The following is a 144,179-nucleotide window of genomic DNA, read 5'->3' on the forward strand; positions in this document are numbered from 1 at the left end:
AGACAGAGATCTCTGCTTTATGTGTAATTACTGTTACCTGTGGCCTGCCCTTGAGCTCTGGCAATAGCATAACCTCCACATCAAAACAGAATAGCCTTAAGAATGCACTGTACTTGGTAGGAATATGAAACCATTAGGTAGCAACAGAACATCCAGGGGCAAGCTTCAGCTGTGTTAAGCACCCTTGGGCCTAATTTTTCCATTCAAAGCACTTTTGGAGAAGGACTGAATAAATTACATTCTGTGTTGTATCCAGCAAATATGGCCTTCAATTAATATTAAAACCGTAGCCGATCAGGGAGCGAGGGTAAGAGATTGAGGATCACTGCAGTATTAATACCACGGCCTTATGTAGATGTTGGGTGTTATATAACTCAGAGCTTACCACAGGCAGCTTTAGGACCATATCTGATCCCTGGTCTGATTTTTCATGCACCATGCCATTTCTCCCCATCTTCATGCACCACATCACAATATAACCTCATGGCGAAATAATCCAGAAATGGGTTATCCTGATCAAACAGAAAAACCTAATGCCCTTTCTCCTCCGACACCTGTCTTCCATGTTTACCAGTTTCAGTTTAAAAGATGTCATCCCTGCTCCCATAGGACAGAAGGCCACATAAGCCTGGCTGTTTTTATTCATCACTCTGCAGACTCCTTCAGTTCTGTGGGAATTAGTGCAGGCTCTAGTCAAAGTTAAATACATTTTTAAATAGGAGAATGAAATCTTCCCAGTAATAGAACATGAAAATGCATGATTTTGGTCTTTTTGGAGTATTCTGGGAGAAGGGTCCCAGATTGGTGACCACCATTTAACGGTTTACTTAGGTTGCAGTGCAGTCTTTCAGCTAAAAATACGTGTATTAAAAAATCATAAGGAGCAGAAATTGAAGTTTATAAAAACATAATAAATATATTTCATTTTATTGTCTAACTGCAAAGCAAGGTTGAATAGGCACCTGTAGAGTACACGCTTAGTCAATACATGACAAATTCTGGGAGAATTCATACAAAAATTAACAGAAGAATGAGTAGGGAGCAGAGCTGATTAGGGAGCTGAGAGGTCTCTGCCAAGTAGGCTCAGTAGAGTCCATATTTTGATGTCTTCTCCATGATACCACCCTCAGCACTTCTTTTGCTTCCGATGGCTGGCTTTGGTCTGTTTCCAAGTGCGTGGCTTAATCATCATCTGTTTTTTAAAGTCCACTAGGCAGTCTTTGGCTTCAGAAATGGAAGTAAATGATCTAATAGGAGAGTCACTGCAGGGTCCTTGAGGGAAGAATCTTTCTGAATTCTGGTTGCGCTCTGTTTCCTTGTCCATTTCTGTTGAACTGGGCCTAACAGAGAGGATATTTTTAAAAAATGAACCGGGCTTCCCTGCTGCACAGTGAACTCTTTCATAGCTTTCTCACTTTTAATATTGTAATTTTAAAAAATATACAAGTACACAAAGGAATGTATAACTGAAACTATCTAAATCACATATTTAATAACATCAAAATAAGAGAAACCTGACTTCAAAAACTGAGCAAAAATACAAAATCATGGAGTTTAACTAAAACACAATAAAACAAACAAACAAAAAATTGAAACAGCCCATCTGACTTCCAATAAGTAAAAAGTCAATGGAGTTTGCCAGGGGAGATTTACATAATGAGAATGTCTTGTTTTGTGCTTTAATCAATCCACTGATTTCTACTGACCTAATTGAGATGAAGGCTACCAATGTAAATGCAGGAGCATGCCAATTTGTATATGGGAAAAATATTCTACTAGTTACTAATGCAAACCAACAATAATATGCAGTTTTCAGCATACCAAATATACACATCTGATTAATGCAGTCTGTACCAGCTATAGTTTCTGAATGGTCTAGGCAATTCACATAGTACATGTTGCTAAGCATTCCATATCCAGGCTGCAAAAATCCTGACAACCATTATATGACAGTAAAAAAGACACAAAAATTATTGTTATTAAATGGCAGCAAAGAAAGGTGTTTCATATAACACTTTGTAGTTATCTAGCAGGTTTCTGGACTAAGTTGTACTTTATCAGTATATTGATAATATGCAAACTAATGTGCCACTGTAGCTTAGGAGTATTTAAAGCAGAGAGCAGACCCACAGATTAAAAGTCAAGCAGTTAAGGAGAAGTATTGGTTTTAATACCATCCAGTCAAATGGATGGTATTAAAAAAACTGCAGAGAGATTCAGAAGAATTAATAAGGAAACCCTTCCTAATATAGGCCACCCATCTTGACGGTCAAAGCAGTTTCAGTCCCCAAATGAGGCCTGAATACAGATTGCAAAAGATCGAGATAAGGAGTTGTTAATTTGTTTATGAGTAATAAACTTACAGCAAATTAACATATTTTTCCACTCACCATATGCCCTCCATAAGTTTAAGAAAAGAAATCTCCTGTCTAATGTAACTCAGGTTTTGGTTCTAAGAAAAAAAAAAACATTGTTTAACTGCATTATAACAGGAGTAGACTTTGCCTTCAATGCTAAAAACTAGCTTCCTACAGGATTTCTTAATTTCATTTAGCTTTTCCACTTTGTTGAAAAAACAGCACTGGAAATAAGTGACAAGGAGTGTTGCTGCAGCCCATTTAACCACCGAAAAAGCCTATAGTACAGAAAGAGCACTAACTAACCTCGAGTCTTCTTTTCTGGATGGTGGAGCAGCCATCTTTGCATCTGGAATATAATACACCACAGAATCTTAATTACTTCAGCAGGTTGATGATGGCCTCTGTTTCCAGATCAGCAAGACTCATTCTAGTGGGCAAGCAGAGAAACTGCAGCCATCTGGTAGTAAACACATTCTAAACAATACCCTCCTTTCCAGCTTGGTGGGCGATATGGGGCAATTTATGCATTATTTGGACTTGCAGTTTTCTCTAATACAAACCTTTATCTGATACAAGGAAAAGGAGCACAAAGGGCTTCTCTTGTCTTATTGTAAAATACACACAATCACCTAATATTATCTCACGGAGACTCCCAGGAGTGATTCTCATCTTCATTAAAGTCCAGAGAAATCCTGTTACAGTATACAAATGTTTAACTTTGAACTGATATACATGCAATGGGAAGAAACACAAAGACTACCCATTTGTAGTGGCCCAGGAGCTATGCTGTATTGCTTAAGGACAAGCCTGTTCCTGTGACTCAACCTAGATTGCGTCAATACAAGAATGCTGGCTGGGTGCTAACTTTCCTACCTGCAGCCTTGTTTTCAGATTGTTCTAGCATACTCAGTAACCGGCCTTCACACCTTCCCTTCTCCTAGAAGAAAGTAAGAGAATGTCCCCATTAGGTCTTGCACAAGAAGGCTTTTGACAAAGTATCTCATAAGAACCACCTAGAGACAGAAGCAGAACTTTGGACATCTTGTGGCTGCCCAGAACAAAGACCAGCTTTCTCGTCACTACACCAAGTTTTTTTTTTTTCATTTTATCATATCTGCACTTTAGTAGATGTTGACCTAGTGAGCTGGCTTCGGGCCCCCCAAATACAAAGCCACCTATGTTTCACCACTATACTCTCAAGCTTACATATATTTATGTAAATGAGTAACAACAAACCAACAGCCACATTTTTGTTGGAGCTGGCACTAGATGGTAAAAGTTCCCTGTCACAAAAAGGCAATCCTCCTTTCTTCTGTCCTCCCTACACAGTAATCATGAGGGAAGAATTGTTAAGCATGATGACAATACAGGTATTTCACCACGTTAGATGTTCTGCAGGAAAGGAGGACGCAGGAGTGTAGCTTTGGGCAGCAGCTATAACCATATCTTTCTAGCCTCAGAATCCAATGTAGGCTTGGAACAGAACTTTTCCATTATCATTTTTGCGTAGCCAAGTTTCATCCATTATCAACTGCATGTTCTTTTGGTTGATTTAATTACCTTCCAAATGCTATAAAGCTTTCAGACAGAATTAAAACAAACTTAATTCCGAAGGTTCCCTTTTGGAAATATTGTTTTACATTTGTTATTATATACTTCAAAGAGTTCTGGGCAGACATCCCTGCAGCTGTCCCCAGGGACCAGGGCCAAGATAAGCAAAAAGAAGAAAAGGATGCTCGCTATTCAGAGCATCTAGGGTCAAAAGCTACAATGCTCATATATGAAGCAGCAGAAATCATTTGTGTTGATTTTGAAAAGCAACAGGGAGGCCTTAGGTGGCAAAAAGTCACGTTAACATTTCTGGTGATTGTTTTAAACATCAGCCAAGTTCTTCCGTGGAGAAAAAAATTAAAAGGAATTCTGAACCAAAGCTAGTGACATGAACAGAAGCTTCCCATTGCGCAAGAAAATGCAGAATGTTTGGCTGTGTCCCAGCTAAACTCATCAACAGGCAGTCTTGCCATTTGCATATAAATTCCTGAGGGGCCAGGGCCTGTGATGGATTTAAGGGATTACATAAAACAGAGACATCATGTTGCATCTTCCTGCTGAGAAATCACATTGCCTTAGCATTCACACTGCTCTATGGATTAAAATCTTACCATCTGAAATAAATCAGCACAAAGGCTACATGTAGGCCTTTGCTGCACAAGATGGGTAATGCATGTAAGGCAGCAACCATGCACAACTTAGAGAGGGGACGAGGACCAGGACATGATTCTCTCCTGTCATGCCCGGAGTTAAACCCTGTGGGAATTGAATGGATGAATTACGTAAATTAATCGGCTAGACAAATTTGACACCTTGATCTAGATTAAGGTTGGCAATAGCTGACGGAAGGAAACATAGCTGAAACCTAAGGGCTATAGCCAGCAAGGGCTTAGCAAATGGTTCAGAATCAGCGGCTGTACGCAGTGATGTCTATGTTTCACAGATAACTATTTGCATTTTTTCCCCTAATGGTGATCAACTGAATGCTCTTTCATTCCTCCTCCTGCGATATAGGAATAGGTCTTCAGACACACCGTATTTTAAGCAGTAGATATAGGGCAAATGTACACTTACACATACAATATGTCTTTCTTGGCTATGGTTCATCTTTCCCTGAATATGGGGTGGTATTTTTTTTGCAAATAATTTATTTTCAAGTAAGCTGACTGTAGTTTTATCAGATATACGTGTTTTTTCCTTCCTCTGCAGTAATTTCCAGCTCTGACTTACCCACTAAGACTTTCAGTGTCTCCAAATCCAGCTGTCTTCAATCACTCCCATGAGTGAGTCCTATTCCCTTCCTCCTTTTTATACTATCTTTTTAAATATATATATATTTGCCTTCCCGTCCTTATGCCTTTTATTTTACATTTATTTCTGTAGCATCTAGTGCAGTGGTGGTGAACCTTTGGCATGTGTGCCAGAGGCAGCACTAAAAGCCCTCTCTGTGGGCACACATGCCGTTGCCTCAGCAGAGTTCGTCAGAATAGTGAGCACGTGGCATTTGGAAGCGACAGGGCAGGAAATGAGCGAGCAAGTGGCATTGCCCCCCCCCCGGGATGCCCCGGAGATGGCGAGGGACTGGCCCCAGCCACGCTCACCTAGTCTGTCATTACCACTGCAGCCACACTGACCCCAGTGGGCCACACACACCCGCCCCGCCCCCCGAGGGCACCACAATGCTGATGCAGCCCTGGCACTTTGCGATAAATAAGTGGGTTTTGGGTTGCAGTTTGGGCACTCGGTCTCTAAAAGGTTTGCCATCACTGATCTAATGGCTCACTCAGAGTACATGCATTAGGCTCCCTACAAATTCATTATCTCTGCTACTGCTTCCTTATCAACTGCACTGGTATGCCTGACATAGGATGAAATACAAAGAGTTACTATAGTGTTTGGAAAGAGTTCCAAGTATACCGAAGGAAAAGAATTAGCCCAGACTTTGTCTTACTACCTGTTGTCCACCAGTAAGGTTCAATTCTGCACTCTGGTGTGACAGTAATATTGTAGGCAGAGGTCATTTTTGTTCAAGATAGCAATTCTGAGCAGGGAAATACTGTTAGACTTTACAAAAACATTTGCATTTACCAATTATGTCCTTTTCTCTCTGCCAAGAAGTTGAATATAAAGGATCATAAACAGAAAAATAATATTGTGAGATAGTAAGCGAATCGTTGTACAAGTAGAATAGAAAGCACATTCATAATGCGGGATTTGTAAGGTACGGATTAATATGGGTGAACATATAAACAATGGATGGCCATGTGAATAGCCAAGTATTAGACAAAAATGTTTCTCAAAAGAAAGAACGACCTACCTGGGGAATGAAGCTGGAATAATTAAAATAAAACAGACATTTCTCATTATTCATCTCACTCAAAACACCCCACTATGGCTGCAATGCATCTCTCAGAGGTGGAGAGAATACTGTGCTGCAGCATTTTAGATAGAGAAGAATGGAAAATTGAAGGGGAAGCAAGTACATGTTTTGCACAGATTGTGAAATTAAACATAGCTACAAAGATGGGAAGAACAGCAAAAGCTGCACACTTTAATTTCATAAACATTTCAAAATGGCTTTGATTAAAACACCACATTAAAAAGTATTTATAAATAAATACATGTATATTCTATGCAAACAATAAAGGCTAAATTATTGATGCCAACAGCGGTTCAGGGTTCTTCTAGTTCAAGAATACTGAATGATATTAAAGAAAAGGAACCACATAACTATTTCATTTTTCCTTTCATGGAAAAAAAGGCAGGATTCAAATGGAAAAAGATCCACTCTACAGCCCAGTACAAAAAAAAAAAAATATCCATAAATACAATACAGTGGATGCAGACTTCATCTAAGAGCACAACTCCAGTCACAACTGGGGAGGATTCAGCAAATATTTTATTAAAGCTAGCAAGTTACAATGAGCCACTGGTCTCTTGCAATTAAGAGACTACCACTGACTAGTAAACCAAGTTCTTATATAGGTTTACTGAGTTTCAAGATAAGTGTAGATATACTTTTGACTGACAATTTTTTTTTTTACAACCAATAAGGAGTATTCAGGAATCTGGGAGTCCCTGTATCCAGAAAGAGAATACTTCGTAATGCAGAACATTTAGCTTTGAAAAGTATAAATTCCAAACAAGTTGACTGTTATTCTAAGAGTTTGACACTGCATCCGACATTGAATGGGAAGCATTGTAAACATGCTCATTATCAGTATTCTTGTGAATGTTGCAGTTTCTGAAGACATACTGTTTGTGAATCAAAGGCCATTCCTTGGTATGGCAAAGGTTACAATTCTGGGAGGATTACCTTCCTCATTCAGTCTGTTGGTTAACTTTTTCCCCTATCCTTGCCTTCCTTCTGAACACTGATCATGATGAATGGAATTGATGGAATATGGAATCAACCAACATCTAGAGGGCTGTGGACTGATATTCTAGTTGAGATGTAATCCCATCATTTAAAATCAAGTCAAACAGCCAGAGTGTATTTTTTTTTTCAATGCAGCCAAGCTTATTTATGGGGTTGGAGAATCAGACAGACCCAATCTCTCTTCAGAAAAGGATATAAACAAAGACAAGAGTAGACTTGCTGGTCTATCCATGCAAGTGTGAACTAAGAATACAGATCCTTACTTTTGTATGCCGCAGCCTCTTATGACTCTGGGTTCCATCAACATTCCGGCTACAAAGACAACCATCAACATGGCTCTGATACTCTTTCCTGAGCACTAGAGATTTACAAAGATAACACTTCTCATGCCTGCCAAATAAGGAAGGAAAGAATTGTATTAGAATTCATTCTTTTTCATTTTTGCTGCTTCTAGCTGTTCTGTAGGTAAGACTTGTCAATGGAGCAGGATCTGCACAGTGATCTGACCGATACTGTACTGTACTGTTGCCTAGTCAAAAAGGACAGAATGATTAGCAGTTTTCTTCCAACTGCTTTCTTGGGTGCTGCTACTGCAGCAATGGGATATAATGAAATCAGCTCCTCTAGCTATCTCAAACAATACTGATTTCCTTTCAGAACCTGTCAACTCAGTTGAATGAAGTATCTGCTTTTGCAAAATTGGAGTTATTTTGTGCCCCCAAAAGCAAATCAAGTGTATTAAGTCAGAGACATGTTTTTCTCAGTCTAAATGAAGTCATCTAACTAATAAATCTGCCAGGGCACAATTTCCCTTTTAAAGCATGCGGTACTGACAAGGAAGCATTGAGCATTTGGAGCTCAAGAATATGGTAAAACACCAGCCTCTACCAACTCTCCGATCACTCCAACTAACTCAACTGTGTCCCATAATTCCCCTGCTAAACAATCTAACCATATCCAAGAAGCCAATCTGCCCCCCCCCCCCCGGTCTTGGCACAGGAGGGCAGAAATGGAATTGGAGGTGGCTGCTTAATTGATGATCTGGAACTAGAAAAATCCAGTGAAATTTGCTGCACAATGATATCTGGAATGTGTCTGAGGAGCCTCCTTGATGCTAAATCCCGCAGTACTTTTCCATATTTTCTTTCCAGTCCCTGCTGATTACCAAGATAATGTGCCTAAACAGAAGCTGTCCTCTCTATAATTAGCCTAATTCTATTAGTTATGTTGCCATCCAGTGTTTGTAGCAGCAACATTATTTTCAGGCAGGATTTTTACTGACAAACTCTTTGTGGGTGAACAGGTGGGGGGGAGGACAGCAATAAGAAGATTAAACAAAACCAGTTTCATTTGAATTCCTTAATTTCATTAACAGTGTAACCACAGGTAAGGCACCAGACCTGCTAATCTTCTCTATCATAGCTTTGTTCTGATAGAAACATGTAGATATGCACACCAATTAATCTACTTTTCCCACCTACGCTGCTCTTAGAGCACGGTTTAAGGTGACTTCCTATGGCTGACAGTTTGGCTGCTTTGCAGAACTTTGCAAATTGCCTTGATATTTATTGCCTGTGCAAGACCAAAACAAATTGTGTGATTTTGTCCCAGGACCAAAAATACCTTTAAGAACAGTAGTGCTACAGGAATTTGCTTGTGGTCTCTGTTTAGCTTGCTAACCACAGTTTTAAGATCTCCCTTTATTATTATTTTTAATGCTCAGGGGACTTGCATGTTTCCACCATGCTGAAACACCCTCACTGCAGGAATATATAATTTCCTCCAACACTGAAAACAGCTGTGAGACGACAACGGGTACATTTGTTACAATGTGGAATGGCAAGCAGAGGCTTAAAGACACTCAAACTCACATGAAATATGGTATCGTAATGGCCAAACTGGCATTTGTGCTTGAATACTAGTTCTATTTCTTATCTTTATCTTTATCTTATTATATCTCTACAGTCTGAATTATGCAGACACAATCGGTACAAGGAATATTGCTACATTTACATGACAGTCCCGGCAGATTCCAGAGCTAGATTATTAAAGCTGGGAATCCACCTTTGCCATTGTGAATAGAGTTTTATAAGTATTGTTTCAATCACATTATGGGTTTAATAATGCAATTAAAAGGGGAGACGGCAATGAATGTGTTTAACTAGCAGCACATCAACATTCCCTAGGTGAGTGTTTCTCAATCTCATCCACTTTAAGATGTGTGGATTTTAATTCCCAGAATTCCTCAGCCAGCATGGATTGGTCTATACCAGTGGTTCTCAACCTTTTTAATGCTGCGACCCCCAACTGGTCGTAAGTTGAGGACTACTCAACCGGTCGTAAGTCGAGGACTACTCAACTGGTGCAGCACCGTTTGCAGAATGGGATTTTTGGCGGGCTCAGCAGGGCAGAGATAGCCTGGACAATTCCTATTGGCTTTTGAAAGCCAATAGAATTAGACTCTATTCAAGAGAGTCTATTCTATTGGCTTTCAAAATCCAATAGAATAAAAGGGAGTAACACAGCTAAGGAAAAGGGGGGAAAAATGGGGGACTGCGTTGTTTGGCGACCCCCGTGAAATGGTCATTCGACCCCAAATGGGGTCCCGACCCACAGGTTGAGAACCATTGGTCTATACATTTTAAAGTGGATGAGATTGAGAAGCTCTGCTGTGGGTAGACAATGCTGAATTAGGTGTTCTAAAAAGAATGTAAAACCTAGGCAAGCCCAACTAGAAGGAAAGGTAAAAAATAGGTAAGACTGAGGTGGTCTTTCCTACTACAAGATGCTTCTTGGACACAGAATGATGAATGATTCTATCAAAGCTTCAGAGTTTTATGTAACAGAAATATCTACCAGGGCTCCAATTGAAAATTGTCAAAATGGACTATACAGAGCATACCTACTTACTTGTCAATGTCTACAGATTGTGAGGCTTTTTTGCAGCTGGCAAGCTTACTCTTGGCTTCCCTCTGTCTTCGGGTCATTACTTGAAAACAAAAACAAAACAGTTGTTCTATCTCTCTTCTTGGAGATCTCAAGAAGTGTCAAGTATCACAACAAAACACACAATATATGTTTTAGAAAAGAACGTCAAAGCTTCTTGCCAAGTAGGACCAGTTTGCTTGGGGCATCACCATGAGAATCGTGAGGTCTAATTTATAATGATGTGATATTTCTCATTATGTAAGCTGACATTTTAAAGCATTCACCCAGTGCACGAAGACAGAAGCGTTGACTTAAACTGTGTATGAAGGATTTTGCACCAATCATCTAAATTATTTCATTTCTACATTCACATGGGAACTCTAAACAACCTAACAATTTAAGTCACCTATCTATTGCTTTGATACCTAGTAGAAATGTTGGACAAATATCGAAAACCTGGAAACCAACTCTGACAATGCTGCATTCAAAAGATCTGCTCTTTCTAGTATTATTTCAAATCCAAAGGCGTATGAGACCTCTTTGACTCCGTTAAGAGTTGGATAAATGAATGATATCAATGAATCAAGGTGAGAAGTATTCCAGTGGCTTGGATCATAGGGTACATTTATGTGTTTACTGGGGAATGAAAAAAGGGTAAAACCCAGAACAAGTGGTAGCCTGCATTTCCATTGTGGAATGCATGTCTGCATATTTGCATAAGGTACAACATTTGTTTTTAAGAAGTCCTGGATTTGGGTGGATTATGAAAAGGGGTTTTGACAAGAGCCTAAGAACTGAGGGATAGGTCTGAATAGAGACATAAGGGAAGAGAAACCTATCTGGTTGGTTAAAATCACATAACCAAGAAGACCCGAAATACATTTTAAACAGGGAAAAAAGGGTAAGAAAGGCTAACAGCCAAATTTCCCCATATATCAGAATAATCATGTACGCAGCAATAATTCTTTATACTGGTTAGATTTAATCACTATAATAATGAAATCAGGGCAAACCCAATCAGAGGCCACAGCTTTTCTTGTCAGCCATTTATAAACATGATTTTAAAATGTTCGTTTCATACAATTGAATTCCTTTCCATTTCTTTCTGTTGACAAACCACCAGCTATGCTACTTGGGGAACATATCAGATATCCTAAGCCATTTCCACCAGGGGGCTAGAGTTGCTAATGTAGAACAGATGCTGCTTTAAGCACTGTTGGGCAATCCAGTGGAGGGGGCAGCGTATCAGAACATTTTTACAGCTTCGTATCAGATCTTCCTGTGCTCAATGCTCTCATTAGGAGAAAGGTTTGAATTTGTGTTATAGGCGCTCTAAAACTGTTACTGTTTGCTCAACATCTGTTCTAAAGTAGGTGCACCTACAGAGTTCAGAATGGAAAGATGTCTTATCAGCAACGTCTGGGCTTTGAAGCATTCATTTTGGCTCCTTTGCCAAATGCTCTCGGGATAACTACTATCACACACTAGTTCAAATAACAGACCAATTTTCATGGGTACATTTCCCCTCCTTACATGATGCAATGACCAGTGTGAGGACCATGTATTCTCTGGGTTAAAGTTTATACTTACAGACACTTCCGGGCTGCTTACTTGCAAGGAAAAAGTTGGTGATGAACATTCACAAATTCAAAAAAGGCAGACTCCTTAAGAGGGGACAACAACTCATTTCTGCAAACCTGGCCTGGATCTGGGTACAAGTAGTTTCTATACTTGACTGTTAATCCCCAAGTTACTTGACACTCCCAAAGGCTTTTTAACAAGCTAGTCTGCAGCAGAAGCAAAGCAGTTCTCTGAGCCAGTGCATAGTTGTTAATATTCCTATAACAGTCTCTTGTGCACAGCTCAGGTGTTAATCAGTGCTATTTTTTTCCAGCAGAATAGAACACATCTGACACAATAAGACTGCTAGAAACCTCTGGGACCAGAACATCAGAAATGCCAGGAAAGACCGGTGTTTCTACTGCCAACGGAAGCAGCAGCAGGAGACGGCATCACCGGCAGCATTAGCCTTTCATAGTTGAGTTGACCTGCTCCATTCCAAACACCAAAGTCAACAAGGCCGTGGTAAGATTACGCCAGCGAGCTCAATTTCGAGCAAGATTCCCAAGGAAAAAACCAAAAGGGAAAAACAGCTCTGACATAACTCTCCACTTACAGCAAAAGAAAAAATGTGCTTCTCAACCCTCGATACAGAATGAGCACAGCATCTTCTCTCTCAACATGCTGGGCTAACTCAAACATGTTTGCAATGTTCACTGCAGTCACATTAAAAGTTGATCAGTTTCGGTTTTCTTCTCGCCAGTGCCAAAGCTCTCTCGATTCCTCTGAATATAAAATAATCTCCCTTCAGTGCATTCCACATTGACTAACCCTTTCCATCCATGCTGAGAGGGTCTGGAAGCTAATGGCAGCCCTTCATAATTAAAATACTCCTGGAGGACCCATAATGGGCCCCTGCAAGTATTTTGAATAATTTGGTACATTCCTGGCAATTTCTCCTTTGATTTTTTTTATGAGCACATTTTGAGTTCTTCTGATTCTCCAAAATTTTAGAACAAACTTTTCCAAACTATTTCCTAGCCTATGAGATGGATTATTTTTCTAATGTGACTTCTGACATAATCTGACATAATCTTAATGACTTCCTTACTATTTAAAGATACTGTTGTCACTACTTGAAATCACCTTACTATTTCCAGAAACATAAATTTACATGTTCAAAGCAAAAATTATCTCAGAATGTATCTAATATACTTTATTTTGAGGGGAAAGAAATAGGAAGAACATCCAATAAACAAAGGACTCAGTTTCAGTTTACTCTTGGGACCATTAAACAAAATCTTTCAGGGCTCCTCGAACACGGGGGAATTGCCAGAGGAAAAGAGCTGATGGGGTTCCAATTGTCAAATTAAAAGGGGGTGGAGAAGTGGATCTGGGAAACTACAGACCAATTAGCTTGACATCAATTCTTCTTCTTCTTGTGCCATATCCATTATCGGATGTTGGCGATCATGTTGGCAATCTTGTTTTTATCAGCAGCCGCACAAAAAAGTGCTGCTGAGTTTTGTCCAAACCAGTCCCTTAGATTTTGAAGCCACAATGTTCTTCTTCTGCCTGGACCTCGTTTGCCTTCAATCTTTCCCTGGAGGATTAAATGGAGTATGCCGTATTTTTCTGGGTGTTGCATCACATGTCCGAAATATTCTAATTATCGTTTTTTAATTGTTTTGATGATTTCCCTTGGCTTTCCCAGGCGGCTTATACCTCCTCATTTCTGATCTTGTCAACCCAGCTTATACGTAATTGACATCAATACCTGGGAAAATCTTGGAAAAGATAATCAAGCAGTGGATTTGTGAGCATCTAGTAATGAGCAAGGCAGTTACTAGAACCCAGGGTGGCTTCGCTAAAACAGATCATGCCAGACAAACCGTATTGCCTTCTTTGACAAAGTGACTAAATTAGTTGATAAGTGAAATGCTATGGGCACAGTTTTCTTAGGCATCTGATAAGACATCTGCCAAAGTAGACCACAGCCTACCCTTAATAAGACAGAACAATGTGGGACAAACATTATCACCACCAGATGGATTTGCAATTGGATGACCAACCAAACTCAGCATGTCATCTTCAGTGGAAGTCCATCTACATGGAGGGAAGCATGAAGTGAAGTACCTCAAAATCTTGTCCTGAGTCTAATGCTCTTCAGCATCACAAATGATCTAGATGAGGGCATAGAAAGGGAACTCACCAAATTTGCAGATAAACACCAAGCTGGGGAGAACTGCTAACACTTTAGAAGATAGATCAGTGATGGCGAACCTTTTAGAGACCGAGTGCCCAAACCGCAACCCAAAACCCACTTATTTATCACAAAGTGCCAGGACTGCACCAGCATTTTGGTGCCCTCGGAGGAAGCATGGAGGCACCTCTGAGTGCTGCCTCTGGCTCGCAAAAACCGGGGGCACAAAAATGGGCCACCGTGCTGCCAGGTGCAAAAGCGGCTGCCACTGCACCACAGGGTGCAGATATAAGGCGCTGCACCATGCAAGAACGGGGCAGGGCTAGTGAGTATCACGCAGGCACTAGCCCTGCCCCATTTGCAGCATGTGCGTGCTCGCGGCCCTGTGCGTGCATGCACGCATGTAAAATGCTTCCCCCTCCCTTTTCTTCCAGTCCACCAATTGACAATGGTTGGTGACCTCTGCTCTACCACCTCTACTCAAGCTTGCTAGTCAGCCGCTTCGCCTCCTTTGTGGTGGGCGGGGCTCCTGCTCTGGATGGCGATGGCAGCCTGATGGACTTGCTGCTGGCGGCAATGGCACGTGTGCCAACAGAGAGGGCTCTGCCGTCTCTGGCATGCGTGCCATAGGTTCGCCACCACTGAGACAGACTCAAGATTCAGAAAGATCTTGATGTATTTGTGCAGTGGGCCCTAGCCAACAAAATGCAATTCAGTAGTGAGAAAAATAAGGTCTTGCACTTAGGCAGGAACAACCAAATGCATAGTATAGAAGAGGTGATACCTAGCCCAACAGTAACAATTGTGAGAGAGATTTAGATTCCTAGTGGACCATCACTTAAATATGAATCACATTGTGCTGCAGCTGTCAAAAAAGCCAATACTGTCCTAGGCTGCATTGACAGAGGGATGCTTCCAAAATCACATGAAGCAATAGTACTACTTTATATTTACACTTAAGTGAGGCCCCACTTAGAATACCATGAACAGTTCTGGTCACCACAATTCAGGAAGGATGCTGAGACCCTAGAGATAGTACAGAGGGTCTGGAGGCTAAATCACGTGGTGAACAGTTTAGGGAACTAGATATGTCTAGTCTAATGAAGAGGACTAGGGGGGTGACATGAAAACTGTCTTCCAGAACTTGAGGGGCTATCACAGAGAGGAGGGAGTTGGCTTATAATCCAAAGTACCTGAGGGCAGTAATGGGTGGAAGCTCATCAAAGAGAGATCCATCCAGGAGAAATGTCCTGACAGCGAGTACAATTAATCAATGGAATGGCTTGCCTCCTGAAGTTGTGCGTGTTCCATCACTGGAGGTTTTCAAGAAAGATTGGACACTCATTTGCCAGAATGGTATACGGTCTACTGCTTGAGCAAGGGGTTGCATTAGAACAAGGGTAGGCAACCTTGGCTCTTTTATGACTCGTGGACTTCAGCTCCCAGAATTCCTGAGCCTACCCCTGCACTAGAAGGTCTCCAAGATCCCTTCTGACCCAATGATTCTACAATTGCATACCTTGGCTATATTTACCAGACTATGCATGTTAAATATAGGGAAATATAGTTGAAGGAGCAGCATCAGCAATGTATATACAAGCCCCCAAGTAGAAAATAACCTCCACTTCAACTTTTTCATAGATTCCCATGTCTATGATAAAATACCACTGAAAGTCCCTCATACTGACATATTAGGTCCTCCAAGAAGCATCCTGTAAATCTTGGAGTATTTTTTCGATGTACCAGTATCCTTTTGCAAAGTAGATCTTTTCAATTTTGCATCATATTCCATATATTACCAGAAGAGAAAATAGCAGGTATTTAAATTTTTTATAAATACTGGGGAGAAATCCCTAAATGAGATAAATGACTCTAAGCTGGTTTCCTTTGCAGCAGGCTTCCCACTGTGTTGATACAAGACTCCATCCCACAATCATTACATCCCTCAGTATTAAATACACACATATTTTTTAATCAGCCTTGCTATTTTTAAAAATACCTATTAATGGTATTATTTCTTGCTATGTTGGCCTTAAAATGCTATATCAGTATCACTTCTCTTGATGTTGAAGCTTTTTTAAAAACAGCATCAACAGGAGAGCTAAGGGAAAGGAAGACTGACACCTTGCACCTGAGGTGTGGCTGCAAGGAGGGTAAAAATGGCATCCTGTCTCAACGCCAGATGCATTCTGCAACACTGCGACACTATTTCTCTTCAGCAAAGTTGGAAATTGACTCCTTATGGAGCGGAAGACAATTAATTGTTAATCTTTGATGATATTCTTAGTTAACATCCTGGAAATACCTAGACAGCAGAACAAAGAGAAGCAGAAGACTGCTCCATAGAAGAGACTTGCATTATGTAATTAGCAGGTGTCTAGCAAAGAAATCCAGGGGTCTCCCTATCCGAGTTACAATGGTAACCTACCAAAAAAGGGCCAACCAAAACAGGTATGCAGGAGGCTCTAGCAGCCTTCTGTTGCCCAAAGCCCCCTTTCTTCCTATTAGGATCATGGAATGGAAAAAGACCACTCAGTCCAATATGTTGCTCACTACAGGAATTCAAACTAAAGCATCCCTAATATGGCATCCGGCCCTCTCAATTCCTGGCAAATAGATGGGGAAGAAATGGAGGTAGTGACAGATTTTATTTTTCTGGGCTCCAAGATCACCTCAGATGGGGACTGCAGCCAAGAAATTAAAAGACGCTTGTTCCTGGGGAGGAAAGCTATGGCAAATCTAGACAGCATACTAAAAAGCAGAGACATCACCCTGCCAACAAAATTGCGTATAGTCCAGGCCATGGTTTTCCCAGTTGCAATGTATGGCTGTGAAAGTTGGACCATAAGAAAGGCTGAGCGCAAAAGAATTGAGGCCTTTGAACTATGGTGCTGGAGAAGACTCCTGCGAGTCCCTTGGACTGCAAGGCGTTCAAACCGGTCAGTCCTAGAAGAGATCAACCCCGACTGCTCTTTAGAAGGCCAGATCCTGAAGTTGAAACTCAATACTTTGGCCACCTAATGAGAAGGAAGGACTCACTGGAGAAGGGCCTAATGCTGGGAAAGATTGAGGGCAATAGAAGAAGGGGACGACAGAGAATGAGATGGCTGGATGGAGTCACTGAAGCAGTAGGTGTGAACTTAAATGGACTCCAGAAGATGGTAGAGGACAGGAAGACCTGGAGGAACGTTGTCCATGGGGTCGCGATGGGTCGGACACGACTTCGCAATTAACAACAACAACAATAGCTAGCTGCCCATCCTCTACCTAAACATAGTCAAAGAATTGAAGCCACTACCTCTCTAGGTAATTGGTTACACTGTCAAAACTGTTCTTACTCTTAAGATCTTTTTTCCTGGACTGCAACCAGAATCTGCCTTCCTGCAACTTCAGTGTATTATTCTGTGTTCCACTCCGTGAAGTGACAGAAAATAGATCTTGCCCTTCTTCTGTGTGCAATTCTTGCCGTTAACAACGATCATATCTCCCCTTACAACTTTTCTTCCAAAGGCTAAACTTGATACTACTGCATGGCATGTCGGTGTCAGGAATGGCTGAGAGGAATCCAGCTGGAGACTTCTGTTCAGGCGACTCCATCTGAGCCACAGTTTGTCCATATATAAGTTATGTTATCCAATGACACATCCTCGCATATCAGCATCCCTTCAGTCTTGACAATTACGAACAGTGGTAAAAGGCATTCTGCACACTTCCTTAAAAGATTTCAGGTAGGTTTGCCAAAGAAGTGAAAGACCAGCTTAGCTAAAAGCTGCAAGTGTGTGTGTATTTTCAACCACAGTAATTGCCTGAACACAAAAAGCCATGTAACCATACCTCGGATGAAATGGTCTTCTGTATCCACCAAGCTGATGCAGCATCTTTAAATTACGAACTCAAATAACAGCCAAGGCATTTACAGGAGGCAGTTACAGAACAATAGATGGACAAGTCACAGAGGTTATTTTGTAATGAAAAACACTGAAAAGATGGTAGAGTTTATAGTATCGGAGACCTCCACAGGAAAACCAATTAAGAACTCCCCAAATTGAATCATTGACCCCCCAAGTCAACATTCAGGAAATACAGTAGCCTTCTTGGAACAGACTAAGGAGAAGGATGGTTCAAAGTTTTGATTTTCTTTCACAGTGCTGCTGCCCTGATTGCAGAGCAGCCAAATATAAAGACTATTCAGAAGCAACTGGTCAAATATGGGGGATGTGAAATAGAGAATTTTCAAAATAACATCGGGCAAACTTGACTCAGCTAGCTTCAGATAGTTACATCAACTTTTAGAAGATTGCTTTAACCGGAAAATATCAAAAGGTCTTAACAAATTTTGCAGATGCAAGTCTGATCTAAATCAAATCATTGATCCAGAGACCATGAAAAGCACTAAATCCCCGAGGATTCGATTATGATTTTGATTTGCCATAGTGCAGTTTCAGTATTGCAGACACCATGTGAAGGGTTAAGGGGGCTATGGAAAAAATAGTAAAAAGCTAGTTTTAGGGAAGGTATAGAAAATTTTATTTGAGAGCCATTTTAGCCATACAGTCAAGCAAGGTAAAATATTAAGTGGAGGAAAGATGTTTGTGAGTTTATATGCAAAGTAAAGGATAGCTTTTATTGCATTCTGTTTTTTTATATTATGCATTTAAAAGGCAAATAATAAATATAAGGCATTATATTTTGCCTTACTTCTACCATTTCCAAAACATTAAACTACAAAAAAAATATCTTATGCCTGGATAATTACATTCTTTTCTTCATATTTCTTCCCATTAGTATCACAGCAATTGTTTTTAGAAACGATCATATTTATAAATGTGAATAACTAACCAACCAATGGGAACAAAGTGAAAGCAAAGACTTTCTCCATATTGGAAGTAGAATCTCTGTCCATAATTCAGGTTGTACTACTGTTCTAATAATATGCTGCACAGGCCACTACATGTACAGCAGTGAGTGCATGTTACAGCTAATTATACACAGAGGTATACACATGTAAGTAAATAAAATAATTGAAATAATTGTATACTTAGTATACAACACTATGGTACAAGCAGGGAGACAACACAGGGCATATTGGGGAACATATAACACAGGAACACTTCTTAGAAATACACAAGTCCTTGTTAGAAGTTAGAAAAAAAAATGTCATTCATTATAGAAATATTAGTCCTCCCTGAAGCATGAAAAAATTTAGGCAACTACTGACAACAAATGGTCAGAGACAAGGAAACTATTTTTTTTAAAATTGCTCAAATTCATAACATTTGATTTTTATAATTTCTAATTCAATAGAGAAAGATTTCTGAAGGGCTAAATCAACTTGTTCATATTTGAGAGTATGAGAGTAGTAATTTTAGAACTGTAATAATGCCTACCTATAATGTACTGCAGCTTGACATGACATGGTTAGTGGCATGGCAAGGTTAATTAAAAGAACTATGCCATTATATTAATCATACCATTAAAATGCAAATTGGTAATACCTTCTTCCTATCTTATGATATATTTACAGTATGGTCTTTGCTAGAAATCAGGTGTCTTATCTCTCCCTTTCTAAAGGGGAGGCCAGACTCTGCATTAGTGATTCTAGTTAATTTGGTCTCCTTTATGAACTATAATCAATCCATCTGTAGAGAAAACTGAATTGATACTATAGTAATCAGATCACAAAAATATCAGGGGAACATTTGGAATTCTATACTTTGAATTCCAAGTCCAACACTGCTGTTCCCTGGGACTAGGTAGATGGGGAAGGGGAAGGAATGACAGACCAATCACCTGACCAATTGGAGGGCAGAAATACTGGTGCTCCAACCAGTATGCCTGCCATCCATCCATCCATCCATCCATCCATCCAATTTCTATAGCCACCCATCTCTTTGTTCTCATTCCTGTTGCTTATACAGTAATGGGAAAAGCAATAATGATAGGAGGCAGGGAGAGCAACAGATCTCTCTTGTTGTTTTTAAAGAATAATGGGAGGAGATAGCATCTACAGCGTTTTGGCTCTGGGATGTGAGAATTCCTACTAATTGGAAGTCACTTGTTCTGCAGCTCCAGAGGAAACACCACAAAACTATCTTTGCAATGTTTTTCTGAAATAGGAATTAAGCTTAGTTAATTGCTAATCAACTCAGTTTCTCAATCTCATGTAAGCCCTGCAACATTGTTGGGACACAGGAAGGCAATATCGATTTAAGCTTGGTACTATCCCTATATGTGGAAAGAGCCTAAGGCACCATTCCTGCTGCTAAATATGACGACTAATATTTTTTTCTGCGTATTATACAACTGTGCAGATTAAATATTTAGGATACTTGTCATATCAGGCCGACATTCACTTACTAAAAATCAATGCCTAGCAAGAGCTGTTTGCAAAGTTAACTTTTTTAATCCAGCAGCATATGCAGCAATGTTAGCCACTGCTAAGGACAGGATTTCTCACTGGTAAATAACTTAGTAGACCTGGAAAGAGAAGCACGTTAGGGATGAGAACAGGGACTAGTCAAAATAAAAAAGCTTGGACTTCACTTCAAAACATGAAAATGAGAGGTTGCATTAACAAATAATGGAGACTAAATTATGGACTAAGGTGCTAGGTCTAGAAGCTACATACATTCTGAGCACTGGATAAACTATACAGAAGTATATGGAAGTTGTCCCCCCAACGGATTTTCCTAACTAATGCCATAATTGCAAACAGATGCAGGGGGTCGGCCAGAACTGAAGCACAGTTGCAAATCAGAGAAAGCAGCAAACCTGGACCATCTTCAACTGCGTCCTCTCCAATGCCATTACAATTCATAGCATGTAGCTCAATTTCTGAAGCTGGGAATCTGAGTTCGCACAGCGGACATGGCATGAGGTTATCAGCTTGAGGGCTGTGCCCGGGTGCATGCTCTCTTGCATCTTCATCAGCCTGTGAAAGAGGATAACAAGTCAGCTAAGCTGGTGTTGCAAAGTTTGTTGTCTGTGCTCAGCCTTGATCATTTGTCATTTCTGATCTTCCCTTGGCTTGATCTTCCCAGCCCAGGAACTTTTTTGCAACTCAACAGGTCAGAGAGCCTGACACTGATGAGTGAGCATTATGCTGCTGATAATCAATGCCCCTTTCAAAGACACTGTGTGCTCCCAAATCATCATGAGAGCCAATGTCCTATTTAAAGCAACATTCCCTCTGCCCCAAGTATGCCACTCTCTTGGGGAATAGAATAGAATAGAATAGAATAGAACTTTATTGTTATGATGAATGTACACTAATCGTTGATACAGCTCTCAAAGGGTCACCACCTCCAATATACACTATGTAAATACGACAAAAATAAATAAATACAGAATTTTGCATATACCCACATATATGACACAGAGAAACAACAGTCTAATTTGGATTATGTATACATATGCATGGCGAGAAAAACGAATCTTAAGAGTTTACCAGACGAATGGCATAAGGAACAAAGCTATTACAGAATTGGGTAGTCCTGCTAGAAATACTTCTAAACCTCCTCCCAGAGGGGAACAACAGAAACAGACCGCAAAGTGGGTGTGTGGGGTCTCTAACAATGCTTTGAACTCTAAGCACACAGCGCTTATTAGCAGCATCTTGAATACCAGGAAGCCAGCTTCCTACCAATCTTCTCGGCTGTCCTTACCAATCTCTGTATGGACTTTCTATCTGAGGCACTGCTGCCACCAAACCAGACAGGGATGCAGTTTGTTAAAATGCTCTCAATCGTGCCTCTGGAAAAAGTGGCCAGGACAGAAGGAGAAAGATGTGCTCTCCTCATCTGACGCAGGAAATGCAGACACTGGTTTGCACGCTTCACTAAGGATGACGTGTGGCGAGACCTATTCAGATTGTTAGTTATCTGCACCCCCAGATAACTTTATACTGTTGACCGCCTCTACAGCTGCATCTTACAAATGTCAAAACATCCTTAAATTGAGAAAATGAGAGCATTGGCATCCAAAGTAAAAGTGGCTGACAGATTTTTCAGGCACTGAAGCCAGAGTTTGCCTGTCTCTAGGTGGCCATGCTTCCATCAGTGTGCTCTTTACCAGGATAAAATACACCTGGGAATCTCAAGGCGTCTGTATGAATATTTCCTCTTTACTGACTCCATCTGGTTTCAGATCCACCTATAGAATAATTGAAAAAGCCTTAACATGTTTCCCTTTGGGAGCAGGATATAGTTTAGTTTTTAGGAAAATAGTGTCTTCACTAGAACCTGGTTGATATTCAGTTCTGCAGTGAATAAGTGGCTCATTTCATTTTCCGATGATGGGAATTCAAGTAACAAAGAGGCAAGCCCCAGTTCTGAATTCCAAGTTAACATTTACACAGTTAAGCATTCAGGCTGTGCAGTACTTCAGATTCAGTTTCCCAAAGGTGCTTCCCAATGCACAGGAGTGTGAACACAGCACCTATATCCACCTCTTAAAACAGGGGTCCCCAACCCCATGGGTGACAGCCCAGTACAGGGCTGTGGCCCATTTGAAACTGGGCTGCAGAAGTGGCAGGAATGTGAGCACAGCTCCAACTGTGTGAACAGTGGACCCACGTGCCCGCCGCTTGCACAAATGGAGATGCATGAGTGATAAGCCTAATATAAATGATCCTGTTACTTGTACATGAATAGAAGAAAGTTTGCTTTAGTTTCCAGGCTGGAAAAAAATTGCATATGTAGTTCTTTTACATCCATCCATCCCTCCCTCCCTCCCTCCCTCCCTCCATCTATCTATCTATCAATATTTCTATCTATCAATCTTTCTATCTTTCTATCTGTCTGTCTGTCTGTCTGTCTATCTATCTATCTATCAAATTTATGCCACCCATCTCATGATAAAAGGTGACTCTGAGCAGCATTTATTTATTTATTTACAGTATTTATTCATTCTTGCCTGATGTAAGAGCTGGTTCTCATTTTCACAGGAAGATTATTAGCAGTTTTTACAATCTACAGATGCAAGCCGACCTACTTTCTCAAAAAAAGACAGCCCCTCCCCTTATATTAAACGAGTGCAAGAAAGTCAGTCTCAATTAGCCTATAATATCTATATTATCATCCTCAAAGTAAAGTACTTGGCAAAATTCGTGAGTTCTTACTTTAATCTTTTTTCCTAAAAATATGCTAATCTGAGATCTGAGAGACTTGTTCCTTGGACTGATCATTTCTAGTTACTATTTATTTTAACCACATGTTGCTGAATAAGACACAGTGACTATTCATACAAGACATAAAGCATGGTAAACAAATCACAATGGTTACATTCACAGTCCAAGCTAAAGTAAACTAAACTATTATGGCTTAGAAAATATACTGTGACTTAAGTTTCTAAAAGGCACTCAGCCACATCATACAGTAAATTCTTTGATGCAACTGTTCTAGAAGGGGACAGTCAATAGGGACTCCTTTCTTAGATTCCATCTCCCAGTCCTCAAAATATTTTTAAATACTTCAAAAAACAGAATAACAGAGTTGGAAGGGACTTTGGAGGTCTTCTAGTCCAATCCCCTGCTACAGGCAGGAAACTCTACACCAGTGGTGGCGAACCTATGGCATGGGTGCCAGAGGCGGCACTCAGAGCCCTGTATGTGGGCACGCGCGCCGTCGTCCCAGTCCTAGGCCTTCAGCTGGGTTTTATAAAACCTTTTCACTTTAGGCCTCCGCCGCCGTGTACAAAAAAAAAGGTTCAATCAATCAGTCAATTTCAACTTCTCGTGGGAAAAAAAGATCTTGCAAAGTTGGAATTGATTGAACTTTTTAGTCCCACCCAGTCTGCCGTTACCACTGCAGCCACGCCCACCCAGTGGGCCACACCCACCCAATAGGCCACACCCACCTGGCACCCGACGATGCATAAGTGGGTTTTGGGTTGCAGTTTGGGCACTTGGTCTCTAAAAGGTTCGCCATCACTGCCCTACACCATTTCAGACAAATGGTTGTTCAATCTCTTCTTAAAAATTTCTAGTGTTGGAGCATCCACAACGTTGGGAGGCAAGTTGTTCCACTGATTAACTGTTCTAGACTGTCAGGAAATTTTTCCTTAGTTCTAGGTTGCTTCTCTAAAATTTAAAATATTAAGACAATTTTGTGACTTAGTTCTCAGCTCCTGAAGATAAGAAATAGATTATTCTTGTAAACATGCTCTAATCCTGTTTAATAAATTGAACAGGCCAGTCAGCATACTCTGAGTCCTGGATAATTTTCCTATACTGGATTTACAAAAGAGGCTTATTAAAGCTTTGAAGAATTTTGTGAGAAGGGGCAAAGAAAAAAAAGAGAAATCTCTAGGACATTATTTGGAGGTACTAAATATCAAGATTGTTAAAAGTAAAAGAAAGAAATATAAAGCTGGTTTATTTGATCCAGGTTAAAAGAGATATGTTATCTCTGGTAACTCTTAATAGACTTTTGCTGATCAGGGCTGAACAATAGATCTTTAAGGATTTGTTTGTAGGTAAGAGATGAGATATGGGAACAAGAGATCATTCACTGTGTTTTAAGAGAAAATGAAAAATTACTAAAATTGTTTATACTTGTGGTAAAGGGGGAAGTCATTTGTATATATCTTTTCTTTTTCTTTACTATATTCTTACTTTTTTCTTTTCTATTTTTTTTTTCATTTCTGCACTTTCTATTTTTTATTCTTTTTTTTCTAGCTTGTATTAGTTTTTAACTTTCTATTTGTAACTTTTAATAAACTTACTATATGAAAAAGAGAGTGTGTATTTTCTGACATACCCATGAGAGTTTGCTCTTTCTATCGGTTTAATTGCTCAGAATAGCTATCTGTAATTATCCCTAAAGGGATGTGAGTGGAGAAAACAGGCTGCCTACTGGAACCCCCAGAAATTATATCCAGATTCTGTCTTCATTCCAGGGTGCTGTAACTGTCTCTTGCAGTCATAAAATCCACCCCCCCCCCCAGAATTAGAGGAAAGAAAGGGGAGACAGCAGCTAGCCCCTTGGCTCTTTAAAGACTGTGCCCATTTAATCTATTTCAAAAAGAAACTGTGATGCAAGAGAAATCCTTATTCTTTAAAATTATCCTTTCATGGACACCTCCCTATAGTTTTCTTGGTAGCAGTAAAGAGGAGTTTGCCCCTTCCAGCCTTGATGTTCCTCAGAAGTCTCCATTCAAATAGGAACCAGGCCTGACCGTACTTAGCTTCTGAGCCCAGATAAGATCTGGCATATTTCAAAAGCATTAATTCAGTTTCTATGCCTGTGACAAATCACAGCTAAACACACTGGGAAAAATCCTTTGATATAATGGGAACATAAATTCCAGAAGTTGCTGTCTCATAATAAGCAGACATTCTTACCTACCAAAATCTTTACTTACATCTTTTGTTCCCACCCTTCTTCCAAAAATGTGTGCACTGCTGTCCACTGACAAGAGTTATGAGCAGAACTTTGAGTTAAAAACCATCTTGGGGTTTGATTTGCACACGAGAACCATACTGGTTTAGCAAATCATATCTAATTCTATACCAGGGAGAGAAGATAAAAAAAAATGTACTTTAGAGTTCTTTCTTGGATTTTTTTGTAGACTGTTGTCTACATATCATCAAGGTTACCAATTTTGAGTCTCAGAGTCACCATGTGTTTACCCATCTGAAACATACAGCCTATTCCTTAAAATACTCAAGTTTTCAACAGGCAAACTGACTCTGCTACTATCATATTCTCCAAATATCAATCTACTTAAAGATTCCTAAGCATTTCAAACAAAGATTTGCCAGAACCATTAACAGGTCTGTTTAAATTTTAAACTAGCTAGATGGAATATATTCTATATGAACTAAGATAAGGTTATTTTTATTACGATAAACTAAGAAACTCTCTCTTATTCAGATACAGGTGAAGAGAAATGGAGAGAAAATGTCATCTATGTCCTTAGAATGGCTCAGTTCTCAGTTCCAAGGAAACCATCAGCAGAGGCAGTCTGATTGATGGCTTTGGCATGCTTCATGTTTTGTTTTATGAGCAGTCTCTTTTAAACAGGCCTGTTGCTTAGCAGTTTCATTACAAAATTTACATTGTAAAGTAAGAGACCAATAAGGAATTTCACTGACTGACTGAACATTGCTTACATGTATGGGGATTTGTATGATTGGCCTTTAAAAAAAAATCTCAGCTTTCTCACCCTGCTGGCATGTGATCAGAATTAAATTGCAGGCAAACCCTCACAAAATCCTTTTTTTTTTAAAAGAAACCTTAAGGCAAATAATTAAACTGAGGTGGGAATTCTGTGGCTGTTAAGTTATATGGCAACTATTAGTACACCACCACATCTTCTGAGTATTTCACATCTTAACATTGCAACATCTCATTTTTCTTTGGTGTGTCGTGAAGATATGCTAGGCACAGAATGAGACATGCCAAAGATGAGGCGTTCTGATCAAATCGGTGTTACCCTAATAAGATGACACTTAGAGAGATGTGAGGAGCAGTCTATTTCTACCCCGTTTCCACTCTATACAGCCTTGCAGCGCAAATGCCAGGTGTCCAAACAAACTGCTTACACTCCCAGAGTAAATAACTCATTGAAAATGTAAATGCAGTATTGTGTAGCAACACTTGTCAGTCCCTTCCCTCGGAATGGCTTTTGATAAGACGTGGGAGAATGGCAGAGAGATGCTTTAACTGCATGATTGGCAGGCTAGCCAGCCAAGGGGAATGCCACAGTATCCCCTGCAGTTTGCAGCTGAAACCTCCTCTGTGGGCCAGCAAATGAGGCAGCAACAGTGTGGATAGAGAATCAAGCTTGCTGAATAGTTTTGTCTCATTAATTGCTCAGCCACGGAACTCAAGATACTATTATGCTTCGTCTAACTCTGTTTAACCTGAGGATTAAATCATGCCGTAGCATTTGGATCCCTCTGCTCAACACCACAAGGCAAGTTGTAAGATGGGCTACTTTCTTATTCCAAGTGATTACCTGCTGCCTGCCTGCCTAGTTCTTTTATTTAATTATTTTAAATATTTATATACCTCTTATCATGGAAAGGCACCTTCGTATATTGCATGGTGTTTGAAAAATGTGTTTTAAGTCCAGGAATAGATAACACAGCATACAATGATGAAATACGTAAAATAACATTGCAACAGCTATGAGTAGTTCAATTGCACCTTCATAACCTTTCAAATGTCAGGAGGAATAAAAAAAAAAAAAAAAGACTTGCAGCCTAAGCCTAAGTTGTAGCAAAGCCTTATTTATACTTTCTTTCGAGGGAAATGTCATTCCAATGAATCGGCACCACAACAGAAATCCTCCCCCTCCTAACTCCAGCCCAGAACCCCTTCATAAAATATAAAGGACCCTCTCCTAATTGAGACCACCCTACTGCCCTTTTAGACCACAAGCACTTGGCTATTCATTGATATACTCTCTCATACAGCCCCAAATTCTAGCAGACTAAGGGCGCTTGGCCTTAAGTGGCTAAGCCAGGGGTCTGCAATCTTGATAACTTGTAAGACTTGTGGACTTCAGCTCCCAGAATTCCTCAGCCAGCTATGCTGGCTGAGGAATTCTGGGAGCTGAAGTCCACAAGTCTTAAAGTTGTCAAGGTTGCAGACCCCTGGCCTAAGCTATGTATTAACATGTCTATGACAAGGTTATGCTGCCTCTCTATACTATAGCCATCTTCGTATAAACACACACCCTGTGGAGGCTGGGGGGGGGGGACTCTTAAGAATTAGCTTTTCACATACGAGTCACCTCGTCAAGCATTCTTCAATTTGCTGCATTCATGTAACCTGTCAGAACAGCACTTGGAAGTTCTTCTGATATCCCCTCCCCCTTAAATTGCAACTTAACTATTTGTCTTTACCAGAAACAGCAACTGAAGTCAGATGTCATTGTTATGACAGCTGCCTGTGACTGTAGCACAGGTACACTGAAACAGGGAGAGAAAACTCAACCCAACAGCATTCATCTGGTGATAATGATACAAGCAAGAGAAGATTTTTGTCTGGGTTAATTTAGAGAAGCATCTAAGCTCGTTAAATGAAAGCAGTAATACGAACGTAGCCATCAGTCCAAAATTCAACAGCACCATTCAAGCCAGCATTGACACCACACATTCTGCCCAACTCCGTTTCCATAAGCAACGGTGGGAGTTTAATCTCACTGTGAAATCAATTTTGCTCTCATGCTTGTAACATGAGCCGGGAGCAACTAGTTGCCCTTCCACAGTAGCATCCAGTGGTGTCCTCTGGCATACTTTAGCATATTACTGCTCACAAAGCACCATACGGATAAGTGTTGCACCCAAAATGACAAATGTGAGAAAGTCAACAGAAAACCCTTAATGAACAAGAAGTGCCATAACCACGGAGGAGAAATTGATGATAAAAAGAAAAGGAAACACCAGGAGGCCCGAGAAGAGAGCACGCCATTTCTGGACGAGATTTTCTAGCAAGCTGCCTAGTTTGCAAAGCAGCTCATTTTGTAAAATGGGTAAGAAATGAGACTTCGCATTCCAGATGCTTTTACTGGCTGTTATTCCCTAAGGACTTGCTTACCTGCGGAAAGACATCTTTGCTGGATGAATGGATTTCTCCACTCTCAGGCTCAACCGCTTGTGATGGACTCTGCTGGGTTTCTGCAACAGAAATCTCCATGTTAAAAGCAGCGGCGGGGGCAGCCCACCCCCTTCCTAGACTCTGTAAGCCCCTTCCAACCCCCTCCCGCTCCCAGCACACTCCACACTAGCTGATAAAACGTATCCCCATTTGCTTTACAGTGTCTTCACAGTTTCTAAACATTTTTTAGACTTGTCACAAATGTTAGCAGACAATGTGCAACAACACAGCTGAAGTAGAAGTTTAAAGCCATAGTGCAGCCATGTGTAGATAAAACTAATGCCACTCTATGGCTTAACGAGAAACAGGGAACAGAAGGGCATGTAAACTGTACACTGTTGGTGCAAGCTGGTGAATAATATTATGCAAGAATAAAACCCCTCAGCTCAGCACTACGTGGCCGGTATTTTCTTTGTATCCTTATACTTCCCTCGATAAAAACCTTAGCCAAATCACCTGTAGGAAACCTCACAATTAAACTTAATCCTGTGTCAAATATACAACGGAAAAAAGCTTGCTTTAAGAAAATAATGTCAGAATTAGAATGGCTTTGGAAGAAAACAGTTTAACCTTGAACCATTTCTCCTTCGCTGAATCAAGTTGTTCATTCAGAACTAGGAGGAACAAGTATTTCACTCAGTCTCTGAAAGACAGGATCAAGAGATCTTGTCCTGTTAAATCTAACTAAGAAAAAAAGGTCACTATAAAGACTTACCAAAATAGCACTTATTCAAAACAAAGCAGCTCAGCAAGTATTACTTATTTCACCCTCAGTCTGGTGCCAAGCAAACAATAGAAAAAGGAAAATAATGGGGCAAGAAGCATCTGCAGGCAATATACCATGGAAGCAAAGGGCTTATGGGGGGGGGGGGGAATGCTCTGAAGTCCCACTTAATAATAAACAATATGGGCCTGCCTGAAAGGAAAGGACATAACCTTTCTGACTCAAAATTGCAAATAAATTGTAGCAGAGGTCATACCAGGGCACACAGTGATTTCCTCCTCAGCGTGATCCTCTGTGGCAATGTCTGGGTTCTTCGTATTGTCCAAGGGAGTCAAGGCAGAAATGCTGCCAAAACACAAACACATGATAAATCAAAGACACAAAGCATTCGATGAAAGGCGGATGGAATTCTGTAAGCTCTGCTTATTCAAAGAGGGTAGCAGGAGAGAATGCAACAAGAATAAAAAAAGTGTCTCAAGAAAAAGCCTGCAAACAATTTGCCTCCCCACATGTCCTAAAAGAAATGTGCAAAAGGAAGGCTGTTTACTGAGATCTCTAAATGTTTCTTTGATGCTTTTTAGTCCTGGTCACAGGAATATGCCAGGTAGCAAAACAGCCATATGCTTAGTAACTCCTTAAAACAGAACAGAGTAATGATCTTTTTGACAATGAACGCTTCATTATCCATATTTTACTGATCAGTTTTTTCTGTTATCATCACTACACTCAGAAGGCAGGAATCTGACACAATTCAATGTTTCTGTTTAGCAAAGACTTGCCAACATGAAAACAGCATTTTTTTTTCTTATGCTACATTCAACTTTGCCCAGTTCCTCTCATTTCCACTTTCCAGCAAAGTCATGTTGTTTCCATGTCATAAGAGAAAGAGGCTAAGCTACTACAACATAACCATCCTTTCCTACTTCCCGTGAATTCTGTGTAGTTCCCTTGCTGGAGTGATCAAATATGCAAGTGTATATATAAAAAACATAAATCCCAGGACTGACTGAAGAAAATAGTTACTAAATTAAGCAGCCAGAAACGGTCCTTGCCAATTTATGATAAATAAGAAAATTCTAATGGAAAATCACGTGACTTCTCTCACTCTTTAAATAAAATAAAACTACTAATAAATATTAAATAATCATTTAACATAACTGTTAATAAAACTACTTTAAACCAGTTGTTATGAAGCCAAGCTCCACGTAAACTATCAAGATTTACATCAAAAGGCCTCATGCTAAACAATTTGCTATGACCTTTATAAAACAGGCTAATCAACCTGAAGTCCTCATGCATTGCTTGCTACGTCAACTATCTCTTGGTAACAAAACATATAACCATTTATTAAAATCTCAATCTCTGTCTCTCAATCTGTACTTTGCATAAGCTAGGAAACAATAAAGCTGAGTGGTCCACGGAAACCAGCAGAGGAAAATGTCTTTGGAAGAAACCATTTCCAAAATTACTCCAGAAGCTGAAGAACCAAAGAGCGTTTGAAACCTACTAACTTGGGTGCCGTGCGCCATCCAGCACGGGGCTCTGCTGGCCAAGGGCCACTTGCCAGATGGCAGCTTTTAATGTGCACAAGACCGAGAACAGCATGGCTATGGTTAGTTCAAGGCAGATGCAGTTTCTAATGAAATTAGATGTCACAGTATGGAATGGTCAGCCTTGATCCCAGAGGTCTGATGAGGTCTTAAGAGATTGATGGTTTTGCATTATGACCATTTGAAATGTAGATAAATGCCATCCAGAATTAGGGCTTTTCCTTTTAAATGCTAGCTAATGAATACTTCCCAAACAATGTCACAGTGAAGAAACAAGAGGGTTTTTCCCCCCTCCTTTGCTTTTCCCCATTCAGTCCCTCCTGACAGTAATAGTGACAAAGAAACTGACCCACACTTGAATATCTCACCCCCCCAAAAAAAGCATTACTATAAAAAACAAACCAACAAATTCCTTGCGTAATTCTGTACATATTATTCCTTCCTTGTTGCAGAGTGGGAAGAGTTATCACATCAGTTAATCTGCTCCCTCGTTCAGCATTCAGCCAAAATGTTGTTAGATCAATGAGAAGAGGATATCAGGCAGTGAAAAAGTGGTGGCCTCATGCCAAGGCCATTTAATTATAAGACCTGGGAAAACAACCTAAGAATTAAGTGGCTTTTCCCAGCAACTTCTGATTGAGCACAAATATTGGAACTTTCCTGGGAATTTATTTCATGAAACACTCCCTGACCTGTGCCATCTCCTCAAACAGCCTTCATTTTCTGAGCTTGCACATTTAATTCTTGCTTTACGAAGCTTCTAAGAAGCAGACTTCAAAGAATATATCCCTAGAAATGGTCATCTTGCTATTCCTGCTAAAGAAGGTACGTAGCAGTGACCCAAATGTAAAAAGTAAGCAGCAGCTCCCAGTCCTTCTGTTTCCTTTTCCTGAAGGAAACAGACTTTGAAACTCCCAAATTACATGCCTCACTCGTTCCTACCTTATTTGGGCTTCCAAGAACATTGTTGTCTCAAGGAAACAAATATTGTCACTATTAGGTTGATTTTCTTAGATTCCTCTTCTATTCTTTCCGTTTCATACACATCCACATTTGTGCGTGCACACACAGACGCATACACAAAACCCATGCCTTCATACGGACTCTGGATTTATTGCTGTCGCTATTCCCGAAAGCCTACTGCTTTGAGCAATATCAAATTAAATCATCACATTTTTCTGGCCAGGAGCTGTACTTATGAAAAAATCTTTGTTGCAATGGATACTTTTTCCTTTATATTTTAAAGAATGGGGCACATTTCCGATGGCTATTCTCTTCTGCTGGACCATACATGCAATATAAGTAGTCTTGCTTAGTAACCATTTTGGTTATTACAGAATCAACAGTGATGAAATATATCTCCTTGCCTTTGTGTAATCTGCACAGGCTCCCTTTCTTCAAGCATATCTTCTGCAAACAGCACTTGGGAAGCCTAAGAAGAAAAAACGTAATTATTATTTGACTATACATTATATTATTTCTTTCCCGATATTTTATTAAATTTTATCAGGGTATGGGAAAACAAGGATCATTGTGGATAGTGGAATTCGGGATAAGGTTCAGAGTGGGAATGGGTACAACAATGCGGTTACCCCCAATAACATTCCACGCTTTAGCAAGCAAACTATCATCCGGATACAAGTGTTCAACAGGGTTAATATAATAATAAGTAACTGTGGTCAACAAAAGTAGCAAATATTGTAAAACATATCAATTAATCAAAAGAAAAAGTCAATCCTCTTAATAAGTTTCACTTTTCGTTAACTCATTTTGCTAACCATTGACACAAAAATTTCCCATATTTTAAAATAAACTGAGTCTTCTTTCTCTTTAATCTCTAACGTTAATCTGTCCATTTCTGCAGACTATACATTATATTATTGACTATATTTACAAGTAGTCCTCGACTTACAGCTGTTCATTTAGTGACCGTTTGAAGTGACTCACAAAAAAGTAACATGATTTTATAATCAGAGATTTCAGATTGCTGCTCAGGATGTTATAATTCTAAAGGAGATTTGATGAAACAAATTAAAGATCAAAATCGAACTCATATAAAAAGAGTTTATAATGTTTTAGTGGAATTGGATTCAGAAACAGAATTAGTTAAAGATTGTATGGTTAAATGGGCTCAAAATTTTGAAGAGCCGATTTTATTAGATACATGGGAGATAATTTGGGTGAGGAATGTTAAGTTTACCCAAGCTCAAAATTTGCGAGAAAATTTTTATAAAATGTTTTATAGGTGGCATCTTGATCCACAAAAGCTGTCTCGTATGTATCCGAATGTACAGCCCAAATGTTGGAGATGTGGTTGTTTGGATGCAACGTACTATCATATTTGGTGGTCATGTAGAAATATAAAGGCTTTTTGGATTAAGATTTGGTGGAACATTCAGAAGATTTTTAATAGAAGGATAAAATTTACACCACAATTATTTTTGTTAGTTATTATTGAAGATTGTGATGGCAAAGAGATTACTTTAATGTTGAACTTTATTACGGCGGCAAGGTTCTTGATTGGGCAATATTGGAAGAAAGATTCCTTGCCTACTCTAGAGGAATGGTTTCTTAAAGTTTCTTATTTATCAGAAATGGCAAAAATTTCGGCTTATCTGAAAGACAATTCACAAGAGAGATATAACTCTGTGTGGAAAAGATGGGTAAATTTTGTACAGAATAAATATGGGATTAGAAAGTATTATTTAGCTTTTGAATAATTTATAGTTTAATGTGGCTATGGTTGGATTTATTGTTTCTATGTACTGGAGTTAAAGTACTTTTAATTTTTTGGATGTATGTATAGTTGATTGATGTTCATTTAATTTGTATGGGTTTTTTTGTTTTTTTTTTAACCCTGTATTCAGTTCTGGGAAGGAGGGGGAGGGTTATGGGGGGGGTGGGAGGGGGGAAGTATTTTATTGTAAAAACTTTATAAAATTTTCAATAAAAAATTTTAAAAAAAGTAACTTATGATCATTTTTCACACTTACCACCCTTGCGGCATTCTCCGTGATCACATGATCAAAATTCAGAGGCTTGGCAACTGATCCATACTTAACAATGGCTGCAGTGTCCCGGGGTCGTGTGATCACCTTTTGTGACCTTCCGACAAGCAAAGTCCACGGGGAAGCCAGATTCACTTAACGACCGGGTGACTAAGTGAACAACTGCAGTGATTCACTTAATAACTGTGGCAAGATTCACTTAACAAATGCCATGCTTAGCAACAAAAGTTTGGGGGCTCAACTGAGGTCGTATGTTGAGGACTACCTCAACTATTACACATCTCAAGAGACCCAAAGATCATCTGATTTCAAAATCAAAAAAGTTAGAAGAAGAAGTTCCCAAAAGGAAAAGGTCACCTAATACTTGCTGGCAACTCCTTCAAGAAGCTGGGTCTTTTCCTGGGAATTATGGCATACATTCTTATTCCCCTAGAACAGTGATGGCGAACCTATGGCACGCGGGCCAGAGGCGGCACTCAGAGCCCTCTCTGGGGAACGCCTGCCACCATCACCACCAGCTCGCGCAGGTCCATTAGGCCACCGCTGGCGCCCGGAGTGGCTGTCCCACCCAGCACAAAGGAGGTGAAGCAGCTGGCTAGCAAGCTTGAGTAGAGGTGGTAGAGCACGCCCCCCCCATGAGCTCGCTGGCCTCTGTGTGCGGGGGCTGATAGTATCAGGCAGCAGCCGCCCCCACCTCGCCTCGCAGCAATGGCACCCCCGCCTTACCCCCTGCCTCACCCCGCAGGATGAGCCGCCTGCCCACTGCCCCACCCACCAGAGACCCCCTGGATCTCCCCCAATCCTGCCATGCCCACCCAGTAGGCCACGCCCACCCCAATCCCGAGGGTACCACAATGCTGATGCAGCCCTGGCACTTTGCGATAAATAAGTGGGTTTTGGGTTGCGGTTTAGGCACTTGGTCTCTAAAAGGTTCACCATCACTGCCCTAGAAGTGTATTTAAGGAGGTCTCCTTCAAATCAAATCGCTACAGGGTCCTAATAAAAGCTAGAAGAAACTAGATAACCACCATAACTAATTTCCCATAATTAAGTTCTCATCAAGGAAATCTGCTTAAAAACCAATACCAAAACAGAAAACAACACAAACCAAGAATTGCAGCAAAGAAGGCAATGCTCTGTTGGACAAGTTGGGATAATAATCATAACAAGAGTTTGTTTTCATGAAACCTAAACTCAAAAGTTAAATTCAGAAGCAAGGATGTTATAAAAGCTAACTCTGAAAAAGAACCAATCTGGAGAATTAATACATTTCAGATATTAAATGCATCCCTTTATTGTCTAAAAGAGAAATACAATCTTGCAAAATGTTTTGTGAATGTGTGTGTGTGTGTGTGTGTGTGTGTGTGTATACATACATACATCCTGAAAAATGAAGTCCACATCAGAATTAATCAGTTGGAAATAAAGTTGACAAATGGATTATCATTTCATATCTACAGACATTAGTGAGAAACTAATTGTACTAAGTGCCTATTCTGAAAAGTAAATATGTTCTACTATACAAATTTTAAATGAAGTGGCTTTCTGGATTTGAGAATTCTTCCAGGGCCAGGTGCTAAATATTTACCTATCTGTGTTTTTCTACACACAAAGCTTTTTGGTGTAAAAGAATAAGAAAACATTCTGAGAGCAGAAAGCTAGAATCTCTAGCCTGACAACTGTCACACTCCTTATTCTGCTAAATTTGTGATTATGTTTTTCAATTCTCTTTTCCCAATCTCCCTCCTCCCACCCACATTTACTCTTCTCTTTCTCTCTTCTTCCTACGTCCCCATATTTTTTTTTTTTTTGTCAATTTAAGCAAACATACTGTGAGTTATCCATTTTGGGTGAAGAATATGGTCCTAACTACAAGTGGGGACAAATGCTATTACACATAATCTCCTTCCGACTATGTTTCAAGAGCAGAGTCAATGCTATGGGAAAAGCTTGCAAACACTGCTTAAAAGGGGAAAGGCAAATAGCCCTAGGACTCAGCAAGTATACTTTTCCAGTGTGTATGTGCCATCAGGTAATATATTTGAATCCTGGCACCTGCCTAGATTAGTCCCTTGGCAAGATTTTTCGAAAATGGTTTTGCCTTTCCTCCTTCCTAGGGCTGGGAGAGAGAATGATTGGCGCAAGGTCACCCAGTTGACTTTGTGCCTATAGAAATCACAGTCTTTTGGCTTCTACCCTGAGGCCTCTACATCAAACTGGCTTTTCCTTTGCACTTTGCAAAGAACCTCCTCTTATATTCTTAAGACTGTAGAGTAGATGTTTAAAATACAATACAAATGATCAACCCCAAATTTATCTTTCTCAGTTCCTTTTTTTAAGGGAACATGCTTATTCAGATTCAGAAGATCTTAATGTTTGTTCAATCAGTCCTAGAAAACAAATTAAGAAACTGACTTCCTTCCTTAACAAGAAACAGTCATAATAATTATTCTTAATGTTAAATTAGATAGATTTGAAGCCTCTTGTCCCCATACCAAAGCATCCCCCTCTCTTTTTGAAATAATTATCCTCAATCCAGATGATTAAATTCCTGGAGACTAAAACATATGAAGAACAGTTGCAGGACTTGGGTTTGGCTTGTCTAGAGAAAAGAAGAACCAGGGGGGACATGATAGCAGTATTCCAATATTTGAGAAGCTGCCACAAAAAGGAGGAGGTCAACTTATTTTCCAAAGCACAAGAAGGGGGATGGACTAGAATACCTCCGAAGTCCTTTTCAGCTCTATTTTGATTGACTGAATCCCAAGTAGCTGCCCATAAAATGGAGGAGAGAATGGAGAATTAGCATGATTAGAGTATTCGCAACAGTTTCATGGGAATACTATTTTCAGCAGAAGTCCACAACTGCTGCAACCACTTGTTTCACTCTGGACAACAAATAAGAAAAATGTTCCCCTATGTCAGTGTTTCCCAAACTTGACAATTTTAAGGCATGAGGATTTCAACTCCCAGAATTCCACAGCCAGCAACGCTGGCTATGGAATTCTGGGAGTTGAAGTCCACATGCCTTAAAATTGTCAAGTTTGGGAAACACTGCCCTATGTCAACAGAAGGATATGCTTCTTCCTGAAGAACATATGGAGCTTGAAAGAGTCACTCAATCACTTTAACCATTTTAACACAATTACATGTAATCACAGTAAGCAAAGAATCACTAGGGAAGACTGGAAGAAACTGTAGCTGTTGCCTTCATTTTGCAAGTGAGCAAATGCAAGTATCATAGTTAAATAGGCTTGCCACTAATGCAAACCACCCGAAAAAGCACCTTGCAGATTTTACATTGACAAGTTATTCAGCTACATACTGTAATAGTAACAAGTGGCTCAACCAAGCAGCTGGCTGATAGCATCTGCTTGGACTGAACAACTAAGGAGACACGTTGGCACTTTAAATACATTAGTGCTTCCACTACTGTCAACACAAAGGGCACTGAAACTGTGACAAAGTATGCTGGTAGGTAATTACAACAAAGAAAAATACGATGCTCAAATGAAGCTTAAAACATGGAAAGTAACCTTTGAATAATCTGCCCACTGCTTCCATGTTCTATTTCATGTGGAAGAAAGAAAAGCAATGTTAAAAATTACCTGTCGCGAAGCATATTGTTAGACTTGGCTGCCTTCCTGCCTTTACTTCTCTGTTCTACTATTATAAAGTGTTTTTGTGTCTATTTACAAGTGAGGACTTAAGCTTTTTGCATTTTAATTGTATTTTCAAGTTTCCCCAATTATGCCATTTGTCTCTTGTGGTCCTAAAGCAATTTTAAATGTCAAGACCATTATTCCCCAACTTGAGCTGCATAAAAAGCTCAAGAATTCAGCAGTGATGGAGGTTTCCTGTGCATTTCACTTGCCAAAATACATTCCAAATTAAATATGGTCAGAAGTTCCAACAAGAGAACAGAAAGTTTGACCTTAAACCATTCAGGTGAAATTGCCAGCTTATCGTAAGTGAGTAAAGAAATTGGGCACAAAGCCAACTGTTTCTCTTTCCAGGTCATCTTTAAGGTTGTTTCAATATAACCACTTTGGATCCAAGTCTGTGAGACCTAAAGCACAAACTGTACTGCTCCTCCATTTCTAAAAGAAAATGAAGACGTTGACAGATTTTCCTCAGAATGTTCAATATTATAAGGTTGAATATAAATATCACAAAACAAGTTAAGTATCTTTCCATCACCAGGATAAACAATCAAATATACTCGAAAATAGTAACCACAAGGTTCAGCTTCAGTCGGAAGAAGATAAAGTTATACAATGATCTAGCAGCGAAGTCATTATGAAAAATGAGGGTTGAAAAAGGCTGACACAAACTTAAAATACAACAGCAATAAATACTTCATCTGACTAGCAATGGGTTTAAGACACGGTGGTGACCAAAAGCTGCCTCTTGCCCCTGAAGAGAGAAAACCTGACACCTAGCGGCCACTCAATAGATATTTAAAGGATACTTTCAGCAAACGAAACCAAGATTAAGCTTAGTTCTGGCCCCACTGCATAAACTTTGACAACTAGAGAGACTATGAAGTTTTCCTCATTTTTTTGTCCTATAATACAATGAATGAAAAAGGAGAGTGCACTGCTCAAAAATGCAAAGCAGAAACACAGAGGAAGCATGAAAGATTGATAGGTTTGGGAAATGTAATAACTCCAAAGGACAAAGCAATAAAACAAATTCAATAATATAAATTAAAATTTCAGCTCAGACTAGCAAAAGTTCACAGCTGAAAACAAACCATGTTCCACCACAACTGTCCAAATATAATACCATACAGATTCCATATCTTGTTGATTCTAATAAATGCAAATAATCTAGCCCAGTGATGGCGAACCGTTTAGAGACCGAGTGCCCAAACTGCAACCCAAAACCCACTTATGCATCGTCGGGTGCCGGGTGGGTATGGCCAAGTGGATGGGCGTGGCTGCGGTGGTAACAGAATGGGTGGGACTAAAAAGTTCAATAAATCAATTCCAACTTTGCAAGATCTTTTTTTTTCCCGCAAGAAGTTGAAATTGACTGATTGATTGAACCTTTTTTTTTTTTTTGCGCACGGTGGCAGAGGCCTAAAGTGAAAAGGTTTTATAAAACCCAGCTGAAGGCCTAGGACTGGGGCGACGGTGCGCGTGCCCACAGAGAGCGCTCTGAGTGCCACCTCATGGCACCCGTGCCATAGGTTCGCCACCACTGATCTAGCCATTATTTTAGCAAAACCCCTTGATCAGCAACCCAGAGCATCAGTTTATTCTACAGTGCTGTGTGACTTTGTGAATATAATTTTATTTACATTGTAAAAACTAAATTAGTATATAGGTAGTCCTCGACTTACAATCCTTCATTTAGTGACTGTTTGAAATGAAAAACAGCACTGAAAAAAATGGCTTATCACTAATTTTCACACTTACAACCACTGTCGCATCCCCACGGTCACATGAACAAAATCAGGAAGGTTGGCACCTGGCTTGTAATTATGGCAGTTGTACAGTTGTGATCATGTGATCACCATTTGTAACCTTCCTAGCCAGCTTCCAACAAGCCAAGTCAAAGGGGGGGAAAAGCCAGATTCACTGAATGACTGCATGATTCACTTAAGAACTGCAGGGATTCGTTTAACAATTCTAGCAAAAAAGATCATAAAATGGGGCAAAACTCAATTTAAAAAATTGTCTTTTTTTTTGGCTCCATTGTGATCATAAGTCAAGGACTATCTGTACTCTTAAAAGCAGATTTTCAGAGGACTCTAATGGCTTCAGAACCCTTGAAGCATCACTGGATAGCATTCAGCACAGCAGTTGGAAATTTACAACTCCCAAACAATTCTCTGTGTCCCCTAGAATTCCCTTTAACCTTACCTTTACTGCTGAAAAATCAATAGCATAATTCCCTGCCATTTTGATCTAAGAACGTGCACGCGGCAAAATGCTTAGCCATTCTGCTCTTTTTGTTGTTGTTGTTGTTGTTGATCCATAATTCTCCAGGTAGGGCAAACTTACCTGAAGAGAGCTGCTTGCTGGTTCATCTCCACACTCAGAGTTTCTTCCCTCTGCTACATCCTGCGCTGGATGTTTGTAAAACTCTCCATTTACTCGGGAAAGGAGCCAGGCCACATTATCGGGTTCCTTTTTCTCATCCTGGTCTTCCCCTTCTTGATCATCGGTATCTTCTCTTTGTCGTGATGTTTCCTCCTCTTTTGCAAGTTCACTTTGTCTCAGAGAACGTGAATTAGGAACAATCGGTTGCCCAAATGGCTTCTTCAGCAGGAGCTGCCGCTGAGCCTGTTTCAGGCTTTTCTGGTAAACCTCAAGCTGGCACAGGATGACTTGAGTATATCTGTTAGGATCTATTCCTTTGGGGCAGAACGGAACACCCCAATAATAGTGCACCACATCCGGTTCTTCACGTCGGCATTTCTTGTCAGTCCAAGGAAGGGTGCAAGTTGGCAGGGCGCTTTCTGGGAGGCCAGTCCTTTCGACAAGCTCAGCAGACCCACGTGTATTTTTGCCATGCTCAGCCTGATCTCCAAACTTGGAAGGACTTCCGTCATGATCAGAAGTACTCTGCTGCTGGACTTCCTTCTGTAGGGCTCCTGGGCAATCAACATGAGGATTACCTTTTAAGTAATTTGGGGAATGTTCCATTTCTTTATCTCTTGGTGTTAGAAGGCTGCTCTTTTCCAGAAAGAGCCTCCGGGGTGCCAGTTGCCAAGACCTCCGAGGTCTTTGGGGAAAGGTGGGACTTTGGATAATAGGTAACTCCTCTTCTGCACTAAGTGATGCCTCACTGGAGCAGCTCCCAGCCGGCGAGGAAGGGCCTGACCTTCCAAAAGGCTGGCTGTCCCCTGGAGATACAATTATGCTAGAGACTAGTGAGTTTTCAACTATGTCCTGGCTTAACCTCGTCAGTACTACCAGGGGACTCTTGGTGACATCTGTCTGCCTGTTCTCATCAGCTCTGTCACTTGGAAAGAGGGAGCTGTACTTGGAGCAAGGAGACTCAGAGGAAGCTGGCGGAACTTCAAGGAGCCGGGAATCCTCTGCTCCAGATGGGGGGTTTTGCACTGGAGACACTGATGCCTGGGAAAGGAGAGGCAAAGGCGCTGCAGCAGAAAACTCAGAAGGCTGGCAGCTCTGCGGGAAGAACAAGAGCAAACAGAAAATGAAAATGGTTTGCATGTATGTTTATATGTATTCTTCTAATTATTAAATCAAATTGACTGCTGTTCTACACAGTGAAAAAACATAAATGATACTTCCACATTAATCTGCTCGGTGATAGCCAACGGTGAAATTAGATATTACGCATCAATAAGTCCATTAGCACAGTAAAGCTTAACAAATATATTTGTTATATTTGCTCTCTTGTCAGATGCTTTGTCTAAGACTACGATTCCAAGTGAAGTTTACATAAGCCAGCCTTGGAGAAAAGTCATTTTTGAAACCTGCAGGGCAAAAAAAGAGTAAAAGGAGGGCATCTCTTCTACTTACACTTAGGCTCTCAGCAATGGCTTTTCTCAAAAGTTCTTCTTCTTCCTCCTCTTGTGAATTTAACTGTCTGGCTTCTTGCTCACTCATTTTTAAAGCCAAGGCAAACTGTTCATCTTCCGACATCTCTGAGAAGATTAAAATAAAATTATAAATTATGATTAAATCATGGACCCTTAATTCTTATACCTGAAGGAGCCTGAAGACTTTCAGCTTCAGAAGGGGAAAAATCAGCCTAAATTATATAAGAACCATTACATAGGAAATTATTATAGTGTCTACTCTCAAAATTAGAATAAGCAGTTCTAAACATAGCATAATACATTCTCAAAAATATCAAATAATTGAGCCCAAGTCAGGCAGTTAGTTAAAGTTCTCACAGCAACCATAACGTTGACTTTTTAGATACATTCATCATAATGAAATATTTTATCATATAATCATACGGCAGAAGCTCTATTTTGTACTTTCGCATCCAACATATAAATCAGAGAACAGAGGAAAACAGCAGACTGAACACAAAAGAATGGTTTAAGAATATTTTACAGAATAACAGAGTGAAACCTTGGAGGACATCTAGTCCAACCCCCTGCTCAGGCAGGAAATCCTATACCATTTCAGACAAATGGTTGTCTAACCTCTTCTTAAAAATCTCCACTGTTGGAGCATTCACCACTTCTGGAGGCAAGTCATTCCATTGATTAATTGTTCTAACTGTCAGGAAATTTCTCCTTCGTTCTAGACTATTATGTAATATATATGTAATACATTACATATTATATGTATATAATAGTATAGTTCTAGACTATAATATATATAATATATAACACTATTATATATTACATATATATTATATATATATTATAAATGATATAATATATAATATATATATATATATACATATACATTAGTTCTAGACTATTGGCAAAGCAGGATACTTCCTTCCTATTGAAAAACTTTTAGCTAAAATAAACCACAATACTTTTCCCTTCAAAAATATAAAGTGGAACAGCTCATGTGCCAAGTTCTCCAGAATTTGTAGTAGGGAAGAAAGAGAGAAAATAATACCTTGGAGAATGCTGTTATTATTCTGTTCAGAAAAAAAAATTCACTTAGAAAAACTGCAATAGCCAAGTAACTTTTAGCATGATTTCATAGGTGCTACTATCTACTTCCTAGCTCTAGCAAGATTTTCCAGAACATATTAGACAAGAACCACAAAAAAACCCGAGTAGCTTCAGAAAACATCTATTCACTGTTATTTCTGATCCACCATTTTTAGTTGGCAAAAAATATTGATGCTCAGAAAGCCACATGATAACTTCAGTGATTCTACTCTGAGTTTCAAAACCTCTGAGGATCTGAAGAATACTGTAAAACATTTTTCCATCAAATAATTATAGGCTGTTGTGAGTTTTTCCACACAACAATTCTAAGGGAAACAAAAGCATCAAAATACCGTATTTAGGAGCACAAAACAAAGAAAGAAAGCAGTATCTTGAACAAACACATCAACTTGCAGTAAGATAAGGAAACATTCTAGTGAAAATTCTCTGTGCACCAAAACAAAATACAATTTTGTGTCTTCAAGAGCATTCTGACATATGTTCAGTTCACATAAGAAATAACTCCAGAGGAGAATAAGAGCTGACAGGTAGATTACTGAACCCCATTTCTCTCTCAGTTGCAAAAGAATGACAGCAAGCCAGTTTGGCTGTGAAAGGAACATAAAAGCAAAACATGGACTTCTCAAAATCTGATGAAGATACAACTGAGATAAGATGGCGTTTAATTCTGAACTCACTTTCATGCTGCCACATGGGCTGAAATACGTGTTGACAGGGCATAATGCTACATCACATAGAAGCAGTCTATTGTCATCAAATCACTATTTATAGTGTAATCTAAGTTTCAAAAAAGAGAGCGAGGGAGGGAGGGAGAGAGAATAGTTGACTCAAAAAGCAAGAGAATTAGTGACTCTCCCACTTTCGGATCTGCCCCATTCACTTTCATTCCATTCTCCCATCATTTCCATAGAAATGCAGTCTTTGACTGAAAAAAGATTACCCACTTCTGTCTTAAATGGAAATAGTGGTGTTTAAATTTGTTAGCAAGGTAAGTAAAGTAAGGGTAAAGATACTGGAATTATAGTAATTATAGCAAAGCTATTGTAACTGTTCCATTGCTAATAGTTTTATTAATGGAAGGCACAAAGTTCTTATCCTTCATTCCCACTGCCCAGCACTTGTGTATCCCAACTGTGAATACATTGTACAACTAAGCTTTTTGTTCAATTGATTTGACCATGGACCTGGTGCAACTCAAGCACTACCAGAATACTTTAAAACAATACTTCCAGATTTAGCAACTTCCAGGTATACGGACATCCACTCCCCAAATTCTCCTCAATGGCCATGCTGCCTGCCTTTGAAGTCCATGCAACTAAAAACTGCCATGACTGAAAAGAGTAATTTAAAATGATTGTGGTTGTCTCTCAACCTTTTCCCACCCAGCCTATTCTACAGGAAGGCTGAGAGCAGCCATATCCTCCCGAGGTGGTCAAAGTGCTCACAAGCTGGAGGCTCTGGCAAATACTGAAATAATACCAGTATCTACCACAGAAGGAAGGCTTAGATGCCCTTGGCCCAAGTCAGCATTTCAAGACAAAGTGGTTTAAGTGTGCTGAATGCCTTGTTCTCCAGCACTGGAGATGGAGAATCCACCAATGGGTTTAGACTGTATTCCTGCCCAATCAGATAAAGTCAGCCAAAGTTGCCACACCCGTCCTGGACCATAGAGATCCCAGTCTTGACTTGATCTCGCCCAGGACAGACATGCAAGTTTGGCTCTTAGGCAGGTACAGTCTATATTGGTGGATTTCCCATTTCCCCAGTTTGCTGTGCAGTGCTGTATTCAGCACAGAATTTGGCTTCCCATTAGCAAATTTTCCCTTTCTTTCCCATTCAGGAACTTCAGAATTTCTTCTCAATTCCTGATTTGGGGGGAAATACGAACTGAGTTTTCTCTAAGGGAGGGGCTCCTTCCTTTCCTCCCCCTACCTAACCCAACAAATAACCTCCCTCACAGCCCCTAATTTGTTGGATTCAACTGAGGACTAACAGCTGTTAGTCCCCAGCCGACATTAAATCAATTCCCTTTCTACCAGAGCTTGCGGCTGCGGCTCTGGTGGCTGATTATGAGCGTCAGTGAAGGAGGCTTCTTTTCGCGATGTGCTTAGGCCTTCCCTCGGGAATCCCACGTTTCTGGGGTCTTTTGGAGTTGCGGCTGCAATTTCACCCCCGGCTTCAGTCTGTCGGCTCCATTTGTTTTCTTCAGCTCGCGGCCCTACGATCGTCCTTTTCTCGGCTGGAGGCGCGTGTGCGCCAAGAGGCCAGCACCAATCAGCTGTTAGGCGGCTGATCGGAGGGACGGAAAGCTCCCTTTTTGACACACTCACTATCCTCCAGACGCGGACCTTTCCCCTTACCTAAGGGAGCGTTCCCTCTGAATCAGCCTTACCTTCCAAAGTCCTGGACCTCGGCAGGCTTAGCTGCCTACTCGATGTGTGGCCACCATTTTGGACCGCGTGGTCTTAGAAGGTCCCATTCAAGTTCAGGGAGAATTCCGGAGGAAGGGGCTCCTTCCTCCTCCTTTACTGTGATTGTCCCCGGAGAAGGGGAGCTCATTGGGGGGGGGGTAACTAAGCAGACAGTCCAGGGAGAACAAACGGCTCCACTGTCGTTAGGCAGGCCACCATTTTGGGCGTCGGCCGCCATTTTGGGAGCCAGATAGGCCCATTTTAACTTGAGGCCTGCTATCTGGAGATACAACAGAGCCTCCAAACTCCCTTAGAGCACAATTTGTGGTCCTGTCTCGAGTTTCCCTGGTCTTTAACCCCATCTAAGATCTGATAGGCCTTCACAATTAGTCAGGCCCTCTTGGCCCTTTTCAGGTTTGTTCATAACAGACTTAACCCAGCGTGACTGGGATCACTAAATTACCAACTGGATTCCAGGCGTACCTTACCGTGCGTCTGTTCTTATCCGTACAATTAGTTTTCATCTGGATTCCAGGCATCCCCTGTAGTGCACCTGTCCTTATCCACAACAGCTCTATCCGGATTCCAGATACCCCCTGTCATGTGTCTGTCCTTATCCGCGCAACAGCTATAGCTGGATTCCAGGCGTCCCCTGTTGTGCGTCTGTTCTTATCCATGCAGCAGCTTTACCTGGATTCCAGGCGTCCCCAATAGTGCACCTGTCCTTATCCAGTGTATAATACTCTCTGGATACCAGGGGTCCCCCATCGTACTCCTGTGTTATCAGAGAATGGAGGATTCGATGCCTTCTGCAAAGGACGCTTTGCTGCCTTCATCGGCTCCTATGCATCCTAAATCCTCTAGTCAGGAGGTTGCTGGCAAGAAAAAGCAAGCCAGCCGGAGACACCAAGCCCTAGAAAGGGAATTTTCAAAGGCACAGAAAATAGCCAGGTTGGAGACCCCCCCAAGCCAAAGGGTCAACTTTTGACTTAACCATGAGGCCCCCCACCTCCCCCCTGGGGATATGGTCGACAGGGGAACCCTTACCGTCCCTGACACCATGTGGGATGGGCGGAGCTCTCCCCATTTCCCACTGTTACACGGGCTCAACACGGGCCACCCGAGGCTACCTTCACACCCACTGCGGCTGGGTTTCGACCGAGTGAGCCAGTCCCCTTCCCCACAGAGGACCGTTTGGCCTTGCTGATTGCTCAAGCGGTAGATCATGCTCTTGAGGCAAGAGCGCAAGCTCCTAGGCCAGCGGCTGTCATGCACCTGCCTATTCATCAACCAGTTTCTGAAACCTATTACACTCCTTCTTCCCCATCTGCGTCCACCTGCTCGGAAGACTCATCCTTTTGCGAACATGACATTGATCAGGGGATTCCGATGTCTGAGGAGCAGGAGGCTCCTCCCGAAGCTCTTCCTTTACCGGCCTCTTCAACCCTTCCTTCTTTGTTCCCTTGCTCCACAAGGTCACATCCACGGCCCATCTCAGGCCCGATCCTTCCTCAGCAGCAACCACCGTTTCCCCAGAATCGGAGGTGGACCCAAACTTCACCAAACCAGTGGCAGCTCAACACCATATTCCTTGTCCTCCCATGTTCCTAAATGTGGTCCGAAAGCAGTGGACATCTCCGGCCTCCCTTCCCCTCCCAGGTAATACTGACAAAAAGCTATACAATGTGGCTAAGGATTTGGAGGAGGCCCTGGAGGTGCCCGCGGTGGATGAGCCCTTAGGGCCTCTAGTATCACCCACTGTCATTCCCAGCGACGTCTCTGAGGGTCTCAAAGCCGAGGACTATAAATGCGAACTCGCCTACCGCAGGACACATCAAGCGGCTGCATGGGCTATTAGAGCGGCCACCTCCGCATCTTTCTTTAACAAATCAGCCCTTCGCTGGCTAAGGCAGCTCCAGGCCCGTATCCCAGCAGAGGATATCCGCACCCACCAGGATCTTAGCAAGATGGTGGCGGCCACTGAGTATGCGTCAGATGCCGCTCTCCAGGCCGCCAGATTTTCCTCCAGGGCTATGGCTTCCAGCATCACTGGTCACCGTATGCTTTGGTTGAAGCACTGGCACGCCGACGCCAAGTCTAAGTGACATCTATCAGCGGCACCTTATCAGGGAGGCAAGCTGTTTGGGAATGCTTTGAATCCTTATCTCACCAAAAATAAGGACAAATGCAAGGTCCTTAATCATCTCCTTAAGAGATCGAACAAACGGTCCAATTTTTACCCACGAAGACAGTCCTTTCGTGCAGAGGCTAGGTACAACTACACTCGGCCCATCCGTCCCTTCCCAGCCAGGCAGGACAGACAGGATAGGCAGTCTGACAGACAGGCAGCCAGACCTAGACAGCAATCTCAGGGCAAGCGGCCCTTTCGCGGGAATGGCCAACCATTCCGCCGCTCCAGGTGACTCTCCAGCGGTTCCTCCCATAGGGGGAAGACTGTCTCTCTTTGCCCACCAGTGGGAGGCCATCAGCACAGACGCATGGTACTAAACACCGTATGTCATGGTCTGTCCCTTGAGTTCATTTCCAACTCCAAATCAATTTCTCTCTTGCCCCTACCCACGGAATCGAACAAAGAAAAGACTAATGAACGAAGCCATTCAACATCTACTAAACATACGGGCCATAGAACCGGTGCCGGCGGACCAGAAAGGTCGGGGTTTTTTATTCCATCCTCTTTGTCATCCTCAAGGCGTCAGGGGGATGGAGAGCCATTTTAGATCTCAAGGGCTTGAATTATCATCTTGCATACCGCAAATTCAAGATGTAAACGCTCCGCTCCATCTTGGGAAGCGTAAGAAAAGGGGACTTCCTGATGTCTATCGACCTCACGGAAGCGTACCTTCATATCCCCATCTCTCTCGCCCACCGCCAGTTTCTAAGGTTTGCACACAGGGGACGCCATTGCCAATACAGGGTACTCCCATTTGGCCTATCATCGTCTCCCAGGGTATTTACCAAGATCCTGGCGGTGCTAGCAGCTCACCTAAGGATGGTGCCAGTCAGAGCCCAATGCTACCTGGACGACATGTTGATCCAGTCATTGTCTACCCAGGCTGCCCTAGCGGACCTCAAACTGGTGGTGAAGCTGCTCCAGGATCACGGGTTCTCGATAAACTTCCCCAAGAGCCATATGGTTCCCACAACAAGGCTGTTACACTTGGGGGCCATCATAGACACGATGGAGTGCCGGGTGTATTTATCACAGGAACGCTGGGACAGTATAAGGGAGTCAGTCCTCCAATTATGCAGGGGTCGAACAGCAACGTTCGTCAGTCTCTCCCAATTGTTAGGGAAGATGATCTCAGCCATAGCAATCGTCCCGTGGTCCAGGCTCTACTCCAGGGAACTGTAGTGGTTCCTGCTCCCCTTCCAGAGGCAGAACCTCAGTGCCTCCCAACGAAGGGTGAGACTCCCACCTCAAGTATTGCGCTCCTTCACCTGGTGGCTGTCGCCTGCCATGCTCAGAGGGTCCTACTTCAAGGAGCCAGATCGGCTTGTGCTAACGACTGATGCAAGCCTGTTCGGCTGGGGAGCGCACCTTCGCTCACAGTGGGCACAGGGCCGTTGGTCTCACTCAGACCTTCGGCACAACATCAATTGGCTGGAGCTCCAGGCCATACATTTAGCCCTCCGCCACTTTCACAGACTGGTGGCAAGGCGTCAAGTATTGGTCCTCACAGACAACATGGCTGCCAAGGCTCATGTAAACTGACAAGGGGGCACCTGATCTCGGACTCTATTGACCGAAGCTCTCCTACTGGGCTCCTGGGCAGAATGCAATCTGGCCTCCATCAAAGCTGATCACATTTCAGGGGAGGTGAATACTCAGGCCGACTTCCTGAGCAGAGAAACGGTAGATCACTCAGAATGGCACCTCCACCAGAGAAATCTGTCACCGCTTCGGCCTGCCATTTCTGGACCTCTTTGCGTCCCCGACCAATGCCCAGCTGCCTTGATTCTTCTCCCGGTTCCCCTCTCCAGGGGCGGAACAAATGGATGCTCTTTGGAGCCCATGGCTGGAGGGTCTGCTTTATGCCTTCCCCCCTCTCCTTCTCCTCCCGGCGATAATCCGCAAGCTTCTTCGGGAACGAGCAGAGATAATCCTAGTGGCCCCTTACTGGCCAAGGAGGCCTTGGTTCGCTGATCTGATAAGTCTGTCCCTTGCAGATCCATGGAGGATTCCTCCGGATTGGGTCTCGCTCAGCCAGGGGACCATCCTCCATCCGGACCCCCAATGGCTACAGTTAGCCGTCTGGCACTTGAGTGCTCAATCTTGTCACGGGAGCTTTGCTCACCAGGGGTCATTACGGTAATTCAGGCTTCCCATCGCCCTTCTACCAACCGCATTTACGAGGCCACGTGGAAGAACTTTCGCTCCTGGTTCTTGGGTCGACACTTGTCACTCCCAGAATTCACAGTTCCCCATATCCTGGACTACCTCTTAGAAGGTTTGGAGAAGGGCTTGGCCCCAAACACATTGCGCAGACAGATAGGCGCTCTTTCCACAGTCCTCACTTGCGGCTCTGTGGGGTCCTTGGGACATCACCCCTTACTCCGCTCCTTCCTCAAGGGTGCCGCTAATACCAGACCCCCTACAGTGCACAGGTACCCTTCTTGGGAGCTACCACGATTCCTGCAGGCTCTGACCAAGTCACCCTCTAAAACATGCGATGTTCGCTACCTGTCCCACAAGGTTGCATTCTTGGTGGCAATCACGTCAACGTGACGTATTTCCGAATTGGCAGCGCTTTCTACCTGGGATGACCTGTGCATTTTCCACCAGGATTGAGTGGTCCTTCGCCTCGACCCTACATTCCTTCCAAAGGTCAATTCCCTTTTCCACAGAGCCCACGAAATAGTGCTCCCAGATTTTTGCCCTAACCCATCACATGATCTGGAATGGCAATGGCATCTGCTGGACATCCGCAGAGCGCTCCGGTACTATATTTCACAGACAGCAGCATTCCGCAAATCAGAGGCCCTCTTCGTCTCCTTCCATCCTTCCTCCAGGGGTCGGAAGGTTTCCTCTTCCACAATTGGCAGGTGGATTAGGACGTGCATTGCGAGGGCGTACCAAGCTGGGTCACTGCTGGTTCCTCCATGGGTTACAGTCCACTATACACGGAGTGCAGCTACTTCCACGGCTTGGGCCATTCAGGTGTCCATTGAGGACATCTGCAGAGTGGCCACATGGTCCTCACCATTTCCTTTCATACGGCACTACAAGGTCGATAGGTTTGCCTCAGCGGAGGCCTCCTTCGGTAGGAGGGTTCTTCAACAGGTTGTACATCAAAGTGTCACACCGGACCGGTCTACTTCCCATCCTCAGGGACAGTAGGCTTTGGTATGTCCCATTGGTGGATTCTCCATCTCCAGTGCTGGAGAAGGGGGTGTTGTCTTACCTGAATGCCTTTTCTTAGCACAATGGAGAATCCACTCCCACCCTTGTAGGTCATTTGGGCCTAGGGTTAGTCTTAGTTTAGTGAGCCACAACGTCTTGCTGTCAGTTAATGGCTACGCTCGCGTCAAGACTGGGATCTCTATGGTCCAGGACGGGCGTGGCAACTTTGGCTGACTTGATCTGATTGGGCAGGAATACAGTCTAACCCATTGGTGGATTCTCCATCTCCGTGCTGAGAAAAGACGTTCAGGTAAGACAACGCCCCACTTCAATATAATCATAGAGCCACATAGCCCGGAAGCACTTTAGCTAGTGCTGGAGGTGAAGGGTAACAGGATGCTTCACCTGGACAGGACAGTCCAAAGTGATTTGAGCCTACCTGAATTGCTTCACTGGAATCCACTCTTCTTTTGGAAGCAGATAATATCAACCCCTATAACATGAATTGCTTTGCCAAAATAAATCTAATTTGCTTCACGCAAATTTGCTATTAAAACATAGTTAATAAGATTATAGCAAAAAACATGGAGCACTAAAAACTATACTTTTGACACTTCAAAGCTTTGTACTACCCCACATTCATGTATGTAATGAAAAAGAATAAGTGTTTGTCCCCTATGAAATATGCAACATGCAGAAGAATAAAAGAATCAAACAGGGTGTCTGCTCTATGGAAGCCATACTATGTATCTCTGACAGTCATACATTATTCAGATCACTTCTAAACACTGTCTGCAATTTGTGTATGCTTGATGTTGATTACATTGGTCATAATTAATTATGATTAGAAATTCTAAGTATTTTTGTTAGTTTCTTTGCGATGTGGATAAACAGACATCTTGAAAACTTGAGACACAAAAATAGAAGCTGAGCTTTGAAAAATAAACACTGTTGGGATGTTTAGACAGGTAAGAATGGACCAACACTCTGCAAGTAGAAAATATTTTCTAAGCTCTTTTTGCACAAGATAGATGTATGTACAAATGAAGAGTCAAGTCCAATTATAACATCTGAAATGCCGTTTGGTAAAACCAGCATAATTTTGCTGAATCGATGTTTGGCTTTTTGTATACTCCTAAATCTACTGAGAAAAAGCTTGAGCTCGCATGAACAACAAATCAATCTCACCAAGAAAACATGGAGAACGGGGTGGAGAGAAAAAAAAAGGAGTGTTTTTAAAGAACTGAAGTCTGAAAATTAATCAAACAAGTTTAGTTTTTGAAATTTCATATCATAATAAGAATTATTTCTTCAGAAAAATATTACTGACAACTGGCTCCTCAATGGCACCACACCTTAAAATAAATATTGACTCTTTTACAATCAGATTGTCATAACATTAATGCCGAGAAAGAGTTCCTCCCAACTAAAAAAAAAAAAAAGCTAGCTTTTTTCCCCTACGGAAGAAATCCCTCATTTTGAAAATTTTCAAAAATGTTAAAGGGTATTAATGCTTTTGAATTTTGGTGTTGGAGAAGTCATCTAAGAATGCTGTGGAGAGCCAAGAAAGCTGTTCAATGGATTATTGAACAAATCAATCCAGGGTTCTCCCTCAAGACACAAATGACCAGGATCAAATTATCCTACCTTGGACACATTGTGCACAACCCTAGCTCTCTGAGGAAGGCTTTAATCCTGGGAGGGGTAGAAGGAAAGAGAGCCAGCAACAAGGTGGACGAACTCAGTTACAGTGGCAAAAGGTGTGCCCTGAAAGACTTGAAGGACTAGGTTGGGTACAGATCGTCCTGGAGAATATCTATCCACGCAGTCACCAAGAGTCAAGAAAAATTTGATGGCACATAGTCAATAGAATTATTAGCTGCAGATGCTTGCCCTACTTTGTCATGGAACCTGAATTCCAAGAAAGCAGGCTGCAATGCCATGTGGAAGGGAGCCGAGAAGCTGTCCTTCTCTGTGGCGACTGCCACAATGTGGAAAGAGCCTGACCCATTCCAAGATGAGGACAGACTTTCCCTGTTGTTTATTTGAAACCGCCCTTTTCCAATACGCCTTCCAGGCAGAAGGTATCATCTATCAGGAATTGCAGCGAAGTGCAGAAGTATTTTGAACCCTTGAAGAACAGTCTAGGCTTTTGTTGTTGATGATTATGCTGCTTTTAATGTGATGTTGTGATAGGTTTTGCCTGAATTCATTGTGAGCTGTCTAGAACTGTATGGGGAGGCAGCATATAAATTATTGCAATTAAAATATACAAATAAATAAGGACTTCTCCATATGTACAGCTAAACCAAACCCGATATGCCATGTAATTAATAATAAGATGTCAACTCAAGGAGCGGTGTACACCAGGCCCGCTGAGAGATAACCCTTTGCACCATCCATATGCACGCATACAATACACATATACACATGTGTGTATATCCACACACACACCCCGCACAGATACTTGCTAATTGCTTCAGTAAGCTCAATCTAAATCCCCAAGGAAAAGGCCAAGCAACCCCCATCCTCTGCATGCAGTCTCTTCTCTAAGAGACCAATTTGTCATCAAACTCAAGCAACCCTTTAAAACATAGACAGCATTTTTACTTCAAAGAAATGAACCTTAATTTGCCTAAAAATAAACACTAAAAGGCTAATTATAGTTCTAATAAATAAAAGAGCAGACATGTAAATGGATGTGCCTAATTAATTATTGCTAATTGACTGCTCTAATGTACTGGATGAGACCCGCATCCAAAGCAGCAAAGAGAGTGGGAAATGCAAATACTTTTGCTTAGGTCAGCCCTGTTAGGTAGGGGTGGCTAAGGCCATACTTTACAGAAGGTTGGACTAAGGAGTTAGTTAGATGGCGCTAGATAGAGGGCACCGAAAATAACCGGGATGGACAGTGGACAGAACTGTTACCAAGACAACAATCAGAGAGGGGAAGCGTAATTTCATTAAAAAAAAACTAGTTTGAGTAAATAACCCAGACAGGCCCTTCCCAAATTCATATGAAGATAAAGTGAGGGAGGAAGGAAGCACATTCAGACTTAAGAGGGTCTGTTACTGTAGCTATTCTTTAAACTTCTATAGCTATTTATAAAACTACTTTAGTGATGTGCTGGACAGTGATGTGCTGGAGCTGGCTTGCAGGAGCCAACTGCTACATTTTCAGAAGTTTTATGAGCTGGTTGAGAGCCAAACACCAATTCCTAGTGCACCAATGCTGTGGCTTGTTAGTAATGGAGCTTGCCAAGCTAGTTGTGATGCATATGTTATCACACCACTGCACATAAGCATTTGTTTCTTAGCTTGCTCTACCTTATAAGTCTGACATTAGTGGGCTCCAAACAAGTACAAGAGATCCAAAATTTCCAAGACTGTATGCGATGTAAATTTCATATTCAACTGAAATGAACCTGTCTCGTAGGTGTTCTGCGTAAATGGGAGGGGGTGTTTGTGCCCTTCTGCTTTCACCTCTTGTAAAGGAATGTAGAGATTATCTTGGTAGGAAAGAATTCTTAAGGACCTGGAGAAGCGCTTACCATATTTTTCCATCTATAAGACACACCCTTGTATAAGATACTCTGGCATGCAAGTTTCTCTGCGCTGATCAGCTATTCGGCGGAGCGCCGAACAGCTGAGCTGGCAAATCCGGAAGTTTGACCGGCCGGCCGACAATCTTGTCCCCTCCCCCCTCCTGTTAGTGGCAAGCCCACAGGGGCTTGACACCTGCACCAGGCGGCATGGCAACCCACACAGGCATGCCCTGGGCTGTGGAGGTTATCATTATTTTTCTGTGTATAAGACGCTGCACTTGTATAAGATGCACCTGATTTTTGAACAGGGTGTTTGCAGGAAAAAATAGCGTCTTATACACGGAAAAATACGGTAAATAGTGTAGAGGTTGAAGCAACCCCAGCAAGAAACTCAGAATAACCCCACCCTGATTTTGACAGTATAAGAGGGAGCAGAGAAAAACTTGGGACAGGCTCCAAAGGTTCTGTTATTATCCTTTCCTTTAATTAAATGGCATTCCAGGGATCTCTAAGATGTTTGTCTCTTGACTTGGCCTACTTTAAAGGGCTGAGAGCTCTAGGCTTTCTGCTACTTTGGATTCCTGAATATAACCTTTTTTTTTTCTATTAGAAAAATCTACAGAGAAGACTTCTGAAATACTGACTCGAATTTCTGCTTAGAGTACAATCACCGCTTTCACAAATGCATCTCATATAGTTTCAGATTAGATATGTTGCAAACATTATTTTATTTATTGGGCTTATTCCATCCGCTAAGAATTCTGAGCGACATATATTCCAACACGTATACATCAGGTTAAAACATAAATATATCACCATATATCAACATGAACAAACATTGGGGCACCATTTAATGTACAAAAAGATAAAATCTAGTTCCGGAGGGAACACATTAAAATAACCCACTCCCGGAGCCAGCTGAAATAGCCAGGTTCTAAGGGCCTTTCTAAAGCATACAGTAGCAGCCTGTTTCCATGACCCCTATAGATCAGCAGTCTCCAACCTTTCTGGCACCAGGGACAAGTTTCGTGGAAAACAATTTTTCCCCAGATCAGGGGGAGATGGTTTCACGCGCAACTTAAATCCCGCATATGCATAGATGAAGCTTCACTAGTTCACCTCACTCACCTGATGCTTACACAGCCCGGTTCTTAACAGGTCACGGATCGGTATTGGACCTGACCTGCTATAGAGGGGACCCATGCTATAGAGGACCCCTGAACAAAGAGACATGAAAGGAGCCTTTCTACTAGATTGTATCAAGTGGGCAAATACTGTTGGGCACAGATGCTCCTGAATACATATTTTATGAATCAGAATAAAACCATGAAGCTATCATGAGGAGACTAAACCAAAATTTATTCTGTGAATTATTTTATTTTTTGCTACATTTTTAATGGTCCATCAGACATAACACTTTAAAAAAACCAAAAAAATCCTGAAATCATCCTACTATCAGAAATGGGTGCAGCAAATCCTTGACATGTTCTTATATCCCAGACATCTCAAACTCGTGACGTCATGTGACGCCGCACAATGTATCAGGATGGTTTTGCCATTGCCGGCAGTGGGGTAGGCACAGCTTCTGGATGACGCGTCCGGCCTGCGAACCGGCAGTTTGACACCCCTGTTATATCCCTTTCAACTTCATGAGTCCATGACTTGTTTCTCAAGTAAATTACCTAGGTCTACCAAGATTACAGGGCTAGATGGAGGTAAAATTAAATACCAAACGCCAACAGTCACTATTTCCATATTGAACCAAGGGAACTCTATGGATATATTTGTGAAGCCATTAGGCATTAGAAAAGAGCAGCTGGCCCTTTAAAGAACAAGCCCATATCTGTCCATAGTTGACTTGAGCCCTGAGAGTCAATAAAGGAAAAGAAGGGGGTTCTGGATGAAAACATGTTTTGTTTATAGAAAGAACTCTATAGAAGTTTATAGAAAGCTGGCATCTTAAATGAGGGAATTTCCCTACAGTAAGAATTGCATTAGGTTTGCATTTTTAAAATTCTTTTTAACTGTCTGTTGTGTCTGTGGAACCTTATCTTCTTCTGGCATCTATAACAATGCTGAATTTTATTTAAATTCTGGAATTATCTAGTTTCCCCTGGGCACCCACATCAATTTAGCTGAGCTAAAAACTCCTACAGTTTAGTTTGGCTTCCTATTCTGCAGTTAGCCAGACCCAGAGTGGGATCAGGACTTCCCCTTCAATCCTCTCCTGGTTTCCCAAAGGCTGATTTATTTATAAGGAAGAGTTGGTGGCAGCAGAACCTAGTTTTCCAGTTGCTGTTTATTGACTGATACTGGTTACCTCAGAACTGTAGCTCCTTAATACAAACTCAAAGGAGGCTTTTGGATTAGACCAGGAGTAGGCAACCTTGGCTCTTTTATGACTCGTGGACGTCAACTCTCTGAATTCCTGAGCCAGGAATAGCTGGCTCAGGAATTCAGAGAGTTGACGTCCACGAGTCATAAAAGAGCCAAGGTTGCCTACCCTTGGATTAGACTGATTAATGAATAAATCGGGGTCTGCATTCTTTGCCTAATGGCAAGCTACCTAACATAAAAAGTATGAGTGCAAGGCTGCCTTTAGATATGGCTTAGCCAGCCTTCCTCAAATCGTTACACCCCAGATAGATTTCAACTCTTAAAAACCAGTTACCAACAAAGGCAAATGCTGGCTGGTAATTGTGTGAATCAAAATGTAATGCGTTGGAGTCGCACCAAATCTCACAATACGTAGCTTAAATAACATATATGAAGTGATAATAACCACTTTTCATTCGTACATCTGGGTTACCACATAGTGCAGCACCAGTAACCTTTATAACTCCTTTCATTTTTCTGATCTCAAATACACAACAGTGGGAGATCACCTTAAGATATATTGGGGACTAGGAGCAACAGTATACCAGAACACAGCGGCAGCCTCACTTACACATGCATATAAGCTAAATCATTAAGCATCGACAGAGATGTTTGACATACATAAAAGCTGGATTTTTTTTTTAAGTGTGCACACTTCATTCTCTCATATCCCCTTTTCCCCAGACACGTGACACCTACGTGCAATTTTCCTTTTTGTGGTGAACTTCACTCTATCCAGCTGCTGCTTTGTTCTTTTCTTCTGCAGACCATGTTCCTCTTTGGACTCTTGCTGCAGAAGAAAAAATATGATAAATATATAAGCTACAGGAGATGCTCCCATTTGCTGCCCTTCCTAGCCCCCTGCCTAACCTTTGTCCAAATCTCCAAGGCCAGGCAAAGAGAACAAGAACCGAAGAAAAGAACTGGCATAAGTGCAGACTCAGTTGGTGAGAAATTTCAGACACAAAGAAAAGAACACTCTGTAGCTAATAAAAGAGCCGTATGATAAATATAATGAGCAATAAGACATGCAGACAAACAAGCAAACACATGTCAGAGAAGACAATATACTTCACGTCAGTCACTGCCAAGCCAAGTACCCGCAGTATGAGATTTTAATGAGAAGTTGTTTTGCTGGAAAATTCAAAATTTGATGGGAATATAAAAATCATATTAGCTCATGCAGCTAGCATGCACAGTATAGTTGGATACTTCTTTAATACAGCAGAATACAGCAGAATGCAGCAAAGATATTTCCTCAAAGAAAAGGACTAAAAAATCAGGAGAAAAAGAATCCCAATTTGAGTTGTGAAAAAAGCCAGCCTATGTCTCAGTTTACTCTACTAACTCTATTTGTTTCCCTCCGAGCTGGGCGTGGAGGTGGTCGCATCCTTCAAAATGGCAATCATGCTACAATCTCTTGAAATTGTCAGCTAAGCATATTTTAAAAAGTCAACAGCCTAATAAGCAGTAGTCGGGGACAGTTCAATTCTACAGTGCATAACAATGGAGGTACAATTGCAGACCATATTCATGCCAGGAAAGACCAGAAGACAGTAAACATAAGTAGTTATGCAGGACTCTTTTTAATAATGGGAGAGATGAAAATGAAAATTGATCAAAGAAGGAAACCTGGGATGATTGCTAAAATGAAATCAAATGGTCCAGTACAAGAATGTGCCTACCTAGAATAGAATAGAATAGAATAGAATAGAATAGAATAGAATAGAATAGAATAGAATAGAATAGAATAGAATAGAATAGAATAGAACAGAACAAGAATGTGCCTGCCTAGACTAGATTAGACTAGACTAGACTGGAATGGAATACCTTATATGGCAAAGTGTGATTGGACACACAAGGAATTTGTCTCCAGGGCAGAAGCTCTCAGTGTACATACAAACAGTAAAGTAATATAATTCTAAGATACCAACAGGAGAGGGTAGTAGAAAAAATGAGATAATAGCATAGAATGAACTGCCACCAACAAAATAATTGAGACTGCTTTTAAGAAAATTTACATAAGTGAAACAACATATCTTAGTCTGCTACTCACCTTAAAAAGAAATATCAGTAGAGAAAGCAAAGTTGTTTAATATTGATTTCATTTTTAAAAAACTAAAATAGCTATGAATATTGACAGAGACTAAAATGTGAAACCTAGATAAACTATTTGGTTTATCTAAATGGAGCATTCATTATATACGCGAAGACAAACTAAGGAATCAAAATGAAAACAGATATTGCAGCAAGTATGTGGAGAAAACTGAAGTGAAATATTAAAAGATACCTTAACCAACTGATTTAATGCTTTTTTCCAGTCAATCAGGATCCTCAATACACAGCTAAAATATAATCTGGTTGAAAAGCCTGGGACACATATGCTAGGGATAGGCATGTTTTGGCTTGCAAATCCCATAATCTTAACATGGGTGAGGTCAATTGAGGTGATGGAAGATGAAGTTCAAAACAGCTGGAGGACCACAAATTGCCCTTCATTACGATAGCCTCAGCTTCAAATAAAAGCAACACCAAGAAAGCTACAAATGGTGTGTGTTCCATTTCTTCACTCTGGAATAAGAAGTCCTATAACTGTACATGGGATTGCCTTCCAGATATCAAAAGTATTGATCCAATCCCAAATCATGTTCCTTAAGCAAGCATGAATTATTTGAACCAGATTAAACATTCACAGGTGACTAAAAAGAACTGCACTTGGAGGATAACAACAAATTGATAAAAATGAGAAAAGAGAGAGCAGTTGGAGCTCCACTGCAGTCAATCCTGCGCTTTAGCTTAATTAAAAAAATGTCAGTAAAGAATTAGTAGAGCCGGTAGCCATATTAGATGTTTAAAAAAAAAACAATGAAAGAATCTTACAATACCTGAAACAACAGAAAACATAAGCTTTCAGAAACAAGTCTGCTTTGATTCTAGGTCATAAGACTACATATTTTACACTATTAACTAATTAGTTATTTTTTTCTGTTTTTAATGAAAAACCTGACATAGCAGGTATCAGATTTGTGGATGATATCAGGCTGGGCTGAATTTCTAACACACGATATAACCCTTTCTAAATGAACTGAATGCAACTGGAATTGGACATCTGCCCATCAGAGATACCAGACTACTGATCCAATCCCAAATCATGTTCCTTAAATAAGAATGAATTGTGTGAACCAGATTAAGTGTAATGAGCAAGCATAGAAAATGTACTATTAAAATAAAATGAAGCAGAACCAAGTACTGGTTCAGACAGTGGCAATGCTGTGAAAAATATATTCTTTAATAACATTACAGTATTTCTGAGTTCTTCTTAAGCCCCAAAGTAATTTATGATTGTTTACTTTGAAACGCTGAAGTAATAAGAAGAGTTCCCCCAACTAACATCAGCAGTTTAGGAAGGTATCAAGGCCTATATAAGTTCAAAGAAAAAGGTGGACAGTGACATATTTTGAATCCTTGTATCAGTTGACAGCCAGTTTGGTGTAGAGCAGTGGTTCTCAACCTGTGGGTCGGGACCCCATTTGGGGTTGAACGACCATTTCACGGGGGTCGCCAAACAACGCAGTCCGCCATTTTTCTCCCTTTTCCTTAGCTGTGCTACTCCCTTTTATTCTGTTGGCTTTTGAAAGCCAATAGAATAGACTCTCTTGAATAGAGTCTAATTCTATTGGCTTTCAAAAGCCAATAGGAATTGTCCAGGCTGTCTCTGCCCTGCTGAGCCCGCCAAAAGTCCCATTCTGCAAACGGTGCTGCACCAGTTAAGTAGTCCTCAACTTATGAACGGTTGAGTAATCCTCGACTTATGACCGGTTGGGGGTCGCGGCATTAAAAAGGTTGAGAACCACTGGTGTAGAGGCATCAGACTAGAAACCAGGAGACTGAGAGTTCTAGTCCCACCTTGCCTTTGGGCCAATCATTCTTTCTCCAACCTAGGAAGGAGGCAAAGGCAAACTACTTCTGAAAAACCTTGCCAAGGAAACTGCAGGGACTAGTCCAGGTAGTCGCCATGAGTCAATGCTGACTTAAAGGTACAAAGTAAAAGAAAAAAGAAAAAGTTTCAGTTTTTCCTTACAGGAAAATGATTGATTGATTTAAAAAATTATTTGCTGCCCGTCTCATTTCCAACGGACTCTGGGTGGCAAATAAAAAGATTGGTAGGCTAACGTTGTCTTCCAGATCTAATCCTCTTTGTTTTGGAGCTCTGACTATGTAGGGGGTGGGGCTAAATGATTCATGAGGTTCTTTTGAACCGCATTATTCTACATTCTTACAAATAATGGATTCTATTTGCTAATTTTAATACGAGTTTGTAGGGGATGTGAAAGAATTTCCACTCTAACTTACTACAACTGCAAGGGATCTTGCAGAGATCTTTGAAAAAAGAGAAGAGGCATATTAATTTTGGTTCTATAATTGTTGCAGGGAAATCATTCCCCTGATACACAGAGCACTGCTCCCAGTTGGCTTTAGCACCAAACGAACACGCATGAAATTTAACAGAGTTCCAGCAGCATTTCCAACTTTCCCTCTTGTTCCTATTTGCAGTTCTATCTCATGCCAATGTTGATCTTCCCCACCTCTACAAGTATTCATATTTTTAGAAACCAAATCTAATCCTGCAATTTTCTGTTCATGTTTTCGAATTGCTCCTGGGGACTCCTGGCATCTTCTACTATGATGTGCTTGCAGCTTCACATAACTCACCGTCATTTGTTGATTTCATTAGTATGCAAATGCTGATCAATAGTGAAGATGTTAAACAAAAGCAGTCCTAACCCTTGTCCCTTCCTCATTATTCCTCTGTTTTCTGTTACTCTTTCTGAGATCCAGGATGGAAGAGAAATTAAGTGGTTACAGTGGGCTGGGGCTTTGTATGATGCATGGGGAAGGTTCCTTTTTCTACCTTCAGTATCAGGAGCTTGGACGTCCTTCTCCAGATTTACCTGATGATCAGAGATAATAATTCTAACTATGTATTAGCTTTCCTAAAAAAAAGCAACAGAAGGCAATCAAAGCACTGAGCAAATTCATATCACATTGTCAGGGGAAGAGAAAGACTTTCAGAAAAATAATGGACTGAAGTCCCACAATCCAAGTGACCCAGTTTCGCTAACCAGATTAGGTTGGTGAACCAGAGATTCCACAGTTTTTAAAGAAAAAAAAATAGAATATTTCAAGATTCACCATTAAGAGCACTTATTCTCATCCTGAACAAAAGCCCTGTTCAGAGTTTCCACTGTATCCTTAGAATAAGGTGATGGGAATAAAAGGTGACACCATGACGCTTCAGCTCAAACCTCTACTAATTCTTTGACAGCTCATATTCATCACAACAAAAACCCTTCTACTTTGAGCAACTGGTTTATGCAAACCTGTGAATATATTAACTAAATCTATACAAATAGATTAACTTAAAATAGTTTTGCTTTTTTGTTTTTTCGTGAAGAATCAGAACTGCTCTTCAGCAATGAAGATGAGAAGGGAGCAAATTTAGAAAAAACAGGTAACAATAGCCAAGACCTTACCATTATCAAAAAAGATTTTTGAGAAGTCTAGAAAACATTTTCCTACACTACTGTTTCTCACTATTTCCCCAATCTTTTGCCTAATTTTTAACTACTTCAGTGTCCTATATTTATGTTATTATGCTTCCATACAATAACCTTAAAATTTAACACTTTCAAATGTCAAACTGTTGCAGAAAATATCTTGCAGCAATCCAAAAAATCTTGAGACTATGGATTTATTCAAGATGAGACAAGACCTAGAAATGCACACTTTTCCCTTAACATCAGACTTCTATTAGTATAAATGAGCATTTCTCAAACTGATGCTTTCTAAATATGTTGTGATTAAGCCTCTCAGAATTTCCAGCACTGGCCATCCTACCCAGATATGCTGAGACTTGTAGTATGGGACTGAAGTAGATCCAACCAACAGCACAAAAGCTGTTCTCTATAATCAAATGGATTTAGTATCTACAAAAAGCAGCTCTGCTACTGACTTCTGTTTTGTACTTATAATGAAAGGTGGGCATCCCAGAATCCAAGACATACTTCATTGCCGAAGGAAAAAGTTCTGTCTTATTAGTATTCCCACTTTCTTTATAATATAAATATATCTCATATCACACACAAATGTAATATATGACTAGCTGAAGTCGGGAGGAAATTCATTTTCTCTCTGGAAACGTGCTAGCATTTAAATACTGAAAAAAGGCAATTATAAAAGGCAAAACAAGTAAATCTCCTGCAGTAAAAGAAGTGAATATTAATTGCAAAAAGGTGATGGTTTCAATGGAATTTATGTATGATTTGCTACGCCAGAAAATTATCAGTACAGAGCTAAATTCAATTCATTCTCATGGGCTCAACACATACATGCAGTTTTTATTAATTGTGATTTTAAAACTATTTTTATTTAATAGAATTCAAAAATGAAAGATACTGCTTAATTACATCTCCAATACACTCATGGGAAGCAAACTCCTTAATCCAGAAGCATCCATAGTCTGTCAAGAGTGATCTTGAGACACTTGTACTGTATGAAAAGAGAAATAAACAGATAAAGGCTATAGGGCTGCTCTAATCTGACCTATAGTTTTAATAATGCTCATCCATTTACAAGAAAAGCTAACAGGTTCGGTTTGATCTGTACACTATATAATTCTGCCAATAATAAGAATTCTGGATAGAGACTTCTTGTTTGGGGAGGGGAGGTGTTAAACATTTTAAAATATCACAATATAAACATATAATATAAACTACATTGCTTTCTTTATAAAAGGACTTTATCCAAGGACACAGAAAGAAATTAGTTCTTAAACAATTCTACATTTAATGTAAGCACTAATCTTTTTTACCATTATTATGGAATGGCTGTGTAACACATTCAATGACTGTGTGAAGGCCATATCTATGCCTGACAATTGGAAGGACCTTATTATTGTTTCCCTGTTAAAAAAAATAAGGCAGCAGTATCAAGACCACAGGTTAAAAAAAACCGACAGAATCAGAATTCTGCCAAACACCTTCCCAGGCATACTTAATAAATTCAGTGAGATATAAATTTAATAAACAAACAAAAGATATAGTATTTACACTAACTATTTTTACCTTTATTATATGGCTATAGGAGAGGGAACAAGAAGTGACAGAGAGCAGAATTTTGGAAGTGAAATGTGATTTTATACCAGGCAAGGAGTGTGCAAATCTTACTATAGTAAACAAAAATAGTTTAGATGGTAAATGTAAAAATGTGCTGCATTTTGTTGATTTAGAGAAAGCATACGATAAAGGATGTAGGTTTAAATTATGGAATATTTTGCATTATATGGAATTGAAGTTTGTTAAATATGATAAGTGCAATATGACAGATGTAAGCATGTGAATAAATGGAATATTTAGCGAAAGATTCACCACTGAAGTAAATTCTGGAGTAAAATAAAAATCCGTGATGGTCCCTTGGTTATTTATGGAAAAGGTATAAGGAATGCTCATACAGTAGATGGTAAAAACATGTTAGGAATGTAAATGTACACACACTAATGATTGTTGTTGGTTGAGAAGTCTCATGTTGGAAATACTGTAAAACGTAAAAGCTTTTTTTTTTTTCTGTCCGTTTGAGTCAATGTTGTTTCCTGGTGACTGCCTGTACAAGTCCCTGCAGTTTTCTTGACAAGATTTTGCAACTGTCTCCTTTCTAGTGACTGGCCCAAAGCCACACAGCTGGCTTCATGCAGCTGGCAGGATTAGAATTCACGGTCTCTTGGTTTTTAACCTTGTGCCTAAGTGTGGATCTGGAAATAATCAGTGAATAAGAGATCACGGTTATTGTGTTTGACAGGAAAAGTGAAATGAGTAACTGCAAGTTATATATAAATTGCAAAGAAGAGACTTGTCAAGTTACTGCAGCTAATAATATAAACTGTCCATTTGTGAGCTCTGTGATAAAAGTTGCTGGGGGAAAAAAGGCTACTGTATATAGATTTGTCACAACGCACACACATACACAGACACACACATTCTATGACAACAAATAACCATCCATTTAATAAGAAAATTAATAAGATTAGGCAACCAGCAGAGTTTATATAATGAGCCTTGATCATATTACGGCATTTCATGTATTTCACTACATGTCTTCATTAACAAAGTAATATAGGCTGTATGTTACAATTACAAGGCTCACAACTGTAATCCTGATAGCAACTTATTGTTAAAAGCTAAGCAGGAAATATAGAATTATTAAATCTTAAGGGATCAAGATCTTATATAGAGGACAGCATATATTCAGATATTTAGTGGAAAGGTTTTTAGATTAATATGTGAAATTCAGGTTCCCATCTTCAGCTTTCCTATCCCACTATTAGTGTTAGGTAAATATATCTCTACTTTTTTTCATGCCCCCCACACACTTTCCTTTACAGTATTTAATTTTTATTCAAGTGAATGTGTATTTCTTTTTCTCATCTATATTCTCCACCCTTACTTCAATTTCAGATGGATTTCAACTAATTGGAACATTTAATTCCTTCAACGTTAACATACCAACTAGTAATCAAGAGCTTTATTTCCCAATCATAAAACAATACTGAAGAGCAATAGAAAAATTCATCTGAGATCAATTTAATCAAGTATATAGAAGAAAATGTGTAGTTGGATTATTGCTCCATTAAAATGAATAGTTCTAATAAACTATAATCTAAAAATATTATGTAGTGTGGATATAGTCAAAAGGTAAATATACTATGTTTCTAAGCTGCCATCATAACATAGGAAGCCTGTTCTATATTAGTAAAAAAATTGCGTAGAATATAGTTGGGAGAGAAATGAAAAGAAAGATTTCAAAAATTAATGTTGTAGTAAAGGAATGCAATTGAGTTGGAAAATGATTGCTACATTCTAATACATTAACATTTTTATATGCTCAAACGTAAAAGTAAACACATAATGGAATGGAAGTTTGAACATCATCTTCAAAACTAGGAGACATTAAGAGCTTTGTAAGAGAAAATGTGAATTATTCAATATCTGGATTGTTTTTCACTTTTTAGGGACTAAAGTAATGTTTATTCCTAAGGGTTAGGGTTACATTTGGTTAAGATTAAATTTAAATGGCCTAAATTTAAATTTAGGAACAATTTGATTACTGACAGATCCCCTATAAAACTGAGGAACAATAAAAAAAACAATGAAGTATTATGCTTCCTTTACATATGGTAATTTTTGCGATACACAACCATGTAAATTGTAATTGATGTGGTGGGTCTCAAATAACGATCAAACTCCAATGTTGTTGTCAGTTCCAGAATAATATTTTCTAATTCCAAATATCTGATTTTAATAAAGTCTTTTCCTTCTCTTCATAGTTTGTTACCATTAAAATACATTTTTCCCTTGAGTGAAACCTCAGGCTGCATAGCTTCTTTAACAGAATCCTTAGTCACATATAATAAGTAATTATATTTCCATCCACTTCCTCACCTCCTTATTCTCTCCCACAATCCATTTGTAGGTAAAATCTGGGGAGACCAGTGGGCAGACCAGCCAGTAGGATATGCCAGGTGGGGAACTGGTTCCTTACTGCTGAGTCATTACTGCAACAAGGGCCATGTGCCAATTTGTGGTGACTGAGGTTGATGGAAGATGAAAGAGCAGACCTGCACGGGGGAGAGGTAGGTGATGTACTCTGTAAAATAATCTGGGATTGATCACAATTCAGCAGAAACAAAACCTGACATGTTTTGGTTGTTTCAGGTTTGGGATGAAACAAAACCTGAAACAACCAAAACATACCAGATTTTGGTTTTGGTCAAAGCAAGCTTAATCAGAAACAGTTCAGCAGGACTTCTAAACTGCAGTAATTTGTTTTGACTTTGAAACATACCCTTAGCTTTCTCTAACATTTAATTGAAATTGTCCTTCCTCTGACTTAGATTCATTTGTCATGCCCTGTATTATGGAATGATAAAGAGCAGCTCTGACCTTCTTCTAGGTGACATCCTTTCAAATATTTGAAAAGCATTATATGCCCCTCTGTCTTCTCTTCTCTTCCCCCAGATAAACATTCCCAGTTATTTCAATCCCACTTCTGCGTTTCCATTAAAGTGTCCTTTTAAGAATCCTTAAAGCTTTTTATTACATCCGTTCTCCATGTTAGTTTATTTTTTAATCTCCTTAATATTGCAAATGTGATTATATAAATGCCCTGTGTATGCATGTTTGCTTTTATTTTCTTAGTATTTTATGCTATGTTGCTTTTATTTCTATGTTGCATTTTCAATTATTTTGTTGATTGCTGTATGTAGCACACAGAAGCAAGGGCTGTCTTTTCTTGTGCCTCTTAACCTGTAATGAAAGTGTACATTTGACATTGCGATTTGACGAATAGGTGCCATTCAGCATATCTTTAAATATTACCATATAGATGAGCACCTGCTTACTGGGATTTGGGATCTAGCTCAGTCCCTTTACCAAAATATTTCTACTGTAGAAATATATTGAGCAGAATGTTATTAAAAAATTACTTTTATATTTGTTGGTTTGTTGTTTTTGATACTTTGTACTTGATTTGACTTTCTAAGCTTTTGTTTTCTTAATGGCAAAGAAGATAAAATGGAAGTAAAATGAAGCCTAGACTAAAACATATTTTCTTTCAATATGCTAACTTTACACAACTAGAGCTGTTTTTCAGTAACACACCATGAACATGTAATCTCTGTGGGTAATCAGAAGTGGTAAAATCCAGTAACAACTGTATCGCCTGCTATTTTTACACATTTCAAACAGCCCTGAGACTGCAAGAAGCTACAGTGACATACATATGCATGCATACAAATCTTCCTCATCTTTCAGAACATCTGCGTTAGAAACTTAAAACAACATAGAATATTACAGAAGTTAAAACAGATCTAATATGAACTGACCTACCACATTTTCACTAACAAGTTAGAGAGGACTTGCAGTAATTAATGCTGGGGGATTACTATTCCAATCTGCCCATGTTTTCTAGCCCTTATGAAATCATTGTGAGGATTTGAAGGAAGATGTTATCGGTATCTCAGTGAGGAAGGCTGTAACTTCCTCAATGGTAAAGCATATGGTTTGCATGTAGACCAGCGGTGTCAAACTGCTGGCCCGCGGGCTGGATGCGTTGTGCCGAAACTGCACCCACCCCAGCTCCGGCAATGGAGAAAAAGTTACGATACGTCATGACACGTCACGTAACATGGGAGTTTGATACTCCTGATATAGACAGTCCTAGAATCAGTTTCAGGTTATATCCAAAAAAAGAAAAATCAACTTCCTAAAATCCAGGTTTTGAATTATAGTGGTGCTTTGTGAACCTTTTTGAATTTTCAAAATTTTTGCATAACTATGACTTGAAAACAAGTCCTAAAACTAGATCGAGAACACAATTAAACAAATGAGTCCAAGACATTATTCTTGATCACTGATGTATTGAGGGAAATGGCCAATGCTACTTATTTGTGTGTGGCGATAGTAAGTAAACTTTTGCTTTCAGTAATTGGTGGGTCCTCCTTGGATAGCAAAAACTGTAACTAAATGTTGCCGATAACCATTGATCAGCCCTACATATTGGTTTGGAATTTTAGCCCATTCCTCCTTACAGAACAACTCAGGGATGTTTCCCAGAGGAATTGCCTGCTTCAGGTCCTTCCACAACATTTCTGTAGAACTGAGGTCAGGACTTCGACTTGGCCATTTCAAAATACTACCTTTCTTCTGTTTTAACCATTCTACGGTGATACAATTTGTGTGTTTTCAATATGGTGATGACTATATTCAATAAACAAGGACGTATTTGTCAAGATGAACCAGCCGTCTGCATTAGTGTAAAGAAATTTTGTACTTTCTTAGAAAAGATATAAACTTGTTTCAACAGTTATGGTTTGGCAAATTCACAGAGTCAGTTACAAGTGTAGTATAACAAATAATGCGGCATTTGTTGTTTTGATTTTTTTTAAAGAAAAAATAAGAGAATTTAGGAGAATTTTTTTAAAAAGGAAAGGAAATAGGATAACCTGATAGTCCAGTATGAATTAACTACATGGGGACACTAAATGCAATCTCAACAGAGGAAATTATTAACCTTGGTAACAGGAATTCGATCTATCATAATACTCAACAGAAACTGATTCCCCACCATTGCTTGAATTGCATTTATTCCAACAGTACTGTGTATTTTCTTTTTCTTTGGGTTTTCTGTCACATTATCATAATTTCCTGATTATCTGATCTTACATACTGGTTTCAACATGGAACATTTTAGTTAGTAATTATATTCTATTGTGGAATACTTCACTGGAGAAAAGGGGGGGGTATAAATGCAGCAAATAAAAGAATCCAGCTTATTAACTATACCCAGGTCTATTAGAAAACTACATTTTTTTTATCAACAGCAATAAAAACTGATGAAGACACTAATTACATACAGTAGTCTGTCTCAAGTCACTTTTGTCATCTGCTCGCACTGTTCAGAAGCAAATGACAATGATCAAACAACTGGGCAGAAACACTTCTCCTGATTAGCCTTAGCAGATGCTGAAACAAACAAAGCCTGTGCAAAAAAAGATTTTAAAAAGTTGCAAGACGGCATAAATGGCCCTGACAATAAAGCATGACAGAAAATGCAATCTGCCAGAGATACACCAAAAAGATACATAGGAGACTTACCAGCTGCAACCACTCCAAAACACCCCAATTCAAAAACAATACTGGAGACTAGTTCTAAAGATGTCTGATGAAAGGCTGCTCAAGCAACAACAGTTCAATTACTCTCTGATTTCTGAGTTTCTCTTTATATGGGTGAATCGTAAGGAACCTCATCCAAACGCCGCTCGATGAAATGAGAATGAACTCCTCTCTAAAACTGTATAGTACTTTAAGCCAGACTTTTGCATCCTTTTATTATAAGGTAACCGGACGTTTTAAAAGTCAGAAATATTTTTTCACAATTCCAAGAAAACATTTTTGTCAAGAAACAAAATGAAAGGCAAGATTATATTTATAAAGAAGGGAAATGGAAAAAATCCACTCACTAAATGTATTGAGAAAATTTTTCACTTAAACAGCCAAATGGACTCTTTCAAGGCCTCCTTGTGTATATATTATTCTGCAGCGTGAGAAATTATGTTCGGATCAATGTTTTTCAACTGTGACAACTTTAAGAAGTATAGGGACTTTAACATCTTTCTATCTGGGGAATTCTGAGGGTTGAAGTCCGTGCCTCTTAAAGTTGCAAAGGTTGAGAAATACTGGTTTAGATATTCGAAGATACAATCTAAACCAGTGGTTCTCAACCTGTGGGTCGGGACCCCATTTGGGGTCGAATGACCATTTCACGGGGGTCGCCAAACAAGGCTGTCCACCATTTTCCCCCCTTTCTTTGGCCACGCCCCTGGGACCCGGTGATGTATAAGTGGTTGGGGGTCACCACAACATGGGGAACTGTATTATGGGGTCGTGGCATTAGAAAGGTTGAGAACCACTGATCTAAACAAAGTACTAAACCAGTGGTTCTCAACCTGTGGGTCGGGACCCCATTTGGGGTCGAATGACCATTTCACGGGGGTCGCCAAACAAGGCTGTCCACCATTTTCCCCCCTTTCTTTGGCCACGCCCCTGGGACCCGGTGATGTATAAGTGGTTGGGGGTCACCACAACATGGGGAACTGTATTATGGGGTCGTGGCATTAGAAAGGTTGAGAACCACTGATCTAAACAAAGTACTAAATCAGTGGTTCTCAACCTGTGGGTCGGGACCCCATTTGGGGTCGAATGACCATTTCACGGGGGTCACCAAACCATGCTGTCCGCCATTTTTTTCCCTTTTCCCTAGCTGTCCTACTCCCTCTTATTGGTGGCCACACCCACTTGGGGGTCACCACAACACGGGGAACTGTATTATGGGGTCACGGCATTAGAAAGGTTGAGAATCACTGTACTAAATGGTTAACAGAACTATTTGAAGAAAAAATTGGGGGTTTTGTTTTTGTGGGGGGTTTTCTGCTTTCAAATGTATACACAATAATATAATTATAATCAGCAGTAGATTTATTCTCTCAAGTTCAGCAGACTCTACTAAGTCTCACTTATTTGCTCTTTGCAAATTTCAGCATGAAAAATAACACAAAACGAATCCAAAGTTTGTTAACACATTTGTCTGGTTGGAAGTTCAGCACAAAGAAATAATCACTGCTATATTGTATGGTTCTTTGAAAGAGTTTCCTTAGGAGAGAGGATTTCTAATAAATATACAGGTGTTAACTTCAATATCATTAACATTTCTTTCTTTTAACATTTGCAGCATTTTTTAGTCCTTTCAGATAATAACTATATCAATATTAGCCATTAATATATTAGGCACAAATCTACTAATTAGAACTGAAATCCTCTAGGCAATGTATAAATACTGTAATCACAGTCATCTTTTTTTAAAAAAAAAAAAAAAAAAAACAGGGCAAAGCTATAAAAACTGCAAGCATACATTAGCAAATTAAAATCCATCACTAATTTTACAGGGCTTAAATTCAATTTATAGGAAAACTTAGATTATTTCTAAAATCTAAAATGAAATTGTTAATTCATGAAACACCATTAATAATATTACTAGCAGCAAATTAAGAATTGCTACATTTATTATATGAATACTGTACTGAATACTACAAAACGGCAACAATCTAAATTAGTGATTAAATATAACTTTGTTACATTGGACAGAATATAGACTCCTGTTTTAGTCTAGTTCATTTGTACATCTGTTCATACAGTACCAGTAAACAACACTTTTCTCAAGTTGATGCTATCATGAGAATTTAACATTAAAAGCAAATGAGTATCAAAGGAAGCGTTTTGGAATGAATTGTTATCCCCAAAACCTTTAGACATTTCTCATTAAGCAGACTTCCAGGCAAATTTCAAAATATGGCAGCATTTAAAAATCTTTTACAGGGTTTTTTTAAATACTATTTTTAAAGTCCCTTGATGGACATCTGGTACCTAAAAGAGGTAGAATCATTTACTTATAACATTAGCTGCACCAGATTTTTGTTGTTTTGTTGAAACTATTCAACCCTCAGTCATCTTTTCCTAAAATCAAGTAGGACTCTAAAAATGAGCTTCTTATCAGGAGCGTTATTAATCCACTGAGAAGCTGCAATTGATGCAAGATTTTTTTACTTGAGGTAGAAGCTGGATGCTGGCTTTTGACTGCTCTCTATAACCTCTCCTTAGTCAGCTAGAAATAATGCTATCAAATTACATGCAACAGTCCTCTCCAATGTGTAATAGTATGTAAATTTAATATGTTTTACTTTCTATTTTTAGTATAGAACCCTGCTTTCTATGAATTAACTTTGCTGATTATTGACTGTAATTAAACAAATTTGAATTTTTAAATTTTATATAATTAAACATGAAAATATTTCAATATTAAAAACAAAAATGGAGATAAAAATGGGGTAAAGGCATATATTGTTAAATCCTAGAAGCTACACATGAAAGATTATTGGGAAAGAAGCAATCCCAATTATATCTTAAGTAGACCCAATTTATACCTTACAAAAGGTAACAGTCCTCATGTTCTAGTGACCTCCCATTTGGATTCTATAATGTGCTCTACATGGGACTGTCTTTGAAGAGTATTCAGAAGCTTCACCCAGTGCAAAATGTAGTGATGACATGGGCAGTTATATGTGCATGTAGAGCGATACACACCTTTGCTCTGTGAGCCACATTGGTTGTCAGTTTGCTTCTGATCTAATTCAAGGTGTTGCTTTTTACCTTTAAAGCCCTCCATGCATGGAGCTGGGTTATCTGAAGAACCGCCTCTCCCACCTCATCAGGTCTCGTAGAGTGGCATGCTCTGGGTCCTATCTCCTAGGGCAGTGTTTCCCAAACTTGACAATTTTAAGGCACGAGGACTTCAACTCCCAGAATTCCACAGCCAGCAACGCTGGCTGTGGAATTCTGGGAGTTGAAGTCCACATGCCTTAAAATTGTCAAGTTTGGGAAACACTGTGCTAGGGAATTGAATTTGGTGGGTCCCAGCAGATGTGCCTTGTCTGCCATAGTGCCTGCCTTGTGGAATCTTCTCCCCTCAGAGAAGATCCATCCCTCTTTAACATTCCACAAATTCCTCAAGGCCTGGCTATGTTACCAGGCCTGGGATTGGGTAGATTTTTGTGATGGCCCCCTCACTGTGGTTAATATCATCCTCTCCTGTTCTGTGTACCTCTTTTTATTTTTAAGTGTGATTTTTATGTCTTTTTTATAATTAAGTTTTGTATACGCTACCCTGAATCACTTTCATGTGAGATGGGCAGTTTATATGATAAATAAATTACCACACCTGTGATGTCATTCCATCAACCTCATGCCTTCTGGGGCTTTTGAACCCTGCTTTAAAAAAAATAGAATGGTTCCTACTATATATACAAGATGAGCAGCAACTAACTTCACTAAATAAATAAATAAACTCTAGTTCACTTCTGCTTTTATATGGGAGATTTTCAAGTGCCTGAACTCATTTCAATCATATATATTGGTATATAACTAGATCCCCAAAGTCAATATTTATTTTGTTTAAGCTCTTGTTTACCCACCTCTCCATCGCTGTCAGATATGATAATGAATGTATCTGCAGAATGTGTTAACTTTGCATTTGACAGGTCCCTTGCCTCCTTCTCTCCCTGATCTTTGGAATCAGGTTCGTTTGCAGTCTTCCGCTTCTTCTTTGGCATCTTTTGCACTGAAACAAAATGCATTAAAAGCTTTTTAGCTGGTTTCCTTTTCTATTGACAGAATGTTGCCTTACAACCTTGACGTGAAACACCCTAGTTTCCATTTTAATCATATTGACTGGTAAATTGAGAGTATTAAAAGACGCATTCATAAATCCCTGCTTATCCAATTAAGGGTACCTTTTAAAGCAGAATAAGGTGGTATAACGAAAACTAATTGCATATTCTAAAGAAAAATGGGAAAAATGGGAAAAGCTTAGTTAACCATTGTGCAAAAATTACACATTTAATATCCAGAACTACCACCCATCCTTCCCAACACATTAGCTTCAATCCTTCTCCAATGCTGGTGCAGAACCCATCAGGTTGAGGGGAAGTGAAGCAGGTTAGATTCAGCAATGTAGAAGGGAAAACCAACATATGAGAAGCAATTGCAGCTTCCATATTCAATTAGGCATAGGATGGGGGTTACATTTTTAAGACACCATCACTCACAAGGGCTTGAGGGTACGCTGTAGAAATTAGGCAGAGGTGAGAAGAATGGCAAAATGATTAAATGACACTTTGAGGAGAGAAAAGGTCAAGAACTCTTTTGAGTTTCCTTCTTTTTGATTAAGCTTCTTGCTAAACAGCGTACTCATTGTGCCCTCTACTGGGCTTAAACCAGACTAATTCCAGAGAAGGTACTTTGCAGGTACAACACTGAGAAAACCTGTGACTATTAGCCCTGGACATGCTAATGAGTTAACGTGAAACAGAGAGAAAGCAAGTATAAATGTAATTTAAAACTAATGTTTTTGACAACATTTTCCAAACTATACTTAACAAAAGAGTTAGATAAAAAGCTTTATCGGTGAAAGCTGTATGGACTGTGGGACAACTAAGAGAAGAAGGCAACATTGCAAAACCTTTTCTTCTACCACATGCAAATCTTTTCTGGCAATCAGTTCATCACGTGAACCGATCATAACACATTCTGATAACGTATTTCTCACTTAGAGAGTTTTTGTAGAAACAACTTAACAACCATGCGATTCACAACCATGTGTTCACTTAACAGTAAATAGTGATTCACTTAACAACCACAGAGGAAAAAAATACAGAGTCAAATTGGGTGACTGACTTAACTGCCTATTTAGCAATGGAATTTCCAGTCCTAACTGTTTTCATTAAGTCGAAGACTACTGCACCTGACTAGATTATAAAATGAGCATTAAGATAGCCAAGAGACTACTTGAACAACAGCTAGAATCCAATATGGATTCACATAACACAATCCTCAAAAAAGATGACGGGGTAGTGAGGGGCTGTTATATTTTTTCTATATGCTCAATCCTGTCATGCCTGGATACATAATGCTCTTAGCTTTCCAACTGCAGCCTTGTTAATCAACAAAAGTCACAGAATAAAGCCTATTCCTTCATACTGTGCTATATATAACCCATTTCCTGAAGCTAGAATAATGGCAGTGGTGGGAAACTGTTTTGATATGAACTGGCATCAAATAGAAAAATGGATCTTGCTGCACTATATAGATCAACAGTACAGTTTTAACTATGATAAGAAAAGGGAACAACGGAGCAGCAAGAAAAAGAAGAAGAAAAGATTACACAAGATAAATTCAGATGGCTGTGTTGAAGAATTTAAAAAAAGAGAGACAGGGGACTTAATGTTGTTAGTCTTGGAAGAACTTTCAGGCTGAATGAAACGCAAGAGAGAATGGACAAAGTTATGAAAAATAACAAGCACCAGGCTACAATTACCCAAATGACAGGTGGAAAGTGTTATGTTAGTCTTGCCTGCATTAACCGCTAGCATGTATTCTATCAATTCATAGAAGCAGATAACAAAAAAAGAAAGTTGAGGAAATTGATTCACGAACACTTACAATATTGTAATGGCATTGGATTATTTTTCGTCAAATACTATTTGCTGTTTGTGAATTTATCATATTTTTTTCACATAATAAAAATAAAAGGTCAATAAGCTTAAGATTACATTAGTATGTAATTGTCTCTCCATATTTAACAAATTTGATTTTACAAAATAAGACCTGCGTACTTTTGAAGTTACTGTTTAGGTTTCTCAGAAAATATGAATCAAATCAAAGATGCTAAACTGTACAAGTTTACATGCTAAGTTATTAGTTATGTGTGTATGTGTGTCTGAAAATATATAATTTCTATATTCTTCCCAACTATATATATTGCTCTACAAATCCAATTACCAGAATTTTTTCAAACCTATTGTTTATATCGTTGTTGTTATTTCTATTATTGTAACTGCCTGTATTCTCTAAGATATCAGCTGCCATTTAAAATGGAGATCTAGTTTTTAAACTTTTACAGAAGTTTCATTTCATTTCAGTATTCTCACCTTGAAATTAAAATAATTCAGCATTGCCCTGAAATTTCTGTAGTTTTTTTTTTCAAAATTCTGCTAATTTTTTTAACCACTCAGAAGCCAGAAGGTCAAAATATATCAGATAAATATAAATAAATACAATGAAACTTTTTTTAATGGACTAATTGAATGGAGGGCAACCATTATTCCCCAGTCCAATAAAGCAAAGAGTGTCAATATAGCAATGAAAATGTTGTTCACTGCATTATTTGCATCTTTGGTATAATTATATAAAATAATAGAATTTGGACCACTGAATGCAATATCCATTGGATGAAATCTAGAGGAATCAAGATTTTACTGTATTCAATTTTTTCTCAATAATTATTTCGGCCTCCAATATTATAAGAGGCAGACATAAATAAACACAACCTTCTTCAAAATAAACTAGGATCTTCTGTAACTGATTGTTCTTCATATTTCTTGATGTAATAAAAAAAGTCTAGAATCAGAGTAGAAAAAAAAACCTCTATTTTAACATTATTACTAACATTATTATTATGATGTGCAGAATACAATACTGATATGTTTTTATCTTATATTAACATCTTGGTATTCACCGAGGTACATTGGGGAAGACGCCCTAAAAGGCAAGATTCGTGCTATTCTTTAGTTCCTTCAGCTCATGCATTCCTTCATTATGCCTTCAAGTTAGCTTTTTACTCCTGGTGACTAGAGTATATAATAACTCATGCTTATATTCTACATTTTCAAAATGGCCTATAGAGATTTAATCACAATACTCTCATAGCAGCTCTGAAACTCAAAATGACTGCTGTCCCTTAGCAGTATTGAGACCAAGACAAGTGAAAAAGCACTGAAAATGCTGTTATGCTTTCATGCTTTTCCCCACCACTGCCACATCCTCTCTTTCAAAATCTGGTGTTAACAAACACCAATATTCAGTGTCAGCCGAAAGAACATGTATCGAATTAATAACTGCAACTAATTCTATGCACTGGCTACCAGGATGATTTTCTAGTCCAGTGATGGCAAACCTTTTAGAGACCGAGTGCCCAAACTGCAACCCAAAACCCACTTATGTATCGCCTGGTGCTGGGTGGGTGTGACCCATTGGGTGGGTGCAGCTACAGTGGGCTTGGCAGACTGGGTGGGCGTGGCCAGGGTGGGTGTGGCCACTTTGATATTGCTTATGGGGAGGGACACCTGTGGGAGCCGGGCAGGGTTGGGGGAGATCCAGGGGGTCTCTGGTGGGTGGGATGGTGGGCTTCCCAATGGCGGCTCCCGGCTGGCTGGCCTTAGGCCAGTGATGGCAAACTTTTAGAGACCACGTGTGCTGGGGCGATGGCTCGTGCCCACAGAGAGGGATCTGCGTGCCGCCTCGGCACGCATGCCATAGGTTCGCCACCACTGTTCTAGTCCCCTGCTTGTTATTAAGGAGTTTTTTTCTTTTCATCTTGAAACTTTTCAGAACATTTTTCTTTCTCAGTGAAGACAGCCAAGGTGATCCATTAACAAGGAAAACCACGTGCTTCATTTGAAAACTTGCATTTTCAAGGTATCCTTGACAATATCCTTTCTATGACTGCTACTTCCCCTTTTCATCATTTATCACTTTGATGAATCAGAAAATAATTATCAGTAAGATAATGCACAATCTTGACAGCTTAAAACACTCAAACACAAAACCAAAAACAAGTAACTCTCATCCTTAAATTACTCCTGAGAATTCAAGCAATAGGCTTGAATACACTATTGATAATCAGCACCATAGATCAAGCATACTAGGGATTATGTATATATAAGGAACGGTTGCTGGAATTGGGTATGTCTAGTTTAATGAAAAGAAGGACGAGGGGGCACATGATAGCAGGGTTCCAATATCTCAGGGGCTGCCACAAAGAAGAGGGAGTCAAGCTGTTCTCCAAAGCGCCTGAAGACAGGACAAGAAGCAATGGATGGAAACTAATCAAGGAGAGAAGCAACCTAGAACTAAGGAGAAATTTCCTAACAGTTAGAACAATTAACCAGTGGAACAACCTGCCTTCAGAAGCGGCGAATGCTCCAACACTGGAAGTTTTTAAGAAGAGACTGGACAGCCATTTGTCCGATATGGTATAGGGTTTCCTGCCTGAGCAGGGGGTTAGACTAGATGACCTCCAAGGTCCCTTCCAACTTTGTTATTATTATTATTTAGAATATATCAAGTAACGATAAATCCATCAGCTTTCCAAACGAAGAATATATCTGTGATACCTGTATAATATTGCGTGTACAGATAGTTCTCAACTTATGACCACAATTGAGTCCAAAATTTCTGTTGTTAAGTGAGACATTTGTTAACTGCGTTTTGTCCCATTTTACAACCTTTCTTGTCACAGCTGTTAAGTGAATCACTGCAATTGGTAAGTTAGTAAAGTGATTGTCAAATGAATCTGGCTTCCCCATTGACTTTGCTTGTCAGAAGGTCGCAAAAGATGATTACATTACCTTAGGACACAGCAACAGTCATAAATATGAACCAGTTGTCAAGCATCTGAATTTTGATCACATGATTGTGGGGATGCTGAAAAGGTCATAACTGTGAAAAACGGTCACACTTTTAGTAACATTGTAACTTGGTCACTAAATGAACTGTTGTAAGTCAAGGACTACCTGTATATGCTAACAGAGCAAATCACAATAATTCGCAAATAACAATTTAGAAGTACAGAAATGCAGAATCACATCTTATGGATCAGAGAAGTCTCTTTTTTGCAATGACTGAAAATCTCATATCTTAAATGGTTCCACTGAAATCAAAGGCACTTCTTCCTCAAAAATATACGAGTTGCTTATGGGGAAAAAAAAATCTGCCTTGAAAAATTCATGCCTCAGTAGTTAATTATGTATAACTGTTGCTGAACAAATCTTTAAACCATGAATAGAGAATCTCTGGACATAAACTGACCCATATAGTTCACAGCACCTCATGAGGCATGAATGCTGGCAAGAGCAACTCTGCTCGTCCATGTCCTGCCCTTCCCTTTCCCCCTTTCAAGTGGGAAGGATACAACAGATGTAAAGCACCAGATTAGCCAAAGCAATCCTATATGTTCCCCAATCCCTGGAAATCACAAACAGGCTCTTGTGGTTCACCTAACGCAGGGGTAGGCAACCTTGGCTCTTTTATGACTCGTGGACTTCAACTCCCAGAATTCCTGAGTCAGCCATGATATGATTGGTGCTATAGGCATGAATGAGGTGATCTACAGTTTCATCTTTGATCTTACATTGTTGGTATTTATCATTTGAAATGTGCTCAGTTTTGACTTTGATGATGTATACTTGGGTTGCTGTGATTGTTACCATAGCTTCTTTTTGAAGAATTGCAGTTTTTTAGCCAAGTCAAATTTTAATTTGATTTTTCTTCAATATATTTAGCTATGTTGTGAGATCCAGCAGCACAGGAACAAACCGGGTCCCATCTACTAGAGAGGGTCATCTGGAAGGCGTAAGAGAAGTCTTTTCTGTTGTGGTACCATCTCCTGGAGATTAGACTTACCCTGACCCTCTTAGCTTTCTGTAAGAGTTTCTGTAAGACCTGGTTCTGTAACCCTACCTGGGGTTGCCTGTATCAAGATTATTTATCTGGTTTTATTCTGGGTGGTATATTGTTATTTATTGTTATAATATTTTACCTTTTTTATTCCCCATTAGCTGCTCATAATAATATGCTTAAGACAGGCAGCCATATAAATTGAATTCATAAAACATAAAGATATTGCCCATGAGGAGTTTAGGTTTTAGTTTGGCTTTCAGATGCTTTCTTTGTGTAGTCTTTTGCTTTTGTAGTCTTCTTTCTTTTTGCAAACTTCTATCAGTTGCTATGCCTGATATACAAGTTGTACTTCTTTCATTCTACCATTTACTTGGAATAATCCCCTCCCTATTTTATTTACAACAAACCCGTCAACATGGAAATCATGATTCATAATTAATACTATTACTTTCCCATCAAGGATATCTAATTCAACCCATGTCCAATCAATTATACCTGTGGTATATTGAGTAATAGGCGTAGCCTGAGGGTTTATAGGTTTACTAATGTTCCCTCTATTTAAATTTTTCAGATTCATATTATATAATTAGAGCTAGTATTTTCTTAACAGTCGTGTAAGCAGAGGCCTATATTAATTCTAAATATTTATATCCTCCTCCTGACACCAATTGTCTTATAGTATTGCCATTCATTAGCTGTAATCCATCTTCTTCAATAATTTTGTTGCCTTTAATTCTAAGTACACTTACCTAGACTGAATTCCATTTTGCCATCCTCAGTGAATATATAGGTAATATTATTTATTTTTATTTTTTTATTTTTAAAATTTATAAGCCGCCCCACTCCCGTAGGACTCTGGGCGGCTAACAATAAAAACAACATAAAACATGACAAACGAACAGCACAATTACAGTCATCCAGGGGTCAGATTTTATAAACCCCAGGCCTGCCGGAAAAGCCAGGTCTTAAGCAGCTTACAGAAAACCAACAGGGTGGGAGCGGTCCTAATCTCCGGGGGGAGCTGGTTCCAAGACAAGGGCGCCATCACAGAGAAAGCCCTCCTCCGCGGCCCTGCCAAATGGCACTGCTTGGCCGACGGGACCTGAAGGAGGCCCAGCCTGTGGGATCTAACCGGACGTAGGGAACTATGAGGTAGTAGGCGGTCTCGCAAATAGCCTGGCCCTGAGCCATATAGGGCTTTAAAGGTAATAACCAACATCTTCAATTGGACCCAGAGACCAATAGGCAACCAGTGCAGCTCACGGAGGATAGGTGTAACTTTAATATAAAGCAGAGGTTCAAATTCTACCTTTTATTTTGCAAATTATTTTAGGTTATCCATGTATAGCAAATGAATTATTTTTGGACATTTGATAGTTGATATTTATATTTGATTCTGTTTAAAGTATCTGTAAAAAGTATCATTGCTAAAACAAATAGGTCACCATGGAATATTTCATTGCTAATTCTGACTTTTCTCATCTCTTTTTTATTTTTCCATGCATTCATTCTTTCAAATAATGTTTTTATAAACCACAAAATTTCTATGCATTTTCTGATCATATTAAGTGGAAAAGTCTTTCTATAGTGTATCTGAGCCATAAAAAGATTTTTCTTTGACTTTTAAGGATCATTTTGTCCATTAGTAACTGGACTTCTGAACCTCATGAATTTTTGAAAATTGTTGTTTTGCTCAATGGAAATAATTCAATGATCAACAGATTTTAAATTGTCTATTTTTTCTAAGTATATATGGTGGTTCTGTCTTGACAAACAGGTTACATTCCAAGAGGCTTTTCATTAGTCCAACCAAATATTAAAAACATGCACATACATGCTTTTGCTTAATTTCACACAATACAGTAATTTAGTCACTACCAAAGAAAGAACACCACAAACTAAATACAAGATTAGCAAACACACAGGACAGGGCAGCATCAAAATGGTGTACACTCAGCCTCCCAATGTGCAATTGTACTGCCAGGTATACCTATGCGATGCCCTGTAAATGAACAGTTTCCTGCCTTCTTCTGCCTTCTGGGACCTTCTACACTGCAGTTGCAGGCAGATTTATTCTGTGTACAGGTAGTCCTCAACTTACAACAGTTCATTTAGTGACCGTTCAAAGTTACAATGGTACTGAAGTGATTTATGACAATTTTTCATACTTATAACTGTTGCAGCATCCCCAAGGTCACATGATCAAAATTCAGACACTTGGCAGCTATAGTACTACAATCATGTCGGGAGTGCCAAAGCACTTTTGGGCTGAAAGGATTAGCCGGTGACATCACCATTGCCCAGAGGACACCCAGTTGGGGGCCTTTTCATGCCTCCACTAACCCTGCCCACCAAAGTGGTACCCATCTATTCACAGTCGTCCACTTTCAAACTGCTGGATCAGTTGCAGTGCCCCAGAGTCATGTGATCACCTTTTGTGACCGTCTGACAAGCAAAATCAATGGGGAAGCCAGATTCACTTAACAACTGTGGCAACAAAGGTCGTAAAATGGGGCAAAATTCACTTAAATGTTTTGCTTAGCAACAGAAATTTTGGACTCAATTGAAATTGTAAGTCAAGGACTACCTGTATATATATTTTATATACTATACTATATATATTTTATAATTATTTATTTATATATTTTATATCCATATACATATACATTTTATATATGTATGCATTATTACATCCTGCATTTCCTAGGTTAGCGTACATGTAGTTCTCTCTCATCTTATCTCCAGAACAACTCATGCGGCAGCTTTGCAATCCAGTGTGAAGTATCAAAAATGCACAAATAGCTTCTAATTTCCTGCTTCAATTTCCCAGTCTAGCCCATAGTTCTGGAATTTACTGAAGTTCTCCCATTCAGTCTCCCATTTCACTCTGTGAAATAGGTGGTGTCTAAATTTAACAAATAAATAAATATATAATTCATTCAATTACTAATAAACTTCGGTGCTGTTTGCTTTTTTAAAATCAGTCAAAGTTGGCTAGGACGTACCATCTACCTAATTCCAGAAAAGGAAGAAAAAGACAAAGAACTTTTCCATGCAATCAAGGCCCAAATGAAAAATTTCCTAACATTATTGAAAATCAAAGAGCAACCAAGATACATTCTTGATGTCTCTGAGTTCAACTTTAAACACTGTTTGAATAAATGCAATAAATCAGTATTTCCTGGAAGATCTTTTCTTTGAATTTTTTTTTCAAGCTGATTAGCATCCTCCATATTCTCTAATTATTACAACGTATTCTATTTTGAACTTGCCTGTATCCACAAACAACCAATGTTCATATAAACTACAAAAAAAAGTTAAAATAACAAGTCATATCTTGTGGCTATTTACCTATTTCAAGAAATGGCTAGAGGCTAGAAAATAAGGTTTATTTGAAAATGTTATTCTGCAATAGACATCACTACACAACTTCTAATAGCTAATCAACATTTCCCTCACTGAACATGATTTCCCACTTTCCCTAACGCATTTTGCAAGAAATATTTTTAAACTAGCTTCCACGAATCTAGGTACTTTTCTAGGTACAATTAAGTATGGTGTTTAACTGTCAGAATTTTAATTCTGAGGATGCTCAAAATTGTTATTTTTCTCCTTGAAACAAATACTGTTCTGTGTTTATGGGAAATGATTGAGAATATTCATTTCATTTTTTAAAAAACATTAGCCACTTTTCTTCTTCTTTGCATAATCGTTCTAATGGCCTCTTGTAGTACTATTTACTATTTACAAACTCAAGGACAGGGTATATGAAAAAGAATACCGGTATTCTACAAGAAGGCTGCTATTTGGCTTGTTCTCTTAAACTGCGCATGTGATTTATTAACCTCAACTATGACATACAGTACAACAGCATATAAACAAACTGGAAAACATCTTGAAAGAGGTACTAATGAAAGTGTTGCTGTTTTGATATTAAAACGAAAACTTGAGAATATTGAAAAATATCTAAGTTTCCCAGTTAGTATTTTTGTACAATATAGCCTGAAGGACTGCAAGTGCAAATAAGGCCGCAGATAATGGGTTTTATTCCTATTTTTATATAAAGATATCAGACAGGCAAAAAGCTCTATCCTCTTTGGTTGGCTACATGAGGGTAGGAACAGACATTCCAAAAGTAAAAGTTACTGAGAACAGGCTTTTTATCATGGCGGCGGGATAGTATGAAGATGCTGTAAGTTACCAGAGGGAGAAAAACGAAACACATATATTTTTTTTTCACATGAATATGAAGAGCAAGTAACAGCACACCAGTGCGAGAAAAGTAATCGAAGCACACAGAGATTAAATAATAAGCAGGATAAGAGCCGAAAGGACGTGACTTTTAAATCGAATGAGCCAACTGATTTAATAAATGTGATCGTCTTATTACTCTGGAGGCTCATTTCCGAAAGGACTCTTACAGCTATGCCTTTACATTACATTCATAGACAGACCACACATATCTTTTGTCCTATGAGAAGCTTTTTCTGACGATTTCTGCGTCAGCGACCCCCACCCCCACAAACTTTCTCATTCTGCTTTGGCGGAAAAAGTGAACTAGAAAGACCGCAAATCCCTTCCCCCCCCCCCCGCCAAAAAAAAAGCCAGGCTCACAGGATTCACTCTGCAGGGACTATCAGTCCTGGGAGAAGATCCCGAGATGGAAGATTTCACCGAAAGGCAGATCCGAAAGGCAGATTGTCAAGCGAATTTGGCGGGTCGGGATGAGCACGAAGGGATTACTGTACTCACCGATCCAGTCCCTCCCCACACCGGGCCTCTGTCATTCCCCACCCTTTCCCTCCCCATTCAACTCTGCCAGGAGGCAATGATATGTCCCGGACTCTGCTTCTTCTCGCCGGGAGACTCAAAGGCAGCCAACAGCGGGCCTTTTGCCCACATTCATGTTAGCTCCGGGAGCTTCAATTCCCGTAGCTAAGATGAAGGGCTTGTTGCGGAAAAGGGTCACATGACGATCCGCGTACCCTGTGAGCAGGCGGGAACTTGGGTCGCGCTCGCCTTTGGGGAGGGATCGTCCCCTTCGAGCCTCGGTCGGGCATTGTGCTGGAACTGAAGGCAGACAGTCTGGTTTTGTTGCCGTTTGGTTTGTAACCTTCCTCTTTTCCGCAGTAAAGTGTTATGATGAGGGTGAAGGTTCGAGCTTGTGGGTTGGTTTCTGAACGTTTCGTTATGTCGGTGCCATCCCCTAAACTTCTTGAAGATGTTATCTAGCTTCGTAACGAAACGTTCAGAAACCAACCCACAAGCTCAGAGAATGAACCTTCACCCTCATCCTACACCCGAGCTACAGATACCCGCCACTATTGCAAAGTGTTATGAGTTACGGTGCTGTGCAATCGATACGGCTGAGCGGCTTTTTTTTCTCTCGCTTACCTCCCAATACTGGAAAATGAGTGTCTTCTAGGATTCTGACCAGCGTCGCCCTTGAATACAATTCGGCATTGTTCTTTATCCTCATTTAACAGCATTATTCCTTGCCTTCCGTGCTTGTCTTAATTATGACATGGGATTATAATCTTTTTTTCACTCCCGCAAGGGCTTCAGATTAACAGTTTTAATCAGAATTCCCACAAGGATTCCTACAGACATGAGAATGCACATTTGAGATATACAACCGAAATGTATTAGTCCTTTCGTACACTGCACGAATTATATACGTTTCTAAAGAACTTTAAACGGTTGACTGTTCCGAATTAAAGGCAATCAAGACTTCCCTTCCCGCCGGAACCGCAGAACATCCGCCTATCTCCGGGCACTAATAAGACTCAGCTTCAATCACGTGCTCAATTTCCCAAGCTTTTGAATCAAGCATCGCGAGAACAGAAACTTCTCACTTCGATTTTTCCAATCTCCCGATTGAGAAAGTGGACTCTCGCGTTACTGTATATATCTTTGCTTCAGGACCTCTCGCGATATTTCGGAGTTCTGGGAGCAGATACTTCGGGGGCGGCGACACTGGACGAAGATGGCGGACGAAGCGGGTAGCAACGGGGACGCTTCAGCCTTACCGGTGGGAAAGGAGGCAGGTGAGGCTGGGGTGGTTCTGCCTTGCTGTTGCGGAGGACCGGTGTCTTGTACCTTATCTTCCTACCTGTTCCTATAAGCGTACAGTATTGCGTCAAAAAAGTAGGACTTGGGGATGATTGTTGGCCATTACCCCTTCCCCGCGCTCTCAGGCGGGGCTTCAGGATTGGGACGGTTGCTGATCCTTCCCCCGCGTATCAAACGTGCAGAACGGGCGCCGCTCAAAACGTGCTTCCCCACGCGTGGATTGCTCTCTGCCTCCTCCGAAGGTGCTTCACAACATTTCCAGCTCTTTGTCAAGCTGAGCTCCGGAGACTTGTTTACATTCGGTACTGGCGACAGCCCGCAGACACGAAATTCGTGGACACTTTTGAGATTAAACAAAAATTAGTTATGACAAGAAGTCGGAAATCTGATTATTTGAGTCAAAACTTAACGCTCAATCTGTTACTTGTTAAGATGGTGTAAGAGTGCACCGTTTCCATTGTACTAGGGGAAACGGCACTCTTTGTCCACAACTTTAGAACTAGTGTCTCAGGAAGTTTAGTGGTGTGATGAGAGAAACGTTCTTTCCCTGTGGTTTATAACGTCCTCCCTCCACCTGGGATCTTCCAGAAGAGTGAACCTGTGAAACTTCATCATCTCCAGCGAATAATGGCCATGATAGCTGATGCTGATAAGAATTATAATCCAAACAGGGATAAAAGCTACCTTATATATTTATAATCTTTTCTAAATCAATAGAGCACAGTGAGTCAATTTTGTGGTTCGTTTATTGCTAGTCCTGGCATTGGGTTTTATCCTACTTGATATATTGCCCCCCTCATTGTAGATACTGTATAAGCCGAACTTCCAGAATGAAATCCCAAAAGAGGTTTTCCCAAATTGTTGCTCTTTAAATGTGTCAGATTACAACATATATTGGAGAGATATGTCTTATCCCTAACTTCTGGAAAGCGCTGTGTTGTGCTAAAAGGAATGGAAAGTATGATAGATATTTTAACAGGTCATAAATTAGAAACTGAAAGAGTTACATTGAAAAGGTGATTTCTGAAAACTTAAGAGACTTGTTACTTGGTAAAGAAATAGTATTACTCCAAATGGGCATTTTTTCCTGCCAATGTTCTTTGCAGGCTTATCATAGAAGAATGCTAATAACTTACGGGGAAATCTCTTTACATCACAGATGAATCAGTAGTGAGGACACATCTAATAATAGTTAAGCACATGTAGTAATAGCTACAGATTATGCCCCTTGGCTGACAATCTATGGGTATGTTGCCTGTTCTAGAACATTATGGATCTGATTTGATTTAGATAATATATAAATCTGGAATAGGCAACCTTTTCAGGGCCAAGTCTTTCATTTAATCTTTCATCACACACTAGAATCAAAAAGTAAATGTAGAGGTGGTACCAAATCAAAGAAGGATGGATAGATTACTATGGTAATTTAGTTATCAGGAAGTTTAAGTGGGAAAAATGAAATAAAGCAATTTGTAGAAAGATGGTAATTATGCGGTGATGCAGTAAATGCAGAAATGTAAAGGTTAGTTGTACCTGATGCTATGTTTTCTCAGTTAGAGTTGCCAATTTTCAACCTAGAAATCTTTTCATCTCTTTAAATGATGCACTTAATGCTACTGATATATTTTAAATGCATCTTGCTTAGTTACCAAAGATGGAGCTGATAGTGAAAATTTAACTTTACCTCTTCTAGGAAGAAGATCTCAAGACTTCTTCCTATGTCGTGGAGGAAACTCCTTCATTTCATTCTTTAGTTTTGTTGACTAGAAGAAGCAGTGACTTTTCTCTTAGTGTTACATTGAGGACTGCAAAGACAAAGGAAAGAATTCAAGTCATAGCTGAAGTTTCACAAATCATAAATATTTGGTACCAGCACTGCAATGGAAAGGACTTTGGCAAGTATGGCAGATGAGCACACCAAAAACAGCTACAGTAGAAAAGCCATTTGGAGACTAAGAATTAAAGTAAGAGAATGCTGGGGCAAAAATGATATTACAGCTTCATAGATCTAGATTTGAGCAGACCCAAGAACACTCACACCTGCATCAGTCAGAGGTGCTTTTAGGTAGCAAATGAGTAGTGGACAAGTGCCAGGTTTCTTCAACTATAACAACCCTCTGGCAGCCTCTCATTCTCCACAAGTGGGATACAAGGTGATCTAAATGAGCACTGGATTACACTAATATTAGTGACCTTCTGGCATCTGAACCATCCCTTGATGAGACTAACAATACTTACTTTCTGTGGGTTTGGGTGTGCATTGCTGATTCTGATTAGCTGGTGGATTACCAACTAGGAGCCTACAACTCAGTTAAGCATTAATTCGTTAAAAAAATATTTGGAATATTTGTTAATTCCATTCTAATAGAAAACAAGAAAAAAATCCTTCAGCCCTTGTGAAGGAGGAAAGTATTAAAGAAGACCAACTTAATAATAATAATAAAGTTGGAAGGGACCTTGGAGGTCATCGAGTCCAACCCCCTGCTCAGGCAGGAACCCTACACCATTTCGGACAAATGGCTGTCCAGTCTCTTCTTAAAAACTTCCAGTGTTGGAGCATTCACTGCTTTTGGAGGCAGGTTGTTCTATTGGTTAATTGTTCTAACTGTCAGGAAGTTTCTCCTTAGTTCTAAGTTGCTTCTCTCCTTGATCAGTTTCCATCCGTTGTTTCTTGTCCTGCCTTCAGGCGCCTTGGAGAATAGCTTGACTCCCTCTTCTTTGTGGCAGCCCCTGAGATATTGGAACTCTGCTATCATGTCCCCCCTTGTCCTTCTCTTCGTTAAACTAGACATACCCAATTCCAGCAACCGTTCCTTATATGCTTTAGCCTCCAGTCCCCTAATCATCTTCGTTGCTCTTCTCTGTACTCTTTCTAGAGTCTCAGCATCTTTTTTACTTCGTGGTGACCAAAACTGATGCAGTATTCCAAGTGTGGCCTTACCAAGGCATTGTAAAGTGGTATTAATACTTCACGTGATCTTGATTCTATCCCTGTTAATGCAGCCCAGTTTTTTGGCAGCTGCAGCACACTGCTGGCTCATATTTAAGTGATTGTCCACTAGGACTCCGAGATCCCTCTCACAGTTACTACTATTGAGCAAGGTACCCCCTATACTATACCTGTACATTTGGTTTTTCTTGCCTAAATGTAGAACCTTATTTTTTTCACCATTAAATTTCATTTTTTAGATAGTACCCAGTGTTCAGTCTGTCCAGGTCCTCCTGTATCTTAAGCCTGTCTTCTGGAGTGTTGGCTATTCCTGCCAGCTTGGTGTCATCTGCAAATTTGATGAGTTCCCCATCTATCCCCTCGTCCAAATCATTGATGAAGATGTTGAAGAGCACTGGGCCTAGAACAGAGCCCTGGGGCACCCCACTACACACTTCCCTCCATGTAGACGCGGTTCCATTGAGGACCACATGCTGAGTACGGCCGGTCAGCCAGCTACGAATCCATCTTGTGGTGATGCTGTCTAACCCACATTTTTCTATCTTATCGAGTAATAGGTTGTGATTTACTTTATCAAATGCCTTACTATAGTCCAAGTAAATTATATCCACAGCATTCCTCTGAGCCACTAATTTTGTCACTTGGTCAAAGAATGCAATAAGGTTTGTCTGGCATGATCTATTTTTGACAAACCCATGTTGGCTTGTAGTAATGACTTTGTTTGCCTCTAGGTATTCACTGATTCATTGTTTGATTATCTTTTCCAGAATCTTCCCAGGTCTGTAATTTCCTGGATCCATTTTTTTTCCTTTTTTGAAGATGGGAACGACATCAGCTCTTGTCCAGTTCTCTGGTAGTTCCCCAGTGCTCCAAGATCTTTGAAAAATATAGTTTAGTGGTTCTGAGATCACATCTGCCAGTTCCTTGAATACCTTGTGGTGTAATCCATCTGGTCCTGGTGATTTGAACTCGTCTAGGCTGGACAGGTGCTCACTTATCATTTTCTTGTCTATCTTAACTTGTGTTTCTATACAGTTTTTATGGCACTATTTTTGATAGGTTGGTCTTAATCCTTTTGGCCTAGCGATCTTACCTTAAGCGTTATTTGAGCAAAAAACAGGATAGGGAAATAGTTGCTGGAGTTCTCAGATCCACTAACAAGACATGCTTCCACAAAGATAGAGAAGATGCAAAGAAAATGTTCCTCAAATTAATGCTATCATTTGCCAGGTGGGCAGACAACTGCAAAAAAAAAAAAAAAAAAAAAAAAAAAACTAAGGCAGTTGCATCATGGAGCCCACATGCAGATATAAGTGGGTATTAGAGTCTGCTTGGTGGGGACAGGCTCTTTAATTGACAAGAAAATGGGAGAAGTTGCTTTCACTCACCTTCAAAACCAGGGAGAAGGAGTTATGGATGAAGAAAGCAATGAATTACCTACTGTATATTAGTATGATGGTGTATTCCTGAATTGTCCCCATTAGCTACCAGTCCTGATCTACATTTGTAGGACAGTAACCCAAGCAGACATACGTGCATTCATTTAACATAAAATAGACAAGTTTGAGCCTTCGGGTAAATACTGCTACAGAAGATACTTTAAACTCTATTGACTCCATAGGAATGTGTAGTATACCCATGTCCTATTGGCTCCATCTTCAGTGATCAAGAAAGTAGTAGGCCTTAATTCTGAACTACCTGTCTTGTTACTGAAAGATAGACCTGACAGTCCTATCTTACAAAAGAGGACAGAATCAAGAGTCAATTTAAGAAATTATGGAACCATCAGTTAACAATAGTGTATTTGCTAACTATTTACACATAGTTTGGTTTTCTAATTTTTGTTGTGGGTAGCAAAATGGAACTATACTCAGCTGAAATCATTATGTGCAATTGAAAGGAAAGGACTTTCTTCTGCAGGACAGGAAAAAGGTCTAAAAATTGTGTTCTACCTGGAAGAGGTTGTTGCATACATCTTTTGGTGACCAGAAAGGTACTTTTTCCTAGTGTATTTGTTTTGTTTACTGTGCTAGTTGGATATTTAGTTATATACATATTCTTACATTTATATGGACATGCTTCTTTGCAGTGAGAAAGGCAAAATGTGTTTACCTATTCAATTATTAAAATGTTATTTATATTCTAAGCTCCACCTAGCCAATTATTTTTGTCCTGTTGGTATCATAAAATAGAGCGTAACAGTTGGAAGGAACCTTGGAGGTCTTCTAGTCCAACCCGCTGCTTAAGCAGGAGACTCTATACCATTTCAGACAAATGGTTGCCAATCTTTTCTTTAAAACCTCCAGTGATGAAGCACTCACAATTTCTGGAGGCAAGCAGTTCCACTGATTAATTCTTCTGGCCGATAGGAAATTTTTCCTAAATTCTAGGTTGAATCTTTCTTCAATAAGCTGCAATCCATTACTTCTTGTTCTGCCCTCAAGTACTTTGGAGAATAGATTGACCTCCTCTTCTCTGTGACAGCTCCTCAAGTACTGGAAAAATGCTATCATATCACCCTGATCCTTCTCTTCATTAGCTAATTAGATGGGAAGAGCATATTGTTCCCTTTGCAGTCTCATAGAAAGCTGCTGGGGAGAGGTGACCATAAGTGGACCGTGCAGTTCTTTTGTTCAGTATCATATTTTATAACAATCTTACATTTTAAGAGAAATACCCTCCCAAGAATGTACTGGTGTTCTTCTGTTAATTCATGTTATAGTATAGTTCAGTATAGCTCTTAATAATATTTTAATTCTGTGTTGTTTTAATGCTTTAACTATTTTTTTACTTGTTTTATAACCTGTAAAGTGCCCCAAGTCACCTTATAGGGGAGATGGCGGCATAAAAATTTAATAAACAAATGAAATGAATGCTCAGTCGAATCATATGGGCATAATTGTTTAAGCGTTTTTAATTTCACATCTTAAGTTACATTCTGTAGTTTGCACAGAATCAAATTGGATAATTTCACCTGTAATAATATATGCTAAATATCTATACCTCCAACCTATAGGTTTTCTGCATTTTGCTTACCTAAATTAATATAGTACCATTTGTTATTTAATCAGTATAATGAGTTAGGCCCTTGAAAATGAAAGATTACAAGTTGTCTTCAGTATTAATTAAATGCTTTTTTTCCAAAGCATAGGGCTGGGAAAATGTTATAGTGTAAAAACAGTAAAATCATCGTTGTCTAAATTAAGATTGAAAATATGAGATCTTTCAATTACAGCTGAAATATCGGCTCTTAGAAATACAGTCAACATGATAAATGATGAAGAATCTTGGTCATTGTAATTCAACACTTGGAAGGGTATTACTTTCCTTTCTTACATCTAGGAACTATGGTCCAGTACAGGGGTGTCAAACTGCTGGCCCACGGGCTGGATGCGTCACACTAAAACTGTGCCCACCCCTTTGCTGGCAATGGGAAAAAAGTCGCAATACATCGTGACACATGTGAAGTCAAGAGTTTGACACCCCTGGTCTATGAAACGCTACATGAAGTCATCAAAGTCTATTGACATAGATTTGATACTAAGAAAGGACAGAAATATTTGCAGACATTGTAATTATTTTAGAATACCAGACTTTGTCTCATTCCTTTTAATCTTTTATGTGATAAACATACTGGTCCACTTTGGAACACAATTTAAAGTGTGAATTTAACAGTTCTACATCAGTAATGAGCAGATTTCACAATGATTGGATTGATCTTATTTTTGATAGAATTCAAATTAAGTGTGCTGGTTACAAAATAAAAATAAATTTAAAGCCTAAGAATTTGTCTTAATTATCAGAACATTTCAGTAGGTCCAGTTTACCTTCTCTGTCAATAAGTAAGAGATCTTCAATACTGTCTTTTAAAATGAATTCTTCAGAAAAGATAAGATCCCCTGTAAATAGTTCCTCTGAATCCCAGCCATGAATACACATGGTCTAGTTCTCATCCTCAGCATAAATCAAATCAAAATGGATAAGCACGGGTATTATTCTTCCACGTGCATTGGATATTAGAAAAATGTTGAAGATTACAATAAAGAGGCAAAGTGGGGTTGAGTGAGAGAAGAGCTGGACCTTTTGTGACAAGTAGTAGAGAGTTTGTATGTTATCATATGTAACATGGATTTATTTGCACATGTAATGGCAACCTTCTTAGAACTCGCGTCCCCAAATAGCTTATATTTTCTGACTGAATTGATAATATATAGCTATTTCCTTATTTTGAACTTTGGCCTCTTTCAAAGTTTAAAAATAGGTAAGGGGAATGTCTGTCCAAATCTAAACTGGAAAGAGATACAGTTGGTGGATTTTCACTAATCATTATTACAAGCTATTGGAATGCTTATCAGGTAACAATTGTCCACAGGATTAGAATTACCAGTATTAAGTGTGAATCTTTTCTATTAAGTAGATTTTTGCATCAGAAATGAGCATCATGTGTTCCAGGATTCTATTGCTCCCGTAATCTTTATAAAAACAAAAATGACAAAGCAGACATTAATCTACAAGACTTGTACAATCTGTTAGCCTTATAAAATTGCCACAAATTCTTGTTCTCTGCGGGTAATTCTTACTATGTTCTACTACTGCCACAAGTAAATATAATTCAGATGATTTTTTTCCCTGATGTTGTTAACAGCAGTATTTGTAATTTGTTGTATCAATGTGGTGATTTGCTGGAGTTTGTAAAATGGGTTGTGTTTGTACAGAATTACAGATCAATGATAGATGAGATTATTCACACATTTTTTTCATCTTCTCAGTCCATGTGTACACAGCAGTTATTTGGTGTAGAATAGTTACATACTTACATTGACCATTACACATATTGTCAAAACAGCCAATAAAATGAATCTTTTTGTTCTTGACACAATGTGAGATGTTAAATGTTGAAGATTTATAAGCCAGAAACAATGCTAGAAATGTACTTTCTTACAGAAAGACTTCCATTGACCAGGTGATTTTTTTTAGCTGAAGACTAATGAAAGCATTGGCATTATATTTAAAATGAAAGAAATGTTGAGCCTTTAATTGTGCTGTCTTAAAATTATTTTGTTTACAAGTGGAAGAGAAGGCAATGGCAAGCTATTTCTAGATTGTTACCAAGAAACTATGTGAACATGAAATCATCAGGAGTCAAGCTCAACCTCAAGGATACTGTTTTTTGTTCAGTTGAATTAAATGTAATAAAATATTTTTTTCTCAAAAAGTATTTGCTTTTTTTTTGATTAAGGCATTAAAATTGTCATTTCAGAACATCTAACTCATATTTGTCAGAAAGCAAAGAATATTTGAGTTCTTTGTTATTCTGGAAAGGTCCATGAAGATTGCTAGGTGACTGCAAGAATTTTTAGTTTTTAAATTATTTACACAAGTTGACATTTATGTGTATATGCATATGTAATGCTGTTCTTACCTTTTACAGTGGATCGGCTGATCAGAGAAAATAGCCACATCTTCACCGACACCCAGTGCAAAGTATGTAGCGCGGTGCTCATCTCTGAATCTCAGAAGCTTGCTCATTATCAGGTGTGGTTTAAACTAGAGGTAGCTGTTGAAATTGCGGATATGTGTATAAAAGATTCGTAGGTGTGCTTAGCGTTCTTGTCCTCTGTTATCTTCCTTCAGAGTAAGAAGCATGCAAACAAAGTTCGGAGATACATGACTATCCATGGGGAAGAGGAATTCAGTCAGAATAAAAAAATAAAGCTGGAAACAGAGCAGGTAATGTAAGAACTCCAAAGAAGAATAAGCACATTGTACATTTATTTTTATAGAAAATTGTCAGGTGCGTTCGGTACAGCAAGTCTTGGCCAATAATATAATGTTCCAGAGAGAAATTTTGGCATTGGGCATTGTTGCAAAAACATTTAATCCTGTCTTCAGTGAAGATAAATTTAAAAAACTTATTAGAAGATTACAATTCAGAGACAATTGTGAATTAATATTGCTACAGAAACATAATAAACCTATTTTCAACTAGAGCTCTCTCTTGTTGCATCAATTTGTTTGATGATAAGAGCCTACTAGTAAATTATTTCCATTTTACAACGTATTAGGTCCTTGAATAATTCTGTGCTAATTTCACTCTCTGCTTTAAAGAAAGAGGACAATATTTAGTAAAAGAGTGGTGTGAACCCATGCTAACAGTTTCATTTAAGTTCCAGTTTTTGAACATGGGACATTTTGATATGCTTTCTTTTTGTCCCTTCAATCCCAATAAATGTCTGTGTTCCTTTTTACAAGCAACAGAGCAGTAACGGTGAAGACAGGAACAAATGCTGCCCCATCTGTAACATGACCTTTTCTTCACCTGTTGTGGCTAATTCTCACTACTTAGGCAAGACTCATGCCAAGAATTTGAAACTGAAGCTGCAGTCTCCTAATACAGAAGGTATGATCAGGAAGGTACAGAGGAGTTTTCTCCTGGCATTGTGGGAAAAAAACCTCTCATCAGAATAGTCTAGGGTTTATATACTTTATAGTACAAACCCTATCCAGCAGTCCCTGTCCTCTACATAATAAGGTTCAAGAGCATATATATATTAAGTTGAGAGTTTGCACACTGATGTCCCAAGTCTGATGACTGATAACAATGGTAAAATGCCTGAGAGATAGAAGCACAAAAAATACATATCCTTGATCATTTTGCTATTTCAGATTATTTGTTTTGTAACCCGTATATGTGTGCATGTGCTAAGAACATTTAACCTTTATGCAAAATAAGAATGGAAATGTCTGGCCTTGTGAGGATATTGTGGTTCTGGTTTTGTGAAAATATGCTTTTATTTTTCCTCTTAATTTTTTTTTATCTTTTGAATTATATTTGCAACAGTTTTACCCATTCAGAAAGAGCCTACTAATCTTCTTCCCACTACCGGGTCCTCTAATGAAGAGAATCAAAACACTTCTGACCCAGACAAATTCTGCAATCTCTGCCATGCTACATTCAATAATCCACTGATAGCAAAACAACACTATGTTGGCAAGAAACACAAAAAGCAGGAAACCAAGCTTAAGCTGATGGCACACTATGGGAGAACTCCCGAGGAACCAGCTGTCTCCAGTGGTAAGTGTTTTATAGAAGGCTTTCAGAATAAAGAACAGAATCCGTTGTACATGTTGATAATGCCATAACTAACCATTTGTTTTTAATGTCTTACGTGATAGTGGGCTACTTCACTTTTGTTACAGATAGTCCTCAACTTAGGAGCCCAACATTTCTGTTGCTAAGCGAGACATTTGTTAAGTGAATGTTGCTCCATTTTACGACCTTCCTTGCACAATTGTTAAGTGAATCACTGAGTCAGTTGCCAAGAGTCTGACATTTGATCACCTGATCAGTGGGGATGCTAGAATGGCCCTATGTGTGAAAAACGGTCATAAGTCACTTTTTTCAGTGCCGTTGTAACTTCAAATGATCACTAAATGAACTGTTGTAAGTCGAAGACTGCCTGTATTATGTAATTGGAAACAAAATATACTCTTATATTCTGCACAGTGGGTGTGTTCATGTACAGAGTGATTAGGTTGGAACTGTTTCTTTAAAATGAGGAGAGAATTAGACGAGGCATCCTGAAAATTCTGGGCTTGGGAAAAGAAGCTTCTCTGTTTCTCACAAATGCCTTTAAAATTCTCCCAAATCTAGTTGGATACTAAAAGGAGAGCAAGAGGACTGAGGCCAATGCTAAGAGAGAACGGTGGGCGGGGGAATTTCTACATCTCATTTTTAATTTTTCATGAGCTGCAAAAATATGGCTTCAGTGTTTATAGTGCTACAATCTAGTGTGGAAGGTTTTTGTTAGGAAGAAAATGAAGAGGAATGTACATGCAATGTATCCAAAAAGAATAAATAAAAAGTGGGAAATTTTAAATGTTGACAGTGATACAAATGATCCATACCATTACTGTAAGTAGAAAGCATGTCAAAATAAGGATAACATTTGGTAGTTCAGAGGTAAACTAGAATTCATAATTAAGCAAAATGATTCATGAAGATGTAAGTAAAATAAAATGAGTATATGAAGAATTAACAGTTGTCAAAATACACTTTTTAAAAACAAATTACAGAACTTGTCAGTAATTTGGATAGGAAATTCTTGGCAGCCACATGAGACTACAATTTTTAAAACTATCAATATAAAAACAGAGTGTCCTGATAGTCTGCCCAGGTGACGGCTTAAATCAAAATGAATAGGAAAATCACACATGTACCAGAAAGATAGACCTCTCAAAATTATATCAAATTGGTAAAAATATCTTTTTAAAGAAATATTTAAAAATAACTATGGCAAATAAAACAATAATTTGTGGAATGGAGCTTCAATCTAATCTAAGCCTAGCATTTAATTCTGTAATTTGGAGGATTCTTCCAAAAGATTTTCTCTAGCCTTCTATTAACCGTCGACTTAACCGTCGATTACAATACTGAAGGTTCATAAGGAACTTACCTAGACACACAACTCCCTTCAGCTGTATGCTTCTCTGTTCCTCCCTTTACAGAGGTTCTGGAATGATTCTCATCTATCCCATCCTGAAATATTTCCAGGCAGAGAGATTAACTTCCATTTGTTGCTCCTCTTATCTGATAAGAACCCAGGTTGCCCAGTTTTGTGTCTCTGTATGTGCTGTTTATCTTACTTCAAGTTGAAGATTCTGATTCATTTATTTGTATTCCTGCAACTCCCTACTTGCTTTGCAGAGATCTGTGATAGAATTATCATCCTAATTACCCATTAAGTGTTTGTTTTTACAAGTAATCCTTGACCTACAACTACTCAATCTTGTGAGTGCCAATAATACCACAAACATCTTCTTCCCAAATATTTATCTTCATTTATCCCTTTTTTTAAGTATAGATAACCCTCAAGTTATGATGGCAGTGAATTTCTGTCATTGAATGATGTGGTTATAAAGCAACATGATCACATTGCTTGAGAACAGCAATCCTGGATGGATGGATGGATGGATGGATGGATGGATGGATGGATGGATGGATGGATGGATGGATTAAAATACTAGATAGCAAACATTACCTTGTGCTTCCATAACAATTTGCCAGGCAGACACTGATTCATTTCATAACTAATATATCTATCTTACTACTCTAATCTTGAAATCCTCCAAGGAAAAAGTCAAATACAAATTGATGGCTTAAATCTTATTTTCTTTTTTCCCAAAATTCAAAATGTGTTTTCTCAGTAAAAGGAATGAACAGTTGTTGAAACTTGTTGAAATAATAATGAATTCCTTTAATTATTTTTTTCACAAAATTTATCATAATTTTATTATTTTTCTTTCTGCCTTCAAATGATTTATTTTCTTGTAGCTTTCCTAGAGGTTTTCTGGTCTCTCACTTTTCTAGAATATTTGATATCCAAAATTAGAAAATTTCTAATCCTTTCTAGGCATGAATAGCAGAATAAATAAGAGCATCGCTATTTTTAAATATTCATTTTGAATAACTAAACAGGTTCATTGCAAGGGGTGGTGCATATGTCTGTCCACATGGCCTGTTACCTGTTAGTTGAAAAGATACCTATTAGATCAGGAGTGTCAAACAGCCAACCCACAGGCCGGATGCATTATGCTGAAACCGTGCCCACCCCAGCTCCGGCAATGGGGGAATAGTCGTGATATATCGTGACACATCATGTGACGTGGCGAGTTTGACAGCCCTGTATTAGATAGATTTATAATTAGATGTTACTGGAGTTCACAGGAGGGGAAATTGCAACCAAAAGGAGCATTATTTAAAGGCTTCCATAATGAGAATTTTACAATTGTCTAATCTGCAACTTCCATCCTGTTGATTTTCAAAATGGTTGGTCTTGTTAGTTATAAGGAATCATTCAGAAATATAGCACATTGTAATGATTTTAGTAGATGTTTTAAGAATCAACATTTTCTCTGTTCCGCTGTTGCCATTCTTCATTCTTTTCCTCTGGAATGGGAAGAGGACCTTTACATATTTCTTGCCTTTAAAATTATTATAATTCTCAGGGAATCTAACAGATGTGTCTTTTTTTGGCCTTTTTCAAACATTCAGTAAAAACTACATGACAAAATATTCATTTGAATATGTTGCTTGCAATTCTTACTAAGAAAAATATTTCTAACATAACCAGAAACAGATGAATTAAAAAATATAATATTAAAATTTGGAATAGTGTTTTTGTGTCACATTTCATTTAACAGTTTTTTTTTTAACAACAACAAATGTTCGCTTTCCTTCTGGTATAGTTTAAGTATCTGAGAATGAGAGTAATGCAAAAAAAATAGCTCTGCAGCAGGAGTTCTAGTTTTCGTAAAGAATCGTGCTTTAGGAGATCCGCGATCAGTACTCCCATTATTATTATTTTTTAATACCATTGCAATTATGGTGGGCTCCGAGCTTTATGAGAGCAGCTCTTTGAAAGACAGTAATGTTAATCTCCTCTCAGATGCCTTTTTCCAGATTGAACACACCCATGTACACCGCGGTAACAATTCTTTTGTTTGTTTAAAAACATACATTTAAATCCTGAAAACAGTCCAGCATTAATGTTCCAATTAAGTTTTGAACTCTATGCAGATGCTATAATTAAAAAATAGGAAAGTTGGATATATGACCAGAAATCTGCTCTGCTTTGTAAATTAAACTGGCAATGACTGTGACACTGCTTAGAATTCCTAGCATCACAGTATATAGAGTCATTGTAAATGTCTCTTTACGGTTAATTATATCGATCTGGCTCTTTAATTCAGTTAATTTGATGCTCAAATTTTATGACATTTTCAGCTGGAAAGGGATATCCCTGCAATGACTGTAACATAGTACTGAATTCTATAGAGCAATATCAAGCTCACATCAGTGGCTTCAAACACAAGAACCAGTAAGTGCTTTATTTTTTTTTTAATCTAAAATAATTGATGTAATTTTCAGATGTGATCACTGAATTGTGTTATGTATGGTGGTAACACTTAGTGGTAATAAAGGTTATGCATCCCTTTATTAAATTGAATTAATATGCTTTCCTTTTATAAGGCCACACAGTTGAATATTCCTAAAAAGAGCTGCTGTGGTTCCCATCCTCAAAAAGGAAAAAAAGAGACCCAGGAAACTACAGACCAATCAGCCTAATATCAACACCTGGGAAGAAAGTGGGGAAAAAAATAAAAAATGTATCTGTGAACATCTAGAAACAAATAAAGTTATAACTAGTAGCAAGCACGGGTTTGTTAAAAACACATCACGCCAAACCAATTTTATTTCATTCTTTGACAAAGTGACTAAATTAGTAGACCAGTGAAATGCTGTGGATATAGTATATTTAGACTTCATCAAAGCATTTGACAAAGTAGACCACAATTTACGTCTTGGTAAGCTAGAAAAATGTGGGATAGACAGCATCACCACCAGATGGATTTGTAACTGGTTGACAAACGTACTCAACGAATAGTTCTTAACGGTACTACATGTACATGGAAGGAAGGAAGCAGTGGGTACCACAAGGTTCCGTCTTCGGCCCACTACTCTACAAATGACTTAGCTGAGGGAATAGAAGAAGAACTCATCAAATTTGCAGATGACACTAAACTGGCAGGAATAGCCAACACCTCAGAAGACAAGCTCAGGATCCAAAAAAGATCTTGACAAACTTGAAGAATAGGCCCTAGCCAACAAAATGAAATTTAATGTGGAGAAAAGCAAGGTTTTACACCTGAGCAGGAAAAACCAAAGGTACAAGTACATATTAGGTGAAACCTGGCTCAAAAATAGTAACTGTGAGAGGCATCTTGGAGCCCTAGTGGACAATCACTTAAATATGAGTCAGCAGTGTGCAGCAGTAGCCCAAAAAGCTAATACAATCCTTGGTTGTATAATCAGAGGCATAGAATCAAAATCACATGGAATATTAGTATCACTTTATAAAACTTTCGTAAGACCACACATGGAATACCGCATCCAGCTTTGGTTACCACATTGCAAAAAAGATGTTGAGACTCTGGAAAAAGTGCAAAGAAAGGCAACTAAGGTGATCAAAGGCCTGGAGACTAAAACATATGAAGAACGGCTGCAGAACCTGGGTTTGGCTAGTCTAAAGAAAAGAAGAAACAAGGGCGATATGATAGCAGTATTCCAGTATTTGAGGGGCTGCCACAAAGAAGATGGCGTCAAACTATTCTTCAAACACCAGAAGGCAAGACAAGAATCAATGGTTGGAAACTGACCAAAGAGAGAAGCAACCTGGAATTAAGGAGAAACTTCCTATCAGTGAGGACAATTAACCAGTGGAACAGCTTGCCTACAGAAATCGTGGGCGCTCCATCACTGGAGGTTTTTAAGAAGAGACTGGACAGTCACTTGTCTGAAATGGTATAGGATCTCTTGCTTGAGCTGGGGGCTGGACTAGAAGACCTCCAAGGTCCCTTTCAGCTCTATTGTGATTCTGATAATTCATTACATTCAGCATTAAACAGATATTTCTTTATTCCCTGAATTGAATTTCTGTTGTCACACCATCCTTTTTGCCTGCTCCAAATTTGCTCCCAATGCTCTGGAACAAATGTAAGCATAGGAATGGCGATACTATTAATCCAGCCAGAGTAGAGATAGTGTAGTCCTCGCTCACTAACCCTGAGACTAGCAACTCAGCCAAGTGAAGAGGTCGCTAAATGGGAATTCATGGGGCTGTGACTGTGCTTTCTGGATTGAAGGAGATAAGACTACATAAGCTCACGCCTTTGGCCTTTGCTTGCCTCCTAACCACTCCTCTGCCCTTTGGGATGCTTGAATGTTGCTTGCTGTCTTACTGTACCTGGCCAATCATGCACCCTGCCCATGTGGCAGCAGCTATCCCAAGTCCCATTGCATTCACGTCATACCTCCTCTGCTGCTCGTGCAGCCCTCCCAAGCTTCACACTTGCACTGTCTCGCCGAACATTTGCGCACTGTTCCCATCCAGGAGCAGTCACCCCAAGCCCTGCTGCACTTGCTCTGTGCCTCCCCCACCATTCTTGTAACCTTGTGCAGCCTCTCTGAGCCTCATACTCATGCCACATCTCACCAGCCACCCATGAACCTCTCGCTTCCTCTCCCACTGGGCAGCAGCCATTTATTTGCCTGCTAGCCTGCTTGTGAGCTGCTTGGGACTTGAAGTTTCCTGCTGGCTTCCCCATTTTCTTATAAGTTGTTGGAAGCCAGTAGAGACTTTTGAAGAGGTGCTCACAACAACAGTAACAGCAATTGCAGGGATTGCTGTTGCTGAGCAATGCAGTCACATGATGTCACACATTATAACTGCATTGCTCAATGGTTGAATTTTTGGTCCCAATTGCCATTGTAAATCAAGGACTACTTGTAAAGTAGAGAAACTTCTATTGTTAAAGAACTCAGGCCTGTGTGGAAACACACTGTATGAATTTGTAAATCATAAATGTCTTCAGTTTCCTTGAGTGAATCAGTTTTTAGTCATCTGAAGTCAGTTGTCTCAGAGCAAATCAGTTGAATAGTTTTGGTCTTTTAATTGTACCTGCTAATGGAAGAGCTTCTTATTTGGACAGAAATTTTTTTAGAATACTTCACATAGAACCAGACAAATAATAACATTAATTAATGGCAAGTTGCTTAATTGAGGAAATCACATTTTATGAAATCTGTGTTGGTGTGAAACCTAATTGGAGAAAAAACCTTTTCAAAGAACCATAAACTGCATGTTCCTATTTGGATCCCCATAACTCCTTTCTATTGTGCCGCTGAAATTTGGCAGTTTCCCACTAGAAACCAACTGCATATGCCTTTTTCATTGTTTTTAGGCTTGCTGATTAAGCAATAAAAAGATTTGTTAAATATAAAAACCACTTTCCTGAAAAGGCCAGAAATTCTATTTTTGGTCAGTTACGTGGCACGGTGTAGCTATTTCACATCATTATTGAAGTTCTTATGCCAAAAAATAGTTTCAGGACAGAATAAGTACACAAAGATTGTTCACCCTGATATAGAAAATGCTGCTCAGGAAAGTGTCCTATTGCGTTTTCTGGCTGTAGAGAGCAAGAAATTCTTTCTGTCCTAACATAGATCACATTGTTATTATTTATTATCTTTTTTGTTGGTTTACCCAAATTACTAATTTACTCCGTTAATTCCATAATTTATTGCACAGTACAATTGGTTTTAGGTAAACTGATATAAAATAGTTCATCAACTAAGTGATTGCTGAGTGCTGGTAATGCAGCAATCTGCCAAATTTATAAGCCTGTGGCAATTGTTCAGCTTTGCTGACAAATCCTGTCCTCTAAATATCAAGCTGTTACATGCAAAGTTAAAGTTTCTGGTTATAGCTTTAGTTGTGTTGAAGAAGAGACTTTCTGCCAAAAGTTCCCAATATTCCTTCTTAGGTAATATGCTCTTTTTATCACAAACTCCAACTTATAATATATAGAACAATTTTTTAACATGAAATTGCATGTGCTCTTTTGAAGTGGCTCCTTCTGGAATCTTGTGAGATTTTTCAATATCTTTTTGTTCTTGATTTAAGCTTCCAGTAGGTAGATATATATACAACTAATGTTGTTCCTTCCCTGTCTCGCTCCCCAGCATACCAGGAGGCATTCCTGTTACAGCACGATACCAGAAACAACTGTACACACAAGAGGAAACCACTGGCCCTGATGGCTACAGCTATTTCAGCCAGGACCTCTAGAGCAAATTGCTGTGCTGTCTCTGGATTGCTCGTGGCTCAAAAGTGAACCCTTTTGCCATCCTGCTACGATATTACAGTTCCGCTGACTAAATGAAATCCTCCTGGTCTGCAGTGTACAGGTTTAGCTGATCCAGAACCAACTATTGGCTAAAGGATTTAGAAGGGACATCATTACTACTTGGCATTTGCTCAGTCCTTTAGAGTAGTTTTCATTGTGTAATCTCTTACTGTAATAGCAGATGGGGGCGGGTGGGATACGGGGTTCTCTCTGGCCCCACCAAGGCTTGGCATTTGCTGGGATTCCATCTTGAGCCCATCCTTTCCTTCTGCCTAGAAGAAGCAGAAGGAAGTCCTACACACAGGAATAGAGTGAGATCAACCTTAGGAAGAAAGCTCTTTAATTCAGGGTAACATAAGGCTTGTTATCTATGAGATGTGGAATGGGTGTAATGGACGGACTAATTATCCTTGCTTAGAATGAGGTGTTACATTGCTGTATTCATCTTGTCCCTGCTGGAATTAATAGGGTTTGTGTGCAGTTTCTTAAGTCACCCATTTTGCCATTCAAAACTACTTTGTATTTCAGCAGATGTTGGCTTTGAAGCAACTGGTGGTCTGTCTGGTAAAGTTTTTGTTTTGTTTTGTTTTGTTTTGTTAATAGTGTGCATAATCAACTTCAGAAACACAAGAAGGAGGGGGCTCTGGTACAACTAGTGGTGCCTCCCTAAAGCTGCATTCTTTCTGTTCCTGGCATTCTTCTAGAAACTGTATTGTGTTTAAACCTATCTGTATCTCAAGTTTTTTATGTTAAAATGTTAATGAGAAATTATTTCATGTGGTGATGGAGGCTCTTGATTTTTGTTCTTTAAGTCATTCTAACAGACAGAAATAAATTGAGAGAATCCAGAAACTGCATTTTGACTCTCTGGTAGAAGTGGTGTTTGTAGGGAACCTTCCCTGAGGCATACTTTATTTTTGGCAGTGTCAGCTCTCTTATTTCTTACCTTTGTAAATTCAGTAACCGTCCTGAAGCTTAGATATTGGATAATGTGTTTTAGAGGCATCTGTTCTCTAAGATTTCTGTTGTCTTCTTGCTGATAAATTTCTAAAACATAGGAGGGAATTCTACTTAAGCTGATTTGGTTGCATGTTTTCTTTAGAAAAGAAAAAGTATAATCAGTTCTGCTAATATTAGATTAATTTTTTCCCTCTGCATGTAAAAATGGAGAATTGTCAATATCCAAGTCTGTTAAAGTAGAGTATCAAAAGATAGTCGCCACTTTATGTACCCCATCTTTAAAACTATTTCCGTTTAAAGCCAGCTAACAAATGTTCTGCTTCAAATGAAGCAGCATTTCATAAGACTTGCTGACAATTTAGAAGTCCTTTGCTCAATGGCTTGTTTAATCTGCAGTCTTCATAATGAACAGGAACACCATGTCCTTTCTAGGCAACTCATTTCTAAGTCTTGAATAGTTTTTCCTATTATCACTTAAGCTTCCTAAATTAAACTAGTTGGCAGGAATTTGGTATGAAAACTGGGGTGTAGTATCTTCTATTTTATGTAGTGACAGGTCATGTGAATTTGCATCCCCTTCTAATTGAGTGAGAGTATTGCCTGGCATTTTTGTCTTTTTGGATAGCCTCTATTTCCATCTGCATTATTTGTGCGATTGAAATACATGAATGTTGCTCCCTTATTTATGTTCTCTGGCATATATCTGTGTTAATATGTGTGTGTGCACACATTTCCTTTTAGCGTATTGATTTTTTAAAAAATTAAAAGAATCTTATCTTTGTGTCTCTACTTCTCCAGCTGAACTATTACGGTAAGGCTCAAAGTATACCAGAAAAAACTTTTTTTCTATAATGATTTATTTCCACTGATTATCATTTCTGGCAAACCTCTTTTGCTGTTTATTATTCTCCACCATTTTTGCCCAATTCAAGCAAAGATTAGTTTTAGAACTCTGTTTACATTCATGATTTCTTATTTACTTAATGGGGTTAAGTATTCTGAGGTTGCATCTCATTATTTCCAGTAAATTCAGAAGTGAGCCTTCCTTTTTTCCCTCAAAATATAGTTTCTTTACAAGAAAAAAGGAGTAATAGGATTTAAGTAATTTTGTGTGTGATCTAGGATAAATATATATACATAGACACTTTCTCATGACAGTTTTCTTGTGAATAATCCTTCAAATATTATCTTCTGACTTTTGGTGGTTATATGTACATTAACAATTTGTTTCTTTCTCAGCATTTAAGTTTTCTGTTTTGGCATTCTCGTTCTCCAGCATCTTGTGCACTATTTGAGACATGGTCTGTGATATGCTTAGTGAGCTTTCATACTCTACACTGTAAAACTTTGGAGACTATGGTTGCCTGTATGAAATTCTGACTTTAGAATTTTATTTCTAATGCATATTGAATTATTGAATTATTTTGCAGTTGCTAAGTGTTGATAATTTTGGCAAATGCAAGGATGAATAAGTAGTCTGTTACCTCAATAAAGTGATTAATATTTTGGTTCAGACTAAATACAAATGGGACATTCGCAATTAACCTTTTGCCTATTTTCTCTTTTTTAAATAGCCAGGCATCCTCTTCCTTATTTTAGAGATTAAAGAATTGTTTTTGTATTCATAGCAAGTATATGTGTTGCTTGTGTAATATTTGTACTTTGGAAAAATTACTCACATCAAGAGTTGGGTTTCAAAAATCACAATTCTGCACATATATCAAATATTGCAATATGGGAATCTATATCATAACTATCATAAATTTAGAATTTTTAGGAAAAGTGTTGGGGCAGAGGCTTGTGACAGGCTTAATTCTTATATTTAGACCAAAAATCTTAAGCATGCACACAGACCTAAGTACCATCTTCTACCATTTTTAATATAGCACTAAGCATATATTTATTGCTCTGAACAATGTGTATATAGTGTTATGGTAAGAGTAGATTCCTGTTTTATTCGTTCATTTCAGTGAATAATTTTGAAAAATTGGGGATAGTATGAAATAAAGATATAGATGCCTATGGGGATTTTCAGTCATCCAGGTCATAGTTATCTCAAAGGTGCTTTTTCACAAGGCAACTGGACTTTGTTCTTTGAAGATGTTTCGCTTCTCATCCAAGAATCTTCTTCAGCTCTGACTGGATGGTGGGGAAGGACATTCGTAACATTGAAGTTTACAGAAAACCACCACACACGGATCAATATTTACCTTTTGATTCTCACCACCCACTGGAGCACAAAATGGGACTTATCAGAACCCTACACCACCAAGCTGAAGGCCTGCCTACCAGCAAAGATGGGAAAGAAAAAGAACTAAAACACATCAAGGAAGCCCTCAGAATGCATGGCTATCCCAAGTGGACCTTCATCAAATCCCAAAAAAGACCCGGCAGGAGCTGCTCCATAACAGACAAAGAAGAAAACAATAAATGAAGCAATGTAGCTATTCCAAATATTGCAGGAATATTGGAAAAGCTCAGAAGGGACTTCCAGTGTTGTGCCTGTAGCGCATGGCCGTGCGAGAGCAGATCTCCGCTCCCCACGGCTTGTTTCGCCCTGCCAGGGGGACCCTATATGGGTCCAAAGTCGCTCCGAATAGGTGACCATGAAGGAGGGGCATGCCGTTGATCACGAAGCGACAGCAATCGCTTCGTTTGATCCGGGGAAAGCCCTCCAAATCCGACAGGCGAAAGGCTAGCTCTTTGCTAGCGTCTAGCCCAAGCTACCTGCAGCGGAGAAGTCCAGGAGCACTAACAAGAATAACGGTGAACAGTGTGCTTGGAATTGGTGAGAGTATTTGATCTTCTCTCCCTTATTTTGCAAGTAAGTCCCTGGGAAAGATCCCCAAAGCAAAAAACCTCCGAAGGTGAGGGGAGTGGATTACATTCCCATTCCCCCATTGACAGAAGCGGCGAATTAATCTTTAAGGAGGAAAGAAACATATTGAAATTAAATTTAAAACACTACAATCTGATCAAACTTAGAAACTAAAACAAACTGCTAAGATTATATTCTAAAGGATTTTAATGAAATTATATATATATAAAGAAAAATAATAAGAACTTCTTGCCTGAAAGAGCTGCAAAACAAATATTTGCTGATATCTAGTGGACAACTAGAATATAGCACATTAAAGACAATACCCAGAAACAAAGAAAAATCTATTCCCATGAACTATAATAACCTTTAAGAAGATAGTTGCCGGGGTCAAAGAAGAGATTGTATACTGGGTCAGCCATAAAATTGAAAAGTGTTTGAAAGAAAAGAAATATTTTGATTGTGGACTAAACTTATGCATTGTTTAAAAACTTTGATCTATGACTAAGCTTTGAGAGAGAAAGTTACAGGAAGGATTTAAGGTGGCTAAATATATTGAATTGCAATTCTGACTGGTTGACAATTGACAATTGACTCCTGAAAGAAAGAATTGTTATAAAACCTTGAAAATTGAAAATTACAGTGGATTATAAAAATTATACATAAAGACAAGAATTATATAAAATTGGACTGTTTGGATTTTGAGTTTTGGCCAGCTTGACAAGGCTAATTACAGAGACTATGGCACTTATGACGGACTACTCGAAAGGGGGAGACAACATGGATATGACATATTCATTAAAAAATGATAGAAAGCGACACTTAATATCTACTCTTGAAGGATTCAACTGGAAAGATCAAAGATCTCTAGAAGCAAAATTTCAAGACAAGACAAATACTTTCCAAAAAGAAAGTTATGCAATGCTATGACAAATACAAATCACAATAGCTCTAAATCATGAGGAGATTAAATATAACTTAGATAACATAAAGGAATATGTTATCTAATTTAAATTTACAATCAAAAAACATTCAAAGAATGATGGTAAAGAATGAACAAACAAATCATATAACAGAATGTGAACTAGAAAAAAGGACTTAATTGGTGAAGTCACAAATGAAGGGAACTATAACTTAATACAAACAAGAAAAACTTCACAAGATTTGGATACAACAATAAATATGGAAAAGATACTTTATGCATTAGAATGTCAAAATAAACCTGAGAAGAAAGAAGACTTAACAAAATGGGCACTGCTAGGAGAATAACTGGGAGTCAAAAAGCATAATCTTATGTATTATGTATCCTCTACGCCTAACAACAACTACAAAAATACAAGAACTGTTTGACAAGTCGAAAATATTAATTTGGAAAACAATTTGGCAAAGGAAGATTAGAGACGGACTTAAGAGACTTGACTCACCCTACCAGATGGAATAATATATGAGCAAACACTTGTTTGAATATGGCTAAATAAACAAATAACTTTGGCTATAAAGGGACTTTAGAATAAATGTGATAAGAGTTATAAGTAATATGGTATTTTTTGATAAGACACAAAATTTAAAAATATTGGAATGATGAAAGTGAAGGAAAGTTTGAATTTTAAAGACAAATTAAGTTTGAAAAGATTTAGGATTAAGGAATGACTGAAATAGTATGGGGAAATTAGGCTTAATAAGAATTTTGAAAAAGGATATATAGTGATTTAATTAATGTTTACAAATAGAAGTAAAATATAAATTGATTAGAAAAGATGTTATAGGTAGATATTATGATAGATAAGTAGTATAGTATTTCTATAATATATGAAATATGAAAATACTGGATATTTAGGTGTTAATTATTGAGAAAATTGTGATTGGTAAGAATTGTTTGAATATTATGGAGAAATTGAGTTTAAACAAGATTTATGAAAATAAGATATATGATGAATTAATAAGATGACTTTTACGAGCAGAACAAGTTAATAAGAAAAAAAATATTATATATGGACGCTATTGTTGGTATAAATATAAAATAAAATATTTTATTTAATCATTTATATATTGTTAATATTAAATATCAAAAATTATATTTGTTTAATGCTGAAGAAGGAGAATACTATTGGGAGAAGAGAGGATCAAGGAAATATATTACCAGTTGATATACTAATTATGGAAATATAAAAATTATTATTGACTGTTAATTAACTATTATTGATTGTAAAAAAAAAATCATGAACCAAGACAACACGCTGTACACCAGGCGCTAAGGTTGTTATTGTAAAAAATTAATAAAACTTTTCCAAAATAAGCAAAAGCTCAGGAGGGTCTTCAGCCAACACAAGAAACCCAAAAATTCACTAAGGCAGAAGCTTGTCCACCCCAAAGATAAAACACCCAGACACAAACTGAGCAACGTGGTATATGCAGTACAATGCAGTGAGCCATGTGCAGATCTGTATATTGGAGAAGCAAAACAACCACTTCATAAACACATGGCACAACATAGGAGAACAAACCCATCAGGACAAGATCCAGCAGTCCATCTGCATTTAAAAGACAAAGGCCACTCTTTCGAAAACAGCAAAGTCCACATTTTGGACAGAGAGGACCACTGGTTTGAAAGGGGTCAAAGAGGCCATTTATGTCAAAACTGAACAGCCCTCTCTACAACGCAGTCCTTTAAACAGTTCCAAGAAGGCTCCACACCCATTTGCACCACTCAGGTGACCCCGACGACACAGATAAACTTCCAGGTGGCCTCAACGACTCTCTAAAAGAATGCAAAAGACCAGCTGTTTTGCAAGGAGTATAAATCCTTCCATTCCCCACCATCCAGTCAGAACTGAAGAAGCTTCTTGGATGAGAAGTGAAACATCTTCAAAGAAAAACAAGGAAGTCCGGTTGCCTCATGAAAAAGCACCTTTGAGAAAGATATAGATGTGTACTCAATTGGAAATATGCGTTGTTAGAATTGTATTTTACTGCGTAAGCTTAGCAGTGTAGAATATCATTGCTTGCCAAACTTATGAAAAATTAATTTCATCCTGTCAAATAGCATCTTACCTATAATAATCTAGATGATAAATACAGTGGGTAAAATTAATTTAGGAAACTGAAGTATTCCTTCATAATCTGTGAATGCAGAATTAATTTTTAAAATTAATGTTTTTCTGAAGACCTCCCATTCAGAAGGTTGAGGGTTCAGTTGTGGGCAGTGACAGATGTTTTTCAGGGCACAAAGAAAAAATATCTGCTGCGAGCTCCGCGTAGGTGTCAGGAAGGGCATCCAGCCAATAAACGCTTAGCTCCATTCAGTCACCCTGACTCCATCCCAAAGCAAGGGATTACAAGATCATAAAAAGAAAAAAAACGTTTTTCTTAATTATTGTGTAGCAGAATCAGAATCATGAAACCTTGTAAATAGCTGGTCAGGCTTATAGTGAGTGTTGTATGTGAAAGAATGATGCATACAGTCAGTCTGCTCTTTTCAATTAGGCAAATGGGCCCTCCATCTGATGAATTAATTCTCCTTTATAAGCATCATTAGAATTTGAGCCATTCCTTTTTTATCATGGTAATTATTAGATCCATATATTAGGAAAGAAGTCATATATTTTACTAGCTTTATAAAAGATGTTCTAGTTCAGTTATGGCTGCCTACAATTCATAGGATTGGTGGCAGACATGATAGATCATCCCATTTTTTGTGAATTACTCTTATCTTAGGAACATTTCCTAAATATAGTTACTGAATTTTGGAAATTCAACTGGATTTCAAAAATCCAGGATTTCTCAGTAGGCTTTTCTTCCGTGTTGGTAAAATGGTCTAAAAGTTAATCCACTTCAAGAATTTAAAATAAGTAGAAGAAGCACATCAGAACCTTTGCTGATCAGTGAAGAGTATTTTTTCTCAAAAGAAAACAAAGCTGCAAATGCAGAGAGGAGATGGGAATACAGGGAATCCTCAACTTACAACCACAATTCAGAGTGGAATTTCCACTGTTGAGCAAGGTGGTTGTAAAATGAGTCACACCCAATTTTATGGCCTTTTTTGCCACCATTATTAAGCAAATCACCGTGGTTATTAAATGAATCACACAGGTTGCTAAGCAAACCCCGCTTCCCCCATTGACTTTGCTTCTTGGAAATCCTCAAGGAAGGTCACAAATGGTGTTCATGGGATCCTGGGACACTGGAAAGGTTGTAAATGTAGACTGGTTGCAAAAGCACCCAAATGTTAATCATGTGACTGCAGTCATAGTGCAAGGATAGGTGTAAGCCACTTTTTTCAGCACCATTGTAACTGAACAGTCATTAAACAAATGGTTGTAAGTTGAGGATTACCAATATGAAACAGCTTGATTTCTCTAGGTTTATTTGTGGTAACTGCAAAAAGCGAGAAGAAAACAAATCCTGCTGCTATCACTGGCTTAAAGTAAACCCTGCCACTCTCCCCAATAAATTGTTGTAAAATGCCCTTTAGGGAGAAAATGGACAAAATGGTGCCCCTCCCCAGTTTGTGGTTGCAAATGAAAAGACTTTCAAGAAGCTTTGGCAGAAAGGTGGAGAGATTCAAATTGCCTAAGCAGATGTATTGATCTGCTGAGAACTTGCAATGTGTGACCAGATGGGGGAGATGGAGAACCATTGTTATGAATTGTTTAAAGCTGCAGTACAAAATCCACTCAAGGCCCGCCCTCATTTATTTCAAATGATTTCACTAATTTAGTGCTACAGTGCTAATTTCCTAATCTGATGTGAACAGTTGTTCTTGACTGAAGCACTGCCAGGCTGCCAACTCAATAAAAGGGAGTTGTACAGTTTGCAGTTACCTTTCTTACAGTGAATAGCAAAAGGAAAATGCAATAGTAGAAAATTATATCGGAGCATTTGTATACTCCCATGGAATCCAACCTTTCAACTTTAAATCTCTGATTTAACCCAACTCTTCATGGCTGCACTAGGTTAAGTGAGAGTATTTTTCTTAGCTTTTTACTAACTTTTGCACATAACTGTCAGTTCTTCTTTTTCATGATGAAACTCATTGCTAAATATGAATCTAGGGGGCTTCCAATAATACTGTGGACATTTGTATGTTTGCTTACAGGTAATTTTGCAGGTATGTAAGGTAGTCTTTCATTTGGAATAATAAATAGCCGGTGAAAGGGTATTAAGGAAGAAAGAAACAGCATAGATTTGATGTGGCTCCTGTTCACTTGTCCTTGATCCCAAGTGCTAATTAATTTACTGCTGTGGATACTGCTCAGTTGATACTGTATCAAGATTTGCCTCAACCTTGGTATAATTTTTCAAGGGTGATAGTATGGGGATATTAGTCTTGGTAAATTGGGCCTTAGACCCATCCAATCCTTCATGTGTTAGGGGAACCTCACAAATCTGGAAAAGAGGATGCTGACCCTCTTTTATTATTGATTCCCAGTAACCAGTAGATGCAACAGCATACTGCCTCTGATGAAATGGTAGATGACTTGCTTTCTACTAAGGTGAGCAGAGGGTTAATGTAGTAATCCCTTATAAGGCTGGTGGGGCATAAAGCTACAAGTGGAAGACGCATGAGGGGAAGGGCAGAGAAAGGAAAAAAGAGACAATCAGTCAATAATGAAAGAGGAAGACAAATGGCCCTAATAAGTAAGCTCAACTCTGAGTAACTAAGCATAGAATTTTGTATCTCTAAACAGCAACTTGCATCCCATATTTTCAATTCATACGATTTTTGTTTAATAAAGTTTTAATTCTTTCAGTTGAGTAAATGAGTGCATAACACACTCTATATATGCCCTAAGGTATGTGCCACAGGAAAAGAACTTATAAGAGAATATCAATAAAAGAACTCATTTATTTTGGGGTGGTAGCATTGAGATTTTAAGTTATATTTATCCACCTGAGGTATTTAAATGAAATTGTGCTGCTTCTTACCAAATAAACATGGTTTTACAATATCACCTATGATGATATGGTAATAGGTACTCATGCACATTAGGAGCAATGATTATCTAACCCCTACCCTCTTAAAATTATCCACAAATTTTGCAGTAGAAGCATAGAAGTACTTCCGTCAGTTTTAAAGTTCCCAACACTTTATTTCAAAGTGGATGATCTCAAATTCTAACATTGCATGTGAGAGAAAAATATCCACAGTATTTATGCCCATATGATTTAATATACAGTATCTCCTCTTACTCAACATCTAAGCAAAACAGCCCTTGTCGCTGTAGGCTTTTCTGATAGAGGAGCTGTTCCACCACATTTTAGTTGCCATTTTTTGCAACTTTCTATATAACATTTTTTTAAAAAATTATTTAAAAACACAATGAAGGAAAAAAGCAGGAAAGTAAGAAAAACAGGGCAAAAATACAGATTTACAAGCATTTTACTTATTTGTTTATCAGTGTCACCCATTTCACTATCAAGCAACCCTGGATGGCTTAGTGTCATAAAATGACATTGGCATAAGGTTAAATTAAAAAATTAAGGTAATCTCAGATCAGTGCTGCATATTAAACTCTTATATGAATGTAGAACTTTAGAACAGTGTTTCCCAAACTTGACAATTTTAAGGCATGTGGACTTCAACTCCCAGAATTCCACAGCCAGCAACGCTGGCTGTGGAATTCTGGGAGTTGAAGTCCTCATGCCTTAAAATTGTCAAGTTTGGGAAACACTGCTTTAGAATATTCTATTTATCAAGGTAATATACAATATGAAGAATAACTAGTCTTATAAATCATAAGTCAAAGAATTACAAAGATTTTTTGTCTAAATTCTTATTTACCAAATCAAGGAAAAGTTTAGATCTGAAAACCTTATATTACAAGAAATCCAAGCTTCCAATGCAGTAGAAACCCATATGTGAAATTATAATCCATGAATGTTACCAAGTTGAGTTAAATTCTGTATCAGATAGTTTTTCAAATACAGTTATTTTTGACATTGATGCATACTCCCTATTTTAAAGTGCAGTGACCAGAACTATATACAACACTCCCAAATGTGATTTCTATAAAAACATTATTACAGTAGATTTATGTTCTATTCCCTTCTTAATGATATCGGCATGGAATCTGCCTTTATTCAGTAGCTGCACACCAAGTTGACATTTTTATTGAGATAACTACCATAACTCCAGATGCCTCTCTTAATCAGTCACTGCTAGCTCAGATAAAAAGATTGGAATTGTTTGTGCTTTCCTTTGTGCCAACATGCATCATTTCGTTCCTCTTTACACAGAACTGTATTTACTTACTTCCTTGTTTAATAGCAATTTTAATTGAATCCATACAATTCCTGGACAATGTAAAATGTTTCAAAAATATAATTTAAAAATTAAGTAAATATGATGGTCACTTGAACAGAACTTAAGGTTATAAACTTGCTAGATTAAAATTGTTTCCTAAAAGATTTGATATACTTTTAGTAGTAAGATATCCCATACTTTTAATAGTAAGATATCCCATAAGGTAAGGGCCACCACTGAGAAGGTTTGTTGCCTGTTTCATGTCCAATTATTCTCACAAAGGGGAGATCCTCAACATCCTCCCTAGATGGGCAGATGGTAGATACAATTCTGGCAAAGCATTGCCTAATATAAGTCACTGCTGTGCCCTAAAGGACTTCATAAGTAATGATCAGCACCTTTAATGGGCCTGGTAGCCTACTGGTAACCAATCTGAAATAGGTGTTATTCTAGACTGACAAGGTAAATCCATCAGCAGTCTTGCAGCTATATTTTGCATTAGGTTGTAGTTTCTGGGTGATCGCCAAAGCCAACCTCCACAGAGTGTATTGCAGTAGTCTTAACAAATTATCAGATAAGTAGTAACTTGTCATGTCATTCTGCTTGAGGTAGGGTAGTAGCTGGCACATTAGCTGATGTCAGGCAAAGGCTTCTCTATCCACAGCTTCCACCTCTGATTCATGAAGCTCCAAGAGTCTACACTACAATATCTCCCGGGTTACAAACCAACTTTTTGGAGAGGATTGTAACCCAGGGTTATAATACAGGGACCAATATTATTGGATTGCCCAGATGTTTACTGAGAAACAGCAACTCTGTCCATCAGATTCAACTGGCTCAAAAGAATCCTATGTTACCACACAAGACACTGCCTCACTATCACTTTAGATTGTCCAACTGGCATCTAGAGTAGAATGAATATGAGAGGCATTTTCTCCCTAAAGTTGCCTAGGTTACTCTAAATAGGGCTTCCAGGCACAAAACTGCAGATGCAGCAAATATGAATTTATACTTGTCTACTTTGATTGCCACTGTATAGTCTCAAACCTGAGCTCTTAGCAGTGCTTGATTGCATCCAAAACCATTTCCTAGTGTGGATATATCTTCCTAGAGCTCTTTTTTATTTTGGAGCTCCAAGTTCTTGTTAGAAATCTCTTTTTTATTATAATATCAAATGTGTTTATAATGTCGAGTGAACATTTTGATATTATAAACAAACTTGGCCACTTCACTGCTCTACAGATTGTTTCTGTACAAGTTAAAAAGTATTGGTCGCCACACACAAAAGATCCTGCTATGCACACCTTGCCACTATGAAAATTGTCTACTTACACATTTCTATGCTCTGTTTCCTACTTTTAACCAATCACCAATCCATAAACAAACTCTTCTTCTTATCCCATAACATGTGTGTTTGTTCAGGGAAGGTCTCAGAGACAAGTCTTACCTTTGCAGAAATCAAAGGAATTCCTTTCCATCAAAGCTCAGGCTTCTGTTTATTTTTGATTGACCGATTATGTGTCATCAAGTTAATGTTGATTTCTGGTGACCACAAAGATTTTGTCTGTTTATTTCCAGTATTTAGTAATACCTGCACCAATTTTTCTAGGAACAGATATTAAATTGTTTTATAGTTTTTTATATTACTCAATTCCTTTTTAAAAATTGGGCTCATGTATTTAAACTTTAGAAAACTATTTGGTAGGCACTTTTTCATCTGAGGATTATTTATTTTCAGTGTGTTAATCTGACATCTATTTAAATATTTTATTACTTCTATTTACCTCAAATTGCTCAACTTCCTTCTAGCAAGCCAGTTTAGGCATACCTATTTGTCCTATACCCTCATCATTGGTGTCAGATGTAAAGACTGAATTCCCTTTCCTTGCTATTTTCCTAGCATACATATTTAACCTCCCTCCCACCTTCCCTAATTATCCAATAGCCTTTTTTTTTCAGTTTCCTATTCCAAATATATTTGAATTCCTGTTGTTCTTTCTCTTAGTTTCTTCATGCTCTTCAAGTATTCCTGCATCTTTTATTTTATCAGTTTGTTTCTTTTGGTTCTTCTCATTCTCATTCGGCCATGCATTCTTTCTTCCATATTTGTTGGATGTATATCCTACTTTCAACAGGAGCTGAAGGAAGAACTCTTTGCTTTAATGCATTGCTAAGCTGTTCATTAGCCCCTTGGATTTTGCAATACCTCCCTTTAGCTTAGTATATTTACTAACAGATTCCATTGATAGCATTTTGAATAAACTCCAAGGGTTGTGGAGAGAAATTCCTTTTTTTAATCTCCATTTCAACTTTATATTTACCACTTTTCTCATTTTTAGAAGTTGGGGGGGGGGTTGAAGTGAATTGTGTCAATCCTGAATTTCTTTTCAGGCCTCCCCTTATATCCACTGCTTATAGCAATATTAGTTTCCAATTAATTCAATAACTTCTAGGTCTTGAGCAAGCTACTTAACATTATGTCCTGAGTTGCATTTATCCTTTTTAGCTCCCTGACTGGCTATTCTAGGGCACAAGAATTTAGAGCGCTAACAATTAGCTTCAAAGCATACATTTTTCCATTCTGTAGGAAGACAGAATTTGCCCATTATTATTATTTCACTTTCATGTGTTAATGCGGCAAATCTCTGATTAGAGAGTCACAATAAGTTGACATAATCAATTCGGGAACAAAACTCTCTTGCGAGCAATGTTTATTTGGGTAGGCAAAAAGCAACAAAGCCATCCATGTGGTTTCTTGGCAATATTCTCAGAAGTGCTTTGCCAGCTCCTTTGTCCAGAATGCGGGGAGGGGGGTTGCCACCCAGGTGGCGCTTTTTTTTGCATAAAAAACAACTAGAACCTGGGTCTTTTTGCTCCTAATTCAGTGCATTAACCACTATGCCAAACTTGTTCTTGGGAGGTGCTTTCTGGGACCTAAGTCTAATATAAAGAAATAAACAGGATCCCAAGAATTACTTTTAGGACTAGTACCTCCTTAAATAATTCATGAACTATCATGAGGAAGGTGATCAATTGAAAGACCAAATTTATAGTGACATCAAGTGTCAGGACAATGAAAATTCCAATTAGCTGCCAATAGCATCCAAAAGAATCTCGATCTTCAAATCATAATCATAATAATGAGGAGTTAATTGAAAGTGTCAATGCTATTCAGTGAAAAAGGAACATTCAGTGTCAATCCTGCTAGGTAGACCAGACCAAGAAATCAATTCCATGGAAAGGCTAAAAGCATTTTTATCAAGATTGGCTATAATACGGGAATCATGCGAGTTAGATAATGTTGCAATACCTCCAACTACATTGGTTCAGTGAATTAGGAAGATGCCGAGCCAAATATTATCTCTGTTATGAATTTAAAATAAGTTTTAACCTTCTGCTTGCATATCTCTACCAAAGTAATGTTCCTTACTCTCAATGTAAAGATACTGTTCAATGTAGACACCAACGTGGAAAAAAACCAAAATACTTCCTCACCAGCAATCAACACCTGGCTGAACAGAGAGTAACACCAAGATTAACACTAGACCAACAATCAAGAAGTAAACAATACCCCAATCAAGGTATTGCCAACCCAGACAAACAAGCTAACAGTAAACAACAGCCTAATCAAGGAATTATTAAAACCATTCTCACCAATACTGACAAGGCAAGCCACTAATGTATAAAATGGGAGCAAACAGCACTCCCTTTTGCAATGATGATGTTAATTAATTTGGTAATGAAACATCTGCAAGAAAACAACCAAGATCAGAGAGCACCAAGGACCCTACAAATATTATCTTCTATCAGACTTTCAGAAGTTGAATTAAAATAAAACTGCTGGCCACATTTGAATCTGGAAAGAGCAATTAAGTCAAATATACCCACTTTAACCAAAATGAAATGAGTATTTTTCCACAAGGCATAGAATAATTGTATCTGCTGTTGCGGTTGGGTTGATTCTCCTTTCCCTGAATTTATTAACAGATAACCAACATTTCCAAACTTGTCTTACTTCCTTAGGTCTGCAAGTTCTACTCTACCTGTGCTAATAATAGCTACCAGACCTCCACCTCCTCCAAGCAGATTGAGCCCAGCCTGTGAGATCAAGTAGGGAGGAGCTGCTTTTGGTCCCACGTTTCCGAGATATCAAGGGAGCCACAGCTTCTCCATAGCTATGCCAATGCTACAGAATGGCTCCCAACTGAAATCAAATTGGGCCCCTCCTTGATAGGTTTTAGGAAGTTATTAAAAATGACTTTTTTTTAATAGAACCCTTTTTTTGTCTCCTATTTCGGTTTTGGTTTTTCAATTTGGACAGCTTGTTTTAATTCTGTTGCTGTTTTTACTGTGATAGTGTAACCAACGAAAATCAGAAGATTATGGATGGATTAAATTGAATAAAGGAAGACTAAAGTGACACATATTTCTTGGCTCTAACAAAATATTTACAATGCACACTTATAATAGATCACAGGTGCCTGTATGAAGCTTTCCATGAGGCTGTGGCACTTGACATCTAATTCACGTGGTTGCTCTGAACTTGCTTTTACGCCACTTGCGTACATTACCTGTTTTTGTTTATGCTGTTCAGCTAAGCATGCTAGATAACTTTCAGCTGTGTTTCAATGCTCTTGCATCCACATCCTGAACTTCCCTGACAAAATTCCAGCCTCTAAAACGCCAGAGTCTATGAAAGGGCAGGGAGTTAATATTCTAGCCTCAGAACAGAATTGGAGCAGGCTGAGCTCCCTGAATTGATCAAACTGCAGCTGCTGCATCTGTAGCAAAGTAAAACCAGGCCTTGGAGGTCCTGTTTATGCCAAGGTTTTGCTGAGGTTGCCTTTGTGGTCTGGGCTGCTCATATGTCCTTAAGCAACACGCCACCAGAGGCCCAACTAGGCAATTTAACTCTGAAAACTCAGTGGGATTATACAAAAAGGAGTATCTCAGTTTGGGCTTTGTTAGCTTTTTAATAAACTATTATACATCTGGCATTGTGAGGCAAGTGGTGTTTTGTGAGGGGACTTCTGTGGAATTTGCAATAGGACCTTATTTAGTAAACAAAAGCCCCTGAATGCCAGCTTTCACTAGAGCAGTAGTTTCTCAACCTTTTTAATGCCGCGACCCCCCCCAACCGGTCATAAGTCGAGGACTACTCAACTGGTCGTAAGTCGAGGACTACTCAACTGGTGCAGCACCGTTTGCAGAATGGGATTTTTGGCGGGCTCAGCAGGGCAGAGACAGCCTGGACAATTCCTATTGGCTTTGAAAGCCAATAGAATTAGACTCTATTCAAGAGAGTCTATTCTATTGGCTTTCAAAAGCCAATAGAATAAAAGGGAGTAGCACAGCTAAGGAAAAGGGGAAAAAAATGGCGGACTGCATTGTTTGGCGACCCCATGAAATGATCATTCGACCCCAAATGGGGTCCCAACCCACAGGCTGAGAACCACTGCACTAGAGTAAAATTGGCCTACTTGATCTCCAAGATGCTGTCACTCATTGGGAATGTTTCAGCTACTGATACTCCATGCTTCTGAACACATAGTAGCACTTTTCTCTGACAAACTTAAGTGTAGGGCAAATCTGCACAAAGTCCAGGGACATCGTTGGGCAGTTTCCTAGGGAATTGCAGCCCAGATAAATATGCTGTAACTCAGCCTTCTTCTACAAGGTGGCCTCTAAACATGGCAGAAGTGCAACACCCCAGTTGGAAAATGTTGACATACAGTACTTGGTCAGGCTGGGGACGCTACAGCAAATCAACTCCTCAAACTCTTTAGTCCTGACTCCCCATCCCCCTTGCTTGTCCATATTCCACAATCCCCATTCTGTTTCCTCAATATCCTGGCCTTTATTTACATTTAGCTAAAAACAACTGGTGTGGTATGGCTTCTATCTCCTCCTCTCCTCCCATGCACCTCCAATGATTTGTTAGATTTTGTCCCAGGTCCAGCATCCCTCCCCACTCCTGTACATAAATCTGTTATCCTTGCTTTGGGAAGCCTCTGCACCCTTCCCTTCTCTCCCTCCACTCTGGAGCCTCCTGGGGCGCAAGGCCCTCCTCCCCTTCTCCTACACACCAGGGCGGCCTGACCTCTTCTCAGAGGCAGATCAGACAGTTCCTGCTCCTGTCCGTGACTGGAATAGGCTGGCTGGATTAAACATTCCTTTTGCTGGGCAGGGAGGGGGAGGGCTGGAGTCGATGCATTGGGAACAGGGGGCCTGACCAGCGAAACATGGCTTTTCTTGGCAGGAATGGAGCAAGCGCTTAATTTCTGCCTATTGCTTGGTGGGAGAGGGAAGGGGGATTAGCATAATCACCTACAGCGTTTCCCTGGAGAGCCCGGATTGCCCAGGCATGTGGAAAAAGGAGCTGAAGAGGAGCCTCTGGCTACTGGTCACCGGGGCTGGCTCAGTCCATTAGAAGTGGGAAAGGTCAGGGCACTTTCCCAGCTGCTATCTGTCCCAAAAGATGCTTTGCTGGACGGTTGGGACTGTGGCTACTTCGCCCCAACTGGGCACCCCAAATGTGTTGGCTTTCACCTCATCCCGGGCCAGCACATACTGGAAAGCCAAATCAGCACTGTAAAGTTTGCATAGGGGACTTGAAACGAAAAATAAACTGCAAGAATGGAAAACGTGTTGGATACTGAGAAAGAACCTGGCTTAAGCCACAAAAGTAAAAGATTGAGATGCCCTGCCCGTTACAAATAGAGGTACAAAGATGCATTTTCACACTGTGGTAGTAAACGGTCTCCTCCCCTTGTAATCCTCAACATTCAGGATTAGAGACCAAAGCTGTGAGAAAATTAGGCCCATTTGAGCATAGGAAACAAATACATCTGCCTTTTACTGTTTCATGCCTCCTGTGGTTTACCAATGAATCAACCAGAGCTTCATTTTGCCTCCAGGTACTTTCAGTGGAAAATCGCCAATGTGACTCTTAACATTGCTAAAAAGCAACATATGGATATATAATTCCCTTGCCGTGCTTCATTGCTTTTTCCCTCCTTGTATTCTCCTTACAGGTGGTATGCACAGGTAAAAAATGTGGAATTGCCCAGAGGAGCCATTTTTTTTTTTTGCATAAGTGTTTAATTTATATTTAATCACTTGCAACTGCTTTACATGTTCAGTTTGTTGTATAAAAAATTCCCAGGATGTTTTTGAGGACAAAACTGCAGATTATTAAAATAACTTTGCCAGAAAGACACATTTTGTGGTTTCTGTGACTTAATTCTGAAAATGCTGGTATACAATTCTTCAAGTGCCAGTTAAATATTTATGTTAAAAGTAGAGCTGTAAAATAGCATTAATAAAATGATAAGACTTAAACAGAGAGAAAGTGGTAATAAGGAAGGTATGCATTGAAAAGTGATTCTTTTGTAACTATGTAAAAAATTAGAAGAGCAGACTACCTTGACCTGCCCCTGTAGATGATTGTGTTGTTATCTGATAGTTCCACAGTTTGAAAAGAAACAGGAGGATGGGCAAACCCCAGTATAACTGTTGCAATCTAAACAACTACTGGTTGAAATCTGAAGTTCTACACCTCATGTGGAAACCATCCCTGGTTTTAATGTAGACAGCGAAGAACATTTGTTTTAAAGAGAAGACAAAGTCCCAGTACTTTTCTTGGTGCAATGTTCATCTCATGTAAGATGTCAGTGTCACACAGGAAATAGTGACAGAAACTCTTGAAAATAGGATTGCAAAGACAAATTGCCGCGCCAGAAGCTAAAGGTAGATTAGCATTTCTCCACATTGTTCCTGAAATTCAGGTACAGCCAAATATTGCTATGCTTGGTTGAGCTCAGAAAATGAATCTAATCTAATCTAAAATGAATCCCCTTGTTCTTTATCTCTGATTCCTTCCTGAGGGGGGTGGGTGCACGCGCGCATGCATGCAGCTATTCCTAGCACTGTACTCTTCTGGACAGAGAGCTTTGACATTTTTCCTGGGATCTGTTGGATCTACTCTCCCAGTTTAGGAATCACAGCCTTAAGTGTTCCTTCCACCAATGGGACTCTTTGGCCTTTGTTTTCCACATCCTCTCCAGTTCCTCCTTCAGATCCTGATACGTTTCCAGCTACTCAGATTCCTTCTTCCTGATTTTGCTATCACTTGGCACTGCTACATCAATCATCACTGCTGTCTTCTGCTCCTTGTCTACTACCATAATTCTGGTTGATTGACAAGTACCTGCTTGTCCATCTGGATCTTGAAGTCCCATAGGATCATATCCCTGTTATTCTCCACAACCTTTTGCGGACTCTACCATCTTAACTTGGGAAGCTCTAGTCCATACCCTGTGCAGATGTTCTTGTACACAAATGCCAGCTACTGGTTCAGTGTATACTGTTCCTACCTTGATCTCACACTCTGCCACTATGTGTTGGACTGCCTCTGAATCCTCTCTACATAGTCTAATAGTTTCATAGAGCCAGTTTGGTCTAGTGGTTAAGACTCCAGGCTAGAAATCAAAAGACTGTCATGGCACTTCCTCTGCCTGGTCTTCCTCCCATTTTTGCTTCAGGAACTCTCTCAGCAGCTAAACTTTGGATGTCATCTTAATGATGTACCCATAGATGCTCTGGGTTTGATCCAGGACATTCCCCAGACTGCCAATTCCCTTTCCGGCTGTTGTACAATCTCTGGGTGTTGGACTTGAGGTGAAAACCTCTGTACATCATGAGGAGCTTCTGAGTCTTCACACTGGAAGCTTCCATGTCCTCCTTTGGCCAGCTCACTCTACTGGCAGGATATATGATAACTGGCAAGGCGCACATATTGATGGCATGGATCTTATTCTTCCCATTGAGCTGGTTCTACAGGACTTCTCTTATCCTTTCATGGTACTTGGATGTTGTGGTCTTCTTTGCCTCCTTATCATGATTATGGGATACCAAGGTATTTTTAACTGGTTTGTATGTCTATGTGGCCCACTGATAGTTCCACACATCAGTGTTAATTAACTTCCGTCTCTTGATTACTATCTGGCCACATTTCTCCAGTCCGAATGATATCCCAATGTCCACACTATAGGTCCGTGTCAGTTGGATCAGCAAGTTAATGTTTCATTTATTCTTTGATTACAGCTTAATGTCATCCATATAGAGGTGGCTGAAAGTAGGGTTAGAGTTCCACTCTTGAACTTGTATCCATATCCTGTCTTTTTGATTATCTGGCTGAGGGTTTTCAAACCTATACACAACAGCAGTGGGGAAAGTACATCATCTTGGTATCTGCCACACTTGATGGCTACCTATGTGAGTGGTCTTGAGTTGACTTCCAATGTTGTCTTCCACAGTTCCATTTAGTCCTATAATCAATCCAGGCTATGCTCAGATTGGTCTATCTAGATCTTGAGTCTTGGGCAATTGCTCTGTCTATGAGCAACTGGTGTTTTGAGCTCTGTTGTTGTTCCCAATGCATTTTTTAGCTGTGCTCATGTACTGGCTCCTATAGTTCTGTAGCTTGGCTGCTCTGATGCCTGATAAGACTTTCCATGTTGTGGGAAGTAGGTTATTGGTCAATAGTTGGATAGTGCTGTTCCCTTGTGGGAATCTTTCATGATCAGCACTATCCTACCTTGGGTTATCAGTCTGAGTGTGGGCCTGCTGCTAGTAGATGGTTCTTCTGTGCTGCTAGGCATTTGTGCATTGTTGTTAGTTTCTTTAGCCACTAGATGTGGATCATTTCTGAGCCAGGTGCTGTCCAGCTCTTCATGTTTCTGAGCCACTGTTGAATGTCTGCTACTGTGATAGTGCCTGGTTCCTGTTCTGGGAGATTGCTGTGATCTGCTCTCAGATCCTGAAACCACTTTGCACTGGTATTATATGTCTTGTGATTAGATTACTCATATATTCCTGGAGAGAGTTAAGTTAAATACCCATTCATCCATGAAGCTCATAGGATAATCATGACTAAGCACCTAGCGCTGAACCAAAGATTATTATGAGGACGCAATTGGAGAATGAGAATATGACATGGTGCCTTGAAGCTCCTGGAATAAATGTGGAATAAAAATCTAACCAATTAATAGAATAAATGAAAACCCTATTTTATTAGCATGGTAGACCAATGCTTCTCAATTATTTTCTGTCATGCCCCCCTAGGAAGAAGAAAACATTTCGCGCGCCCCGCACAACTGTAAATAGTATCATTTGTCTATAAAATTGTTATAAATACACCTCTGCATAACACTGTATCCTTATTAACGTATATGAGAATAAAAAAAGAAAGAAATGTGGATCAATTTACAACAAAGAATAGCTTTATTAACTGTAGCAGAAAAGATTTAAAGGAGCACAATATTAAAAAAAACTTTAACCTGCAAAACAAAAATATATAAAATAATTTGAGCTGATTTTTTAATCAGAGGTGATGTCTGGATTAATGGCTACAATGAGCACGTTTTTCAATGCATAGCTTTTCGAAGCGGGGTTTGAAGCAGGACACAGCAACTCTCAGCTCCTTCTCAATGTGTAGCCGAGACCTGTATTTGCTTTTCAGAGCAGCAACAGCAGAGAAGCCAATCTCACACAAGTAAGAAGTTGCAAATGGAAGAAGAATGTGCACAGCTCTTTGTCCCAAGAGTGGATATTGCTTCTCCACACTCAGCCAGAATTCACTCAGTGTCTGGGATGTGAAACTTAGTCTCAATATGGAGTCAGATGTGATTTCTATGAACTGCTCCTCCTCTGCAAGACTGAACCCAGTAGGAGCTGGTGCATTAAAAGGATTTCTCACCCAGTCATACTGGGAACTGTTTTCAGGGAAGTACTTTGTAAAGAATCCTATCAGTGATGAAATATGCTGCTTAAAATATGGAATCACTGAGGTGGCATCATAGTCAGTAGTGTCAACAAATTCCTGCAAGTTCTCAAATGACACGGTACTTCCTTCATCAAGTCGCCTGCCCCACATTGCAAACTTTCGAGTGAGTTGATCTTGTCTGTGGCCTGAGGGAGTTGATTTTTCCCTTGAAGCTGTAGATTTAGTTCATTGAGCTTTCCAAATATGTCACTCAGGTAAGCAAGTAAGCATCATGTCTATCCAATCGGGTCCTTTGCATGTGTCACGTGCGTTGGCGGTCATGTTGTGCTCCGCGTCGGGCTGCTACTGGGGCTGCGCTGGGACAATCTTCAGTGTTCGCGCCGCGCTGCTCCCTCTCTTCAGCTCTAGAGTTGCTAGGCAACCAATGCCGTGTGGGACGCCGCGTGCGAGTGAGTCGGATGATCCGATCTAGAAATCCAATATGACAGTATTTGCCGAGGTCAAACGAGCCCCCCTTTACGGAGCCTCGCACCCCCCCTGGGGGGCGCGCCCCACTATTTGAGAAGCACTGTGGTAGACTAATACTGAAAATATTTAGAAAGCCTGGGGAAAAAATTGGTAGTTTCCTTAATAAAAAAAAACTTCCACAGACAGGATGGACTTTGGAACTGAGTAAATGAAAGAAGAATAATATGAAAATTAATGTCCCAGTGACATACTGTAGGTAGACCATCTGGTACTCTCAGCTCAACATCCATCAGTCCTAATCAGTGGTAAACAATTATGAAATTGCAGTCCAAAATTTTTGAAAAGTACCAGGTTTCCTGCTGCATCTCGTTTCTTTAAGGAGAAGAGCAACTTCAGCAGAGAAAAGATGATGATGCCATTGATGTCAGCAAGGTCTTTGGTTGCAGGGCATGAGATGCTGCAATCGCTGAAGTTCCCAAAATGCAATAATGGAGCTATGCCTACCTCATCCAAACACCTAATATTGAAGCTGTTTTTGCATGTTAATGGACAACACTACCTCCTACCCTCTTGATTTGGGCTGGATAGTCATGGATGTATTTTTAATCCTGCCAGGATCCATTTAGAGTGAATTACCCCAAGAAAAGAGGCTCACTCTGTAGTAACATGCAATTTTCATCAATTGGCCAGCCTAATTTGCAGAATGATAGATTAGTCATTCAGAAATACTGCTTTGGAGAGCCTTGTCCCCTCAGCCCTGCTCCCCTGCTCAATGCCTCTCATCTGGTGAGGAGCACCCAAACAGGACCTGGGACCTTTGGGAGCACTCATTTACTTGGTTATAGTATAAAAGGGGGAAAAATTCTCCTGTTCTCCCCCCCACACAACCCGGTAACCTTAGTGCTAAATTGAGTTGCAAAGCATGTTGGTCCCATCTCCGGTGAGAGCGGACGGGTGAACAATGGGGGCTTTTCAGCTTGACATCTCAATGAGCAGGAGATGGAGAGAGAGAGAGAGACCCTCCCCCCCCTTCAGTTCTCCCCGCACCCAGCTTTGTTTGGGGAGCAGACAGCAGCCTCCAGCCCCAGGAGCCTTTCAAGATCTAGAGGCAGCCATTCGTCATGGCCTACAACCCCCTCCCCACTCCCTCAGCTGGTCGTCTGGGCAGAGAATTCACACACTTGTCAGTCCTGGATCGAGAGAGACCCTTTGTGCCTAATGGGGCCTGGACCTGGAGATGGGTGAGATGGGTCAGAAGGTTGGGGGGGGGAGAGAGAGAGAGAGAGAGAGAGAGGAAAAAGGAGGGAGGCAGAGGGAAGAAAAGTATTAGGGTTGATCCTAATATACTTCAGGAAGTGTCCTGGAATAAGAGGCTTCAGGAAAATCGCCCTGGGTATTATCAGCTAAAGGGAGAATGATTTCTGGTGACAAAAGTGCCAAGATTATCTCTGGGAACCTATACAGGAAAGATGTGGTCTTAACAGGCAAGGTTGTTCAGAAAACCAATTTTCACTGCATCCCAATTCTATCCATCTTTACTCACAGTTTTGCGTTCACCTGTGAGCAAGACTCCCTACAGTCATAGATTTACTGGAAGGGAGAACAGCAAATGTTCACCACTATCCCTGTCTTTTGGATGGGCTTGTGAAGCAGCACAAAATCAGATGGTTAATACACCCAACTGTTCTTACAGATTTTGTCACCCTAGCTGGCAAAATGGCACTCCTGGCACTGAGCTCAGTTGCTTCCAGGGGGCAAGCCTGAGGTCAGCATTTCACTGGTCATCCAGACAACAGAGATACTGGTGAACATGGGAAAGTATGAATCAAAGATCAAAAAAGTAAATTGCATATTGATTTGATTTATAAAGTAATAGAACCTTCACTATCCTTTCAGAATTGTAAATCTAACACACAAAAGACAGAACAGCGCCTGCCAATAAATTCCCGGCAGAGAGCAATGACTCTAGTCTGTTCCCATTCAAGAATCCCTTCCTCAGAAGCAGAAAACCGCCAGTCCCTGAGATCTAAAAGAAAATTGCCACACCCCGAGTTTAGGCAGCTTGTCTATGGTCTGGGGGCTCAGCAATTCACTGACAGCCACGGCTGTTCCTGTGAGATGGCGACGAGCCCTCCCACTACACCATCCCCTCTTGGCAGACAAAGCTGGGCCTGGAGAGAGGCGGGGACTGCAGACAGGACCATGTGCCAAAAACACTCCTGTCCCTTGTGGCTTCATCGTCGCCAGCCTTAAATTGTGCCCAGATGTGTGAGCAAGGGAGGGCGTCTGGTGGTGATTAGGGCCTTTAATTACAGGCACCCGTGTAGGCTAAGCTGGGCCCTGCCTGGATCATGAGAAGCTGGGCCCATGAGGGATCCACCAGGGGGACCAGGCCATCCCAGAAGCAAAGAGGGAGCCCATGTCTTCTGAACCAGAGCCAGGAGGAGACAGAGACCCTCATACTGGTAGTTCAGAATGAACAGAGTCTTGAGAGGAAAGAGGATAATCTCCTTCCCTTTAGTGCAGTGTTTCCCAACCTTGACAATTTTAAGGCATGTGGACTTCAACTCCCAGAAGTCCACAGCCAGCATTGCTGGCTGTGGAATTCTGGGAGTTGAAGTCCACATGCCTTAAAAATTGTCAAGGTTGAGAAACACTGCTTTAGTGGAAAACAGATCCACTACTCTCATCCTTGCTCTAGAAAGAGGGATTAAGTGCAATCTGTCTCTTCAGGAAGTCCTATCCCAGGGGTAGGCAACCTGACACACTTCAGATGTTTGCAAGCACAACTCCCCAAATTCCTGGCCATTGAGGGGCATGTGATTTATAGCCCAAAATGTTTGGGGGAGGGGTGCTAGGTTGCCTGTACTTATCCTCCATTTTCCCTCTTCCTTTTTTCAGGCTCCAGACTTTTTCTACAGGATCTAAAGCAGGGGGTCTTCAAACGTGGCCCTTTTATGACTTGTGGAGTTCAACTCCCAGAATTCCTCAGGCTGAGGATTCTGGGAGTTGAAATCCACAAGTCATAAAAGGGCCACGTTTGAAGGCCCCTGGTCTAAAGTAACCTAGGTTAATCAACTGTGTGAAGGTCTTGATCAAGATGCAAAGCCAGTTGCTCCGGGGAAGAAAGGACAGCCCTCCTTCAGCAGCAGTCTTCTGAATCTGAAAACGTCAACTGAGAGCAGTCCTCTCTGTTGGCAAGGTGGTTGTGTGTTAAGCAACAAAATAATATTGCTGACTTGCCAAAGCTGCATGAAACCAGATCAGCTCATGTATCCAGTTTGGCTTTGGTATGACTCTGAGCTGAATGTAGCCAAACCAGAAATAAAGTAGCCATCGCACAATGAGCTTGTGCTATAATAAATGTGCTGGCTGGAAATGCAACACACAACTCTTTGTTGCTTTTACACAGGAAAAATGATTCACTCACAAGTACTAATGGGAACAAGCAGGTCAATTTGGATTATTCAATCCCTAAAGCCTGTATTGTTCATAAAACTTAATTATATAGAGAAATACAGTTCCCATCTTTTATCTCCAATGTGATTCAATTGCCTGAAATTATGTGACCACACCCCATAATCCTGTGCTGCTTTATCATCATAATCCATTCCCCAAGAGCACTCCCTTCTAGGAACAAGCCTCAACTACTTACTATAGAGAGATGTCATTCCTCCTTGGGCTGCAGAGAGAAATCTAGGAAGAAAGGGGAAAAAACCCCATTCTGATAACATTACTTACAAGTGATACTGCAAAAACAAAATTGAGGGGTCGTTGATACTCTCTGAGCTTGCTTGTTTTCTTGCAGACGTTTCATCACCCAAACTGGGTAACATCATCAGTGCCAGTAAAAGCAGAATTCCTGCCTAGCTTTTGAGAATGTTGCAAGCAGAGTACATAATGACTACTTTCTCATAACACTGTCCCAAACACTGTCTCATGAAGCTTCTTGGATGAGAAGAGAAACATCTTCAATGAAAAATAAAGTCCAGTTGTCTCTTGAAAAAGCACCTTTGGGACATGACCTGGATGATGAGAATCTCCATAGACATTCTCATAACATTCTTACCCAGGGTTAACTTCAGCAAAGCTTTTACAAAATCTGCAATGGGATTCTAGTAGAGAAGAAAGCAATATGTAGGCTGGGCTGCTTATGGATACACTAGTTACACAATCATACCCCATGAGTGCATGCCAATGGCTCTGTGTCAAGCAGGAAAGAAGATTTGAGTGGTGTACCACAGGGTGAACAGTGCTGTTCAACAGATTTATAAATGTCTTGGATGAAACATGATTTTAAATTTTATAACACACACAAGAGAAGAGCAAATAGTTTGGAGGATCTCGATAAACTGGAATAACAGACAGAAACCAGCAGGATGAATTACAGAAGGAATAAATTCAAAGACCTGTATTTGGGCAAGAAACATTCAAGTCTTAATACAGAACTGGTAGGAGAGGGAGGAAATGCTCCATAAAGAGCAGCAAAGCCTGGGAAAAGAACCTAGGTTCCATGGTGGATCACAAGCTGAATATAAGCCAACAGTGTAAAAAAGCAAATATCGACCTAGGCTGCATTAACAGAATTTTATACGTTACACAAACATATAAAATTGGCTTAATAAATAGAGTGCCTAGATCAAGCAAAATCACAATTTCTTTATTCTGAGTTGCTTGGGTCACACCTAGAACACTGTCTCCAATTATAGGCACTGTATTTTAGGAAAGATGTTAACAAACTAATTCAGAAGGAAGCTATCAACATGATAAGACATCTAGGAGGAAAACACACAAGAAATGGCTGGAGATCTTCAGCGTGTTCAGCCGAGAGAAAAAAAGAATTCAGGAAAACATTACATCTACATTCAGGTATTTGAAGGATCATTAAACAGAAGACAGAGCAGAATGGTTCAAAGTTATTTCAGAAAATAGGGGGGGGGGAACCAGTAGGCTTCAATATCAAGGAAATTTATTTTGGTTGGACATCAGGAAAAAAAATTAATAGTAAGAGGTGTCCAATAGTTGAACAGTTGATGCACAACTCTCCCTCACTGGAGATGTTTGAACAGACTGAATGACCATCTATGATATTGACTCCTGGACTGGGCAGGGGTTGGAATAGATTATATCTAAGGTGATTTTCAATATACAGTAATTCATTGATTCTTAAATGTAATTTATTCACCCAATGTTATAGGTTTGTGTAAGATAGCAGGCTAAAGTGTGTTTGACTATGATTTAGCATGCCATGTGAATACAGCTAATCAGTCATCACTGTTCTACCCCAGTCCCTCTTTGTGGGTGCCTTTGCTATCTTCAGCAATAAACAAAACTGTCTTCTTTCCAAGTAAGCAGGATATATAGCAATGAAGACATGCTACGGGTAAAAGTAAATTAGGATTTCTTGACATTTATCAATAGCAACAAAATAAGACTTTGCCTCTGCTCCAAACCATCCAACTGAAACAAAGAGTCAGATGTATATAGGAATGAAGGAGACTGTGGAATACTGTCGGTTTTGTTTTCATAGGTTACATAACAAATATGTAGGTTCAAATTTCATATATTCTGTATATTTTGTATAGCTCTGGCTGATAAACTAAGGAAGTCTTACCATAACCCCCCCCCACTCACACATGCACCTATATGTGCACACACACATATCAGTGTAGATCCTGCATGCATAAATTCTCCCCACACCTTGCATAGTATTAAAACAGCAGCAATACTGCAGCTGAGTTCAAACAACATGTCAATCTCTTAAGCTGAATTACAAAATTTCACTGGATGGAAACTAATCAAGCAACCTAGAACTAAGGAGAAGCTTCCTGACAGTTAGAACAATTAACCAGTGGAACAACCGGCCTCCAGAAGCAGTGAATGCTCCAACACTTTTAAGAAGAGACTGGACAGCCATTTGTCCAAAATGGTATAGAGTTACCTGCCTGAGCAGGGGGTTGGACTAGATGACCTCCAAGGTCCCTCCCAACTTTATTATTTTTATTATTTTTTATTGTTGTTGTTGTTGCTTGCTGACTTGAACACACAGACATACACAAATCCGGTTAGTAAAAAACATAATTGCTGTGTTCACATAGCACATTTCAGCTACATGAATAAACCATATTCTGGCTTAACTTGAAGACCAGGTTCACGAAACATGTTAAGACAATAGCTACGTTAAAATGTTTTCTTCTTCCTAGCATTTCCTTTCAAATGCAGGATCTGTTTCCCCCTCCCCCCCTTTGAAACAACAGAGTGCTGATCCATTGGTTGTGACAGGAATTGTAACCTAAGGCTGTCATCGTGGGCTGAGAGAGTGACTGGCCCAAAGTCACCCAGCCATTTTTCATGGCTAAGGCAGAATTATAGATAGTCCTTGACTTATAGCCAGTCATTTAGCAACCAGTTACAAAAGACCCTGAAAAAAGTACTCATGAAGTTCCAACATCAGGGCCCCCTCATAGTCACATGACTGCACTTTGGGTGCTCAGAAACTGGCCTGCATTTACAGTTGTTGGCAGCACCCTGTGGTCACAAGACTGCGATCACATGCAATTTATGAAATTTCTGCCAGAAACCTGCATTTACTTCTGGTTTTTTGCAAAAACTGCCCAATAACAGTGAGTTGGCTTAAGAACTCCAGCATTTGCTTAACAACCATGGTGTTTGTTTAACTACTGTCTCCTGAAAGATGATAAAGCGGGTCACACCATGACATACAGCTATAATTCTGGGGCTCAGTTACAGCAGTCATAACGCGAGGACTGCCTATAGAACTCAGTTCCTGGTTTCTAGCCTGGTTCCCTAATTATTAGGCCAAACTTTTAAACTTTGGCCAAGCTAATAAACTTCTTTTAATAGTGTAAAAAAACCCTATTTTGCTAGTATAAGATTTGCAATTTTCTGGGCTGGCTGGTTGGCTGGTAAGCAGGCAGGCAGATTAACTATGAAGAGACTAAGTATAAGAAATGAGTGTGGCCTAGTGTTTAAAGCATCTGGCTAGAAACCAAGAGACTGTGAGTTCTAGTCCTGTCTTAGGTATGAAAGCCAGCTGGGTGACTTTGGGCCACTCACTCTCTCTTAGCCTAAGCCAGGGGTAGGCAACTTTGGCTCTTTTATGACTTGTGGACTTCAACTCCCAGCATAGCGGGCTCAGGAATTCTGGGAGTTGAAGTTCATGAGTCATAAAAGAGCCAAGGTTGACTACCCCTGGCCTAAGCCACTTCACAGGTTGCTGTTGTGGGGAAAATAGAAAGCAGAAGGAGTATTGTGTGTGTTTGTCACCTTGAGTTATTTATAAAAATAGTAAGAGGGGGATAAAAAATCTTTTAAAAAGTATATGGTATCTGTATTCAGACTAGTAATCTGGACAATATCTTTTCACACCTCCCTGGAAAAAAGAGGAATGTACAAAACTCTCAAAGCCTATACAAGCAATCAATCACTGCCACAGTTCTATCAGATACTATTACTTAGAATACAAATTAATTGCAGATATTTAAAAAACAACACAAGGACTTCCCAATAAGTCAAATCAAAAAACGTTACAGTGTGTTTAAAAAAAACCTGTCTAGAAATCACCATTTTTGCCATGATGACAAAGTTCCCAGCAGTTACTATGACTGATTTCCTGGTATGTCATTAGGTTATAGACATATTATTGTTTTCCAGGAAAGGTGGAGATGGAAGTGGATTTCAGCACAGATTACACCACTCCATTTTATCACAGACAAACTTTCATTGCTGCTTTGAAAACTAAGGCTTACTAGGCTGCTGTAACCACTCAGTGTTACCTTATGAGCAGGCTTGCAGTGATAAAAGGCGGCTGGTTTTGGTACCAAATGAAAGCCTGTATCTAAAACAATGGGACTTACAGGAGGCCAAGAGAAACTTCCAGAAGGAAAAAGCCCTTTTGTAGCCACTGTTCCACTTACAGGTGTAACCCCGGTGAGATTCAGGGAGAGGGGCAGCCAACGTGAACCTGGTACAAGGGCTCTGTGTTCCCTGCAACCCGGCCACTGGCCAAGGGAAATATTGTTGGCACCAGGCAGACTCCTTCCTCTGGCAGTCAGACAGGAGGGCTTTCAGAGCTGGGGGTTGGCCCTACTGCACAGCAAACTCTACACACATTGCTGCCTTCCAGATTCTGTCTCTCCTAGCATACTGCTCTGTCACAGCAAGGAAGATACAAGAACTCTGCTGCTGCATGCACTTCTTTGTGCATATAAAAGGAAACGATACCTGTATTTCAGCAGCATCCATGCATAGGTGTATCTCTACAGCCATAAACACATATAAAGAAAATCTGTCATACACATTTTGGGGTATAACATCCAGGGTATCTGCACAAAATCACACGGCTGCTTGCTATTTACATTAAGACTGAACAAGTAGGTTATATTAGCTGGTTTTGTTCAAACTGCTTAACAGTTAAAAGCCAAGCAGTTGCAGCATTTATGCAACATGCTAAGTCTGCCTGGTTTGAGCATTGGCTGGCTTAGTATATTGTCTGAATACAAGCCATTTGGTCAGTAGATGATTCACCACATTCTGTGACCCTTTCCCCCCAAAAAAGGTTAATTCATTAACCAAGTTAAGCTCATTGCCATGGATTTGGTAGGAGTGGGAGGAATGAATGAATTCACAATTCTGCAGTAAGTGGGGATTAGTAAAAAGAATCTATCATTTTACTTTTCTTTAATTGTTCTGGTAATATATACAAGAGGGACATTTGAAGTACTTAAGGAGTAACTGAAAAAATAAAGGTAACATAAAGGAAAAACAATCCATATGTACTCCTGGTTTGCTTTAGTTCATATTACTCTGATGAAAATCTAATTTGGATAGAAATTCCTGTCAATGTAGAACTGTTTGTGCCTTTGCCAATATGCCCAGAAACATGTAACAAGATATGTGTGCAGAAACAGATCTAGAGATATAAAGACTCAGTTTTATTCATTCTATATTTTGATTCAACAACAATATAAATTATCATGCTACAAAGCTCCATTCTACATACTTATAAATGATTTGGTTGAAGAGTTAGAAAATACAATTATCAGATTTCCAGATGACAGATAGAAGGGATGACAAACTGAGAACAGTATCAAGATTCCAGAAGATCTTGACAAACTAGAAAATCAGACAAAAACCAGCAAGATTAATTTCAACAGGGAGAAATACCAAGCTCTACATTTGGGTACGAACTGTCTTAGGCATTAGCATGACCCCAATGATAAAGGCCATGCTGGACAGCAGCACATACAAAAATGGTTCTGGTGGATCATGGGTGAACATAAGCCAAGAGAGTGAGGCAGCTGCAAAAAAAAAAAGCTAATGCAATTTTAGGTTATATCAAAAGAAATAAAGTATGAAGATCAAGAAAAGTCATTATTTCTTTTTGTGTTCTGTATTGGTCAGATCACACACATCAGTTCTGGGCACCGCAAACAGGAGCATGTCCAAAATATAATCACTAAGAGGACAAGGGGCCTAGAAAGAAAAATGTAGGGGAAATTATGGAAGCATTGTGCATATTTAGCCTGGAAAAGGCTATGGGGAAGTCTACCTTGCAGAAAATGAGGCAAAATTGTTTAGCATTGGTTCCACAGGACAGGACAAAAAACGATCCGTGCTTCTTTTGTTATGACAAGAATGTCCTCCATAAGAGGGCTTTCACCGAGGTGTCTAGGAGCGTTTCCCAAATGCTGAACTGAAGTGCTCTTACACATCCTTGAACTGGCAGAAAGCTACATTGACTTGAAACTGGCTAATTCTACTGCCCATCCTTATTCTGTCTGGATGTGTCTGCTCCCAGCCATTTCAACTGCTCGAGTTCCCCCAAGGTAAAACGCGGTAAAACTTAAGAAATTAGCCCTGTTCTTGGAGTACCACAAAAACATGCTACAGTAGTTTTAACACCAGAAAGGTGAAGACAGCTTTACCCTATTTCAAAATGCTCACATGCTGAGGACATGATGAAGGCAAAGAAGGAAGAAGATGCTAGGGCAGCGGCTCCCAACCTTTTCTATACCCCACACTTCTGATATGTTCTTGCACCCCTTACAAAAAGTTCAAAATAACAGCAACGAATTATGCATATACACTATAATTTTGAAAACTCGAGTTTTCGCACGCCCAGTTGGGAACCCCTGTGCTAGGGCATGCTTGAACTATGGCTGGGCAAGTGAGGAAAAGCAGCAAAGCACCTGTCCCTTTCCTACCTGTACTTTACCCCAGCATCTCACGATGTTTATAAGTAGTTTTATTACAATTTTATGACATAAAAATTATAAAGCGTTTTACGACAAAACAAAATGTCATAATATATTTCCTGTGGTCAACTCCTGGTGATTGATTGCACTATACAGTTCAATATGTGCTACTTCCACGGCTGATACATCTCTGAATGTCTACCTGAATTTTTAACAACATGTCCAGTGAAGGCAGTATATTAGAAGCTCTGCCACTGTTGGAGGCACTGAAGAATCAGGTAAGAAAATATCTTGAAATGATGACCCAATAGGTCATAGATTGTCCAGTACAGGGATCCTCAACCCCCAGGCTGCAACCCATTGCTGGGCCATGAGCTGTTTGGAACCGGTCTGTGGAAACAGTGGATGAGCAAGTGTGCGTGCACGTGTATTCCCACTTGCGCAAACAGCAAGCGAGCACATGTGTGCAAACTCCATTTGCGTGAGCGGTATGTGTGCGTGCCCACCGCTCGCACAAATGTTGCTGCGCGCTTGCTTGCTAGCCTCTCGCACAGAACCATACCCTCTTCCCTCTGTCCCAGTTCACAAAGCCGGAAAGGTTAGGGAACCTTGGTCTAGTATAGATTTTTAGAAAGGCAGGGCAGCATATCATTATCCCTGAAATTATGCTGAGTCATGCAAGAATTGAATCATGCTAAAGATTCTGGGGGGAGAAGGGAGCGATTCTGAGTAGCAATAACTATAGGCTTATAAGAACTTGGTTCATCCAACTCTATCCAGGGACATTAATCAGCAACTGATGACAGATGAAATCCAGAGAAATCTCCAGATACAACTGCCTCCTTTGGACTGTCCTTACCTGAAAAACAAGGGAGCTTCATCTGGTGCTGTAATGCATTCCAACTGCTGGAGGGTAACAAGAGCACCACACAATCATATGTACTAGCATTGGTTGATTACCTTAAAACACCCTTTTTTCTAGGACTTCCAGTTTGCGTCGTGGCAGAATGGGATGCAGAAAGGCAGGGCTCTGCCTTCTGCACCTGATTTCGCCCTGTTGGGGGGCCCTAAAAAGGACCTAAAGTCACCTCAAAGAGGCGATGAAAAGAAGGGGTGCCTTGTTGATCACGGAGAGATGACAAGTAAGTTCAATCCAAGGAAAGCCCTCCAAACCAGCAGGGGAAAGACCTGCTATATTCCTGTGGCTGGCCATTAGCTGCTGACAACCAAAGAAGAAAAAGCACCAATTAACACATTGTAAACAGCGTGTTTGGAACTGGGTGAGAATATTGATCCTTTCTTTACTATTTTACAACTGAATTTCCTGGTAAAGGCTCCCAAGAAGCTAAAAACCTCTGAATGTAAACGTAAGCGGCTTTTTAATTTTATGGGGAACAGAAACATATAATACTGAAGTGGAAGTAACATAAAGCTAGTTTTGATAAATTTGAGAACTGAGATAACTGTTAAGATTTCCTCTTTGAAAAAAAACATTGAGGTGAAATATAAGAAATTAATCCTTTGTTTTAAGAGTGGAAAATGGACTTTGAATGACATCTAGTGGTGGATTTGTGTATAGCACTATAATTTGCTTCCTGGCTGCTTGGTGACTCCTACCTTGGGAGAACAGCTGGCAATAAAGGAAAATATTTTGGCATACTTATCACCCTGACTTTCTTGGATTATAAATACCTACTGAGCTTGGACTTTTAACTTCAAGAGCTAGTTGTAGAGAAAGAAAAATCTGACCTTGGACAACTGGCTGCAAGAGACTTTTGAGCTTTTTTCAGAGAGGTTGAACATTTTGAACACTTTGAACAGTGTGGATTACAACCTTGCCTGATTGACAGTTTTTGGATACTTGAGACAAAGGATCACTATAAAATATTGCTTTCAAGACTGAACCTATACTCTGGAACCTACTGGATTATAAAGGATACATATAAAGACCAGAAAACTAGAGGAAACTTTGATCTACTTTACTGAGTCTGGTGATACTAGAGGAAAAGAAAAACAAATACTTTTCAGAAGGAAATATATTCCATGCTACAACTAATTCACCAAACAATTGTTGCATACAAAGAGGACATAAAAAGAAATCATAATGAGAGTAAAAATAGTTTAGACAATATAAATGAGCAAATCTCCAAATTAAATCTACAACTAGAAAGTTCCCAGATAACGACTACAAAGTATGAACGAATAAACCAGAAATCAGAAGACAAAACAGAGGAAATGGATTTAGAGACGGAAGAGATAAAAGGGAAATATAAACGACTATATACAAACAAAATACTGCAAGACTTAGCTATAACAATGAAAATCCAAAAGACCCTTTACCCCTTAGGTCTGCAAAATACCTCTGATGGCAAGGAAGAAGATTTTTAAAAAATGGAATATAGAACTCTTAGGGGAAATGTCACAACTTAGGAGACAGGGAATGAAAAGAGAAACTGAGGGAGAAAAAAACTGGGAGTTGTTTAAGGAATATAAATGGGTGGAATTCCCCCCAAAACATACCCTACCTAAATTGTCTTCCTCATGCCAAGCAATTTTCACAAAAATAGAAAGAAAATTTCTGGGCGATCTAATTGCTCTGGCTTGGAAAGCTACTTGGCGAAGAAAGAAAGAGAGTCTTATTTAAATACTTGTTTGAATAAGATTAAAAGAACGGATGACCCTTAGATATAATTAATCTTTTATAATGAAAGATATGATTTACAACTAAAATAGCATTTTTTTCTTTTATTTTTTTGAAATGGAAAATATGAAAATAAGGATTGATATGAATAAAACTTTTAGCTATATAAATGTAATTAATATTGAGAAAGTTATAACTGACAAAGATATTTCAAATACTGATGGGAAATCAAACCTTAACAAGAGCACAAAAAGCAGGATATTGATTTATGAATTGACATTGATTCATGAATTGATATTATTTGTATATTAGTAAAATATGATGAAGATGCTTATATATAACCCTGTATACATTAACAGTACCAAAAATTGTAACTGTGTAATGAGGGGAAAATGGAAAAAATATGCGGAAGAAAGAAGTATCAGGGAAAAAATACTGGATTGTGTAGTATTGAACAGATTTATATTGAAGAAGTTAATGTTAAATATCTAAACCCAGACAACATGTTGTTTACTAAGCACTGAAGATTGTAATTCTTAAAATTTAATAAAACTTTTATATAAAAAACATCCTTTTTTCTAGCAAGTATAGGTAAGGCAGAGTGTGTGGATTTTTTTTCAGAAGGAAGATGAATGAATTCCCTCCATTTGCACTTAACCATGGATGAACATTCCCACCCCCCCACCCTTTTTTTTTTTGCTATTGAATCCCCTACCAAGGCCTGAAGCTTTCTTAATTTATTCTTAGCTGTTCCTGGGATAATGTTGTATTTTTCCTCGTAAACAACAGAAATCCTTGGTATTTTTCAGTGGGTACAATTTGAGTTACTTCACCAACTATTCAGTTGAAGGTGCACTCAGCCAAGTTTGAAGGGGGTAAAATCAGTCAAATTAGGCATGTATGGCCTTCCTTGAACACTCTTGGGCGGGGGCTCTGCAGCTGAGCAATGGCAGAGCCCAGCTCTTTCAAACCAGGTTCTTTCCCTTTCATATCAGTTCTCCAAGGAACGTGATCAGAGACCTGGTTTTTGGGGGGGAAACAGCTCGGAATTTTAATTTAGAACCTGTTAGAAATAAAGTCTTCATCCTGGTTCATCCAAGCCGGGAATAAATAAGCAAACATGGTGACTGCTTTGGGAAGAAGGTTACAGTTTATTGCAGAAAGATGGTTCTTCAGAAAAGTGCAGAGGAGAGAGAAGGGGAGCGAGATTGAGCACATGGGCAGTAGGTTTTATACCCCCCTAGCCTTTTGTTTGGAAGTTCCTGTTCCTGTGGCATGAACCTTGAGGCTGTTTCTGAGTGTTTGTCTAGGCCTTGATATCTGTGGTTTAATTCTATTATCATATCTTGCTTCCCAGGTGATGGGGCTGATTCCTAGAGTTTGGGTGGGGTATGCAGATCTTCTCTTTTGTCTTTTTGATTGCTCTGGCTCCAACTTTCTGATGGTTTTACATCTGCATTTGTATAGGGCTAAAGTCTTGCTTGGGGCAGAGAGATAGATTTGGGGCCAGGTTTGGTTTTAAAAAGTCCTTTTGAGGAAAAATATATTTTTCTGCCCTTTTTAATATTTCTTCTCTGGGCTAACTTTCATCAAACCATAACCATTTACTTGAATTATTTACATAGACTCTCTCTCCCTTGACTATCCAGGCAAGTCCAGGTCTCCTGGGAGATAGAACATAGAACATGGAATCATAGGGCTGGAAGACACCTCAACGGTCTTCTAGTTCAACCCCTTTGCTCAAAGCCGGAGCCTCATGCCATCCCAGGACAACCATTTGACTGGGATAGCATAAAGCTTTTTTACCTCGAGGTTGGATTAGAACACCTGACAATGTTTCAGTTAACAACAGAATTTTTGGGCTCAGTTGTGGTTGTTAAGTTGAAGGCTACCTGTAATGTGTGGATGGTATCCCTTTTCTTGAAAAGAGAAGAGCAACAAAACCAAAGCGTTAACATGTCGTGCACACATGAACCCAGGACATTACATACCAAGACAAAGCAGAGCGCTGTGGGAGGTGGGGGAAGAGGGAGAAACCGCAGGAGTTCTCCTTGCCTGCGCTTATTAAGAGCCACAGAAGGGTTGCAGTCGGAGTAATTCAAATGCTTGTCCGTTGAAAATGAACTTTTTGGTTATACTGGCCCTCAGGCCAGAGGGATGAAGGCTGCAATAAAAGAACACCGCGAAGGAACTTCTATTGAAGCAGCGCGGGTGATTTCCAATCAGCAAAAACAGAATTGTGCTGCAAGCGACGTTCTGCACCAAATTACAAGAGACCGAGGATCGGTTCCACGTGCAGACGAAAGCTCTGGCAGGTTCCCTCTCCCAATCTTTTAAGAAGTGAATCTTAATTTCGGATCCCCCGCTCCCCCCCCCTTTTGGCGCCGCCCTCTTCCGCCCCACGGATCTTTTCCTCCTTCCGTCTCCCACCCACGTGTGTGGCTGGCAGCTCCCTCTTTCTCCCGACCCCCAGCCCGCATGATCCAACCCCTGGCTGCGATTCCTCCGGTGCCGGAGACGCCGTGTCTCTAGCGGTTAGTGACACAAGCGCTTCAGCATCCTTCGCTAGGCCTGGGAGAGACGCTGCCAAGCCCTCTCACCAGCTTGCGGCCTAGGCACATCCGCCAGAGACGCTCGTCCCCCGGGCTCGGCGGCGGGACCAGGCAGCAGGAAGGAGCTGGAAAAGATAAAGAGGGCTGGGGGGGGGGGCTGTACAGTACGTGTCTGCAGGAACGCGCGCGCGGGATGGTTCGTGGCCGCTGCCAGCCTGCACAATTTCCTGGAGACGAGGCGTCTCTTTCAAGCAGCAGGATCTGCTTTTGAAACAAATGTGCGGAGAATGACTCTTTCATATAGGCCGCATTAAATACCTCTCCAGCCCACTGGATGGATGAATCCAAGCGTAGCCAATCCTGCAAGGTTGTTGTGGGCATAAGGTGGAAGTAATAGAACCCAGGCTATGCCACCTGGAGCGTGAAAGAAAGGGGAATTTAAATAAAAGACTGGGAACATAAAATCCATTCAGTGGAATAATAAAATATACCTTCCTAAAAAATTTAACAACCTGGAAAATTGCAAAAATCTTTGCCTGGTCGCATAAAGTAATTCTTAATAAATCATACAGATAGGCTAAGCGGCAAATAGGCAAGTAGAGAAGGGCAGTTTCACACGTGGCAATTTTCTGGATCCATGCAATACTCTGAATTGCAAAACAGCATAGCTTGGGTTCACGTAGCAAACTGGTTGAAATGTGATTAAACAGTTTGTGGTTCAGTGTGTTGTACGAATGCAGTCTTTGTTTCAACAGTTACTCTCCATACTCTCCAGTCCTTAATTCAGTCATCCCTATGGTGATGCTGGAGAACAATTCTGTGAAAAGAGGAGCTTACAGTAGTAGCAGGCTTACGAAGGAGCAGAAGGTCCTTTCAGGTTTCCGAGACCATGGAGGCTTCCAAATGAAACAACATTTTTAATTATGATCAGAAGCTGATCCATACCTCCCCCCCCAAACAGTTTGTGCACTTCCAATCTAGGTTGTTTTCAGCTGGTCTCATTAGCATCTTAGTAGTTGTACATCATTGCTAGGTAATTGTGCTACTGCATTTTCTATTTAGTCTTCACAATCCCACATACAGCAGTTTACAGTAGTCTAACCTGGACATGAGCAGAGCATGGATCACAGTGGCCAAACTAGTGTTTTTCGACCATAGCAACTTAGAGATGTGTGGACTTAAACTTCCAGAATTCTGGGAGTTGAAGTCCACACATCTAAGTTGCTAGAGTTGAGAAACACTGGACCAAACCACCTCTATCCAGGAAGGACCTCAGAGGGTGGAACCAAATACATTTTCAGCAGCTAACTAAATGCATGAGTTCCCTCAGATTTGAAATACAATCCATACAGCCCATATAAGATCAGACCTCTCCTAAACTGAAAAACGCCCCTGGTCTCCAAAACACTACCTCTATTTTGTGCAGATTCTTCCAGCCTGCTTCCAGATTCTCATCCAGTTTGTTACCAGCAGGGACTGGAGTTAATTGTCTCTTCCAACTCTTATGATTCTACATAGTAATCCTAGAAATTTATTTAGTCCCTTCCATGGTCTTACTTGAATGAAATAAGCCTTGCTTCTTTGAATGTATAGAAGCATTATTGGAAAGGGGGGGGTGTAAAATGAACAGACTCGCCCTCGTTAATAGTTCACCCTCTCTTCCTGGATCTTATCACTCAGCATTTTGTTTTTACATTCAAGTCAAAAGCTGCAAAGCTCTCTTCGTGTTGGCAGAGTCTGACACTGGGGACTGGGTTTTACCCCTGTATCATGACTTCCTATTCTAAATCTTGGCACGACTCATTCAACACTTTCATGTAGATACAAAGCCCAAAATGTAACTCTTGAGTCTGGGGGAATCCTATAACAATGTGGTAAGGCTAAACAGCAGCCACTTAGTTTATGAAACCGGCCTTTTAGAGATACGAAGAGATCCGATGGCTGGATTTAAACAATACATTAAGCCAAATCACACAAGCCCCATTTTGATACTTAGTCCCATTTATGAGTTCAATCAAACCATGATTAAGCTAAATGGGATGCACAAATCTGGCAAATAAAACACAGTTTCTACTCATCAATCCAGACAGCCAGTGTATGCTATGGCTAATTGGAGTACAAGCTACTAAATTTTTTAAGATAATTAAAAAGTTTAACCATCATACTTGAACACAGAGGAATTTCCAATATGCTTCTGAGACTATACAGATCACTTAACACACATATGCATATGCACACACTTCACTGGGGTTAAAAAAAACTGCAAAAAATGAGTTTAAGTATATTTCGTTTTAGAAATTTAACACTGGTTACATACTAATTACTGAATTCCTTTGAGATCCACAAAGAATACAAAAGATCTCAGTTGCAAAAAACTAAACAAAGGCGGTAACCCGGAATAATGTTTATTTTCTTCTCTCTTTCCCCCATTACTTGTTTGTCTTAAATCCAAATAAACAAGACCTTCTCTGTAATTTCTTGAAATTTATCCCTAGTGCAAACAGTTATTATTTCTCATGTTCTATTTTTAGATCTGATTTTTTCCCTAGGAGCAGAATATGAACAGAAATACATATATTACTCATCTGTGCAAAGGTACTTTTGAGAAATTTGGCGACAGAGGTATGAAAAATTTGGTGGAATTGTTGTGGGGTGGGCGGTGAGAGAAAATAAATGCTGTGTAATCACTGTCTTTATTTCAGGGAGGAAATGAGAATATAAAGCCTAAAAATCTGCCTCTTCCAAGCTAGGAAGTATTTGGAAAGATGGAGTGGCATTTGGGCAGGAGGCAGTGCTTAGGCAATGACAGCAGGTATTTCATTTGAGGTGTGGGGCTAGTCCTTTGTACGTGAGGAGAGCTGAGAGTAGAAGGAGGGAACTGCAGTGCACAATTCTTTGTTGTGCTCAGCTGCGGTTGGGGCATGGAAAGGGGCTGTGGGCAGAGGGATGTGGTGACACTGGTATGTGCTGAAAGCAGGGAGGCAGCAAGCTTGCTGGACGGTATGAAGGGCTTTCTGTTTGACTGCAGTTATGGGCTATAAATCAGGAGCAATGCCTCTGTCCTGGCCCCTTGGAAGGGAGGGAGGAAGGAGATGAAAAAAAAAAAAACCCATTTCCAGGGTCTGAGACTAAAGGAGTTAGCAAGGACTAAGCTGGTGTGGCTGAGACCTTACCAAGTTAGCAGGAGTCAGGCTTCTCCCCCAAGAGAAGAGCCTCTGCTTAAAACTAGAGAGCACCCATGCAAGGTTGGGGAGCCGCATTCAGAGGGGGTAGGATATATTACCAACAGAGTAAGAAAATCTGCTGGAAAGACTGCCCCAACTTGGCAGCTGAAGATAAATGCATTCTTTTGCTAATTCCTGCAAATCAGGCTGCAGGGACCAATTAAAAAGTGGCAACCATGGGTAATTGGCAAAAGGAAAGAAATTAAATAATCATCGTTTAAAATCTGTCCTAAAGAATGGACATTACTCTCTTGCTCCTTTCTCATCCTATACTATAGAAGCTAGGCTCTGCAATATGATGTTCACTTTCTTAAAATCTTTTTAGCCTTCCTGTCTATACATGCACAGTATGACTGGTTTCCATCATAACATGACTTGCTTGTAAATAGATTAATGGTGCTGGTGAAAATGCAACTATCATGATTTATTTAATACGGTTTCTCAACCTTGCCAATTTTAAGATGTGTGGACTTGAACTTGCAGGATTGAAATAGGCTGAGCATGGATCATCCAACAAGTCAACCCAGAATTGTCATTGAAGACACAAATGACCAGGCTCCAGTTATCCTTCTTTAGACACATTATGTGAAGAGCTCACTCTCTGGGGAAATATATAATGCTGGGAAAGGTAG

The 144,179-nt window shown here is 39.6% G+C and overlaps 2 protein-coding genes across 16 annotated transcripts; one reads left to right on the forward strand and one right to left on the reverse strand.

Moving 5' to 3' along the window:
- Positions 1–890: 890 nt before the first annotated feature.
- On the reverse strand, positions 891–84,622 carry UIMC1 (ubiquitin interaction motif containing 1). Of its 10 annotated transcripts, XM_039356785.1 has the most exons (16): positions 72,826–72,959; positions 65,684–65,859; positions 63,741–63,996; positions 62,657–62,738; positions 56,889–56,979; positions 41,372–41,496; positions 39,881–41,014; positions 32,229–32,293; positions 29,568–29,656; positions 28,528–28,607; positions 20,753–20,912; positions 10,201–10,279; positions 7,554–7,680; positions 3,234–3,297; positions 2,664–2,706; positions 891–1,340 (listed from the first exon to the last, which is right to left on the reverse strand). In XM_039356785.1, exons 3-16 carry the CDS (start codon positions 63,770–63,772, stop codon positions 1,127–1,129), a joined length of 2,385 nt encoding a protein of 794 aa, XP_039212719.1. In that variant the 5' UTR covers positions 63,773–63,996; positions 65,684–65,859; positions 72,826–72,959; the 3' UTR covers positions 891–1,126. The 10 variants fall into 10 exon arrangements, with proteins under 10 accessions (XP_039212719.1, XP_039212717.1, XP_039212718.1 ...); XM_039356788.1 differs by lacking the exons at positions 62,657–62,738; positions 63,741–63,996; positions 65,684–65,859 and adding exons at positions 2,391–2,452; positions 84,263–84,622 and having other exon boundaries at positions 1,205–1,340; positions 72,826–72,971; XM_039356783.1 differs by lacking the exons at positions 62,657–62,738; positions 63,741–63,996; positions 65,684–65,859 and adding an exon at positions 84,263–84,621 and having other exon boundaries at positions 72,826–72,971.
- A 204-nt stretch (positions 84,623–84,826) lies between these two features.
- Positions 84,827–118,085, forward strand: ZNF346 (zinc finger protein 346). 6 transcript variants are annotated; one of them, XM_039356747.1, is made up of 7 exons: positions 84,827–84,915; positions 93,322–93,425; positions 93,525–93,620; positions 94,143–94,290; positions 94,732–94,965; positions 98,677–98,770; positions 117,683–118,085. In XM_039356747.1, the coding sequence occupies exons 1-7, from the start codon at positions 84,855–84,857 to the stop codon at positions 117,771–117,773; spliced, it is 828 nt and encodes a 275-aa protein (XP_039212681.1). In that variant the 5' UTR covers positions 84,827–84,854; the 3' UTR covers positions 117,774–118,085. The 6 variants fall into 6 exon arrangements, with proteins under 6 accessions (XP_039212681.1, XP_039212679.1, XP_039212680.1 ...); XM_039356745.1 differs by lacking the exon at positions 117,683–118,085 and adding an exon at positions 102,475–105,142; XM_039356746.1 differs by lacking the exon at positions 117,683–118,085 and adding an exon at positions 102,475–105,142 and having other exon boundaries at positions 94,149–94,290.
- Positions 118,086–144,179: the final 26,094 nt, after the last annotated feature.

Source organism: Crotalus tigris, unplaced genomic scaffold (genome assembly GCF_016545835.1).
Source record: "Crotalus tigris isolate CLP2741 ecotype Arizona unplaced genomic scaffold, ASM1654583v1 scf7180000018829.1913635, whole genome shotgun sequence".
Taxonomy (NCBI): domain Eukaryota; kingdom Metazoa; phylum Chordata; class Lepidosauria; order Squamata; family Viperidae; genus Crotalus; species Crotalus tigris.

Coding starts and splice junctions, on each gene's coding strand:
- ZNF346 (XM_039356745.1), top strand. CDS start 84,855: ATGGCGGACGAAGCGGGTAGCAACGGGGACGCTTCAGCCTTACCGGTG. Junction 93,621..94,142: donor TAAAGCTGGAAACAGAGCAG/GTAATGTAAGAA, acceptor CCTTTTTACAAG/CAACAGAGCAGTAACGGTGA. Junction 98,771..102,474: donor GGCTTCAAACACAAGAACCA/GTAAGTGCTTTA, acceptor CTCGCTCCCCAG/CATACCAGGAGGCATTCCTG.
- UIMC1 (XM_039356783.1), bottom strand. CDS start 84,347: ATGAGGATAAAGAACAATGCCGAATTGTATTCAAGGGCGACGCTGGTC. Junction 41,497..56,888: donor CACAAAAAGGAAAATTGCAC/GTAGGTGTCACG, acceptor TAATCTTCTCAG/AGATGTCGGAAGATGAACAG. Junction 20,913..28,527: donor GCAAAGATGTCTTTCCGCAG/GTAAGCAAGTCC, acceptor CCTCTTTCACAG/GCTGATGAAGATGCAAGAGA.